Below are 109,663 nucleotides of genomic sequence, written 5' to 3' on the forward strand. Positions count from 1 at the left end.
ATGGTTCCAGGCAGCGCTCGCCTTGGCCCTTTGATCCCAAGATCTGGTCTCCTTTCCCGAAGCCAGGCGACTGTGCTGGGAAAGAGAGAGAGAGACTGAGGTGGGGTGGCGTGGAAAGGGCTGCTGGTGACCAAGATAGTGCGTGGAGGCCCAGGGCTGGGGCCTGACTTCTTCCTAATGCAATGTGTTCCTTGGTGATTTGCTTTGAGAATTCCCTTCTCCTGCTGGCCCTCTGTCCTCCTCATTTTCCTCAACCTGCCTCTAAAGTGGCTCACTTGTAAAAAGTGAGGCCTGTGTGGGGACATTGATGAGAACCATGAGAAGATTCTGGACACCCAGCTGTGTCGCTGACCGGTTCAGTAACCCCCGTCATCTTCCCGGGAACAGCGATGATGTATGTTTTCCAAGCGTGTGGTTGTCGTCTGGAGACGACCTGCCAACCAAGGGTTTGAATCCAGGAGAGTCAAAAACCAGAATGAACTTGGGAGAAGAATTGAAGAGTTGGGGTCAATTGAAGTCAGCTGCCCTTTAAAAGTGATACTAAACGGGAGACCCCCCCAAGACCCCTTAGCAAGGAGGCTCCACAAGCTTGGGGGAGCCTCACCTTCCACACACCCATGCCCCTGAGTTTGTGTGCATGCCCTCACAGACACCGTCACCCATTAAGATTGAGGGGAACAGTCCATTAGTGAAAGATGTGGACACAGGAATTCATAAATTCATTTCCACTGTACAAGAACCAAATGATTTGAGGGGAAACTCTTGAGTTTTTCTGTGTTTCCTTGTTCTCCTTCTAAGCCTTTTGTGATTGTGCTGGAGCAGACTTTCCCAGGGAATGTTAAAGGGTTTAAAAAATCAGGTAGTGAGGGGCAGTGGTTGGAGAGATGGCTCAGTGGTTAAGATTCCCTGCTGATCTTCCAGAGGGTCTGAGTTCGGTTTCCAGCACCCATGTTGGTTTGCACCTCCAATTCTAGGGCGTCTGATAGCCCTTTCTGGCCTCCTTGGGTACCAGGCACATGTATGGCTCACATAGACACATGAAGACAAAATACTCGGTGGCATCACACGTAACATTGCAATTGCAAATAGCTCGTTATCTAGGAAGAGGAATCTGTGAGTTTGTGACCAGACCCTGTACCATCATGACCCCGGAAAGAAAGAAAGAAAGAATGGAAGAAATAAAAAAGAAAGAAAGAAAGAAAACATGGCATGGGTTCTCAACACACACACACACGGACTAGCTACATATACATACACATATGTATATATACATATATACACACATTTATATATACACAAATCTATATATACACATATGTCCACACACACATATATCCATATATACTATGTAAGCCAGGAATTCCATTTCTGGGTACATATTTGAAGTTTAAAGAAGGGGCTCCTATACATCATTCACCATTACTGACAAAACATTGAAGCAATCCAAGCATCCTTTGGCAGATGAATGAGCAGCTGTGCTGTGGCATACAGGACTGGGTGATGCAATAGACTCCATCTAGAAAGATGGACATTCTGATATATGGTGCCACATGGATGAATCTTGAGACTGTCACCCATGTAAAACAAGCCAGTCACATGTGATTCCATTCAAATGAGGTGCCTAGGATAGTCAGCACCATACTGACTCACCTTCCCTTAGCAGGTGTGACTGCTGTGTCCCATGTGTGTCAGTAGGAGTCGGAGAGGAGAGAGGCTCTGTCTACACTCAGTGTTCTGACCTGTAGACATCTGAATGATTCATAGCCTAACATTTCCCCCCAAAAAGCAAGCTTGAGACAATACCAGTCCAGCACCAGGCAAGCCCAGACGGGCTCCCAGGACCGGGAGCAAGCTAGAAACTAGAAACCACACTTAGGACAACAAGCCCCAGGCAGGAGTGAGCCCAAGGCAGACAACCCTCACAAGGGACTACTTGGGCAGGCCAGGTGAGAAGCCTGAGATGACCACCAGTCCACCACAGCACAGGCCTGGGCAGTGAGAAGAAGGACCATGCCTGAGATAGCCCCTGCCCTGTGCCATAATGCATGAGCAAGGCATAGCACTCATGAGACCATTCCTGAGATGACCCCAGACACTCAGAGACTCCAAGTGCACTGAGAAGAGCAAGTAATGGAGAAATGGAAGCAAAAGAGAAACAGAGGGATGTGGGCACAATGAAGAGAGGAAGAACTGGAGACTCATGGAGGAGCCTGATGTATCAGTGATTCCACCTGGGACTAGAGTGGAGTCCTGGACTGTGCTGCCACTGGAGACACATCTGGATCTGTGGCCCTGCAGCAGCAGGGTTCTGTTACCACCAAAGGCCAGGGAGACACCCCTGGTCTGGGCTGCTGCATGAGACATGTTGATGTCTGAAGGCTGTGCATAACTGACCCCACCCCTCACCTGGGCATCATGGGACAGCTGTCCCTTGGGGCATGAGAGAGGATAACTGACCCTAGCCACCTGCATTACTCAGGAGAGTGGGCCCTGCACATTTCAGAAGCTGCTGGTGAGCTGGCCCCTGAGGCTGCAAGTGTGGGAGAGCTGACCCTACCACTCATCTCCCATAAGGTAGCACAAATGAGGAAGAAATACCCTCTTCCTTCCTCCCCCGTCACCACCTGTGGCATGTGGGAAACCTGGCCCTGGGATCATGAGAGCAGAGCTAGCCCTGCCTCTCACAGGCTGCAGCACTGGGGAGAGCAGTTGCTGTTCCTTACCTGGGCAGCACAGGAGAGCTGGCTCTGGATGGTTTTGGGCAAATAGGAGTGTATGAACATGCTTCTTGTCTGTTATGCAGTGGTGTGCACAAGGAAAAGATGTTCTCTTACAAACGAGGTGGCCCCTGGGGTCATGAGAATGGGAAAACTGGCCCTGTTTCTCACCAGCTGCAACACTTGGGAGAGCAGGCTATGTTTACCTTGCCAGGGCAGCAGTGTAGAGCTGGCCATGGTTGCCGGAGGTGATGGTGAACCGTCCCTGAGTGTGGGGAGCGGAACTCAAGATGGCTGAGGGTGAGAGAACAGAAGAGCCTGCAGGCTGACCAGCTCAAATAGCTCTCAGGCCCAGATCCGGGGCTTTGAACTGGCTCATGCCAGCACCTACCCCATAGATAAACTGCTGGCGTGCATGAAGGGGCCTGTCCCACAGATCCAAAATGACAGGATGTCTGTGACACAGGACAACAACAGAATATCCAAGAGGAGTCCCAGTGGGGTTCTAGTATTGATAGAGTAGCAAAAGCCAGAGGCCTCAAACCAGACCAATGAATTCTTGCAAAGAACATTTGCAAGCAAGGAAGTAAAAACAAAAAGTTATACTGTGGGACACACTGTGATGCACTATAGCTTCCAAAAGGAGATTTTTTTTCTCTGTTGGGGGGAGAAGGTTGCAAGGGTGGGAGGCCAGTAGAAGGGGAGGGAGAAACAAGTGGGATTGGGGTACATGATGTGAAATCCACCAAGAACCAATAAAAAGGTGTTTTTTTAAAAAATAGTTCAAACTGTTAAATGCCATGTTATATGTCTCCTACCACCATTACAAAATTAGAATTTAAAATACTAAAAGCAAACTAGCGACATATATGGTTCTAACTATATTTCCATGTGAGCTGTGAGTGGGGTAGCCTCCTGGGTGGCTGCTGCCTACTAGGGCAGGTTCTCCATGTCTCTGTCATCCAGGAGCCTTAGTCTGACACAGTGGGAAAGGGCAAGGCTCAGAGCAGAGTTGTGGTCACCGTGTGAAGTGCTCCAGCTATAGACCACCTGCTATCTATGATCATCTGCAAAAAGATTCGTGGCCAAGTGTGTCCAGCCACATTCTTAAAGTCATTGTTATCTGTTTGCATTTTTAATCCATTTATTTATTTTATGTGTATCTGTCATGGGCATCCATGGGGGTCAGAGGACAACTGTGTGGGTCCCAGGGATCAAACTCAGATGATCACACTCACTGTCAAGCACTTTTACCTAAGGAGCCATCCTTCTGAACCCCATTGCTACAGCCCAGCAGCAATAAAATCATCTTCCCTCCAATATTGTGCAGTGATTTAAAAACACAGGCTTGGATAATGAGAGGACATGTGTTTTAAGAGCACCATTCAAACATACACATATGCACGTGCACATGCAAGCGTGTATGTGCATACACAGACGTGTGCACATACACATACATGTGCACTAACATGCAAGCAAGTACGCATACACAGAGGGCTATATTGTCATAGAATGTAAACACCAGGGCATCTTGGTTTCTGTAACCTGAGTACAGCTCCAGACTTCAATCAAGAACCTCCCCCGGCCTTGCCGGAGTGTTCAGAAGTGTGCTAAAATAGTGCTGACCTGGGAAGAGTCAGTCTAATCCAGTGAGCCTCGTTGGATTAGAAGGCTCTCCAAGGTGAGTTAACCCTGTCGTTCCATGGGCGCAAAGATTTTGTGTGGGGGCAGTCTGGAGCGGGAGACACAAGTAAAGATCATGGAGGCCTAAGGCTGGCAAGATGGATTAGGAGTCTTGGAATAGAGTCCTCCACCACCTGAATACTCTTTGAGATGGCTCAATGGCAGAGCCCTCACTTAGAGCCCACCAAAGATGAGTTGGCTAACAAAGGAGTGCTTGCCTCAGAATCCACCAGTGAGGGGCTGTGAGCATGGTGCAGTGGTAAAGCGTTGCCTAGCGTGGGTTCAATTCTCAGGACTGGGGGAGGAAGGGAGGGAAGCATATGTACGCATGTATGAAACGTTCAACTCTGGCTGCCCTCTCTCGCTCTCACCCCGAGGAAAGCCACACTGTAAACTCTCCTGTGGTCCATCCCACATGGTGAAGGTAAAGAAACTGTCTGGCTAACAGTTCGAGAGTTCCTGCCATCTTTTGTGGTAGCCCGGAAGTGGCTCCTCCCCCTGTGGAGCCATCGGAGGACATCGTAGCACGAGTAGACACCTTGACTGCAACCTCTGAGAGAGTCTGAGTCAAGCTCCACAGCTGAGCTGTGTCCAGATTCTTGACCCCACAAACTATGCAAAAGCACTAATACTTCTGTGGATTTCCTTTTTTTTTTTTTTTTTTTTTTTAAGACAAAGTTTCACTATGTAACCCTGGCTAACCTGGAACTCACTACTGTAGACCTTGAACTCACACCTGCCTCTGCTCCCTGAGTGTTGGGATTAAAAGTGTGTACCACCAAGCTGCTGTGTGTGTGCATGTGTGTGTGTGTGTGTCTGTCTGTGTACAAAGGTCACAAGAGGATACTGGACTCCTTAGGGTTGGAGTTACAGGTAGTCGTGAACCACTGTACGTGGGCACTGGGTATGAAACTCAGGTTCTCTCTCTGCAAGAGCAGTCCACACTTTTAACCACTGAGCCATCTCTCTAGGCCTCTCTCCATTGCTGCCATTTTTTTTTTAAGCCACTAAGCATGATGGTGCTTTGTTTGGTGTGCAGTAGAAGGCTACTTGTATGTATACAGAGGCGCTCACACACGTCAGGCCGATTCTCTCTGTCTTTAGTGAATAAGGGGTCTACCAAGCCCTGCTCCTGGGCTTGTGCCATCAGTACCTCCTGGGGATGTGGAGCTGTGAGCTGGGCTCGAAAAGGTGAAACAGCTGCAGGGAGAGGCGGTGTCTGGTCCTTGCCAACACCAAACTGGTGCCTGTTTTCTGTGAAGGCTTCCATCAGCCACCCCCAGCACCTCACCCTCCTCCCCGAATGCGCACAGACTGTCCCCTGGTGGCCAGGGAAGGGAGGGGCCCCACCGTGGGCAGAAATGGCCTCCAGCCTCCAACTTGGAAAGTTGGAAGTTACAGGAGTAGGGGGTTGGGCGAAGGGATCGGATCGGGAAGTAGACATTTGTTTCTAAGTTAAACTTGCTAGACAGAAATGCTTGGCGGCATCTGGGAGGCAGGTTCCAAATCGACGAGACACCGCTTTTTGAATTTTCAATAGTTACGAGGGTAGCCGCCCACTCTAAGGTTTACAGGCTGGCCAGGATGAGCTCACTGGATATAGTGACATGTGTTTGTTGTTTGTAAAGTAAACAAAAGGACCACCCAACAACAGCGCTGTGATATTTGCTAGTGTTATTCCAGCAATCTTTTCCACTCTCCTGCTTGGATGAGTTTCCATTTATATTTTTTAATTAATTTTTGAGTTAGAATACAGAACAATAGGTTACATTATGGCGTTTCCACGTGTGTATTTCATCATTCACTGTTCTTATTCACTCTCTGTTATCTCTCTCATCCCCTGCCCCTCCCCTCACTGGTCCCTCTATCTCTCCCAAATACTCCTGCATATGTATGTATGTGTGTGTGTTTCATATACATGCTAGATATATACATTAGAGAAAGAGAATGTGTACTATGAGAAAACAAGTAATGTATTTTTTCTCCTGATTACCTTCTCTTGTTTTCCTCTTCCTTTAGACCTCCTTAACTCTCCCACTTAGACTGCTGTCTACTTTCATCTTTCATTTAAAACATCTAGAGGGACTGGAGAGATGGTTCAGAACTTGCTGCTCTTGTGGAAGACCAGGTTCAGAGGATCTAATGCCATCTACTGGCCTCCTTGGGTACTGCATGCATATGGTGCACATGCATACATGCTGACAAACACTCATACCCGTAAAATAAAAATAAATAGATGGCTCAGCGGTTAAGAGCACTGACTGCTCTTCCAAAGGTCCTGAGTTCAATTCCCAACAACCACATGGTGGCTCACAACCATCTGTAATGGGATCGGATGCCCTCTTCTGGTGTGTTTGAAAACAGCAACAGTGTACTCATATATATAAAATAAATAAATATATCTTTAAAAAAAATTTTTAATCACAGGGCTGGAGAAGTGTCTCAGTAGTTGAGAGCACTTGTTGCTCTTCCAGAGGACCCATGGACTCTTCCCAGCACCCATGTAAGGTGGCTCACAACTGTGTAACTCCAGCTCCAGGGTGAGAGGGGTCTGCATTCACAGACCCATATTTATATGCACACACATACACATAATTAAAGAATAAAAATAATTTTTAAAAATACGATCACATTATTAGCAATCACACCACCATTTATCCCCAGAACCTTCTGCATCTCCTTTAATGTCTATTAAACAATAAACCCTCATCCCACTTCCCCTTGGCCCCTGGCAAGTGGCATCTGGTGTCTATATCTCATCTAACTGGAATCGTATGGTATCTGTTCTTATGGGACTGGCCTGATCGCTTTTGAAAATGCTCATAAATGTATTACTTACAAAAATGGACTCATGGTCAGCAGGTGCATGGCTTGTCCTACTTGGCAGCACCCTTCCACGTTTCCATACAAGGGTCTGCACCCTCATTTTTAGTCTCTGCCCTGCACAGATAGCAGTGCAGTCATGAACCTACCAGTCCCTCTATGACAAAACCCTCACCTTTTAGTGTCATGCAAATCACAAGGTTGCACCTAGAAGGTGGAATTATTCCAACCCTCCCTCAGAGTCCAGAACATCCTCACTTTCAGTGACTCTGGATTAGCTTATCTTTGTATAATACCAGCATCACTCAAAGATATTTCAAGCCCCGATCCAGACCAATGACATAAAACAAGCATATTGATAAAGCAAATTACACGGTTTTTGGCATGAGGCTGTGTTGTAGTAACTGTGCAGAACAGGAGATGTTTAAAACTCAGTGTGCATGCCTTAATCAAGCACCACTTTATTGACAGAGATCATATGAGCTGTTGGGAGCACGGTTCTAGAAACTTCATTGGTGCAGGCTTGCACAGATCTTCAATTTGCAAAGGTCACAGTGGTTCACAGAGCATAGCAAAGACCACAGCCGCCTACAAAGTGTATATTTCTCTTTGCCTTCCAGAGTTGTGGAGTCCTACAGGTGGACCACAGACCTGGCTGTCAGGGAACTCTCTATACAAACCAGGCTAGACTCAAATTCATAGAAATCCACCTGCTTCTGACTCCCAAATACCGGGGCTAAAGACACACGTGTGCCACCATGCTCAGCTCTCTCCCTACTTCTGAAGACTTCTGTTTCCCTCTGAACAAATCACACCAACAGAAAACCCCAACGGAAATGGAAGATGCTGTGCCTCCACAGGTGTCTCGGAACAGGACTTGACTCACTCCCTCAGCAAAGGGGTTCCAGGCTATTTTATCTTTTCAATTAGTGAACCATTACTATCATAGCAGCCAAAATAATTGTGCCAAAAAGCTTCTTGGTGTTCTTCCAGCTCCTAAATCTGAAATAGCAACCAAGAAAAAGAAAAAGGTAAGGTATCCCTCACTGGAAACACAAATTCACACTCCCACAGGCATCTCATGCCAAGTCCTCAGCTTTGTCCCTGGCACTGAAGGGACAGAGTTCGGACTGGGGTCAGCGAGCATAGACTTCCTTCCTTCACATCAGAGTCCTGTACTTTTCACAAAAGAAGTATATTAAACAAAACAAACAAATAAAAAACACAAGGGAGTAAACCAGGATTAGTGGCTCACTCCTTTAATCCCAGCACTCTGGAGGCAGAGGCAGGTGGATCTCTGTGAGTTCTAAGCCAGCCTTGTCTACAGAGTAAAGTTTCAGGGCAGTCAGGACTCTATGAGACCTTGTTTCAAAAAAAGAGAGGAGGAAATAATTGTCCTTGCTCTGTATCCATTTCCTCTAAGACTGAAACACTGCATTCTGGGAGCAAGCTTCTTAAATAGAAAGGTAAACAACTCAAATAACTTCAGGAAGTCCCCGAAGCTTACCAGATTTACCTCCCCTTTCTCCCAGGCAGTGGAAGAGTCTCAGATTAACTGAGCACTTTCCAACTGATTGAGCAGCCTGAAGGTTATGCAGTGAGCTCCAGGTTCTTAGCTTTTGTGAGCTGGGGTGGGCTTTCATGAAGCTGCTATAAGTAGCCTCATATTCCTGTAAGTAACCTCAACAAAACTCATTGGTTCACCAAGGTGGATTTCAGTGGTGTCCATACTTCAGTCCAGCATGGCTCCCTATCTGAGAATGTGTGCTGCATCTTCCCAGGGAAACTTGTCACACAACGATCCACCCACCTCAACTCCAGACAACAGACCTCTGAAACACTATGCCCAGCATTCATTCGACTCTTATTTAAATAACATTCTGTGCCATTTAGAAAACAAAGCGAGTGTCTTTTATTTTTCTTTAAGGTTTTTTTTTTTTTCTTTTCCCCCATCACTGAAGAATAGACGTGATCCTATTTCCCTTAATTTCTGTTGGCAAGAGCCAAAGTCTAATTAGAATGTGCCGGATGGTGTATGGCCATAGGTGGCCATGAAGTTGTAAAGTTTAGGCACTAGGCAGAGAATGAGCCCAGCAAGGACTGTTGTGAGTTCACGGGGCCTAGAGTGGGGGTGCGGCTAGTTGTAGGGAGGATGACAGGGATGATGACCATGATGACGAAGGCAGCAACTGTTCTGAAATCACTAAGAAAACTGGAACAGCTTTAGTGACAAGTTCATTTTTCTGCTTCTGGGAAGGCTCGTTTTGACTCTGATATATATAAATCCAAAATTTGGAGGATCTCTGGAGTCCTGTGTCTGCTTTTATGACATCACCCACTCCTTCCCTCCAAACAACAAAGAGAATTCTCTTTGCTCATCAAACAAAGCCCACGGGGAGGACAGTGTGGTTTGCCCTGGCCACTATGGCTTCAATGGTTAATATTGATGACCAACTTGACAGTGCTGTGGGGTATCCACCAGAGACGACTACTTGGACTCAAGTTTAAGCCAATAGAAAGTGTTTATTAGTCAGCCAGGGACTGCACTTGGTGTTCTGGATCCTGATATTACCCCAAGCCTTCCTCACGGTGAATTTGTGAACACAAAAATAACATATCCTGAGTTGGCATACTTCAGTTAACAAGAACAGATAGCCAGAAACAGAACTACAGAAGCCAGAAAGCAAGGTTAGTACATTTAGAGACCTTCCCAAAACTATGGACTTTGATGGTCTTTGTTTTGGTTTTGGTAGGTGGTGCTGTATGCATGCTTAGTTTTACAGCCTGAATGGTACTTTCATCATGGAGTCAGTTGCGCTAAGGTCTGGGGGCCTGTTAAAACAGGACTTAAGTTCATCTTCCTGCCCGGGAAAATTCATATTTTTTAAGTGCTGTTTTTGTCTTTTTTTTTTTTTTTCATGTCACTGTTGTTTATTTGTTTGTGGCATAGTCTCACTCTGTAGCCCAGGCTAACCTAGAACTTACAACTCCAACAATGTTTCAGCCTCCTGAGTGATGGCATTGTGAGTGGCCACACCCAGGTGAGCTGAGCAGGGCCAGGTGATGAGATTCTAACGGGGTGGTAAGACCAGGTGTAGTCTGTGGTTCTGATGTTGCACGGAAGGGACAGGCCGTTGATGAAATATGAGTTGCTGAGCTGGGCACAGTGACTCACACCTAGAATCCCAGCCCTTTAGAGGTGGAGGCAGAAGAATCAGCTGTTCAAGACCAGCCTTGGGGGGCTGGAGATGTGGCTCAGTGGTTAAGAGCACTGACTGTTCTTCCAAAGGTCCTGAGTTCAATTCCCAGCAACAACATGGTGGCTCACAACCATCTGTAATGGTATCTGATGTCCTCTTTTGGTGTGTGTGAAGACAGCTATAGTGTATTCACATGCACAAAATAAATTAAAACAAAGAAAGAAAAAACTAGCCTTGGCTATAGATGACAGAGCAACTTTGAGGCCAGCCTAAACCACATAAAAACCCTGTATCAAAAAAGAAAATGGGGGGGGGGGGGGCATGGGCAGATAGTTTAGCAGTTAAAATGCTTCCCATTCTTGCAGAGGACCAGAGTTCAGTTCCCGTCACCCATGTCAGTGGCTCAAAGCACCTGTAACTCCTGCTAGCTTCAGGACATTCTAATACCACTGACCTCCACCCACACTTGCATGCACATCTCTATACACGAACACACACACACACACACACACACACACACACACACACACACACACAGAGCTAATTATACTCTTAATAAAACAAATCAGATTCAAACCCCACCTGTCCTGAAGCAGAGAATCTGAGCCATGAACCCCCTGTCATGGCGCTGATGTAGTTTGCTTTGGGATGGTCATAGTGGTCTTCTTTTGCACCTTCATCACCTTTGCTTCATACGTAAAACATACTCACCACACAGAGCGACAGAGAGCACAGTCAAGCAGCATAATAAGAGCAGCAATGGCAGCAAAGAACCCTGCTACCCAGACTGAGTTCAGACGGACGCACCGCACGCATGCGCATTGGCACCGTTAGCGCATCTCCAGCCGGGACTAGCTGATAGAGATGTCATGTGACTCACACATGGGAAGCTATAGGGAAATATTTAAGGTAAACGCAAGGCTGAGGTGTAGTTCTGTGGTACAGTATGCACTTAAGATGTGTGAGACATTACGTTTACTTACCAATAGCAAACAGACAAAAATAATAAAGGAATCGGAGTTAGAGAGAAGGTCCACCGGTTCAGAGTATTTCTGTTCTTGCAGGGGACCTAAGTTCCTAGCAGCAGCCACATTGGAAGGGTCACACCCACCTTGTCTCTAGAGAGGAGTCCAACACTCTCTAATGGCCTCTGTGGGAACCTACACACACACACACACACACACACACACACTCACACACACTTAGTCACAATACATGTTAACAAAATTAATTAATTAGACTTAACGATACAGTGTAGACAAATACGCTCAAAATAGTATCATTTTAATATACACACAGCATTTGCCAACTCAATACTCAACATATAATCAGTATTTTCCCAAAGTAATAATGCAATATTTTTATTTTGACATTCTCATGAAAAGTCTCCCAAAATCCAGTGTTTCCCCCTCACCTCTTCAGGCTCACCTCAGTTCCAATGAGCCACATCTCCACTGTCCAAAACCACATCCACACCGGCTGAGACTGACAGCACAGACCTATAGTCTCAGCTCTGACAAGACTGGGCCAGGAGGATTTCAAGTTCGAGGCTAACCTTGGTTATATAGTGAGTTCACGACTCGCCTGAGATGCATTGTGGGACGCTGTCTCAAAACACAAAGGGCCATAACTATAGCTCAGTGGTAGAGCCCCTGCCTAGAATCCCCCAGGGAGGGGCTGGAGGCGTGGCTCAGGGTACCGCATTTACTGAGTATGTACATACAAAGACCTGGGTTCCATATACAGGCAGTAGAGACAACAAGGATGTATTCTCATTCCCTCTCTCTCTCTCTCTTTCTCTCTCTGTCCCTCCTTCCCTCCCTTCACCCCTCTCTGTGTGTGCGCGTGCGCATGTGCAAGTGTGTGTAGAGGCTCTATTGTATTCTCCTAGTTTGGGGAACATGAATACCCACCAGCACATATCAACAGCTCAAAATCAATGAAATATTTTTTTTTATAAGAGTTGCCATGGTCGTGGTATTTCCTCAGAAAAGTAACTAAGATAGCTAGCTGTTGAGCCATCTTGCCCACCATCTTGTGCTCATTATTTTATAAACAAAACTATTTTTGTACATTAAAAATATTCAGTAATACAACTCACATGTATAAATTAGTATATATTGAAAGATGAGTATTTGGGAAGATATTTAGACACACATAAAAAAAACACACACACCGATGTCTTAGGAATCTTGATTGATGAATAACAGTTATGGGTAGTTTTTATTTATTTGTATTTACATTTCTCTAAAAATTCTTATAGAGTATGCATTACTGTTATCTGAAAAAAAAAGAAAGTTGTAAAAGTAGTTTTTGGAAAGAAGCATCTTTTATCATAGGACTGGTGGGAACATGGTTGAGTGGCGAAGTACTTACTTAGGATCCCCAGGGAGGGTCTGGGGGCGTGGCTCAGTGGTAGAGCCCCTGCCTAGAATCCCCCAGGGAGGGTCTGGGGGCGTGGCACAGTGGTAGAGCCCCTGCCTAGAATCCCCCAGGGAGGGTCTGGGGGCGTGGCTCAGTGGTAGAGCCCCTGCCTAGAATCCCCCAGGGAGGGTCTGGGGGCGTGGCTCAGTGGAGGAGCCCCTGCCTAGAATTCTATCTCCAGCACTGCCTGTCTCCACCAAAAAATTTTTTTATAAGAAAGTCTTTTGTTCCAAACACTTTGTGGCCCAGCCCTGAGGACTGATCTTTATTGGTTTTCTTAAATAAATTCTTCACGCTTGTCCGGCATTTTCTGCTCTGACTCTGAGGTGTTAGACTCATAAAGCCTGAGCCGTCCACCACACACTAGCGAATCAGGCTGTGTCTGGTCTTGTTGGTGGTTTCTGAAACCATATGGAAATATTTCTCTGACTTTTTTTCTAGCATTTCCACTTCAGCTGAATCAGGCCTGTGCTGGCGTAGACAGCCACAGAAATGCTGTCAGCTTGAGAGGGGACACCCGGGCTTCAATGTGCACCTACCAGCCTGTGTCCAGAAGAGGGCACAGGTGAGTTCAGCAGAGTGTGTGCAACCTGAAGATTGTGGCATTTAGGGCCACAATCAAGGGCCAAACTTGTGAACTCTCACACTCAGAAAGAAGTCACAGCTGCACCTGGGGCCTGTTTAAGCTTACAGTTTCAGAGACTTAGTCCATTATCATCAGGGCAGGGGTACAGCAGCACAAAAGCAGGGATGGCACTGGGGCAGTAGCTGAGAGCTTTACATCTTGATCCACAGGCAGGAGGGAGAGAGAGAGAGAGAGAGAGAGAGAGAGAGAGAGAGAGAGAGAGAGACTGATATGGGCTTTTGAAACCTCAAAGCCTACCTCCAATGACACACCTCTTCCAACAAGACTACACCTCCTAATCCTTTCCAAACAATTTATCAACTGGGGGACTAAACGTGCAAATATATGCTCCTGATGTGGGACCCACAACAGCAAAGGGTACTTTGTGTTCTGTGCCCAGGTCTCATACGGAAAGAGAGAACCGATTCTCATAAGTTGTCCCTTAATCTCTTACACATGTGCCCTGGCAAGCTCAGCCCTACCTCATAAGTACACAAAAGCACAGAACATTTATAAATAAAATGTAATCAAACGGGGGGGGGGGGGGAGGGAACCTGGTTTTATTCCATTAGCCATTGCTATAACAAAATACCCAAAGTTGGCCATCTGTAAAGGTTAATTTAGCTCACAGTTTTCAGAATCTGAAAGTTCCAGATTAGACAGCCCTATTGGCTCACCCTTCGTTGTGAGCGTCACTATACGTGGTGGCACATGTGAGAGGTGGGGATCAAATTTTATGGTGAGACAGGAAGTCACAGATATCCAGGGGTCAGGCTAGCCCACCTCTCACATGTGCCACCACGTATAGTATACACACACACATTCCCGTAGGGACTAACATATTTCTCAAGATCTGTACTGATGGTCTCATGGGCAGTACTTCCCAAGAGCTAACCACCCCCACCAGGCCCTGCCTCTTAAAGGTCGTACCACCTTTAATGCCATCACCCTGGAAACCAGGCTTTCAGAAGTGAGCTGACACAGACCGATGGAGGGTGTTGAAAGCTACCTTAAATTTGAGTGGGCCAAGCACATTAACAAAGGGCAGAATGCTAGAGTGCTTTTTCTTGTAGTCCTTGTTTTGAGACAGGGTCTTACTACACAGCTTGGACTAGCCCCAAAGGCATCATCCTCCTGCCTCAGCTTCTTAACTTTTTTACAATGACTATTACAGACTGTGTACATATGGAAATCTCTTACACACAAGCATTTAGATTATTTATTTATTACCCAGACTGCTCTTAAACTTGTAGGCTGGACCCCCTCTGCTACCCCTGCCCCTGCAAGCAGCTGAAACCACAGCCTAGACATCTAGCTTCAGAGTGGTTGTAATGCATTTAATATATATGTATTAATTCTTTGAGACTTTCTTACAATGTATTTTGATTACAGCTCTTCTTCCCTTAACTCTCCCTGATCTACCCCCCCCCCCAATATACCTCCTTCAACCTACCTCTCAACTTGGTGTCCTCTTTTTTTTTTTAATGAGTTTCTTTTTATTTATACGTGTGTGTGTGTGTGTGTGTGTGTGTGCACGCGCGCTCGTGCCTGGGTATATGCATGTGCACCACATATGTGGAGTTACCTAGGAAAACCAGAAGATGATGCTGGGTCCCCTAAAACTAGAGTTACAGGTGTTTGTGGGTGCTGGCATCTGAACCCAGGTCCTCTGCAAAACCAGCAAATGCTTTTAACCACTTGATCTATCTCTCCAGGGGGGTTTAATTATGCTCGGCCTAGGCAGTGGCACTATTTGGAGATGTGGCCTTGATGGAGTAGGTGTGGCTTTGTTGCAGGAAGTGTGTCACTGTGGGCTGGAAGTCAGTCTTCTCCTAGCAGCCTTCAGATGAAGATGTTGAACTCTCAGCTCCTCTAGCACCATGCCTGCCTGGATGCTGCCATGTTCCTGCCTTGATGATAATGGACTGAGCCTCTGAACTTGTAAGCCAGCCCCAATTAAATGTTGTCCTTATAAGAGTTTTCTTGGTCATGGTGTCACAGCAGAAAAGCCCTAACTAAGACACATACCCTCCCTCTGAAAATAACTAACTAATCAAGTCCAGTTTACTCTGCCTGAATACTCCTGGATATAGGACAATCCACTGGACTGTGGTCATCCTCTCAGTGGTCACATCCTTAAAGAAAACTAACCCTTCTCTCTCTCAGAAGCTGTTAACTGTGTATACATCCTCAGATAGGGGTGTGAGTTGATGAGCCCCTCCCCCTCTGTGCTGGAACATTGACTGGCTTGATCTTGCACAGGGAGCTACACCTTCTGTGGGTTCATGAGTGCAGTGGTTCTATTATGTCCAGAAGACATGTTTTACCCCAGTGCATACCTTCCGAAAAATATCATTTCAAAAGCACTACAATACATAGGGTAAAGTCACAGAAAAGTTTGAGGAAAGATCCACCCTGAGTGACTGGGGATGTCGTTCAAAGTCAGAACACTTGCCGCATAGGCACAAAGCCCTTTGTTCAGCCCCTGTGATGGGAGGGGGAGGCAGAGAGACATAAAGAGCAAACATTATCGGAAACAAATCCGATGTATACTGATATCAGACGGCATAGACTCCAAAGCTAAGGAGGTTTCTGGGGATACTGCAAGACATTTTAAATGATGAATGTCTCAACGTATAGATAATCCTTAATATGAATGCCCTATCATCAGAACTTGAAAGTAAGAAACAAAACCAGAGACAGAACTTTATGGAGAGTTGACAACTGCCCCCACCAGAGCTGGACATTTTCACATTATTCTCCTACTTTAAGTTGGTGAAAGAAAACATAGCAAAGATAGAGAATAGGACACACACACACACACACACACACACACACACACATCTGCAGTAACAGTCCAATACCTGTTTTCCGTCCAGCTTAAGAAAATGTTCCTTCTTTTTTTGTGGGAGAGTTTCGAGACAGGGACCCCCTAGAAGACCAGTCGGTGCTCTAACCACTGAGCCATCTCTCCAGCCGGACTATGGCAACTCTTATAAAGGAAAATATTTAATTGGGGCTAATTTGCAGTTTCAGAGCTTTAGTCCATTATCATCATGGCTGGGCAAACTCCAAACACTGCATCTCCATGTCTGATGTCAAAACGCTCCACAGATCTCCACCTCCTTTCAGCTTTGTTGACTGCAACACACGTCTCTCTCTTAGGCTGGTTCCACTCCCTGTTAGCAGATTTCCTTGGCAGGTATTCTATGACTTTGGCATCTCCAATATCTTGGAGTCTCCAAGGCAATCCAGGCATCAACTTCACACAATGGCCTCTCTGGTCCTCCATGCAAGGACACCCCTGACACATGCCTGGCCTCAGAGGTTTTCTTTAGTCGCAGAGATTCCATAACCCCCTTCTTCTGTCCTTGACTTTAAAGCCAGAACCATGTAGCTGAAACTGACAAGTTCTGCTGCTTGCTGAGGCTGGAACATGACTCCCACCCACATTCAATTACGTCTTCTCTTTCTATTTTCAATGGTTTCCTTTGCTGCCTAAACTTGGCTGCTTTTTTACAAGTTGAAAGCTTAGCTGGGTGGGGTCTTGCCTTGAGGTCACCACTCCCTTTATTTCATTTAATATCAGGCTTTTCTTTACTCTGTTTTGTTTCCTTAAACATGGGATTTAGCTCCATTCCACTTCCTGGTGCCCCCTTTCTCCACATACTGTACATTTTGTAGCTTTCCTTGCTCAGTTTGCTCCTTTTCATTACAGATCTTCATAAGACTGAACACTAATAACCACAGGACAGAGTCAACACTAGGCTGCCCTCCTCCCCTGTAACAACATGAGGTTTAATGATACTGGTGCACCAGGGAGGACTGTTTTGAAATTTCCTCTGCCAACTCAACTAACCAAAACTCTTCAGTTTAGCCTCAGGCAGACTTTTCAGAGAAAGAGGAAAAGGCAGCCATATTATTTGCCAAGTTATCACAAGAATAGTCTTTAGGCCACATATTAAAATTCTACTCCTCTGAAACCTCTTGAGCTAGGCCCCCAAATTAGAATCACCCTCAGCACGCCTGTCTTCCATGCTCCTTCTAGGATGGCCCATTAAGCCCCACTTAAAGATTCCAACTGCTTTCCTAATTCACAGTTCCCAAATCCACATTCCTCCAAACAAAAGCATGGTCAGGCCTATCATAATGGTACCCCACTCCTGGTACCAACTTCTGTCTTAGAGTTTCCTTTGCTGTAAGAAACATTATGACTAAGGACTAAGGCAACTCTTATAAAGGAAAACATTAAATTGGGGCTGTCCTCCAGTTTCAGAGCATCAATCCACTATCATCATGGCACCCACTTCACATGCTGCCTTATCTAACCAAAAGCCCAAGTGTGTTCCACTGTGTGGGTTAATGCAAGTACGTTCTTCGTCTCTTTTCAGCTTAGGACATGTTTTTTTCCTATTACATCACAGGCCGGAGGACAATTTTCAGGGATCACTTCTCACCTTCCACCCTGTTAGATCGAGGAATTGAACTCAGAACGTTCAGGATTGGCAACAAGAACCTTTATCCACTGAGCCGTCCATCTCACCAGTCCTTAAGATGATTTTAGATGATTTATAAGGTTGCAACCTTAATTGCGAATCAGAGTGCGTTAGGAGCACAGCCTCATCTGGCTCCTGCATTTTCTGAAGCTCACTGGGGTTCCCCGGGGAAGATTCTTTAAAACTTCAAAGCCTCCCCACCTTTCAAAGCCTGTGGACACAAATGCTCTCAAGGAGGTCCCATGTGCCTGTGGCGTCCCACAGTCCAGGCCTTAAGGTCGGGCCCCACACTAGAGCACCTAGTCATTTGGTTTGCGCAGATTGGATTGACTGATCGGATTTGATGCTACAGCCATCCATTATGGGACCTCACTCGGCCTCGCCAAGCTGTCTTCAGTATGTACAGAGTTGGTAACCACTGCACGGATTCCGGGAGGAAAACTCGGAGCTCTTTGCTTTGCTCAGCAAAGCCAAGAGCCTGTGGGGGGCACTCTGGGGACAGCTATTTGGTTAACCTCAAAGAGACAAAGGCAGACACGACAACGTCTTCAGCTAAAATGTCTTCCTCTAACAGAGGAAAGATTCTGTAAAAGCGCTCGATCGTGTAGAAAAATGGAGCGCGAGCGCTCGAACTGAGGCACCGCTGGGATTCGAACCCAGGATCTCCTGTTTACTAGACAGGCGCTTTAACCAACTAAGCCACGGCGCCACCCGCACGGCCAGTGCGAGAAACCAGTTCCCATTTCTAGTGACTTCATGAGCTCTGCTCATGCGTACACGTTTCTGCGCTAGGAGGGGAGCGCATGCGCAGTACGGTTTTTCGTTTTAACCGGCTTCCGAAAGCCCTAAGGAACGCTGGAGATTTAAATAGGCATCGCGGGGTGGGCGGGGTGCGGCGGCCCCGGTTTCCGGGCCGCAATAGCATCACTTTTTGAGCTCTATCTTCTGAGGGGTCGCGAGAGTTCGTCGGCTGAGAGGTGCTATGGGAATTTCAGTGGAGCCCCCAGCTGCCCCAGAAACCTCCCAGAACCTCCCAGTGCTGCCCGGCTGCTTAGTTCCTTGGATGTCACCTCAAGTGAATTGCGGCCATCCTTGCCAGCCCAGGCCCATAACTTCTGGACTGCTTCTTCTGGAACCAGCGAGAGACAGGGATCCTGAGCGGGGCTCTGGGCGATTCGAAGAATGTACAGGATGTGTGTGGAAGTTTCTGTTTTATATCCAGTCCTGGCCCTCCCCATCTAGGTTTGCCCTAGTCATTCTGGGGTTGCCATGCCAACCGTCCCTTTGACAACAAAATCAAGCAGCACTACTAATGCATTCCTCTCTGGCTTTACTCCAGCAGGAGACTTCATTTGCTGAACTGATCTATGCAAAAATAAATGCTACCTGCGCAGAAACGTAATAACCTAGGTGTCCATCATTGAGGACGGTGCAGGTACAAGCATTCTAATCATCCCTAGGGCCAAGGTGATGACGAATACACTCACCATGATCTTAGTGAAGAAAGAGCCCTGCAAATTATTTAGGAGTGGGATGAAGCGGTAGCTCAGTGGTTAAGAAGACCCAAGGTTCAGTTCCCAACACCCAGACTGTCCCAGGAAATCTATCGCCATCTTTTGGACTCTGTGGGCACTGCATACATGAGAGGCACATGCATGTATGCACGTATATGTACATACATACATATATACATACATACACACACATACAGGCAGAACACCCAAACATTGAGGATGGAAACCACTACCTGAGAAGACCCTTCAGCACCATTGCATAGAGGACAAAGCTCTTGAACCTGGGAGAAACCATATTCAAACCATAGCAGTCACAAGGCCTTGCCATCCACAGAGTGGGGCCCCACGCATCATATTCCCTTGACAAGCATGTTCATGAAGTACACATGCCGGTCCCAGTGGCAAACGGGAGATGGATGAACACCAGGTTATAAAGCTCAGAAATAGAAAAACTGCTTCTGCCACTCCCCGCACACACTTGTTTTCCAAAGGAATCAAGATTTATTCTATATCCAAACTAACAGTGCTCGCCTCTGAAGGGTTCTGTGATGGGCAAAGAGGTGGCACCATGCCCAGAGTCCAGTCAGAGCCTGGCCCCTGCCTCAGTCTGATAGTCGAATTCTGGGAGGGGAACTCAGAACAGAGCCCTGAAGAACACTGTACAGCAGGTGGCCGGTGCTCCAGTGCTCAAGGGGATCAGCAGCCGTCAGCTGTCACTCCTCTCCAGTGACGTTGACGGGGACAGAGAACTGGATGCTGTTTTTTTCTCCTCTCTCCGGCAGAACAGACACATGCTGGATAGTTGAGAATGAAGGTCACTTTCTGAGGTGGAGAAAAGCTGGTCACAATTCCTGCACTGTGGTGGGACATTTTCGAGAAACAGAAACGATGCGCAGGTCAGAGGAGAACAAACTGCAGCAGCAGCCAGCCTGGATGGAGCCAAGACAAATCCTTCCCTCTCTGGAGTCTCTCACCCTACAAACTGCCCGGGGAAGACTGGGAGCATCAGGTCTGCCCAGGCAGACACTGGTTGCTGCCCAGCCTTTCCCTACAAAGCTAGGAAGGTACCCAGGGCTGGCCCTCATGTGGCCACATGCTTGGGAGGAGGACGATGGGGTTGTGTCAGGCCCTTGTCCAATGTTCTCTGTAGAGAGTGGCCCAGAGTGGAACTGTGGGATCCAAGGGGTGTTCTGAGACCTTGATATGCTGAGGACAGTTGACTTATAGAGCAGAGAGTTAGAAAGAAGCAAGGCAAGCAGGTAAGGATTTGTGTTTGTTTTTCAATAGTAGGAATTAAACCCAGGCCTGTGAATGTGTTAGGCCACTGAGCTACATTCCCCCACACCTCCCTGTGTGTGTTTGTGTGTGTGTGTGTGTGTGTGTGTGTGTGTGTGTGTGTGTAAGAGGGAGGAGGGAGAAAGAATGTATATACATGTGTTTTATTTTGAGACAAGGTCTCAATATATATATATATCTCAGGCAGGCCTTAAACTTAAATCCTTTTACCTCAGCCTTCTGAGTACCTAGTATTATAGCTATGTGCCACTTGGCTAGCAGACAAGAATTCTGAAATAAACAGGGCATTTATTTATCATTTGTTTGTTTTAAAAGGGCATGTGATCCCCTGGAACTGGCATTAGGAATGGTTGTGAGCCACTGTGCTGGTGCTAGAATTGAATCTAGGTCCTCTGTAGGAGCAACAGGGCTCTAAGCCACTAGGCCCTCTCTCTAGCCCCTGTTTATTTATTGTTTAGTTTTTGGAGACAGCGCCTCACTAAATCTTAGAGGCTGACCTTCAACAACTAGCAATCCTTCTGCCTCAAGCTCCTCCTGCATGTTGTACCTACAAGAGGGAGCCACCTTAGTCAGCTCCAAACAGTGATTGCAACCAACTGATGTGGGGTCTGAGTATCCTCTTCCACTCTTGAGTCTCTTTCTGGCCCAAACACCTCCCAGCACATACAGATGCTAACCGATCTCATTCGTTACCAACTAGAAAGCCAGTGATTGAGGCAGGGACTCTCAGGCCATGTCAGAGGCCTCTCAGGGAATCCCAACACGCACATGCGTGCGCGCGCGCGCGCGCGCACACACACACACACACACACACACGCATGCACATATGCTCAGAAGTTAGGAGCTCTTTCTTTTCTTCCAGAGGATCCATGTCAGATGTCACACAACTGCCTGTAACTTCAGCTGCTGGGGAATCTGCATTCACATAACTCACTTGCACATGTGTGCACATGCACACATACACACAAATACACACCCACTCACAAACACTCCAACAGACAATACACACACTCCACAGACACATATATACACATTCACAAACACATGCACACAGAGACACATACATTCACACACACACACACACACACACACACACACATCCACACACACTCATGCATGAGTGTGCACACACAGCAGGCAGGAAGCACATACCCTTAATCCCAGCACTGAGAAGATTGAGGCAGGTGGAATTCAAGGCCAGCCTGCTCTACATTGCTAGGTCCAGGTTAGCCAGGGCTACACAACAAGATGCCATTTCCAAAATAAAATAAAATAAAATAAATCTTAAGTAAAAAAAAATAATTATAGAGGTTGGGAGTGCAGCTCAATGGGACAGTGCTTGCCTAGGATGTGAAAAGCCTTGTGTTCTATCCCACAATCAACAAAGAAACAAATGTGTTGTATGCACACTTATAACCCCAGCACTTAGAAGAATAAACAGTTTCAGGTTAGCTTAAGATATGTAGCAAAAGCCTGTCTCAGAGAACAAAATGAATATAAAGACCCCAGCACACACCCTTTCCCTCCTCTGTGTGTTTTTTTGTCTCATGTCACTCACCATGGGACCGTTTTTTCCTTGTGTCTGTGCTCTTGTCTCATCTGTTAGGACTTAAGCACAAGGCTGGGATCCCACTGTTTGTGGTTGCGTCCCCAGGGGCCCAATGAGTGTTCCCTCGGGAAATAAGCTGACTTGGTGAAGACTGGAGGAAGGTTACTGGGTTAGCTTCACCTAATACCAACCTGCCTGACCTTTAAGCCCATGGCCTTTTTGTTCTCAGTAACCAAAGGGATTTTGTCAATTTCTTCAATATTCCATAGTCTCATGGAGCTGTCCTAAAAACGAATTAAACAGTAAGCCAGGAGTCACAAAAACAGACAGGAAAAAAAAAAAAAAAAAAAAAAAAAAAAACCACTATAAAGGCTGTGGGGCTGTGGGTGGCTCAGAGTATTAGACTCTCCGTCCCAGCATCACAAAAGTCAGGTATGATGGTCCACGCCTGTAACCTCAGGACATGAGAAGCAGAGGCAGGAGGATGGGAGTTGAGGGCCAGCCTGGGCTACACGAAGACCTGTGGTGCAGCTGTGCCGTGGGATAGCATTCCGTATCCAGAATAGATGAGCTGCCAAACCTCCAAAACACATAGAGACACAGAAACACATCTTGTTGGGCAAAAGAAGTCAGTCTTAAAAGACTATAGGCTGTAAATTTTATCTATCCAACGTTCCAGGAAAGTAAATATTGCAGACTGGATTCAACAGAAGTTCCTGGAAAAACAAATAACAAAAAACACACCTCCCACTAAGCCTTCCGCAAGGCTCATTCACTGATTAGAGCTCAAAGGACTTGGAGAGGTTGGAATGTTGCAAGTCCAGAGCCAGATCATCACGAGCCATCTCTAGCACCTCTGATAGCCCTTCATGACCCACCTCTGATGTCATCTGCCGTCTCTGTGGCTGTGAAGTAAGTCCTTTGGAATGTACAAACAGACACCTCACTTCTGCCGGGCAGTGCCGGCGCACACCTTTAGTCCCAGCACTTGGGAGGCAGAGGCAGGCGGATTTCTGAGTTCGAGGCCAGCCTGGTCTACAGAGTGAGTTCCAGGACAGCCAGGACTACACAGAGAAACCCTGTCTAGAAGAACAAAACAAACAAAACAAAACAAACAAACAAACAAACAAACAAAAAAAGACACCTCACTTCTATCAACCGAAAAGTTATGTGCTGCCAGACAGGAGCTAAGGCCTGTAGTTGAGGCCTCCCTGTTATCCGTGACCATCCTTCCTTCAGTCAAGTTGAGAATGATGCGTGGTATCCCTTGTTCCATTATTAGAGAAACTTGACAGAAATTGTTACCACTGTGGAGCGTGGGATTTGGAATGACCTGGTTCTGTATTCTTCTGCCATGGTTGCTCATCTTTGACTTCAGAATAAACTATCCCTTGTCACCTTTGAAGTGAGAGTTACATTTGTGGAAGTGTGTTGTGTGTGTATTCTGTGTGGGATGTGTTGTGTGTAGTATTGTAGTGTGCATGATGTGTGTATGTGTGCTGTGTGCAGTATGTGTAGTGTGTGGTGTATGTACTGTGTGTATGTGTGCTGTGTGTAGTATCTATAGTGTGTGCTGTGTATGTTGTATGTCTTCTGTGTGATATGTGGGTGTGGCATGTTGTGTGTGTGTTAAGAGACAGTTAAAATAGAAACAGAGCATAGGGGGTTTTCAGCAGTGAAATCATTCTATAGTTCTACAGGCTATGTAATGATGGACACATGGTATGTGTTTGACAAAACTCACAGAGTGTACAAAAATAAAAAGGTGGCGCACACCTGTAATCCCAGCACTAGGGAGGCCAAGGCAGGAGACTTACAGTTGACAGTCGGTCTGGCTGAGTGCCAAGCCAGACTTGGGAGTGGAAGTCAGAGAACACAACATTGTGAACTCTGCACTTGTTTTTTTAAACTGACAAAAATAATTCCCAGAAGAAATGGAGTTTTCTAGTAGCCTTGATTTTTTCCCCCAGTGTGATTCCCTTTCTTAGCTGCACACCTTATGGAGCTGCAAAGCCCTAAGTCCGAGTTGTTTACTATGCCCATGTGTTACGTGAGCAATAACATCTCACTGACTGTGTGCTACACTTCCTAATTAAGCAGAGGGAACTAAATTTCTTATAGAGACAAGCTCTGAAATTTGGAGAACAACTACACAGGAGAAGAGCCAGGTTTTATCAATAGTCACTTTCTTCAGTATATCAAGTAGTTTATCAAGACCTGGCAACATGGTCAGTCCAGGCCACAAGGACCCCACAGTGAGATGTCTCAGAAAACAAAACAAAAACAAACCAAAAACAAGACGGGCTGGAGAGTTGGCTCAGTGGTTAAGAGCACTGACTGCTCTTGCAAAGGACTGGACTTTGGTTCCCAGCACCCACAGGGAGCAGCTCACACCCATAACTCCCCTTTCTGCCCTCTGAAGGCAATGAACACACATGGCACACACGCACACACACAGAGGCACATGCATGTATTGTATTTTAAAGTCACCCCTCAGCTTTTAGATACTTTGATTCCAAACTTGGGAATTTTAAATCCCTTCCAGGCTTCCTGTGACGATTTTAATAAAAATGCAGAAAGCAAAACCTTGCTAAGAACTACCTACATTCAAACCAGATTCGTCGTCGTTGTTGTACTTTTGTTTGTTGTTTCTTTTTCAAGATAGGTTTTCTCTGTGTAGCCCTGGCTGTCCTGGAACTCCATCTGTAGATCAGGCTGGCCTTGAACTCACAGAGATTTGCCAGCCTCTGCCTCTTAAGTACTGGGATTAAAGGGAAATGCCATCGCTTCAGGCTTCAAATTTGACTTTTTTCTAACTCATCTGCACACTTAACACACAGTGCAAATGTAAATTTTGTCAAATGTCATTCACTGGGTAAGGTAAACTTTCTACCAAAGCAAATGAGAAGTTAAACGGAAGCCTGCCTCGCTCCTATCCCAGAGCTGGCATCACAGACATAGAATATCGCTTTTATGTGGGTTCTGGATCCGAACCTGGGCCCTCATGCTTGTGCAGCAAGTCCATTATCAACTGAGCCATATCCCCAGCCCCTGGATGAATTTTTATTCTAGAAATGGAAGGTAATATCTGCCTTGAACGCATGTCTACAATATGGCTATCATCATTTCTGACCTTTGAAATGATTTTAAAATGTTAGCCTGTCAGAAATTTATATTTTTAAGGTATGAGACAAGAATACCCCTAACTTTAAAATGTATTGAGGATAAGAGTAGAGAAAAAAATAATAAAGTTGAGCGTGGCAACGCAGACCTGTAATCCCAGCATCTCGGGGGTGGAGGGTGGATGCTGGAGGACCAGGAGCTCTGGGTCATCCTGGGCTGTTTAGGGCCAAACTGGAACACTTGCAATTCTATCTTCAAAAAGCAATGCAAACAAAATGAATAATAGTACAAGTGTGTATACTGTTTACTGCCTGTCCCCAGCCCATTTGGAGTTATTTTGTTCGATTTGAGAAACAGGGTTTCTCTGTGCGTCCTGGGCTGATCTGGAACTCTGTTTTGCATCAGGCTCCCAAGTTCTGGGATTACAAGTGTGTCCAACTATGCCTAGCCTTTTGACACAAAAACGTTACTCATTTTGATGAAATTCAATTTTTAAAAATTTTTCATTGTTTCCTTGCTTTAAATATTTTTAGTTATTCTTAACTGTGCATGCAGGACCCTGTGCAGGCCAGAAGAGCACATCAGATCCCCTGGAACTGGAGATCCAGATGATTGTGAACTGCCATGTGGGTGCTGGGAATCAAACCTGCATACTCTGAAAGAGCAGCCAGTGCTCTTAACCACTGAGCCATCCCTCCAGCTTCATGTCACCTGTGCTTTGTTGTCAAACTCCTGAACTCACTGCAAACCCAGAATATCAAAGATTCTCTCAAACATTTCCTTCATATTTTTAAAAACTTATCTCATAAGTTTAGATCTTTGGTATATTTTATTTTGTACAGTGGTCCCTTGGTGTACATGAGGAACCCAGACCCCCCCACAATGAAGAATACTAAAATTGGTAGAGGCTCGTGTCCCCTACAGAAAATACTATCAAATTTGCATATAATTTACATATATGACTATATTCTTTAAATCATCTCTAGATTGCATATAATTCCTGAGAGACTGCAAATGGTTCTTAGACTATTGTTTAGGAGACAAGGGAACACATCTCTGTGTGTTCAGTATAGATAGAGTTTTACTTAGCTTAGTTTTTAAAATATGTGGTATAATTATATCTGGAGAGAGAGAGAGAGAGAGAGAGAGAGAGAGAGAGAGAGAGAGAGAGAGAGATTACAGGGTTTCACTGTGTAGCCCTGGCTGGTCTGGAACTCACTATGTAGGCCAGGCTGGCCTTGAACTCACAGCAATCTGCCTGCTCCTGGGTGTAGGATTAAGATATTCCCCACTATGCTGACAATGTTTTGTTTGTTTGTTTGTTTGTTTGTTTGAATATTTTAACCCAGGTTGGTTGAAGCCTGCAGATACAGAAGGACAACTGCGTGTGGTGTAAGGCAAGGGTTCAGTTTCATTTGTTCGAATGTATGGTGGGGTAGCTACTGACATTTCCATAGGGATTATATTGAATACATACAACACTTGGGGAGCTGGGATTACAGATATGTAACACCATAGGTGGCCACGTTTTAAAAAGTGGAATGTAAGTAGCCTCTGTTTAGTCACCATGTTTATGTTCTCTTCATAAAATAATCTTATCTATGTGTCTTAAATATATATAATAGCAGGATTCAGTGGAGACATCTACAATCCAGCACTTGGGAGGCACAGGGAGAAGAGTCATAAGTTTGAGGTCAGCCTAGACTATATGGTGAGACCCTGTCTCAAACAATCAAACAAGAATATATAATAATACATCCTATAAAAATTAAGTACCTAGTAAAATGTTGTAATTATATACTTATATTTTATATAACATCCATGTACTGTATGATATTTATAATACAGTATACATATATAATTACAATATTCTTATTGATATTTAATTAATCTAATAATATAATATGATTATAGTATAATATATTAGAATGTAATTTATCCATTTAATATATAATACACATCGTGGCATATTATGTATAATTTATTATATAATGATTGTTCTTTGGGTTTTTTTTTGTTTTTTGGGGTTTTTTGTTTGTTTTTGTTGTTGTTGTTGTTGTTTTTCGAGACAGGGTTTCTCTGTGTAGCCCTGGCTGTCCTGGAACTCACTCTGTAGACCAGGCTGGCCTCAAACTCAGAAATCCGCCTGCCTCTGCCCCCCAAGTGCTGGGATTAAAGGTGTGCGCCACCACTGCCCGGCACAACTACATAATAATTGTTCTATTACAATGTTATATAATAACAGCATTATTGTTTCACAGTATTTTTATGCTTTTCTTAACCATGTTTGTTCATATACTCCTGCCGCTCATTACTCTGTCACCTACCTCATCTTGTTGTTTTGTTTAAATGGCAGTAGTAATGTAACAGAAAAGCGAAATGTACAGAATGACAGACTTTTGAAAAGCCAGAACCTTTTCCTGGCTGTCTGTTAGAGCAGTAGCATCGTCACACATCAGTATGAATTTACTATCAGTACTTGGTCTGCAGTGTCTGTCCTATGCCACGCTCCGTGGCACACACCTACAATCCCAGCACTCAGGAAGCTTTAGCAGAAGACCTGCAGCTGGAGGCTAGCCTGGGCTACACAGCAAGATTCTGTCACAAAGCAGAAAGGCTTAGTAGGTGGGGTCTCATCCATTGTTTCACAAACCTAGAGACCTCTGACATTCAGAACAAAATTAAAGGTCACATGTCAAGGTGGAGCCCCACTCCCCTGATGCTCTCACCTGGAACAACCTCTGGGTGAGGGACAGTTGTGTGTCACCAGAATGTCCCCAGATGACTGCTGTGGGGTGGGAGAGTCCCATCTGGGGCCTTGGGAGGACATGGCTGCTTAGCTGTGAGCTAGTGCCTGCCCTCCAAAGCCGGCTGTCGGCTCTGCCACCCACCAGTCAACCTTCTCCAGGAAAAACTCAAGTATTGGTGGCACAGACCAGATCCACCTGGCAATCCCCAGACTCACAGATGGAAGAAGGGTCTGAGCGCCATATTCCTGGCAGCTTCTGAGTGCAAAGACCAGACTAAGCCTGCACAGGAACATTTTTTTGCCTTTTAATTTTTTTTTTCCTATGTAAGCCACAAGTGGTGGTGCATACCTTTTAATCTTGGCACTCGGGTGGCAGAGGCAGGTGGGTCTCTAGAGCTCTAGGCCAGCCTGGTCTAAAGAGTAAGTTCAAGGACAGCCTGAGCTACAGAGAAACCTTATCTTGAAAAAAACAAACAAAGCAACACCCCTTTATTTATTTATTGGAGGCTAGTGAGTAAGAGCTTTCTACAACTTGTAGAAAGTAGAACATTTAGGAGTCGGTTCTTTCTTTCCACTATGTGGGACCTGGGAATCAAACCCCAGGTAGTCAGGCTTTCTGGAAGGCGCCTTTCCCTAATAAACCTTCTTGGTGGCCTTCTTACCTCCACCTCCTGGATGCTGGGATTACAGGCATGCAACCCTAAGTCCGGATTTCATACTTGGGATGACCACTTCTGCTATCTCAAGTACTAGTAAGTGTGATAAGCATTTTAAGTCAGCCAAAGCTTGGTCGCTTTTACCTTTGAAGCCGAGAGGATCCATTTCTTGTTGTTGCTAATAGCAACATCCATCACCCAGTCCTCATGGCCCTGAACAGGAAATAATTCAACAAAGACTTAGGAGAAATGCTTTATAAAAGCAAGAGGAACACAGAGCCAGCAAGCCTGTGTTGCTTACCTGTATGTAGCCCACACTCGGTCCCATCAACCCTTAAGGCAGAATGCAAGCCTCAAGGACGGGTCATTGCCCCTGTATGAGAGTGCTGTGAATGTTTTTAAACTCACGTGCAAGGCTCAGCAGACTGGGAGGAAATAAAAGGTGATGTTTTTATCTGGTCTTAGGTCTTCGCTTGACAAAGTGCCTCTTAAGAGGCTCTAACCAGGGAGGGTCTTTGTGGGCTTCCATGGAAGCTTAAGCCAATGAGGAACCGTTGATGGGTTAGGGCTCTCCCTACACGTTTACTGTCTCTGCCATTTTACTTACAGAAAGTGGAGCAACCCCGAGCAGGGAAAGGAAAAGGAGCAGGAAAGGTCACTGTCTGTTGTAGTGTTTAGCAAAAGGCTAGGGAGGTGGCAGAGCGGGTAAAGCGCTTTACTGCCACAAGCCAGGAGACCTGAGTTCCATCCCTGGAACCTAGGGTAAAAGTGGAAGGAGACAAACCCACTCCTCAAAGAAGCCCTCTGACCTCCACACGTGCCCTGTGCCACATTCATCTTCACTCGTGCAGCATTTGCACACAATGATGAAATTGGGAACGAAAAGATATCTTTTCATTCTGTATAAAAGGGGGGAAGAATAGAAGGATGGCAGGGAAGAGACCAGAGCTATCTGACAGGAGGCAGGAGGGTGGGAAGCACAGGAGGGTTAGCATCCAGCGTGAAGCTGTTTGTGTGCCATTATGGAATCTCCCTTAAAAAACTCAGCTTAGAAAGACTAGCCTTGGCTGTGTGGGATAGGAGTGGGGTGAACATGTGCCACTCAAGAAGGCATAGATGATATAGGGCCCCTGAGGACTCAGAGGCTGAAAGACATGGGTGTAGGCACTCACAGCCAAAGGCAACGGAGAGACTGTACCAGGCCCACAGGGCTCCTGCCCTAGACTCCTGCCATGTTGGATAACACCCTGCTAACTACAGAGAGCCTTGGGTGCAGGCCTCTGTTGGCGGGAGAAGCCCCGCGGCTGGGCAAGTCCTCACGACTCTGCTGGTTTTGGACTCCTGCCTAGCTCTGGGCTTTGTTGTTTCATCTACCTAGCATGCCTTTCCCTGAGGTCCTAGATTGTCCACTGAGATCTCAAGTAAGTGCCTCCCCTAGGTAGCCCACTGCTCTCCCTCTGTGGGTCAGTCCCTAAGCCTCCTTTGTCACGCCACTCTATTATCTTTCTCTCTTTGCAAGTGGCTAATTTACTGATGTCTTTGTCCTTCCCCACAGAGGTGTCAGTAACCTTAGAAGGCAGCTAGGCCTGCTTCATTGCCTTGGTCTCAGATGCCATACCACCAGGAGTGGCAGACTACACCCAAAATCTCAACACTAGAGGTGGGGCTGAAACAGAAAGATCACAAGTTTGAGGCTAACCTGGGCTACGTAGCAAGATCCTAACCACCTCCCACCCCCATGCACATGCACACATGCACACATGCCCCCCCCACACCACACATGCACACACATACACACCACACAAAGTTAAATTTATTATGTTGTGCAGACACTTGTACCTTCAATGCCAACTTCCGGTAACCACCTCCTACATCCCAAATAGCCACAGTCTTGTCAAATCCACCAGAAATGAGAAAAGAGCCTGAAAAACAAAGGGGGTGTGGCTGCAGAGTCCCGTCCTCCTTCCTCCATCAAGTGCTCCCTCCCCTCTGTGGTAAGGCTGATGGTGACATCTGTGAGGTACTGCCATGGCTTATGGGACACCTTGCTGGTGTGGTTCTATGATGCCCTGTAACTTTAATGTTTTTCAAAGTCGGTTCTATGATGCCCTGTAACTTTAATGTTTTTCAAAGTCTACTTTTAATGATGGTTCTTAAACACTTTAACCTCCCTTTTAGCCCACCACCCACCAGAGGCGGTGGGAAAGAAAGGATGGGGAAGTGGGGAAGAAGTGGATCTGTTTAGAAAGGCTCATTGGAGCAACTCCCTTCTGTGGAGTCTGGAAATCAGCAGTTTAGTTCCCAGGTCACTAGCGGCAGCTTGGTCCGCTCACAAACACTTCATAGATACACCAGCAATCCAGTTTGGTAGAGTCGGGATAGCAAACAGGAATCAGTAGTGGTGCAGAGGCAGCCAGGCCTCCGAGGGAGGGACCAAGAGGAAAGACAGGAGAAGTTCTCAGCTGTGCCGCTCTCATCGAAGTGAAGACCAGTGAAGACACACAAGCGTTGCACACCTAGCTCTATAAGGCACCATGCATACATGTGTATACACACATAGGAGCACAAGTACACACACACACACACACACACACACACACACACACAGAGAGAGAGAGAGAGAGAGAGAGAGAGAGAGAGAGAGAGAGAGACATAAGTGATATAAGTTTGGTGATATACCAAACAGGATGTTTTGTTTTGTTTTGTTTTGTTTTGTTTTGTTTTTGGCAGCAATTCTCTCTGTTGTAACCCTCCTTTGCCAGCTTGGCCCCAAACTCACAAGAGATCCACTTGCCCCTCCCCCTGTATGTATCACCACACTCAGCCACACATACTAGAGTTGGAGCAATGCAAAGAAGATTAGCATGGACCCTGCTAATAAATAAACAAACATGTATAAACGATAAAGCATGCTTTCTGGAGCAGGAAAGGTGTTCAGAAAGTTCTTAAGACAGGATCATGTGTGTAATGACTGGGGAACCCCTGCATCTCTCATACATATACAAGGCAAGCCCACTTTTCAGTAGAATGGTGTGTGTGTGTGTGTGTGTGTGTGTGTGTGTGTGTGTGTGTGTGTTAATGCATGTGCATGCATATATTTGGCTCTGAACAGCTACTTCCCTCAAAGAGCCCTAGCCGAACCTTCATTACTGCCGTAGGCCTTCTCCTCCACCTCACTTGGCAGCAGCACCCTAACTACCCTCTGATTTAAAGGGTACCAATTCCCACCTCCAACTCTGGAGGCAGAAAAGTCACCCAGTCCTGGCCTGTCATAGTCTTTCATCCACAGCGATGTGACCAGCTCAGAGATGGGCAAGTGCCCCAAGCTGAGCCAATGGGAGCTGTCCCTGGGTCTTGGTGTTGACATCATCAGGCAGGAATTCACTTTTCCTTGAGGATTGCCAATGGCCAGAACCAGACTAGCTGGGAACCACACTAGGTCATCCTTGCTTCCCAGTGGGGAAAGTCGGATGAAGGAGAAGCAGAAGGGTGTGGCTTTGGCTAGAGGAAGAAAACTGACTCAGGTGTGCAAGACCGTGGCAAGAAGGGGTGTCTTAAGCATCCTTCAGGAGATTCGGTGTTCAGGATTAAAGCTTTACAGAACTGCAGACAGTGGAAAGTATTTCCTTTAAGGTGGTGGGTTCTTGTTATTCATGTGCACCTGGTGGAGCTTATTAAGATACAGAATCTTGCAGCCCCCTTCAAAGATTCATATTTTGTTGGTCTTGTGTGAGACTAAGAAAGCTGTACTTCAACAAGCAAATGCTTTAAAGACCACACTTTGAGAAATACCATTTTAAGACAACCTAAATAAATATTTTACACACACTCAAAATTTTTTTCAAAGTTCCTTTTGTGGTTTAAGCTGCATTGAGCTGGATTTCCTGCCACTGGAAAGCATGTATCCATGAATTCACCCCCTTGGCTTAGTGCACGAGGTGGGGGGTGGCATGAGGAGGTGGGAGGGGCATCACCTTTCCTGCCAGAGTCATGGAGAATCACCTCTTGTCTGCACCCAGGACAGCGTTTGTGTGGCAAATGACGGTGAATGTGGCTTCACAGTGGGACACATTTGTGATCCCAACACTCAGGATGCAAAACACAAAAGAAGGAGGAGGGGAAGGGAAGGGGTCCTTGCGCATGCTTGTCACTCACTGTCTCTGGCAATGCAGCAGGAACTCACACAGCCCTCGTGGCCCTTCATCAGAGTCACACAGGCTCCGCGGTTTCGAAACTCCCCCGTGTGGACATTCCAGATTTTTATGTTTTTATCCCAGGAGCTGGTGCACAAGAAGTGGCCACTGAAGGTGAAGCAGCAGTCTGAGATGGCATTGGAATGCGCCCTGAAACACAGGTGGGGTGCATGCTAACACGCCATTCCAGGGAGACCCCAGACCGCTTCTGACAGTGGAGAGGGGAATGCCACCTCCCATGTGGGCGTGGCTATCATTCCTCTCAAACACTATGTACCATGGTCCAGCTGGAGTTTTGAGACTGAGCCTCACTCTCTGCAGGCCAGGCTGGGACAATAGTCAGACCAGTCATGTTTTAAAAAAGAAAAAGAAAAGAAAAGAAGAGAAGAGAAAAGAAAAGAGAATTGAAAGGGGAAAAGGAATGCTACCCAAGATTTCTACTCAGCTAGATATGAAACGGGGCATCATCAGATGACAATTCTTTCTACAAGATCTCACTGCATAGCCCAGGCTGTCCTGTGACTCACTGTATAGACCAGGCTAGGGCCTCTGACTCCCAGGTGCTGAGATTACCAATATGTACCGCTGCACTTGGCCAGATGAAAATACTTGAGAATTTATTGCTCTCAGGGCTGGAAAGACAGCTCAGCAGTTAGGAGCAGGGACTGTTCTTCCAGAGGACCCAGGTTCAATTCCCAGCACCCAAGTGGCAGCTCACACCTGTCTGTCACTCCAGTTCCAGAGCTTCTGACACCTCACAGAGACATACATGTAAGCAAAACACCGATGTGCATAAATATAAATAAAATTTACATATATAATAATGTATATATAATAAATTATATATACATATATAATGTATATATAATAAATTATATATATAATATATATTATATATTATATATATTATATATATAATTTATTGCTCTTAAAAGAGTGGTGAGCCAAAAAGATATTGTGGACAGAGACAAACTCAGCCTCAGTGTAGCCTACATGTACTGCAAACACACAACTCTCTCTCCCTTCCCTCCTCTACCTCCCTCCATATCAAGAATGTAAGATAGATAAATAATTGTAAAAAAAAGTTTGTTTTAAAGAACAGCTCAAGAGTCTTTTTCTAAGTAGACAGGAATAATGAACCCAGGAAACTTGAAACAGCAGACAGGAAGCCAGGCGTGGATGAGAGACACACACACACATACAGATTTCCTTGCTCTTGAATTGATGTTTGGTGGCTGCTCACAACTGTCTGTAACTCCAGTTCCATAGGCTATGACAACCTCTGTGCCTCCACAGGTACTACACACATGTAGTGCACCGACATACGTGCAGGTTAAGCATCCACTCACATAAGATAATAAGTACATTTAAAAAAATTAAAATGAGAAAAAGCTAACCGTAGACCTAGTGCTGCCATCTGGGCCACCATCTCCACTCTTGGTCATTTACCAGAAGAATTGAAAACAGGGACTCAGACAGATGCATAAAAATAAAGCAAATGCCCTATAACAGACCAATAAATAAAACATGGTATATATGTATGTCGATATATGTGTATATACATATCCATATGTATCTATATATATCCACATGTATCTATATGTATCCATATCTATATGTATCTATATGTAATGGAGTACTATGCAGTTATTAAAAGAAAGGAAGGCCAGGTGGTGGTGGCACACGCCTTTAATCCCAGCACTTGGGAGGCAGAGGCCAGCCTGGTCTACAGAGTGAGTTCCAGGACAGCCAGGACTACACAGAGAAACCCTGTCTCAAAAAAAAAAGAAAGAAAGAAAAAGAAAGAAAAGAAAAAAGGAAGGAAGGAAGGAAGGAAGGAAGGAAGGAAGGAAGGAAGGAAGGAAGCTCTGCTATGTGCTACAACAGGGATGGTTCTTGAAAATCATTTCAAGTGGAGAAAGTCAGTCACTTGAGGACAAGTATGATTTCCTTTATAGAAACATCTAAACTAGGCAAATTCGTAGAGGCAGAAACTGGAATAAGGGCTCCTCAGGGGCTTCAGGGAGCGGGAAGCGGTTGCTTAATGGATACTGTTTCCCTTTGGTGTGGGGAAACATTTTGGAACTAGATAGAGAAGGTTGCAAAATACCAGGAACCTAATTAATCCAGTGAACTGTGCACTGAAAAGTAATGGTCAAATTTTATGTTGCATGCATTTCATCATAAATAGCGAAAATGTCATCTTGCCCAAACTACTTGGTTCATTTTTACTTTTTATTATTTTTTTTCTGCACGTGTTATTTATTTTGCATGTGTGGGCGTGTGTGTAATACAATGAATGTGGCTCATCAGAGTTCTACTAGGAGGAGTTGGTCCTCTCCTTCTACCAGGTGGGTCCTGGGGATTGAACTTAAGTTGCCAGTCTTGGCAGTAAGCCCCTCCAGCAGCTGAGCCATCTCACTGGCCCCAGGACTTATTTTACATAGGTGGCTAGAACAGTGTGGCAGACAGACAGGAAGGAAGAGAGGCCAGGGAGGGAAACTGAATGTCTGTGAGACCAGAGATGTTTCCATTGTGCTGTGTCTTCTCTTATACCTTTAAAGCTTGATGCTCTGCCCTGTTTCACATTCTCATAAATCTATACATTAAAAAAAAGATAAAATAGAAAGCCATCTGCTTTTTTCAAAAATCCCTAAGAATTTAACGTCAACAGTATGAAATGAAGCATGGTCTCTTACATGACCCCAGAAGTCACATCCCAGGAAGCCAGCCCGTGTGCTCAGACTCTGAGAGCTTCACTGTTCATTTGCTTGCTAAAAGCTACATTCCTGGCGCACTTTTCAACTGACTTTAAACCACTGCTGCCACCAGCAGGGCTGGGTCGGGGCTTCCACCCACAGCCTGTGTTCAGTAGCCTCTGATACCTCATCCCCTCAGTGCCTGCACAGAGCAGATCCTACCTTAGAGTCCCCCTAAACATCACTCCATGTGATACCGGACACTCGAAGGACTGTCTTCCTGTCACCTCATCCAGACTGTCACTCTGCTCATTTCAAAAGGAGTGAAACCCGCGGTCCTTGCTCACAGGCAGCTGACCCAGGAAGGAAGAACTGAGCAGGACAGGCTGGGTGACAGGTGTACACACAGTCTGTGACCTCAACACCAGCACCTGCTGCAGAGGACTCACCCGTAAGACAGTGGCCACCAGCAAGGCTCACCTGAATCTAGAGAGCTTCTCGTTTTTCAGCTGTTTATTTTAAGACGAGAGTTTCACTATGTAACCTAGACCAGGTGCTGGCATTTTGATGTGTGCCATCATGCCTGGCTGAACTTTCTTCCTTTGTTGTTGTTGTTGTTGTTGTTTCTGTTGTTTTGAGACAGGAGTCTCACTATGTAGCCCTGGCTGTCCCAGAGCTTACTTTGTAGACCAGGCTGAACTCCCGCACTCACAGAGATTCCCCTGCCTCTGTGACCTAAGCCCTGAGATAAAAAGCCCTGAACTTCATATTTTTTTATGGAGGCTCTGGGTGTGTTTGCTGCTAAGAGGTCACATTGGAATGAACGTATCTGAGACCCTGCCTGACCCAGCCTGTAATCTACACTGGTGGTTTCTCTCTGGCTTCCTGGGATACTGTGGAAGCCACTGGGACACTGGCTTCTATGTGCAATCCATGAGGGAAGGAAGAGAGACACCTCTCCCACCTCCTGCTGCAGGATACTGCTGCCTACACCAAACCCCACTGCCCAGGACCCTTCTCACTTGGGTATAGTAAACAGCGTAGCTCGGGATGTGATGTCCCAGATCTTGATACACCTGTCCATGGAGACAGAAGCCACCTTCTGGCTGTCAGGGTCAAAGCAGCATGAAGTGATGGACCTTTGGTGATGATCTACACACAAGCAAAGTGACAAGTGACCTCAAGGGAAAGAACCTTGCAGGGACCCTACCACCCAGTGATGCAGTGGGAACAATCCCAGTTTTCCCAGGGGACAGTCCACCCACACATGCACTTCCTGCTTGTCTGCTATGAGCCAGGCTTTCAGCCCGGCTACCTGGCCACATGCAACCACACAGCTCCCAGTTCAGTGGGGGAGATACCCTCAGGCAGGCTGTGACCTGCGTCATGCCAAGAGCCATGAGAGGAGTGCACAGTAGTTCCTGTCTGGAAGGAACCGCTAAGTCATCAAGGATGCATTCCTGGCGATGGTATAGAGTGTGAAGAAAGAGGGTACATAGCTGGGACTTGGGAGTATGAAGGATAGGAGAATAGGACATGATCCATTGATAGGAAGATGCGAAATGCTGAGAAAGACATATGGGAAACACATACACACTAGTTTAGAAAGGTCATCTAGCCATGAACTATTAATAATATCTCTAAGCTGGGGGCGTGGCTCATTGATAGAGCCCCTGCTTAGAATCCCCCCAGTGAGGGGCTGGGGTGTGGCTCAGTGGTAGAGCCCCTGCCTAGAATCCCCCAGTGAGGGGCTGTGGGTGTGGCTTAGTGGTAGAGCTCCTGCCTAGAATCCCCCAGTGAGGGGCTGGGGTGTGGCTCAGTGGTAGAGCCCCTGCCTAGAATCCCCCAGTGAGGGGCTGGGGTGTGGCTCAGTGGTAGAGCTCCTGCCTAGAATCCCCCAGTGAGGGGCTTTAAAGTTCTCCCTCATATCCCTTCCAACAGACTGAGCCTGTCTGTCCCCTTATTATTAAATGTGGCCAGACCCAGAGCTCGCTTCCGATAGCTGAAGGATGGCAGAAGGCATGGTGTGGCACCACATTAGGAAAGCAGTCATTGAAGCTGGAGAGAGAGAGAGAGAGAGAGAGAGAGAGAGAGAGAGAGAGAGAGAGAGATCCTCATCCTCCTGCCTCCACCGTCCACGTATTGCAATTCCTGGCATGGGGCTCATGATGTGGCTCTGACCCTGACAAGTCTCATCATATAAACCCATTGAAGGTCCCTATTGATCAGTGGTCGGGCATTGCTGCCGCGTGTGGGGAGCCTGGCAACCTCACCTTTCATATGGATCACAGTGGTGATGTTATCTGGATCCATTAGGTAGATCCCGCGGTCCACATCCAAGGCTGAGAGCACGTACTTTCCGTTGGGAGAGAATTTACAGCACACTACGAAGGTATCGTGCCTGACTTTCCACTAGAACAAGGCAGGGCCCAAAGAGGACAGTGCACCTGCTCAGTGGACACCAGCTTTAAGGTGCTCCCTCAGATCCCCTCCCACAGACTGAGCCTAGCTGTGTCCCCTTATTAAATGTGGCCAGACCCAGAGCTCGCTTCTGACAGCTAGAGTATGGCAGATGGGACAGTTTGGTACCACATTAGAAAAGCAGTCACTGAATCTGGGTGTGACAGAGAACATTTATAATTCCAGCACTTGGGAGGCTGAGCCAGGAGAGTGGCAAGTTCAAAGCCAATCTGGGATATAAGTAAGAACCTACCTCAAAAGAGACCAGAAGGGAGGAAAATCAAGGGGAAGAAAGGGAAGGGCACAGAGGGAGAAGAAAGGAAAAGTAGGGAGGGAGGAAGGGAGGGAGAGAGAGAGAGAGAGAGAAAGAGAGAGAGAGAGAGAGAGAGAGAGAGAGAGAGAGAGAGAGAATGAATAGCTATAACTTGTTCTTTGTCATTTCTTGGAACACATGCTCCATGAGAGTTAACTGTCATGCTGTAAAGACACACACACAGCTCCGTGTGACCCTGGGGACCCACAAGAATATGAACAGAGGCCTCCTGCCAGCAACTGTGGGAGTGAGCCATCTTGGAAGGAGATCCTTCCGGCCCAGTGGGGGGTCCTAGTACAAATGTAGCTCCAAATGACATTGTCACCGTGACTTAAGAAAGAAACTGGAGCCAGAACCACCCGAAATAAAACGTTGGCTGTTTAAGGCAACCGAGGTTTGGAACCATTTGTCAAGCAGCCCTCAGTCACTAAGCCATCCCTGACGCTGGCCACGGTCACTGGTGACTTGTGCAACAGAAATAAATAAAAGGGCTTCAAGGCGGGGGGGGCGGGGGGGACTTGAAATAGCAATGCCAGCCAGAGAATACAGTGGGGAAATTACAACAGGAAAAAAAAAACACTTGGAAAAAGATGTTCCAAGTCAGGAATAACCCATAGATATGTCATCTGTTACCTACCACATTGGCTAACTCTTTTGCGTTTATGATACCTGGCATGTGAGGATGGAAGACAGTGTCTCCTGCTTGAATGCCAAGGCTGTGCATTGGCACGGCTTTCTGGAAAGATTTAAGCTTTGTATTCTTACACTGTCTACCTTAGCAATGAAATCTAGCTATCTACCTTCGAGAGATATCAAAACCCAGGCATAAATGTGTGTGTGCACGCATGCATGCATGCATGCGTATGTGTGCATGTGCGTGTGTGTGTGTGTGTGTGTGTGTGTGTGTGTAGGAAATGGTTCCACAGTTAGGCACGCCCACTGCTCTTACAGAAGACTGGGGCTCAGTTCCCAACACCCATATCGGGTAGCTCACAGTTTCCTATAACTCCAGCTCCAGGGGGTGTGACACCCTCCTCTGGCCTTTAGGGGTACCTGAACTCATGGGGTGCACAGGTATACATTAAGATACACATGCCTACCCATAAAGTCAATCATATATGTGTGTGTGTATAAGCAGAGCTAGGGAGATGGCTCAGTAGATAAGGCATGAGCCATGAAACGTGAGAACCAGAGTCTGAATGGCCTAGAATCCATGTAAAAGTCAGAAGAGGAAGCATCTATCTGCAATCCCAGCACTCCCATGAAGAGATGGCCGGCAGGGACAGGGTATCCCCAGAAGCTTGAGAGCTAGCCTGCTACATACATACATACATACACACACACACACACACACACACACACAGAGAGAGAGAGAGAGAGAGAGAGAGAGAGAGAGAGAGATCAACCAATCCTGTGTCAAACATGATGGGTTGTAAGAACAGATATACAAGGTTTTCCTTTGACTGCAGGAGAGTAGCTTGGCATACACACACACACACACACACACACACAGAGAGAGAGAGAGAGAGAGAGAGACAGACAGACAGACAGACAGACAGACAGAGACAGAAGTTTAAAATAACAACAGTAACAAATATAAGCAAATTTCACTTAGCATCAGCTCCGTCAGTCAGGCAGGCAGGTGCGACAGCTCCGTGGGTAAAGCTTTACAAACAGGAAAGCCTAAATTGGATTCTCAAAACCTACATGGTGGAAGGAGAGAACTGACTTCCCTAAGCTCTCCTCTGATTTCCATATTCATGCCATACGTGCACAGGTATACACACACAAACAATATATATAGTAGCCCTTACTGTGGGGTGGGGGTGGGGGTCACCTATCTGTGCCATGAAGCCCTGCAATGTCAGTTAGCAAGGATAATAAAAGTCAGCTGTGGTTGTGCGTGCTGTAATCCCAGCCCCTGGAAGACTGAGGCAGAAGGGGCAAGGGTTCCAGGATAGCCTGGGCTACAGAGAAAGACAAAACAAAAGAAAACAAGAAAAAATGCCTGTATTCAGAAGCAAACTACACAAGACAGACAAGCCAACATATTAATCTATGAATTATCCTTAAAATGTTTATGATGAGTATGCTGACTTTTGCATTAAGAAGAGAAGTTGAATATTTGGTGTTGAATATTTTGTTCTTCCTTCTTAAGACTTATTTGTTTTATGTGTATGGGTGTTTTGCCTGCTTGTATGTATATGCATCATGTGTTTGCAGTACCCATGCATGCCAGAAGAGAGAGTTAGATCTCCTGGAAATGGAGTTACAGGAGCTTGTGAGGCACTGTGTGCATTCTGAGAACCAAATCTGGATCCTCTGCAAAAGCAACAAGTGCTCTAAATTGTTGAGCCATCTCTCCAGAGGGTCTTACTGTGTAGCCCAGGTTAGTCTTGATAATGGGTTCCTTCTGTTTTAGCCTTCCCAGTACTGAGATTATAGGTATGTACCACCATCGCACCAACTTGGAAAGGTTTGTGTTCATTTTTGTTATTGTTTTGTTTTGTTTTGTTTTGTTTTGTTTTGTTTTATTTTGTTTTAGGAGATAGGGTCTCACTCTGTAGACCTCCACCTCCTGGGTGATGGAATTAAATGTGTGCACCACCACCACCCTGCTAGAAAGGCTGTTTTTAAGGAAAGGAGAGGAGAGGAAGGTGATAAATATTGGCTAAGAGAAAGTAGCAAAGACGTTAGGTAGGTGTAGCAAGAGTTGGGACAGGAGATACCAGAGGTCCCCTGAGCAGCACTAACACTGCCCAGGCTTGAGAACTGCAGAAGGAAGGAATCTCAGGACTGTTAAGACACAGAAACAAGAGACTGGGAAAGGCCTACAGCTTTGGCTCATCGGCCTCTAGCCTTTGCTCCATGGTCTCATCCCACTGCCTGCCTCATCAAGTCCCAAGTCCAGGTGGCTCACTGGGGAACCTGGGGTGCATGGCCAACTTGCTCTCGGCCTCTCCCTGTGGTTCTGAGAGCAGCCCCCGGCCTGCCCGGAGTGGAAGCCCCTATCAGCGTAGTCTCCCTGCAGGTGAGAAGATGCTCTTCCTGGAAGACCTGGAGCTCCTGTCATTGTCCCCAACCCCAGGTCCAGCCCAAAGCCACCAAAGCCCAGTTATGGTCTTGTACTCTGACACCCTCACAGGGGCAGGGCATACATACCAGAAGCTGACCCGTCTCAACGTCCCAAGCCCTCACCGTTTTATCGTAAGATGATGCCACCAACCTGGAAACAAACAAACCAACACACACACACACACACATTGCATCTTAACAATAGTCACTAGAGCCTGTGGTTCCTATGAGGAGTCTTTCTCCTTTTGACAACTTAGGACCAAGACTGATCTTTCCAAAGACTCTGGGGACTTGTGCATCCCCGCTGAACACGGTACACAGACTCTCCAGCACCATTATCCTTCCTACCCTTCAGACACTCCAAGATAGTCTTCTATATTTAAGGTTATAAAATATGATTTCAGGGGCTAAAGAGATGGCTGGGTGGTTAAGAGCATTTGCTACTGTTCCAGAGGACATGGGTTCAGTTCCCAGCACCCACATAGAGGCTCACAACATTTAAAAGTCCAATGTCAGGAGGTCCAGCACGCCCTTCTGGCCTCCATAGGCAGTGCACACATGTACTCCCCTTATATACATGCAGGCAAGACACTGGTACACATAAAATATAAACAAGCAAAACAAAAACAAACCTCTCTCTATATAGACACGTGTATAATTTGTTTGTTTTTTGGTTTTTGAGACGGGGTTGCTCTGTGGTGGTACTGCCTGTCCTGGAATTGCTTTGTAGACCAGGCTGGTCTCAAACTCACGGATATCTACCTGCCTCTCCCAAGTACTAGGATTAAAGGCATGCACCACCATGCCAAGCTGACAAGCAAAATATTTAAAAGAAAAGAAAAGAAAAGAAAAGAAAAGATAGATAGATAGATAGATAGATAGATAGATAGATAGATAGAAATGTTCTCTTTCCAGGCCATCTTTGCAACACGTAAGGAGTACCCTGTTCCCCACTCTGCTTGTGTATTATTGGTCTTTGTGCAGGAAAACACTTTCCTAGACAGCCTGCTGTGTTCTGAAACGCTCTCTCTCTCCTCTCTCTCTCTCTCTCTCTCTCTCTCTCTCTCTCTCTCTCTCTCTCTCTCTCTCTCTCTCTCTCTCTCTTGCTCTTGTACATTTAGATGTGTGCATGAATGTCCTGCTGTGTTTTGGGTTCGAAGGGTCGCCTTCCAGGAGTTGAAGACCTAGTCTCCAGCTCGTAGTGAGGCTGAGGGGGCTTGCTGAGGGTCTGTCTTTATTCATGCTTAATCCACTGATGGACTCACGCTTGATGGCATGGTTGACCAGTGGAAACTATCACATGGGATGTGTTACATACAGGGAGTAACCCCTGGGGTTGTGTGAAGGGCAGATCTCATCCCTGGAGTATTCCTGTTACCACCCCACACCCTCTGCTGTGATGTCATGCCCTGCCAAGGCTCAGAAACAGTTGTGTGACCTGTAGAATCATAAGCTAGAACAAGCCTTGCTTCCCTGAAGTTGTTTGTTTCAGGATTTTTCCCAGTGACAAAAATTCTAACTAATGTCTGTGCCTTTGCCTGCTCATGTAGCATGGACTTCCCTCTTATATGGTAGAACAATCCCCGTGACGCCTGCAGGCCACGCTTGCCTTTCATTTGCATTTTTCTTTCGGAGCCTCTGCTCAGGGTCAAGGAACCCATTTAAAAAGTGACATTTAATTTTAAATTATGTGTCCCTGTGCAACCGTGTATAGGTGTGTGTGAGAGTTCAGTCCCCCAGAGCTGCAGTCACAAGGAGGTTGTGAGACACCCGGTGTGGGTGCTGGGAATTGAATTTAGGTCTTAATTTATAAGCTGCCATCTCTCCAGTGGAATTTTGTGTTGGTGAGGGGTGGGGGTTATGTCAACTTGACACAACTGGGGTTATCTGAAAGGAAGGAACCTTAGTTGAGAAAATGCTTCCATAAGATTAGGTCCCGGGTGCTATAAAAAAGCAGGCTGAGCAAGCCATGGGGAGCACGCCAGTAAGCAGCATGGCTCCGTGGCCTCTGCATCAGCTCCTGCCTCCAGGTTCCAGCACTGCTTGAGTTCCTGCCTTTGGTGATGAACAGTGGTATGGAAGTATCAGTCAAATAAACCCTTTCCATCCCTACTTGCTTTTGGCCATGATGTTTCTTCACGGCAATAGTAAGCTGAGATCAGGTGCAGCTGCCATGGGCTTTGTGTGACCACAGAAAAGACACTTTGTGAGGAAAATTCAAGCAAAGTTTCATGGCACGTCTATCATCTTAGCCCCTGAAGGAGCTGAGACAGGAGGACTGCTGCGAGTTGAAGGCAGGCTGGGCTGCACAGCGAGTTGCTGGCCTGGCTACTCCATAGAATGATTCTCAGAGTCAAACAAGAATCAGAGGAGATGGGGAGAAGGAGGGTGGGGAGGAGAACCAGGAGGAGGAGGACAAAGAAGAAGAGGAGGAGGAGCAGGAGGAGCACGAGGAGGAGGGGAGGTAGGAGGAGGAGGGGAGTAGGGGAACTAAGAACATTCAGACTAGGTTTTTAACTACAATAAGCATTCCATTTTAAGTAATTTAAGTGTTCAGAATGTTGTCAAGTGGCTAGACACCTTGATTCTCTGAGTGCATGGAAACATTGAAGCCCATACAGGGGAATGTGGTTGTTTATTTTCTTAAACAAACAAAGAAAGTAAACCAAAGCCAGTCTACAGGTCTGGAGGCCTGCAGACTCTGACTTTCCCCAACCAGTGTAAAACAGACCAGACGTCACCTTCTGTTGTCAGCTGTGATACTGCACTCTAGAACAGGAGCTTTAGGTCGTGGCTCAAAGTCCCAAATCACAGTTCCGTCTTCAGCATCCTCAAATCAATGGGAGAGGAGAGACAGTGGTCAAGGCTTATGTACGGAAGTCATGAGCTCTGGTCAGCAGTAGCTCCTAGCTTGCCTCCTGCAAAGTTCAGGGGCTTTCCAACATCCCCAGCAGGAGGGACACTCCATCATCCACAGCATCCTCAGGAAATCCCCCTCATAGTGTCCCAGGCACAGATGGGCGCTGGGCACACTGGGAGTGGACTCATGATTATTTTCCCATTTTGGACTAGCCAAAGTGGTTTCACAGAATCTATCAGTATCCTTCAAGAACTTCTTTTAAATATAATTTCATGCCCTTTGGCCCTGAAATTATACTCCAAGGGGTGCCTCTGAAGGAAATAACCAGATTTGTGGTTAAAGCCTTACATAAGTATAGGGGCCAGTGAGCTAGCTCAGTGGGTAAAGGCACTTGCCACCAAGCCCGATGACCTGAGTTCAGTTCTGGGGACCTACATGGTGGGAAGGAGAGAATCCACTCCAGAAAGTTGTCCTCTGACTTCCACATACACACAGTGCAATTTTTTTTTAAAACATAAAGATTTATGTAGGTCAGGAGAGCTGTCTCAGTGGTTAAGAGAACTACCTTCTCAGAGAACCCAGGTCAGTTTCCAGCACCTGCCTGGCAGATAACAACCATCTGTAACTCCAATTCCATGCGGATCTGACTTCCTCTTCTGGCCTCTGCAGCCACCAGGCATGCACACGGTGTGCACATGAACATGCAAGCAAAACACTCATGCACTCGAGTTCCCTACAGCGACAGGGACAGTTAAGAGCACTAGATAATTAGGTGCTGGGGGCAGAGTCCAAAGAAAGCCAGGTGTTTGCCAATCTTCTCTTGGAGAGCTTGGGGCTCACCCTTTCCAGCAACAGCTCACACCAATCCAAAGTGTTGTCTCCCAGAAAGATGTACCAGAGCCATGACCCGGAAGCTTGAAGAAGGGAGACCAGTCCCATGGACACTCCACCTAGCCCACACCTGAATCCCAGGAAGGCAGTTTGCACAGGTTGTAAAGGTGTGATTAGCTGCCTTTATTACATGGGGGAGAATCTCCAAAGATGGTTAAACAAACAAACAAGAAAAAAAAAAAAAAAAAAAAAAAAAAAAACCTATCCACCAGACTGGTTCCCAGACTAAAGCCAGATGGCTTTCCAGTGGCCTTTATGGTAGCCCCAGGCCGGTTGTGCACTGCACACACCCAGCTCCCCACGCCTGTCCCTGGGCACATGGTCACATTCAGGAAGTCCCAGTAGGCCCTTTTCCAAACTCAGTGGGAGATACGGGCAGCTGGAAGTTCCCCAAATGGAATTTCTCAGCAGGGCAGGGCACACTCAGGCTACCAGCCCCAGCTCAGGAAGGAGGATTGATGCTGACCGCTGGGATCCAGTCTCTCTGGCTTGGTGCCTCTAGAGGAGTGTTTCTCAACCTGTGGGTTGAGAACCCTGGGAGGAGGTCCTAACAACCCTTTCACAGGGGCCACCTAAGATGATTGGAAAACACAGATAAGTATATTACAACTCATAATGGGCCGGGTGATGGTGGCTCACGCCTTTAATCCCAGCACTTAGGAGGCAGAGGCAGGCAGATTTCTGAGTTCGAGGCCAGCCTGGTCTACAGAGTGAGTTCCAGGACAGCCAGGACTACACAGAGAAACCCTGTCTCAAAAAACCAAAACCAACCAAACAAACAAAACTCAAAATGGTAGCAAAATTACAGTTATGAAGTAGCAATTTTATGGCTGGGGGTGGGGGTCACCAAAATATGAGGAAGTGTGTTAAAGGGTCACAGCATTAGGAAGGCTGGGAACCATGGCTCTAGCGGGAAAACAACACCCCTCACCCCAACTCCACCCTTCTCATGAGATTGTAAACTACACGCCTCAAAGTCTGAGCAAAGAATAAAGCGATTGCAAATTCAATAGTGTCCCCATGTGGCCAAAAGAAGGAACAGCAGCCGAGGACAGCGGTTTTGAGCTTGGCCTTTTGAAAAGCCAGCGCCTGTGAGGTGGGAGTTTGGAGGGTAAAATCCTGATCTGGTTTTGATTAGTTTTGTAGGAAGTTTTTTATTTTGTTCCCTTTTCCTGTTGAATACGAAGCTTAGCAGGGCCTTGTGTATATTAGACAAGTCTTCTACTCTGAGCTATACCCCCAACTGAGTACTAGCCAGACTTAGAAAGTGGGGAGGAAGAAAGCACTGACTGACTGTGAGGAAAATCAGGGGAGTGTGACAGTGGGTTGGAGATGAAACTTATGATGGTTACATCTTCTGTATTTCTGTGTGGTCCCAATTCTTTAAGTGTAGTGTGTGTGTGTGTGTAACAGAAAAACAAAACACACAAAACAAACAAACAAACAAAAACAAGCAGATACAGCTTTTTCAGCCACAAGTCCCATGAGTCCTTCAGATGAACAGCATACTATCAGAGTTACCTGTATTCTTGCTTGGGAACCCCTGGTAACTACTGAGGGCTAGAAAGGGCCTTATGGATCCCAGAGAAAGTGAGTGTTTTCCCACAGTGAGATCTTGGCCTCTGAGTGCACAGGTGTCCGCAGGGTAGCAGCAGAGGGAGGTATGGGAATCCACAGGGGTTGGAGGTGGGCAAGGCGAAGCTTGGCACAGCCCCACCACACAGCTGGTCCTCTGAGGCTGCGGCAGTTCAGAGGACCTCAAGAAGTGGATAAACCACCCAGGGTCACACAGCCATTGGGTCCCTATTATAGTGTCTGAACTGACCTGGGATAGTCCCAAACCCTCTGACCTGATCCGTCTGTGCCTTGGCACCCACATACGACAAGATACTTCTCTGAGGACATTTGTAGGATCGGGGACTCTACTCTGTCCAGGTACCCGTGCCAGAATCTGAAGCACCATAGACAGTCTTCCACGCTGCTGCTTCTCAACTCAAACCAGAAGACAGCAGAAAACCCCAGAACTGAGTGTCCTCCCATGTGGCCCCAGCCCATGGTCATCTTCAGCCAAGTCCTTGCTGGCCAATGTTACCCTCCATCCCTGCTCCCTCGTCTCTGTCAGCACGGCCACAGAGACCTGTCAGGGCCTGCTGGACATGAGCACCAAATCCTAGAAGCACAGAGGCCGCCTCTATGCAGCCTGGCCTGAATACCACTCCCTGTTCCTGGTTCTCTGCCACTGAACAGCCAAGCATTGATCTGCCTCAGACCTGCCTCTCTATTCCATCTCTCTGGGTCAGAACCCAGACCTGGCCCCCATTTGTCTTCTGTGAATGCCTAAGGCCTGGATATCACAGAAGTGGCAGGAATTCACGGTGTGCTTAAGTCTAATAAGAATTTTGTATGGCATCTAAAAAAACAGGACAGTGGAGATGGCTCAGTGGTTAAGAGCACTGACTGCTCTTCCAGAGGACCTGAGTTCAATTCCCAGCTCCCACATTAGGCAGGCCCACAACTTTCTGGAACTTCAGTTCCAGATGATCCAAAGCCCTCTCTGGCTTCCAAGACCCTGTATACACACACACACACACACACACACACACACACACACACACACACACAAAATAAAATGAAAACAGATTTAACAAAAAAGTTTAACACAACTATACAATACGAGATCAGTATACAAGAATTGAGTTTTCCAGATGCAAAGGAGACACAGAGAAATAACAGTTTGCCCAAGGGTATGATGGCACAGGTCTGTAATTCTTGTATGTGGAAGGCTGAGGCAGGAAGATTGTGAGTTCAAAGCCAACGTGGGTTACATTAGCAAAACCTTGCCTCAAAAATTTAAAAAAAAAAATGAAAAATTAAGATTAGGTCTGGAGAGACAGCTCAGTAGCTCAAAGCACTGGCTGCTCTTCCAGAGGACCTAGGTTCAATTTCCAGCATCCACAAGGTGGCTCACAACAATCTATAACTTCAGTTCTAGAAAGAAATCTGATGCCCCCTTGTGGCTCGTGTAGGAACTGCACAATGCGGTATGCAGGCAAAATACCCATACACATAAATAAATATATCTGAAATAAAATTTTAACCAAAGAAAATAACACATAGCACAGTGACTCCCAAGTAGAAACCAACAAGGACCCCCCTCCCCAAAGCTGGGGGCTGTCAGCATTGTGGTCTTCAGCCCCAGCCCCCACTGTGCTCAGAGCCACAGGCTGGCTGTCCCTAGGTTTTTTCTGAAGACTCAACACTGGGGTGGGCTCCTTTATCTTGCACTTGCTCAGAAGCCTTGGCAAACCCCAGAACATAAAAGCTCGATGCTGTAGAATTCTCCAGCAGAGGGGCAGAAATGTCTGAGTGCTAGGAGACCTTGTTGTCCTGCCACCTACCCACAGCTTCACTGTGCAGTCATAGGAGCTACTGAGGAACCTTGTGTCGTTCATACAAAAGTGGCAGGAACTCACGATGTGGTCATGCCCGATCAGAATTTTATACGGGATCTAAAGAAAAGGATGGATAAAACCAGTTTAACAGTGTTGCTGGATGCAAGGACAACATGCAAAACAGGCAGTGTTTATAAGAACATCACACACACACACACACACACACACACACACACACACACACACACACACAAATTAAGGAAAGCATCCTAGCACAAAAATGATGGGCAGGAGGTTGTTGTATACCTTGAAAAGAATGAAACAAAATTGAGGACCTACATAAACAGACCAGCATCCCATGATCACAGTTGAGCCGATGAAATCATGCTAAAATATCAGAGGTCTTCAAAAAGACCCACAAGTTCACACTACCTCATCAGATTCCAAGATGGTAATGAAATCTTTGTAGAAAGTGACAAGCTGATCTTTTTCTATGTGCTTTTATTCTTTATTTTTTGAGACAGTTTTTTTAATAAAGCTCTGGCCATCCCGGAATGCACTGTTAGATCAGGTTGGCCTGGAACTCACAGAGCTCTGCCTGCCACTGCCTCCTGAGTGCTGGGATTAAAGGCATGCAGCACCACACCCAGCCTATTTACATGTACTTTTAATTTTTATTTATGTGTGTGTGAGTGTGTGTGCACTGGGAGGCTAGAAGGGGGCATTGGCTGCCCTAGATGTAAAGTTACGAGTGGTTGCGGGCCACCCAACATGGGTACTGGGAAATGAATTCAGGTCCTCTCAGAAATGAATGCATGCTCCTAACCACTGAGCAATCTCTGCAGTCAAGCTACTTTTAAAGCTTTTGTGAAAATTCAAGAAGAAAATTCACCAGTCTGTGAGTGGGTGAGATGGCTCAACTGGTGAAGGTGTTTAGCGTCAAGTCTGGTGACTTGAATTCAGTCCCTAGGACACACACAGTATAAGGAGAGCCCCAACTTGTCCTCTAACTTCCAGACTCCTCCAACCCCACAGCAGTGTCAGTGGTATCTGCCTGTAATCGACCACTGCACCCAGGAGGCAGACAGGGAACTCCTGGGGCTGGCTGGCCACCTAGCCCAGCCTAACTGGTGAGCTAGTCAGCCCCAGGTCCCACTGAGAGATCTTGTCTCAAAACCAAACAAATAGAAACATCCAGATAGGCTGGACTGTGTGGCCCCAAGCCTTTAATCCCAGCACTCAGCACTTGGGAGGCAGAGGTAGTCAGAACTCTGTGAGTTCAAGGCCAGCTACTTACTACAGAGTAAGTTCCAGGACAGACAAGGCTACACAAAGAAACCTTGTATTGTAAACAAACAAACAAGAAACACCAAAGTAGGGAGTAAGGCTAGAGATGAGGCCAGTGCAATTCTGACATTCTGAACCCAATCACCAGGACCCACAAGGTGGAAAGAGAACCTACTCCCCATAAGTTATTCTCTCTCATTCATATGTGCACACCCATTCTCAACACACTAATAATAACAAAAATATCCAAGTGGATGGGGTATGAGGAATGACACTTAATGTTGATGTGACACACACACAAACACACACACATGCACATACACACACTCATGCACGCATGCATGCATGCACTCATAGATGCCCATTCACATGTGTATGCACACACATATATGCACACTGCACATACACACACACATGCATGCACACATGCCCACTCCAGCACACACACACACACACACACACACACAGGAATGCTAGTTTACATGACATGCACATACACACACACACACACATGCATGCACACATGCCCACTCCGGCACACACACAGAGAGAGAGAGAGAGAGAGAGAGAGAGAGAGAGAGAGAGAGAGAGAGAGAGAGAGAGAGGAATGCTAGTATACATGACATGCACATACAAAAATGAGAGAACAAGCTTTTTAAGCACATTTTCTGGAAAAACTAGTTATTTACACACAAGGAAACAAACATACTTCTACCACATATAGAAACGAAGTCAAAATGGAGCAAAAGCTTAAATGTTGAGTATTGAAACTCTAAGACTCGGAGGAAAGCAAAGGTGTAAATGATCTCTACTCTTGCCTTGGTGGCTTCTTAGATCTGACACCAAAAGACAACAGTGAGAGTAGAAGAACTGATGGCATCACAATTAAAATCACTCGTGCTTGTGTTTTCACCAAGGGGGAAACGACAGTAAGAAGTCGTCTTGAAACCCTAAACCAAAAAGTAAAGTTGGAAGAGTCACCACGAGGAAGGACAGACGGAGGACAGCCAGGGCGAGACAGAGAAGGCAGTTCACTTTCTGAAGGTGCTTTGTCAGTGAGACTATTTCTACTTGGAGAAGAATCTACGTGATCACCGAGATCAAAAGAGGTCTGCGGCAGAGTATAGCGCCCTCTGCATTTCAAACAAACTCCCTGGCATGGTGAAACCAGTGCCAGGACCCCATTTCCAACAGTTATAAAGACAGAGCATCGAAACGCTTCCCAAGGAGGCCACTAAATCTCCTATGAGCGGTATGTAATGACTCTCCATCCCAGAGGGACAGACAGACGGGTAAACCGTGACTATCGTCCACAGATGAGCCAAAGCTGCTGCTGCTGTTCCCTTCCTGAAAGATAACTTCCATGTCTGGAGAGACAGAGGAGCCAAGTCACCAGTGTTGTGGATTTGGTTTAATACTTGCATTATGAGTTTACCAAAATTGCACGAGAATTCTGCATGTGAGACACTGAGGGTCCCTCCAGGGACTTTAGGATTCGAGGGCAAAGGGATCGCCGAGGAAGAGGCAGAACTGCCGTGCAGGGGAAACAGAAAGACCAGGCTTGACATTTAAGGAGGTGTGCGCATGTGAGTACAGGTGTCTGGGCAGGCCAGAGGCTCTGTCCCCTGGAGCTGGATTCACAGGCATTGAGAGCCACCTGACATGGGTGCTGGGATTTGAACTTTGGTCCTCAAGAAGAATGGCACAAGCTCTTAAATGCTAAGCCAACTCTCCAGATCCAAGGAGCACATCTTTAATTGCAGCACTCAGGAAGCAGAGGCAGATGGATCTCCATGAGTTCAAGACCAGCCTGGTTCTTACACAAAGAATTCCACATCATTCAAGGATACATAATGAGACAAAAAATAAATTTTTACTTCAGTTAAAAAGCATCGCGTTGCAAAGGATATCATCAAGAAATTACATATCTGGCCAGGCATGGTGGCACACGGCTTTAATCCCAGCACTTGGGAGGCAGGAGCAGGCATTTCTCTGTGCATTTGAGGCCAACTTGGTCTACAGAGCAAGTTCCAGGACAGCCAGGGTTACACAGAGAAATTCTGTCTCAACAAAACAAAATTACACATCTGAGATGGGGCTTGTACTTAGAATGCATGATGAAATATGCATTTTATTTAATTGTATTGTTTTCTTCTTTGTGTGCACAGTGAAGTAGCAGAGGTACATGTTCATACATGTGGAAGGTGTGTCTGTGTGTGTGTACAGACTTTAGGCTGATACCAGTAACCCTTCTCCACCTTATTCTTTGAGGAAAAGTCTCTCAAAGGTTCTCAGTCAAACACAGAGCAGATAGACAGAGGATCCAGATATCCCATTTACCCCCTCTGAGTCTGATATCTCAGCATTCACATGTGTGCTGGGGTTCTAAACTCCAGTCTTCTCACTTGTACTCAAAGCACTTTAACTACTGAGTCATTCACACAGCCCCCATTCCCTAATTGAGATGTCTCGTGTAGCCCAGGCTAGCCTCATGCTTGCTATATCATCAAGGATAACCTCAGATCTCCTTCTTTTATGTATTATATTTATCTACTCTGTGTTTGGATGCACTACACAATGGCACACCTGTGGCAGTCGGTGCACACGTGGGAGATCTGCTTCTCTCCTTCCATCGAGTGGGGGCTGGGGATTGAACTTGGGCCATCAAACTTCATAGCCTTTACCTGCTGCACTGCCTGGCATACTCAGGCTTCAATTTCTAAGATTTGTTTATTCATTTTATGTGTATGAATGCTCTATCTGCATGTGCCTCTGCAGGCCAGAAGAGCGCATCAGATCCCATGATATGATGGTCGTGAGCCACTCTGTGGTTGCTGGGAATTGAACTCAGGATCTCTGGAAGAATAGTCAGTGCTCTTAACTGTTGACCCATCTCTCCAGTCCCACCCTTCAACTTCTGATCTTCCCAACTCTAGTTCCTGGGTGCTGAGATTACTGAGATGCACCTCCATGCCAGCTTTATGCCGTGATAGAGATTGGACACAGGGCTTTGTGCACAGTAGGCGAGGACTCTACCAAGGACCTAAATAGATGTTTCTCCAAAGATAACCAAGTGGTTGGTTGACAGATAATGTAAAGTGACTGTCAGCATCATTAGTCACCAAAGTGATGAAAATGAGGGCCTCGGAGTTGTATTATGTCATTTGCATTGAAATGGCTTAATAAGTGTGGACAAGGTTGTGGACAAGTTAGAGCCTCGCACATTGCTGGTGGGAATGTAAAAACGTATAGCCAAGTCAGAAAAATAGTTTAGCATTTCTTTACAAAGTTAAACGTGGGGATTGGAGAGACATCGCAACAGTTAAGAGCCCTTCTTACACTGGGTGGAGTGGAGCACACCTTTAGTCCCAGCATTAGGGCAGAGAAGCAGGCAGTTCTCTGTGAATTTGAGGCTAGCCTGGTCTACACAGTGAGTTTCAGGACGACCAGGGCTACATAGTGAAACTGTCTTTAAAAAAAAAAAAAAAAAAACTAAGGAGTGCTTCTTGTGGGGGCTGGAGAGATGGCTCAGCAGTTAAGAGCACTGGCTGCTCCAGTTCCGAAAGAGCCAACAACCTCACACGGGTATATGTGCAGGCAAACAACAATGCACATAAAAGGAAAGAAAGAACGAATGTTTCTTGCAAAGTTCACAACTTCCTATAAAGGGATCTGATGCACTCCTCAGGTCTTGTCAGGCATCTGTAGTCACATGTGTGACACAGACACACATGTAGCCATTAATAAAAACACATCTTGTTGTTTTTTTTTTTTTTTTAAGTGAAACATATGGAGGCTGGAGAGATGGCTCAATGGTTACAAGCACTGGCTGCTCTTGCAGAGGACCCAGGTTCAATTCCCAGCACCTCTGTGTTAACTCACAAGCATCTGTAACTCCCAGTCCAGAGTTCAGATGCCTACTTCTGGCTTCTCCAGGCTCTGCTGCACACGGTACATACACGTATATGCAGGCTGACACTCATACACATAAAACCAAATACATTTAAAGTTAACTATGTGAGTTAAAATATAAGGCAGCCGATTTACACTCAGGTATATAGCCCCAGAAAGTTAAGGCCTCCACACAAAGCCTGTGCATGTGCACAGCATTCATCTCAATACAGATATCCACCAAGTGACAGATGAACACACAAAATGCCAAAGCCCTACAAGGGACTATTATTTGGCAAGAAGAAGAAGAAGAGGAAGAGGAAGAGGAGGAGGAGGAGGAGGAAGAAGAAGAGGAAGAGGAGGAAGAAGAAGAGGAGAAAGAGGAGAAGTTGTTGTGATAGGCTGTAGATATAGCTCAGAGGTTAAGAGCACTGACTGCTCCTTCAGAAGTCCTGAGTTCAATTCCCAGCAACCACATGGTGGCTCACAACCACCTGTAATGGGGATCCGATGCCCTTGTCTGGTGTGTCTGAAGACAGCTACAGTGTACTCACATACATAAAGTAAATAAATAAATCTTTTTTTAAAAAGTACAGACAGATGCTCAGTGTGTATGAGCCTTGAAAGCACTGTGTTAAGGGGAAGAAGGCTCCTCCGACCCTCACACGCACAGAGCACAGTGCTTTGCTTGGTTCTATTACTCTCTAGAATGACAAATCAGAAAGTAGTAGTGGCTTGCCTAGGGTTAGCAGGGTGAGTTGTTTTCTTATGAAAACAAGAAATGACTGATAATTGCTAACTGGTTTTGGTGGGTGGGAGATATGACTGGAATGTTCCAGAGTTGTGATGGCTACACAATATGAAGATATTAAAAAAAAAAAATTGTGCAGTGTATGCCTTGCTCAGTCGTAATGTATGGTGCAAGAACTATAGCAATAAAGCTGAAAATCAAAGATAGGGAAGTCGGAAGAAAACAGCCCATCCCTTACCTTGTTCCTCCCACAGCTAAGAATCATGGGATAGAGCCATGTCAGGATTCCTGACGCTGAGTTGAGGAAACACGAAAGGATGGAGGGAAGGAGACAGGGTTTTGCTCTCTACCCAGGAAAGTGGAGGTGGATAAAGTCATACACAATTGCAGGGGACTCCCCGGGATGTAAAAGGGTGCATGGAGCTGGGAATGTAGAGGTTAAGGCACTGGTTACCAGCTGGTGGGTGACTCAGACAGCCTCGGGCATCACCAATGCCCTCCAGGGGCTGCACAGGCTACTATCGCCCCTCTGGCTTCTACAGAGGCTGCAGTGGGAGGGGCCAGAGTGGATGACGGGCCTCATTCAGGTAGCTGGGAGGCCACTTGGGTCGTTTGACATTGGTAAGTGGTTCTGACCTTAGAGAGAGGCTGCTGGTTGCCCCAGAACTTCCTCACTGTTGACTTGCGGTGCTTGTCACGTGGCTTATGATCCTTGTCCAAGGCCAGGGGGTCACGAGAGGACAGATTATAATACCGACGGATATCTGGGAGGGACAGCTTGAAACGACCCAATGCTCTCATCAGAGTGATCCATGGCAGCGTCCTTCTCTGTCGCACCCTGGCAAGATTGGCGGAATAAAGTTCTCTGTCCTCATTGTAATCCAGTATTTCATTCATTGCACCAGAGCTCTTCCTGCTATCGGCAGAACCCCTCTTGCTATCAGAGGAAAACCACCTGCTATCAACCGAACCCCTCTTGCTATCAGCGGAAAATCTCCTGCTATCGACCGAACCCCTCTTGCTATCAGCGGAAAATTTCCTGCTATCGACCGAACCCCTCTTACTATCAGCGGAAAACCCCCTGCTATCGACCGAACTCCTCTTGCTATCGGCGGAAAATTTCCTGCTATCGACCGAACCCCTCTTGTTATCGGAGGAAAATCTCCTGCTATCGATCGAACCCCTCTTGCTATCGGCAGAACTCCTCTTGCTGTCTACTGAAAGAGACCCCTTCCGCCAATTGTCATCGTCAAAATCCAACTTATTGTACTCAAGAGACCCCTTACGCCAACTGTCATAGTCAAAATCCAAGTTCTTGTACTCAAGAGACCCCTTACGCCAACTGTCATCGTCAAAATCCAACTTCTTGTACTCAAGAGACCCCTTCCGCCAACTGTCCTCGACAAAATCCAACTTCTTGGGCTCAAGAGACTCCTTCAGTTTAACACTCCTCTTCAGCTTCTTCTTCTTCTTTTTCTTCTTCTTGACATCAGCAGAACCCGTCCCGGCCTGGTCAGGGCTGTTCTGGACCTCTCCTGTGTCATTCGTCATGTCATCAGTAAATTTTCTGCTATCTTTAGAACCCTTCCTAGTCTCTCCTGAACCCGTCCAGGTCTCTCCAGAACCTTTCCTGGTGTCCCCCGAGGCTTTCCGGGGGACTTGGGGTGAGGCCATCTTGGAGCCTGCCCTGTCCAGCGGGAACGGTGGTACCACGTGCCCACACCCCGCGCTAAGCCCTTTGGATCCACGTGCTGCCCCGGGTTCTGCTATTTACCTGCCCACGTCCTGACTCGGAGGCTTCAGGCAGGATTGTTCCCTTCTAGACCAGCCTGGGCTACATAGGAAGACCCAAGGGAAAAGGGAAGAGGATCCCGGAGGAAATGAGGGAGGGGGATGGGTGACAGAAGATGCCTCCCAATGCAGAATACTACTGCCCCTAAAATGTTCTCTGGTATTTTGGACACATGAGGAAGGAGACTGAGGTGCAAAACCAGGGATCTTACCCTTGTGCCCTCCTGGACTCTGGCTTTCTGTCACTGTAAATCTCTGTCCCTTTGTCTGTGGAAGAGCTCATAGCACACCCACTTTTGTGTCTGATAAGTTATGGCATGACTTGGAGGGAATAGGATGCAGCTTCTGGGGACCATTTGTGTGTTGACAAGGGAAAGATTCATTACAATTCATAACAGTTATAGTGTCCGGTGGTGGTGGCGCACGCTTTTACTCCCAGCACTTGGGAGGCAGAGGCAGGCTGATTTCTGAGTTCAAGGCCAGCCTGGTCTACAGAGTGAGTTCCAGGACAGCCAGGGCTACACAGAGAAACCCTGTCTCAGGGGGAAAAAAAAAAAAAGCAAAAAACAAAAACAGTGATAGCAGAAGAAAAGATTGGATGTAATAATTGTGAAATATAGAGGGTTCTCACAACTGGGTGGTCAAACAAAGCACAGTCATCTTCCTTGCTTCTCATTGTATAAAGTTTTCTGCACTTTGGTACCTAGCACATGCCCACCCCCACCCCCAGCCCCACCCTCACCAAGGTGCTGGGACAACATCATTGCCTGGCTCAGTAAGTTTCTACCACTCAACCTGCCCAGCTCTGCATTTTGTCAGCCAGTGGGACCCAGGCTGTGGTGCACACTGCCCTGCTCAGTCTGCCCACTGAGATCCAGGAACCACCAGCAAGAGGACGCTTCTCCCAAGGATGGGATGGACAACCTCTTCTTTTACCCCTCCTCTGCAAGGCCCAGCTGTCCTTATTGGCATCAGCTATCTTGACACGGAAACCAGAGAAAAGCCTTCACTCTTCTCTCCTTTTTAAAATCTCTAGGACATTCCAAAAGAAATCAAGAAGCACATTTTTTTTTTAAAGCCACTTTAATTAAACTGTTGTCTTTTATCCCTCTAACACAAACTGAAGTTAAAAATAGAAATCAATTTCTGCAACCTTTCAGGGCAGCCTTTGAAATGTCAAGGTTTAAAAAAATTATTTTACAGAAGGAATTTACATATAAATACAATCTGTTCACTGTATGAACTGGGAAGTCAACGCACTTCAAGCATGGAGGAGCCTCTAGAGGGAGACAGGCCAGGGCGGAGCTCCATTACTGCCTGCTTAGGGGGAGACACTTCAGTCTGCAGAAGAAAACAGGAGAGAGAAGGAGAAAAGAGAATGAGACACAAACTAAAAACCAAATGCTTTCATGGTGCCACACCCCAGCCCTTAGCCCAGGTTGGCCTCAGCCTCCCAAGTGCTGGGATTACAAATGTGACTCACCACTCTGGGCCTCCATCCCTATTTTATGTTTTAAGATTTACTATAATCACTATTACATTATGTATGCATGCCTCTGTGTCTGTGTCTGTGTGTGTGTGTGTGTGTGTGTGTGTGTGTGTGTGTGTGTGTGTGTGTGCGCGTGCAGGTGCTCTCAGAGTCAGGAAGGCACCACATCCCTGGAACTAGAGATACAGGCACAGTGAGCTGCTTGCTGTGGGTGCTGGGAACAGAACTTGGTCCTCTGTATGAGCTGTGTTGCTGATCCCTCTCTTAGCTCCTTGCTCCTCATTTTAAACGCTTCCTCCGGTTATTTCCAGGGCACACAGAGACCTGCAAACCTATACCTCGCACCAGGTCCCACTTCTAACAGCAACTCCCGATGCCAGTTCCACACACTCGCCTCATCCATCACATGACTTTGGAAAGGAACAAAAACACGCTCACTTTGGGGGCCTAATGCTTTTGGATTATCAGTCTGAAATCTCAGTTTCAGAATCCAATTAAGTAGGTGCTGGGCATAGAGGTGTGCACCTATCATCCCAGTACTTGGGGGGTTAAGACAGGAAGACCACAAGCTCCAGGTCAGAATGGGCTAGACAGCAAGACCTTATCACAAAAACAAAGAAAAAAAAAGGGCCAAGTTGAATGGAAAGAAAATGCATGGCTGCTGGACTCAGAGTGGGGCTTCACTCTAGGAAGAAAAGCGAAGACAGAGCAGACAACCTGCTGCTGTTGCCTAGGTAACACAGAAGCACCTCCACAGCCAAGCACTGAGAGCTCATGTGACATGATTCCATTAGGGCTTGGGGAGCTAGCTCAGTGGCACAGCATGCATGCAGGAGACCCTGGGCTTAATCCTCAACATTGCATACACAACAAGGGGAAAAGCACACACAACTAGATTAAACATGATTTCTTTAAATAAAACTAAAACTTAACAGGAGCTGGGTGGGCATGGTTGTGCGCTCTGATAATCCAAGTACTCAGGCCTGATGCAGGATGTGAGCTCAAGGCCAGCCTGGGCTAAAGAGTGAGATACTGTGTTTAGAAAGGACAAAGGTAGGAAGATGGCTCAGAAGGTAGAGCACTTGCTCCCTAGCTCAATGAGTCTGACCCAGAATCCACACAGCCAGGGATAAGCGACTCCCACAAATTGGTCTCTGGGGGGACACAGTAGGAAGTCTTAGGTCTAAAGAAGACAGTAGGACCCCAGCCTCTTCCCAACACAGTGGTGGCCTCAGCACAGGCCAAAGTCAACAGGGACATCTGAGTAAGGACTGGACCCCTGTAAAACCAGGAGCCCAAAGGTAACTTTTCTCATTACAAGTTGACTGTCTTGGGTATTTGTAACAGTGGTGAGAACACAGGTGCATTGACAGCAGTCTAAAGACCTAAGGATGTGTCTCCAGCACCAGCAGTACTGACCACATACACTGCCTCTCAGGCTTTGTCCTTGTTTTTGTTTTTGTTTTTTTTTTGGGGGGGGGGGATGGGGGGAATGAGATCTCATGTAGCTCAGGCTGACTCAAACTTGGTATGTAGGTCATGGTGACTTTGAACTCCTGATACTCCTGCCTCCAGCTCTCAGGTGCTGGGATTATAGGCAGATGCCTGTTGGGAACCCCACTAGCCCACGTTCAGGCGCCAAAAATGTTGAGGCCCGAGCTGCCCCACTTTGGGCGGCCAAGAATGTTGCGGCCCTCTCCACTCCACACTTGGTGGCCACTGTTTCCCGGCCCAAGCTGTCGCTCCGGCCTGCGGGTCAGGGTTCAGCAAGAGAGAGAGTGAGGACGAACTCGAAGAATAGAGACCAGACAGAGTGTGATTCAATCCCGTTTATTCTTCAGTCTCTCTTCCTAGTCCAAGTCCCAAGTCTTGAGTTCCTAGTTCCTAGTTCCTAGTTGTACTCCTCTTGTTCTCTTCCGAGTGTCTAATGTCTACTCCTACTCCTAGTGTCTGAATCTCTGTTACTCCAAATTGTTCTAAACTCTCCTGTCTGCCTCGCCTTTTATATGTCTCACTTCTAAGCCACGCCTTTTGGTCAAGCCTTTAAGTCATGCCCTTAGGTCTTGTCTCTAAATCTGATCTCTAAGTCACACCTTTAAGTCACACACCTCTAATCTCACACACCTTTAATCTCACGCACCTTTAATCTCAAGGTATCTAAACCAAGATTATCGGAGTGTGCGCAGTTGTTGTAGGCTATTGTAATCCAAGTCTCATGTCAGGGTATATGGCTCAAGATGGCTGCAAAGCTGATAGCCGCTTTCTGCTAAAAGTCAGCTCCCAACAGATGCCAACAAACTTTTCATGTTTGACTTCAGTTTTCCATGTCGGTTAGCACACAGCCACCTGCCTGTTCTCTGTCTGCCCTAATCCACTCCGTGCTGGACACTGATCACCAGCCAGCCCCTAGGATGGACTGTACCACCAGACTGAGCCAAAAAAGCTCCTCCTTCCTCAATTTGCTGCCTGTCAGTTATATTATCACAGCAGCACAGAAAACTGTTCATGGATCTTTAGAACTGGTTTTTAGGAAGAAATGTGATAAAATTAAGAGCTGCAAAATAGAGAAAACCTAGAAGGCTGTAGAGTTTTCTAGAGCCTCTCTGTTGTCCTGCCTCTCTGTCTACATTCTGTGGGAGTCAGAAAGGCAGGACAATCCAGACTGTACTCATGAACATTCAAAAGCAGACAGGACTCCACTGGGAACTGAACTAGAGGCCATGCATGTCAGTCTCTGAAAAATGGGGTGGGGAGGAGGCTGGAGAGATGGCTCAGCAGTTAGGAGCACTTGCTAATCTTACAGAGGATCTGGGTTCAGGTCATGGTGCTGACATAGCAGCTCACAACCACCGTAACATAGCTCCAAGGGATCCAACATCCCCTCCTGGCCCCTGTGGGCACTATATGCACATGATACATATACACACAAGCAGGTCAACAGTCATACACATAAAATAAATCAATCTTTATATATATATATATATTAAACATGCACATCAATGTGTATACAATGTGTATAAATAATTTCATGTATATTGCATGTGTATGGTTGTGTGTTTGTATGAGTATGTGTTTATATGATTATGTGTGTACATGTATGCATATATACAATCACATGTGTGTATGATTGTATGGGTATATATGATTGTTTATGTGTATGTACATATATATAGTTGTGTTTATAAGATTATGTGTGTATATGATTACATGTATGTGTGGATATGACTATGTGTGCATGTATGTATTTATATGTGGGCATGTGTGTGCATCTGTATGTAAAAGAATTTTAATCCAGCAACATGGCTGCTCTGGCAAGAGATCACATCCAAAGACCTTCTAGTTCTATGTGATCTGGCTGGAATGCAGACATACCCTTAGTATACACCTTTAATACCAAACAGTATAGGTAAAGTTAAAAGGAAGGAAGCAGCCATGTTTGAAAATGATGTCTAATTGAGGGACAAAGTGTCAAATCAGAGAAAGATTTGATTGAATGTGTCAGAGATAGGATACACCCAACTCTCAAGAGAACAGCACAGGAAAAAGAGAGGGGCAGTTTGAGCAGGATAGTTTTACAAAAACAGGTGGCAAGAGAACAAGCTAGATACAGGTGAAGACAGAACAAACTAACAAACGAGAAGGAGCCAGAAAATTAGGACATATTGCCAAAAGTAGTATAAGGCCAAGAAGAGCCATTCAGTCAGAAGCCAAGAGAAGCCAGTTTGAGTCAGTCAGCTTGGAGAGGAGTTTGGGCCAGAACAGCTGAGTTGAACCAGCCAGCCAGAGTTCAGAAAGAAGCAGAGTGAGCTTATTCAACAGTAAGCCTCTGAGACAACAATTACATCTGGTAAATAAAAGTTACATTTATTTGTGTGTGTGTGTTTGTGTGTGTGTGTGTGTGTCTATACAAAAATCTTGAAAGTTAATAGGAAACTGATTGAGGAGGTTCATATGGAGAAGGGAGCTTTTTCTGCTGGGTTTGAAGTTTTTCTCTCTGTTTCTGGTTTTTTGTTTTGTTTTGTTTTTGCTTTTGTTTGTTTGTTTGTTTGTTTTTGAGACAGAGTTTCTCTGTGTAGCCCTGGCTGTCCTGGAACTCACTCTGTAGACCAGGCTGGCCTCGAACTCAGAAATCAGCCTGCCTCTGCCTCCCAAGTGCTGGGATTAAAGGCGTGCGCCACCACTGCCCGGCTTTCTCTCTGTTTCTAGTCCAACCCCACTTTGGGTTTTTGAGACACAATATCATACCATGTGGCCCATATTGTCCTCACATTTGAGATCCTTCTGCCTCAGCCTCCCAAGAGCTTGGGTAAAAGGTGAGTGCCACTGCCCCTAACCAAATTTCTCATTCTAACACTGTGCTCAAAGCAAGCATAATGAATACCCAGTAGGCCTTTGAGGTTCTAAACAACCCTCCCTAGGGCTTAACCATCATCCCAGCAGCTCCAGGGTGGACAACTCTGCAGTCCCTCCCCCAGGGCTTACCTTCGTAGCAGCTCCTGCGGGGACAGCTCTGCTGGCCCTCCTGCATCGCTCCCGCTGTCACTGCTGTCTGTACTCTCAGAACTGCTATTTTTTTCTGATTTCTTATTCTTTTGCTTACTTTTGTGTTTGTGTTTCTTATGTTTCTTTTTCTAGGAAAAAAGAAAATAAAAATGAAGGTTAGGAAGCAAGAGAAACAATAGATGCTTTCTTTGCTGACTCGATGGAATGAAGCTGAACAAGGTCTGGGGCTCAGATAGTAAAGTTATTGCTGACCAAGCTTGATATATGAAAAGCAGGTGTGGTAGTGCAGGCTATTGCTCCATCCCAGCATCAGCAAGCTCCAGGTTCAAAAAATAAGAGATCCTGCCTCAAAAAATAAGGTGGGGGAGGGGCAGGCATGGTGTGTGGTGGCCTGTACTCCAGCACTCAGGGCACAGAGGCAAGTGGATCTCTGAGAGTTCAATGAAAGCCTGGACTACAGAGTGGATTCTAGGATAGACAGGGCTATACTGAGAGAACCTGTCTCAAAAAAAACAAAAACCTGAAAAAAAAAAAAAAACCCCACAAAACACAAAAAAGGTGAATGACTGAATATGATGCTTGACCTATATATACACGATCAAACACACACACACACACACATACACACACATACATACACACACACACACACCTAACCCAGGAGTATGAGGTATAACTTATTGGTAGAGCCCCTGCCTAGAATCCCCCAGTGAGGGCTGGGGGGTGTGGCTCAGTGGTAAAGCTCCTGCCTAGAATCCCCCAGTGAGGGCTGGGGGGTGTGGCTCAGTGGTAAAGCTCCTGCCTAGAATCCCCCAGTGAGGGGCTGGGGGTATGGCTCAGTGGTAAAGCCCCTGCCTAGAATCCTCTAGTGAAGTGTTGGCAGATTAGCTCAGCAGTAAAATGCTTGGAATTTGCCTGAGAAGGTCCGAGAACTTAGCTCAATGGTAGAACGTTGTCATATGTAATAACCTGGGCTGAAAAGACAAAAACCATCTACACTAGGCATATATTTAGATGCTAGAGCTGTTAAACAACACAACTTTTTTTTCTTTTTATTTAAAACTTTAAAAAAATTAAAATTTTCCTTTAAGGTATGCATTGGCCTAATGGTGACACCCAGAGCTAATAGCTGTGACACATTAAACCATGTACATGCTGGAATCCCCAATGTGTCAGGAACAGATACAGTAGAGCCACACAGATGCAGGCAGGACCTCATGGCCACTCTCAACCCCCAACCTCTGAGGAATCTGACTTGTCCAGGCAAGGGAGAGGGAAGAGAGTGGCAGCGGGCGGGCCGCTCGCTGATGGGCAGGAGTGAGAACACACAGGGCTGCTTCTCCAACACTGGCTGTGCATCCTTACTCCATGCTCAGGCCTGCCTTCCCCCTGTAGCCACTCCGCTGCATCTTCTCACCAACTCCGATCCTGGGCAGGGACACACAGGTACTGGTACTGCCACTAACTATGGCCAAACTGCAGGTTATAAGCCATAAAGAATACACGGATGACAAGAAAAGTCACTTACAGTGAGATCTTTTGTCTCAAGCTTCTTTCCCTTCAAATGGCCACTAAGGCCCAAGAGCTTAGTCTATGGTAATAATGATGTGGATGTGAATGGTTTTATTATTTAATATGTAATGTTTACTATAAGGTACCTCAAATCCTTAATTTTTTTTCTTTATATTTTCACATGTATGGGTGTTCTGCCTGTGTGTGTCTTGTGCACAGTGCCTGTGGAGGCCGGAAGACGGTGTCTGATCACCTGGAGCTGGAGTTGTAGACAGTTGTAAGCCAGGTGACAGAAACCAAAGCCACCAGGGTACTTAACCACTGGGCTACTCATGCCGAGAATACAGCTATGTGTCAGCATGCTTGATTGGACACAAATTTCTTTTTTCTTTTCTTTCTTCCCTCCTTTCTTCCTTTTAAATGCTACTACTCAAAATTTGCTACTCTAAAAGCAAACAAAGTTTCTGAGAAACAAGCAGCACTGGACACGACATTGCCTCTCCCGGGGCTTCTCAGAACGTTCCCACACTCCTCTACACTAGAGAGACACTCACCTTCTCTCTCTTTCTTCTGTGTTCCTTCTTGCTCTTGTGTCTTTCTTTGCTCTTCTTGGGTTTCTCTTTTGGAGGTATGTCGAGTTTCTGGCGAGTGTCTGGGGAAGAAGGTGTGATAAGCCATGGGCAGCAGGAGACAAGGAAGATGACCATTTACAGAGCCCTGCCACTTTCTAATCGTGTTGTTAGTCAGGTATTTCAAAATGGCAGCTCCCCAAGGTTTTCTCTGATGCTATTTTTTGTAAATTCATATCCCCCAAGTAATCCATACACCAAATTCTTATTCACTATTTTATGGATATCAGGGCATTCTGGAAAACAGGCACAAATAGACCACAGAGCGCTTCAGCCACTAACACTAAGCTGGGACCAAAGATCTGTGAACCAAAGCCAAGAGAGACATGCTCACTGGGATTCTCTGAAAGTTGGGCTAAGTGGCCAAGCCGGTACTTAGGTGGGAATACGGCAGGAAGCAGCATGGTGGGCAATGGAATCACATGCTGCCTACCTGACTGGGCCATGTGACCATACTTGTTAGCCTGGCTTTGAAAGCCAGGGCCAAAACCAGGCTGAATGTCTTCATGGGGGACATGAGCATATACAGAAGCTGCTAAAGGCGCTGGGGAAGAGGGATAGCCTGTGCTTAGAGCCAAAGGAAGCCAATGTTCAACAAACCTGAAAATACTCCTTTGTCCACAATGCCCCTCCCTTTTCCCTGGCTGGCCTGGAACTTTCTCTCTGTGTGTCTACATCAAATTGGCCTTAAATTCAGAGACCCTCCTGCCTCTGCTTCCTGAGTGTTGGGATTAAAGGTGTGCACCACCATGCCTGACTCTGACTTCTCCATTTCCAAAAGTGGTATTTTTATTTTTAAGACAGGGGCCTGACTAACCTCAAACTTGTGATCCTCCTGCCTCAGTGGCTCGAGTGCTAGGGTGCCATACCAGCTTTGAAAAAAAAAACATCCCAAAGCTGAGATAGAAGGACACTTAGAGCTTCGACACTGTAAAGGGACAACTGTCCCGCAGGCAGTCCATAAAGGGAGCAGTGTCTGTGCGACTGTGATCAGAAACACCGGGAGCACTTGGTGCTGTGGGATCGGGTAGATGGGTGGAGGGACATTGGTGGGGCTGTTCCTTTGCAGGGAGGGTACATGGGGATGTGCGCTGGACTCACTGGGGCAGAAGACAGGAGGCAGCCGAGGTCCAAACTCTTCTCGCTCATCAATCTGTACCTTTTGGATGGGGAAGGGGGGTGCAGGCACACAAGGCTCCTGTTCAGCAGCTGAAAAACACCCACAGATTAATTTCATTCATCTGCCCAGCACTAATGCATTTGAGTCTTGGTGTCTTTTGCTTCCGAATAGTACACTTTCTTTAGTCTGCTGAAGCAGCAGAGCATAGGGTGGTAGACATGATGGAGGCCACCTCTGCCTGTGGACACTGGGCTGGGAGGTCAGCTACATGAGGCCACACAGATCCAAGTGGCATGACAGGTGGTCCACAGGAGGCCACCGTAGATAGCCAGAGAACTGCACTCTAAATGATTTAAATGGTAGCTGAGAAGCTCACTGGGAAAAGGCCCATACGAGAAGATACAAGCTTACCAACAGGGGTGAGAGACTGTGTCCCACTCATAAACCTCACTCAAAATATACTATCATCAGAAGAAATAGTGAAAATAAAGGATTCTTTTCACAGTAAACCAGCTCCTCCAAAAAGATAGACAGACTACTCCACTGTCAGTCAGAAGAAGCATAAAGATGCAAACTCTGTATCAGGAGTGTTAACAGTGGTCCTTTCTACCCTTCTGTACCACTTCTGGCTTTCTTTTTTGAGACAATCTTACATAGCCCAAGTTAACCTCCAACTCACTATGTAGCTGAGATGGCCTGGAGCTCTTGAGCCTGCTGTCCATACACCAGTTCTGGGCCATGCACAGTTTATGCAGTACTTGGACTGAACCCAGGTCCCCATGCATGGGAGGCAGACACTCTACCACTGAGCTCACTGCCAGCCCTATACTTTTTAACTTTTATTTATTTATTTATTTTTTAAACAGGCTCACTATTGGCTGTCCTGGAACTCACTATTAGGATAAAGCCATCCTTGAACTCACAGAGATTCACCTACTTCGGCCTCTCCCAAGTGCTAGAGTTTAAGACATGTACCACTCACTATGCTTTCAAACTTCGAGTATACATAATTTTGTAACTAAAAACAATAAGGATTTTATCTATAGGAAGGAAAAAAAGAACTGATATTGCAACCATCTAAAATAAATATTGTAAGGGCTGGAGAGATGGCTCAGTGATTAAAAACACCATCTGTTCTTCTAGAGGTCCTGAGTTCAATTCCCAGCAATCACATGGTGGCTCATAACCATCTATAATGAGATCTGATGCACTGTTCTGGTGTGTGTGAAGAGAGCGGCAGTGTACTCACATACACAAAATAAATAAATCTTAAAAGAAAAATATTATATCATATCCCTGTGTAGGACCCTGGTTAAGGGCCTTCAGGATTTATACTCAGGTCTACCACAGACAGACACAAGGGCAGACAGACAGATGCAGCAGACAGAGAGAGCCTCCAGTGATGCAGATTAAAAACTGCCCACAGCTCCAGCATTCCAAAGTTCTCCCTGCTTTGTCTGGAACACTCAAGGTGGTGCACGGGGCAAGCAGGCCGGTCTTCTGGGCAAGTGTGGAGCCAGGAAATGAGAGCAGAGCTTCCCACCAGGTTAGTATGCCATGGCATGCCTGCTGGAGCCGGCCGAAGTATAACAGTGGAACCTGAACATCCTTACTAAATGCATTTCCAGAACTCTGACACTCCCTCAGCAACCAGGGAAAGAAAGAAAGAATTAGGGCTGGAGAGATGGCTCAGGGGTAAAGAGCAATGGCTACTCTTCCAGAGGACCTGAGTTCAAGTCCCAGCATCCACATGGAAGCTCACAACTGTCTGTAACTCAAGTTCCAGGGGATTTGACACCCTCACACAGACATACATGCAGGCAAAACACCAATGCACATAAAATAAAAAGATAATTTAAAAAAAGAAGTATTTTGCCCAAGCTAGATACTGAACTCTACCCCAACCCTTAAAAAAAAGAAAGAAAGAAATTTAAAGAAAACTTGTACTTTTTCAATTCTTAACTAGGCTAAGTTGGGAAATTAGTATTGTCAAACACAACTATCTTTAAAAGATACATCAGAGATTTAAACTAGATTTTTAAAAGATCCAACGCCTGAGACCTTACTCAGACACATTAAAATCCAGTGATGAAAGTCCTGAGAGCTGGCACAGGTCCTAAAATGCTTGCCACACACGCACGAGGACCCAAGTTAGAGCCCAGAACCAACACAAAAAGCCGAGTGTGATGGCATGCACTTGTAAGTTCAGTGGTGGGAGACGTGGGATTCTGTGGCTTGTCAGCTGCTTAGACAAACTGAGGAGCCCCAGGTACTATAAAGACTGCATCTCAAAAAGCAAGGGGGTTGTTTATGGAGGCACAACACTTAAGGCTGATCTCTGGATCCACTGTGCATGCACACATGTAATATATATCTGAACATACTAACATATACATGCACGCACACATAAACACACACGTGTGTGTGAATATGTGTGTGTATGTGTGCATGTATATATGTGTGTATGTGTGTGTGTATGCATGTGTATGAATATGATAAGATACTATTAACTGTCAATTGTCCTAGCTGAAGGCTGCAAAGCCAAATGTCGTACCTGCTTATAGTCCTAGGAGATAGAGTCTGGGAGGTGGAGAAAGGATCAGAGGTTGCAGGCCAGCCTTAGGAAGGCCAAGGTCAGACTGAGCTTCCTGAGAGCCTGTCACAGTACAGCCAAAAAGACTGCACCTTAAACACCGTCAGTTCTCTTAGCACCCAAGTCAGGGAGGTGGCCTTACCGTGGATCACAGAGGTTTCCCCCACGGCAGCCTCCTGGGAACTTTTAAGGCTGGTCTCCTCTGTGTGCTCTTGACTGTCCTCACTGTCATCTTGCTCCTCCTCTGAAGACGAGGACTTTTCATCAGAGGAACTGGCAAAGATGGCCTTGAATAAATCCATGGAAGGGCGGCTGTCTTCCCCACCCATCTGTGCATCCACAGCTTTGTCTACAGTCTGCATTAACAGAGAAACAAGAGTCAGGGAGGAAGGGACTTGATGCTTTGAAACACACATGTCCACATGAACAAATAGTTATGATTGGACTTGGGAAGATGGACAGACAGCTGAGTGGTTAAAAGCACTGGCTGCTCTTCTAGAGGACCCGGGTTTGATTCCCAGCACCCATGTGGGAGTTTACATCCATCTGTAACTCCAGCTCCAGGGATCAGCAGGTCCCACATGCGCAGATGTGCATGTGAGTAAAATACTCATCCACATTTTAAAAATATGGTTTGGGATATCCCCCAGCACTTTCTAACCAAGTGTGTAGTGTTTTCCCTCTATGGGATTCTTCTAGAATGTGCTCAAGAAGCACAAGCATCTGAGACCATTTCTGGAGTCTGGGAGCATGAAGTTGGAGAACTGTAAGATCCAGGGAGCTGGGCCAATACCCCGACACAAACAAAACTCATTTTCTGTATTCACTAGCAGAATGAAAATAACACAGCAAAGAGTTTATTAACTTGAAAACAGTTCAACAAAAATGCACCACTTTGAACTACAGAGAGAAAAAGAGGGAGATTAACAAAATTAGAAACTTGTGGGATATTACCAAAAGGTCTTAGAGAATCCCAGGACCACCACGGTTTGACTGTGAAACACTCCCTATGTTGTTCAATGCTAGCATGTGCAAGGCCCTGTGTTTGCTCCTAGCATGTGCAAGGCCCTGTGGTATTTGATCATTCCAAATGGTGGAAGGAGAGAACCCATTCTCATAGGTTGTCCTCTGACTACATATGTGCAAATGCCAACTAAACAAAGTAAGAGAACCCAGGGGATATTATCTCCACAAAAGGGAACACTTACCATCTAGAAGGGAATTCTTATTTATCATCATATGAATACAGTGGGTTGGGGTCCAATGTTTTGCACTAAGTGAGAGCTGCTTTAGATAGAAGAGCGTAGACTTTTCTCACATACAGCTACAGTTGTGTTGTGGGTCTGTCTAATGGGCACCAGCCAGGTAGAACCCACAGACCAAATCTATCTACTGTTGGTTTCCATAAGTAAAGATGTTCTGGAAAAATGTGTGCTCTGTTATTCACACACAAGCCTATGGTCTCCTATATACTCACTGTACACTGAGGGAACAGCAGAGGCTGTCGTGCTCATTCAGGCACACACTCACACCTGGACACACACACAGACACATGAGCACACACACTTGCACACAGGCACACGTACATGCACAAGGGCACACACATGCACACACACACTTGTACACATACACATGAGTACACACGCATACACACAGGCACACATACTAGAACACGTGCACATGGGCACACACCCACCCACTACTGAACAGAGCATGCATCACACAGAGAAGGGCCTGGGCCAGTTTCCAGCACAGACAGCAGAGCCTCCATACCAAGTCTGGGAGTGGCTCAGGGGCCTGTTCCTCTTTGTTTCCTAAGGCACTGGATTCTTGTTTTGGAGGTCCAACTTTTGATCTAGCTTGACTTAAAAACTCGCTAATGGAATCCTCTTTCTTCTCCTGTTTGGATGTGTCCCATCGTGAGGGCTTCCTGGATTCTGAAAGGCAGGAAACCGACAGAACACTGGAATTAGTGAACAGAAGGCAAATTCAAGACTGACCTTTTATTTGCTCAGAACCTCAAGCTACCTTGCATGGGCCAGGCACACTGTACAGAGTACTGGGTATAACGGCAGGTGCAGACAGACCCAAGCCCAAAGCTTAAACTCCTGGATTGCTCTGCCTGGTGGGCGCTGCTGTACAGGTACAAGCAATTCTTAACAGAGAAAGTCTACACTGTGCTCACACTTAGGGCTGGTCCACTCCTTACTCCCCCTTCCAGCCAGTGAGGGATTGAGACCCAAGTCAGGTTCCATAGGGGTCAGGACTTAGGTCCCAAGGAGTTCTACTCACTGTCTGGACCCCGTTGCTGCGGGGCTTTTTCACTTGGTACTGGAGATGCGGGCAGAGGGGCAGGCTCTGGGAGCGTCAAGAAGTTGAAGACTGAGTATTTATCCCTCTTCACTCTAGGTAAGCCAACTAAAGTTGAGCTAGGGTAGCAGGTAAAAAGGAAAAAAGATGGTGTTTTAATAACAACAGCTAGGATGAAACCCATGTCCTGTGAGACTTGCTTTCTTGCATCGGTTCTCTGACTAGGCCACAGAGGCTCAAGACATTTCTACTTCTCAAAGCAGTTCAGGAAGGCAGAATGCCTGACTTCAGAACCCTTGAGTTATTTCTATTAGAGTACTGATTGCCGATCATGGGGGTGCACATCTTTTATCCCAGCACACAGGAGGCAGAGGCAGATGGATCTCTGAGAGTTCAAGGCCAGCATGGTCTACACAGGGAGTTCTAGGCCAGGTAAGGATACTCAGTGAGACTTTGTCTTTAAAAAGAAGAGGAAGAGGAGGAGGAGGAGAAGAGGAAGATGAGGAAGAAGAAAAAGAAGAGGAAGAGGAGGAGGAGAAGAAAAGAGGAAGAGGAGGAGGAAGAAGACAACGAAGAAGAAGAAGAGGAAGAGGAAGAGGAAGAAGAAGAAGAAGAGGAGGAAGAGGAGGAAGAGGAGGAGAAGGAGGAAGAGGAGGAGGAGGAAGAGAATGAAGAAGAGGAGGAGGAGGAAGAGGAGGAGGAAGAAGAAAGGCTAAAACTTTTAACTTCAAAAAAATGGCTTTACACTAATGGAAAGTTCTATAGCTAAAAACATAATTATATTTTCCAGTATATGCTTTCTGGGAATATTTTTAATCCAATAAAAAGATGCTAAACTTGTGGTTTTTAACTGATTTCGTTCAGTTTATGGTCAAAAGGTAAGAAGAGGACATCAGAACCCCTGGAACTGGAATTATAGACAGTTGTGAGCTGCCATGTAGGTACTGGGACCTAAACCTGGTCTTCTGTAAGAACAGTCAGTGCTCTAAACCACTGAGTTATCTCTGACATTTTATAAAGAGAATTTAAAAACAAAGCATTAGGCTAAGGAGGGAGCCCAGGGGCAGAGAGCTTATTAACTAGCATGTGCAAGACCCTGTGATATTTGATCCTAGTGTATGCAGGGTTCTGTGTTTGATCTTAGTGTGTACAAGGCCCTCCGGTATCCGATCCTAGCACGTGGAAGGCCCTGTGTTTGATCCTAGCATGTTCCCAAACACACATGAGAGGAAAAGAAACACAAATTTTATTGTTACTTGACATAGGGTCTCTCTCTCCCTTATGTATCCCCAGCTGTCCTGGAATTCCCTCTGTAGACCAGGCTGATCTCAGTCTCTCAGAGATCCTCTTGCCTCTCCCTCGAAAATGCTAGGATCAAAGGTGGGCACCACCATACTAGCTGTAAGTAACATGTTTCAAATAAAATGTATGAGCAGCATTAAAAAGATACCACACAAAGTCATTAAGACATGGAATAAAGTTTACCTGTATTTGTATTTTAGCAATGAATTAACAGGTTGCAATATGGTTTAAATACATGTGACAACACAGACTTATGAACACAGTCACATGAATCACAGTTAAGGGGACAGGGGTGGCTAGAGAGACGGCTCAGTAGTTAAGAGTGCTTACTGCTCTTTCAGAGGACTGGGTTGGGTTCCCAGCACCCATGTCACGTGTCTCACAACCACTTGTCATTGCATCTGATGCCCTCTGTTGTCCACCTTGAGTCCTCATATATGCATAGTTACATACACATGAACAAAAATACAAATAAACAAACAAACAGAAGTTAAAGTAAATGTGCAAACTGGCAGCTCCCAATAGTTAGAAGTTAAGTTCCTCTTGGAAAGGGGACCACAAGCACATAATATGAACTCTAACGGGGCTGGAAAAATGGCTCCATGCTTAAGAGCACTTGCTGCTCTCACAGAGGACCCAGGTTCAGTTCCCAGCACCCATGCGGTAGCTGTAACTCCAGTTCCAGGGGCTCTGATGCCCTCTTCTAAGCCCTAAGGGTAGCAGGAAAACACATACTGCATAGACATACATGCAGGCAAAACCACATAAAATAAATCTAACAATTTTTTTCTCTTAAATGACCTTTCATGGAGTGGGTAGAAAGACAGGCTAACCCAACTTACCCTGGATAAGGGTCAGGGACATTAAACCTCTTACACAGAAGCTTGTCCGGGTGCCACTCAAACGTGTCTCGGGTAAGTTTCCCAAACATCTTCATCTTCACAGCTGACTGCTTGTCACTGACATCATTCTAGGAAGAGACAGACATTCTGTCTAATGGAGTCAGAGAACTGACCTGACTAGTGTTCCAAGTTAGAAATATCAAGCTTTAGGTTGGAGAGATGGTTCAGCAGTTGACATGGCACACTGCTCTTGCAGAGGACCCGATTCTATTCCCAACAGCCAAATCCAGCAGCTCACAACCGCCTGTCACTCCAGCTCCAGAGGATCCAAGCCCTCATCTGGACTTGATGGGACATGCAAATACTCACATGTACATGCACACATACATGAAGTGTTTTGTTTTGTGTGTGTGTGTGTGTGTGTGTGTGTGTGTGTGATTTTCAAGACAGGTTTCTCTGTGTAGCCCTGGCTGTATAGGAACTTGCTCTGTAGACCAGGCTGGCCTCAAACTCAGAGATCCACCTGCCTCTGCCTCCTCAGTGCTGCGATTAAACACATGTACCATCACCACCAGAAAAAAGAATTTTTAAAAATCAATAAAAAAAAATCTTAAAATAAATATCAGGAGACAAAGACAGGTGGATCTCTATGAGTATTAAGTAGCCTTGCCTACAAAGCAAATTCTAAACTAGCCTGGCCTGAATACCAAGACCACATCTCAAAAAAAAAAAAGAAAAGAAAAGAAAAGAAAAAGGTCAGGGCTGGAGAGACCTCTCAGCAGTTAGAGCACTAGCTGCTCTTCCAGAGGGCCCAGGTTTGATTCCCAGCACCAGGGTGGCTCAGCTATCTATAACTCCAGTTCCTGGGAGTTTAACACTGTCTTCTGGCTTCTGAGGGGACCACACATGGATGTGGTACACAGAAATACATGAAGGCAAAACACTCATACATATGAAATAAAAGTAAGTATGTATTTTTTAAATGCCAAGCTTCATTCCCTGTACTTCCATCAAAAAACAAACAAACAAGCACTGGTCTTAAAATATCAAAGAGTCTGGATTATTACACTGTTTACATCTTATAAGCTAGACATCAAATGATTCCTTACTCGACTATGCTATGTGGATTTTGATCTTTTCACTGATATTTAGGTGCGTGGTGAAATCACCAGGAGGAGCTGCAGGGATGACTCAGTCAGAAGTGCTTGCCACAAAAGCATGAGGGCCTGAGTTCATATCCCCTGAACCTGCATCAAGGCTGGTGCAAGAGCAGGTGTCCAGAATCCATCAGTGGAGAAGAGGAGACAAGTGGATCCCTGAAGCTCACTGGCTAGCCCACCTTGCTGAATCCATGAGTTCAGTGAGAGACCCTGTCTCAAAAAAGTAAGGGGCTGGAGAGATGGCTCAGCAGTTAAGAGCACCAGCTGCTCTTCCAGAGAACCTGGGTTCCAGCACCCACATGGCAGCTCACAACTGTCTGTAACTCACATGTACCTGGACACCGTGCACACGTCCACATAAATACACAGATACAAACAAACAAACAAACAAAAATCTGACCAGAGCTTGGGAGTGTTGCCTAGTGGTTAGACCATGTACATACTAACACTGTGTGAAAGCCTGGATTCAACTCAATTTCTACAACTGCAAAAACACAAAATGAAGTTCACCAGGCAGGCACATGATGGCGACAGACCTCTTGGTCTCGAGGAACTTCAACCTGATCCGAATCATCTTCCTCCTTGGCATGAGTGAACCTGGAGGACAGGGTGGAGTTGGAAGACACGTAGAGCTGGGCTGCCCGGGCAAACTCTTCCCGCTCTCGGCTTCGCTCCCACTCAGTCATGCTGGGGTCAAGGCATCGTTCCAGAGCATCTGTAGGGCAGGGAACAAGGCACTGTCTTACTCCAAGGAGAGCATGGTGCTTGAGGGAGAGCACCAAATGGACACCATGGACTATGCTTCCTCAGAGGCCAGATGTCCAGACCCTTGTACTTATGGGGGTGGAGGGGGGGCCCACTGGGTGCTACTCCAGGCAGTATCACTCTTGCCTTCATAAGATGCTTCTTTTTTTTGTCTAAGATTTATTTTGCTCTCTGTATAAATGTTTTGTCTGCAAGCATGTTTGTACACCATGTATGTATGGCTGTTGGATCCCCCGGGAACTGGGCTTATGGATGGTGGTGAGCTGCCATGTGGGTGCTGGGAATCAAATCTAGGTCCTCTGCAAGGGCACCAAGTATTCTTAACAACTGACCTGTCTGTTCAGCCCCAATTCACCAAGATGCTCTTTATTGAATTCTACTTACTACATGGTACAAGAGAAAGCTCTGGAAGGCTGGTACATGGCTAACCCTTAGATGCAAGGGCATTGCTGGGACACACAGATGTTAGTTAATCCAACCACCTACTGCCATGTGCTAGGGAGGAGACTCTCTCTACCCTTTTTCTTTGTGGCTGTATTTTGCTACTTGGTTGGTTTTCTTCTACTCTTCTCCACCTCTTTTCTCCCACACTTTCAACCTCCTAACACTAGGTAGGAGAGAAAAAGGGATAGAGGGGAAAGGAAAGAGATCCCTGGATAAAGTCAGGCGTCAGAAAGGGGGCAATATTATTAGACTACTTCTTGCTGATTAGGGGCTTCATGCTCGTCGGGACAAGCTTTATCTTCACCATCAGGACATCTAATTTCTTCTCCTTACTTCTTCTTTGTGCATGACTCCTTAGCAAACCATGACCAACAACAACCAACAAACCACCTATCAGGGCCCTGGCATTTACATACCCTCTGAAAGTCTATAGAATTCCAAACGTCACACAGTAGCAGAAACTATCTGCAGCTGGTAAAAATCACGCCTCTGCTAGAGCATGAGGCAAATCACAATCAGCTGCTGTGCACAATCTGAAGCAGCCCCATATCCCACACCAGGGATTAAAATGAAAACACATCCCCATAATATATGTTTTTTTTTTTTTTTCAAAGAAACTAAAACTCCAAAATTATCACAACTTTTGTGTGATTTTTTTGTTTTGTTTTGCTTTTTAGTTTTGAAATAAGGACTTGCTACACAGCCAGGGCTGGCCTCAAACTCTTGCTACCACTGCCTCAGCCACCCTGTGCTGGAATTATAGGCCCTAACTCTATTTCTACTATGTATCTGCTTTTTTAGATTGAGGGCCTGAAACCTTTGCACTGTTTATACCAAGTGGAGCAAAACTAATGACAGACCGGGATGGCTTGCCTTACAGTCTGTGATGGGGGAAGGGACACAGAGAGGCTGCCAACACTGCCAGGCCAGCACCCACCTTTCTGACCCTTCTTCATGTGTACTAAGAACTCTTCATATCGTCTCTGCTTTTCTGGATCTTTGGCAAAAGGCTTGAAGTTGCTGGCTCTGGTGGTGACTGTCCCACCGCCCAGGGCCAGGTGCCATGAGCTGTGTCCGAGGTCTGGTGTAGAGGCCTGCGATCTGCTGCTTGAAGCACTCTGGGCCAGACTCCTGGCCTTGGCTTGAGCGGCTTTCAGGTCAGTTGCCTGCTTCACTTCTTTAATTCTTTCTTTGTCTTTTTGAGACAGAAACTCCAACACTGAAGTGGCTGACCCTAAATAAAAACAGTAACGAGATGAAAAACAGCTTTACCTTTCCTGTACACACAGTCACTACTAAAAATGTACATAATCACAGATGAGTGTTTATGTTACTGATTTATCAATATCTGTATGTCCTCTGAACTGCATATTTACATAATTGGCCACGGGTACAACTCGAGGAAGTACAAATGCCTGGAGTATGTAAAGCCTTGTGCTCCATGCCCAGGATGAGGACTCTGAACCACAGGCGGCTATGGTCATGGCTTCCACAGTCCTCCCACTGAGCACTCCGTATCACACAAGCTCACTGGCAGCAACTGCATAGCAGGCAGTGGCCCAGGGACTGGGGGACAATGCAGGTAAGGTCCCTCCTCTCACTACAGACAGGAAGGAAGCCAAGAGCAATATCAGAGCACTGCTTTGCAAAAGCAGCAATGATTCATGCCTATAATCCTGGTTTATCTGGGAGGCCGAGCAGGATTATCATGAGGTCAAGGCCAGCCTGGGATATAGACTAAGGTCTTGTCTCAATAAACAAACTAACAAATAAATAAAATTAAAAGGCTAGTAAGACGGCTCAGTGGGTCAAAGCTCCTGCCACTAAGCCTGATGACCTGAGTTCAATCTCTAGGACCCACAAAGTGGAAGGAGAGACCAATGCCTACAAGTTGTCCTCTGATTCTCAGACAGGCAGTGCAGTTTATACATGTACACACTACACACACACACACACACACACACCACATACACACACAGCATAAAAGGCATTTTTAAGGAAGTGAGGGTATGTGGTGTGGTGGTGCATGCCTATAACCCCAACTTAAGAGGCTGATGGAACAAAATAATGAGTCTAGGCTAGTGGGGAGTCAACATAGTGAGACTCCACTCAAAAACAAGAACAAAAGAGGGAGGCCAGGTGTGATGGCACAGGCCTTTAATCCTAGCACTTAGGAGGCAGAAGCAAGAGTATTTCTGTGAGTTTAAAGCTAGCCTGGTCTACACAGCAAGCTTCAGGACAACAAAGACTACATAGAGAGACTCTGTCTCAAAGAAAGAGGGGGTGGGGGAAGGAAGGGAAGGAAGGAGGGAGGAAGGAAGGAGCAGGGCTAGCGAGATGGCTCAGTAGGTACCACTCCTGTAGACACCTGATGTGCACGTCAGGCAGCTTACAACCACCTATAGCTTCAGGAATACAACACCCTTTTCTGGTCTCCACCTACACCAGCATGAACGTGCATACACACACACACACACACACACACACACACACACACACACACACCTTTATACATGTAAATAAAAAAGAATGGGGGAGGGGCACAAAGAACAACTCACCAAGTCATAAGGAATAAGGTCTGTATACACTTTTATATGCTGTTTACAATGACACACCTCTTAGGGTTCCCCATCAGTTGGAAACCATGGCTCCCCATTTGAGTTCGATTATGTTAACCATAACAAGTCCAGTCTCCTCCATCACACGTACCTTGAACAGGCATCTCCCCTAGCAACTCCCCCCTCTTGGAGGCATTGAGTTGATGCCTACTGTGTGTCTCCATGTCCTGCCCTACTTTCCCAGATGACTCCGATAACACCTGAAGTAAGTGAGCATTCTCAGATGTTGCAGCGACCACAGGTCTGAAATAATGCACTGGTCGGTAGTCTCTGGGCAGTTGAGGTGGTAGATAAATCTTAACAAAACACAGACGAAATAAAGGTCAGAAAGTCTGGGCTACAAGATCACACAGACTTAAGAAAGCAAGCCATGGTTTCAGTGTTATGAGCCATACCCAGCTCTGTCTTACTTCTGAGGTGGCCAGCACTGGGATAGTGTGGCCCCTGAGGGAAACCAGAACCATGGTCCCAATGGCCTCACACTGCAGACAACACCAATGCTCACATGCATGTTTCCCATGATGAAAGCACTGAATGTAAGAAGACATGGCACCAGGTCCTGCCCCACATGTGGACCCAACCCACTGCAAAACCAGTCACAGATGTTTGTTCAAGACTGAAAAAAAAACAAACAGACTTAAAATTAGGTAGTTTTAAATAGAAAACTCTTTGTTCAGGCTACAGTTCATGTCCAAAGAGAAACATCAGACTTTCATTTTTTTTAATTCATTTTCATTTTGTTTGTGAATATCTATGCCTGTTGTGTAAGTGCATGTGCACATGTGTGGAGGTGCCTGCAGAGGCCAGATATGAAGACATGAACATTTTGGGGCTGGAGTTACAGGTATCTGTGTACTGGGATCCAAACCCCCTCTCAATATTAAACAGCAAGTGCTCTTAACCACTGAGCCATCTGTCCGGCTCCTGCCCCAACTTTTTTTTTTTTTTTTTTTGGTATGTGAGTACACTGTAGCTGTCAGACACACCAGAAGAGAGCATTGGATCCCTATTACAGATGGTTGTGAGCCACCATACTGTCGCTGGGAACTGAACTCTGAACTCGGAACCTTTGGAAGAGCAGTCAGTGCTCTTAGTCACTGAGTCATCTCTCCAGCCCCACAACTCACTTCTTAATTCAAAGTATTGTTTAATTCAGACCCTAAGTAGAGCTGAGGATGAGGTTGTTACAATATTTGCAGAATAGTCACAAGACCCTGGGATTAAGTCTCAGCAACCACCCAACAACCACAACAAAATAACAAAGACAGGCTAGGGTGTAGCTCAGTGGTAAAGTCTGTGCCTAGCATACACGAGGTCCTAGATCAAACCTCAGCATGAAAGAGGGAGAGAGGAGAGAGAGGCTGACAACATGGAAACTTATATCTATCTGTGAAATTTCTGGATTTATAACTCTGAAGACATTAATGACAGCAGAACAGAAAAGTTAAAAGGAAAGTGGGGTCCTGTTGTTTCTTTGGGGGCTGACAAACCTTGCACACAATGAACAGTCTCTGTTACTGAGCGACATCCCCAGTCTAAGCATTAGACTTCTTTTGGAAACAGAATTACACTGGGTAGCTCTGGCTGTCCTGAAACTCAACTCTAGAGACCAGGCTGGATTCACACTCAGGGGATCAGCCTGGCTCCGCCTTCTGAGTGCTGGCATTAAAGGCTGCACCATGTACCCAGTCATTAGGTATTTTAAGTACCTACTGAAGGGTCCACTTGAGTGTAACAAGCAAAGATTAACCATTGTTTGCACATTGACTTCTAGAATTAGAAGTTTCCTGAAAAGTGGGAACTAAGTCAACCCTGAACATCCAGTGAAGCACTCAGTCCCAGGTGCACACTGGCCTGAGAACTTTCCACCACATCCATGTCTGTATCCTGTTGTTACTGGCAGAATTAGGAGTTTGCAGTTCCCTGGACACAGTGGAATTACTCCTGCCAGGAAACCATCTTTGCGTTTACTTACATATGATAAGTAAGCACTTTCCCCTGAGCAGTATTCCCAAAACATCAAATTAGTCTAAAAGTAAGAGAACTGCCCTCTAACAAGATGCAAGAGTTTGGGGGTTCTGTGTGGTGCTGGGAATTTAACCACTGGGCCACATTACTGGCCTCTTTCAATGGAAATGTCTTGTTTGTTTGTTTGTTTGTTTGTTTGTTTGTTTTTAATGTGTATGGGCATCTTGCCTGTATGTACATCTGTGCACTACCACATGTATATCTGGTGCCAGAAGAAGCCAAAAGGGGGTGTTGGATCCCCTGGAACTGGAGTTAGAGACAGTTGTGAGCTGCCATGTGGGTGCTGGGAATCAAACCTGGGTCCTTTGGAAGAGCAACTGGTTCTCTTAACTGCTCAACCATCTCTCCAGCCCTCACCTTCTATTTTCCAAGACAGAGTCTTTCCCTGGCATGGAACTTGTCAAGGAGGCTCTACTGCTAGCCAGTGAGCCTCTGGAACCTTCCATGTACAATGACAATTACAATAACCACTGCGCCAGCTTTTTTGATATGGGTTTGGGAATTGAATTCATGTCTTGAGCACTTTATTGGCTGAGCTATCTATGTAAAGCTCCCTCCCCCCCCTTTTTTTTTTCAAAATATGGAACGCTTCATGAATTTGTATGTTATCCTTGCGCAGGGGCCATGCTAACTTCTCTGTATCGTTCCAATTTTAGTATATGTGCTGCCGAAGCGAGCACACTTTCCCCTTTTTGAAATAAGGTCTTAGTCAGTTTCCCAGGCTGCCGCAGAATATGATTCTCCTGCCTCAGTTTTCCAAGTGCTAGGATTACAGAGCTGTCCCATCTCACCCAGCTTTCTTCTAAAAATGTTAACACAGCAGTATGCATAGAGGAATACCAGATGTCCATAAGTGCATTGATATCGCTCAATTAATTAAGGATATTATAAATATTAAAGAACATATAAATATTAAAATGACGCGATAAGCACCAAACAAGCAAAATAATTTTAATGGAAAGGTTTTCTTACTTTCTTTGAAGATAAAGGTTTAGAAGCCAAGGAAAATCCTTCCAAAATTTTGCCAACATATCGAAGATCTCTCTCGGGTTCTACAAAATGACATCACTGATTAATTCCAGAAGCTGAGATGATTAAGTGAGACAAGAGGCTTCTTATTTTCTAGAGCATAAACAGCACCCTGGGTGAGGGCGCTGGGAAGGAGCATTTGGGGACTGAGAGGAATTCAAACTCTCACCCCTTTGTTGACACAGTGAGGCTCAGCCCAAACTGCCCTCCACTGCCCGGTCACCCAGACAGCTCAGACAGCTGCCTCGGCCTCCCAAGACAAGCACTCAGCATTGTCTTCAAAGCAAGGACCTCAGCAAAACAGCCTCTGCACAGGCCACCACCATGATGTGTCACCTCATCAGGAGCCCAAAGACTCTGACTAGAAACATCTAAAACCCTGATCTAAAATGACTCCATAAAGCTGTCCTCTCCCTCCCCACCAAAGCAACCTCGGGTGGCTATTATTTGGAGTGAAAGTTCTCAAGAAAAGTCAGCTAGAGTGTCAAAAGAAAGATCCTAACTGCAAGGGTCATTTCTCACACAGTGCCCCAGGGTGGCTGTGTCCCAGTTTCCTTAGCAACAGCCCAAATAAGGCTCCTAGGCAACACAACCAGGTCAGCTGTGAACTCGCCCTAGGACGAACTGTTGCTGCAAAGGAAATGCTAACAGTAGGTAGATAAGACCACAGACTAAGGAGACAGAGTGACGACGCCCTCTGACTTCATCAGGGGATGGTCCTCTGCCTGCAGACGCCAAGCCTGTGACAAAGGCCCTGAGATTTGAAAAAAGACTTTCTGCAGAGTGGGTACGCAGAAGATTCATTCCAGACTCATTAATTGCTGGAAGAAAAAAAAAAATCTCAAAGTCAGTTGCAGAAACGGATGAAATGATACATTCACTCAGTCAGAAGAAAATACGTGCAGTGAATACGTGCAAATTAAAAAGGGGACAAAATATCCCAAACTCATCAGCAGAACAAAGGCACTATATTCAGGAAAAGTGAAAGATTTGTCTCAGAAAGAAAGCAGAGTAGAGTATATGTTATTGCAAACTACCAACTACTATAAGATGTTAAGAATTTAGTTAACTTAAATATTGGTTACTGATATAATTAAGATAACTATAATTGATTTCATTCTATTAGTGTCTAGAGTCACTCAATTAGTAATTAGTACATTACATTATTATATAATTAACATGTAACATATTGTTGATGGCATCAATACACTAGCTATGTAACAGGCAATAACATTTCTAATTTATAATATGTGAAATTGTATATCATTTGGGCACAGGGTGGGAGTTACTGTGACAGAATCCAGGGCACTGTGCTGACTGACTGCATTTAGACAGCCCCATTCTCCACCCTGTCTATTTCCCTGCACCATTTCTAGAAATCAAGACTAGAATGAAAGTTTAACCAAGGGATCTGAATCACCACAGACTCTGTCTGAAGATTTAAGTTATGTTGAAAAACTCCAATATTTATAATAATCACATTTGTAATTTCAGCACCTGGGAGGTAGAAGCAGACAGAGCACAACTTTGAGACCAGCCTGGGCTCTACAGTTAAACCTTAACTAAAAAAAAAAAAAAAAAAAAAAGGTCAGGTGAGCAAGCATGTCTGACTGCAGACAAGAGCCTGCTGAGGCCTCGGGGTGGGGGTGGGGGCAGGTTAGCTGAGCCCTGTTGTGCTACAGACTGTTGTTGGCACTGTCACTTGTCCTCAAACCTGGTCTTCTGGCCTGCTGTTTAAATTGGCTGAATCTTCCAGTTCCCTGAACTCTGAGTCCTCACTGCTGTCTGACCACAACATGGCACCAGGCCACACAGTCACTCCTCTCCTGGCCCCAAGCCTCTCCAGCTCCCTAGTTCATCCCATCTTCACTGCTGGCTTTCCCTGTGACTTAAACCCCATTTCTTTCTTATGTCCTATACACTGCAAGGCAGGCCTCAAACTCAGCAATCCTGCCTCAGCTTTCCAAGTGCTAGAGTTATAAGAATGAGCCACTATATTATCTCCTGTTGTTTCTCACCTTGCATATTTTTTGGTTATCTCTTTTTGTTTGATGTTTATAGGTATTTTGCCTAAATGTATGTATGTGTACCATGTATATGCCTGAGGCCTGTAAAGGCCAGAAGGGAGTATGAAATGCCCTGGAACTGGATTTACAGATGGCTGTGAGCCACCGTGTAGGTGCCGGGAACCAAACCCAGGTCCTTGCAAGAGCATCCAGTGCCCCTAACCACTGAACCATCTCTCAGCCCCACATCCTGCTTCATTGATAACCCTTTCCTCTACAGGTCTGGCACTCCAGTACCAGAGCCTGCAGTCCCTTATCCCAACAGCCTGACAACCAGTCCTACCATCTGGGCTGCCAAGAAGTACCTTTCTGATTTTTGTATTGTTTGGGAGCTGTCCAGCCATAGAGGCCATCTCCAGGCTCCTCGTCCTTCAGCACAGTGTCATACTTGGATAGAGTTTCTGTGGCATAGATGTCATCATCTTCCTCTTCCAGGGCACCTACACCAAAAGCCTATAAAACACAAGGTTTCAAACAGGGCTCCCAGGCTGGAGGGTCTGTCTGCATTGCAGGGCTAAACTGTATTACGGATCCAGCAGATGCATATGCACTTGCAGATCACTGAGAGAGAAGCAAATGGGAACGCTTGGTTAGAAGAGTCTCGGGTCTATGAAAAGCAGTGACCAGAGGCAAATGCCACATTGTAGCATTGGCACAATCCTCCAGCCCCAGCAGCAGATGCCAGCACAGACATGAAGAACACCCACACAGCACTGAAAAGACAGAAATGGGCCGCTGAAAACAGAATGGCAGACACATCTGTCTTGTCTCTGGTCAGCAGGGACAAGGTCTGCACTCTGTAGGAAACAGCCTGCAGTAAATTGACTTTTTGTTGGAAGAAGAGGAAAGGTATGCAAAGAAAGAACGAAACAAAGTAACCAACTTTCTTTCTTTCTTTCTTTCTTTCTTTCTTTCTTTCTTTCTTTTTTTTTTAAGATTAAAATCTCGCTATGTCACCCTGACTGTCCTGGAACTTGCTCATGTAGTCCAGGCTGGCCTGGAATTCACAGAGGTCCATCTGCCTCAGCCTCCCGAGTACAGGAATTAAAGGAATGCACCACCATGCCGGCCCACTTTCTTTTTAAGAGCCTGTGAGTTGTCTGAGAAGGTGGGCAACAGAAAGCTCTGAAAGGACCAAACCTCCAAGTGAAACCGACCCAGGTGCTCCAGGCTCAGGGTGTGCAGTAGCGAGGGGAGGCTCAGCTTAGAAGGAAGCCAGCTTTATTTATCTGCTGGACCATCGTGTGGGCCCTCAGTTGCAACTAGACTAAATCAAAGTATTGGAAAGGTGTTTTTCTGTGCGGTCCCACCAGGATGGGAAAACAGACCTCCAGCTGGGAACGTGGGTTTTCACCAAGGATGCCACAGGCTCTCGGGCACCACTGTTAGAATTAGGGTGGCAAGCATCACAGGTGCCCCCAAAGGACCTTCAGAGAAACAGAATCTTGGACTGGGCATATGGCTCTGTGAAAGAGTACCTGCCTGCTGTATGCAAGGCCCTGAGTCTGTCTGTCTCTCTGTCTCTACCTGTCTCTGTCTATCTCTTTCAGTAATGGGGCTGGAACACAGGGCCCTACATACACTAGGCAAGACCCCAGAACTGAAAGAGAAAGAAACAGAGACAAAGACAGAGACAGAAAGGAGAAGAAAAAGAGAAAAAGGGGGAAGGGGCTCATGGGGAGGCAGGATGGGACTTCAAAGTCCTCACTGAATGAACAAAATACCTACTATGGACTGACCTACCATGGGAAGTATACTTATTTATCAGTGTTTCTGCTTTTACAACACAGAAACTTTTACCTGGCCAGAAATGCCCAGTTTTCTTCCTTTACTCAATCCAACATCTCCAAGAAGATGGCTGGTCCCCTCAGATGCTCCACCAAAAAGATTCAGGTGTTCTCCTGGCATCCCAAACAATGCTTGGTGGGGGTCCAGGCCCTTGTAGGCCAACCCATGTACATTATCTTTAGGTGTAAAATCCACAGGCGTGACGTCTTTAGGAGCAAAAGTCACATTGTCAGGCAAGTAGTCATCATCTTCATCCTATTTCAAATGTTTGAGGAGGAATTAAGGTGAGTCACTCTCAGGTGTCAAGTCCTCTTAGAGTTCAGTGATTAATTCCAAACAAAACAGTTGCCAGGCTTGTATTTCTGCTGCCGTGAATGACCAGATCCCATCCCTGGAAAAAAATGATACTAACAAAAGCAACGTCATGGTGAAACTAGAAACCAGTGCTTCTCAACCTTCTTAAAGCTTCTACCTGACCCTTTAATACAGTTCCTCACATTGTGGTGACCCCAACTACAAGATTATTTTGTTGTCAAATACTATTTACTACTTACTATTAATACTAATTAAAACTACTTCAGGACTCTAATGTTGAGAATTGGAATATAAATATCTGATATGCAACCCCTATGAAAAGGTTGTTCAACCCCCAAAGGGGTCACAACACACAGGTTAAGAACCACTGTTATAAGCAGAGCTTGGAAAGATGGTTCAGCCATTAAGAGCATTCACTGCTTTTGCAGAGGACGAGGGTTCAGTTCCCACCACCACATTAGACAGCTTGCACCTGCCTTTAACTCTACTCTAGTTCCAGGGTGGCTGGAGTCTTCTCCTGCCCTTGGTAGGCACCTACACACAGAGAGAGACTAACTAGAAGACACACAGCTTTTTAAAAAGGAAGAAGAAGAAGAAGAAGAAGAAGAAGAAGAAGAAGAAGAAGAAGAAGAAGAAGAAGAAGAAGAAGAAGAAGAAGAAGAAGAAGAGGAGGAGGAGGAGAGGAGGAGGAGGAGGAGGAGGAGGAGGAGGAGGAGGAGGAGGAGGAGGAGGAGGAGGAGGAGGAGAAGAAGAGGAGGAGGAGGAGGAGAAGGAGGAGGAAGAGGAAGAAGAAGAAGAGGAGGAAGAAGAGGAGGTGTCATCATCATCATCATCCTCATCTAGGGCTGGAGAGCTGCTCAGTGGTTAAGAGCACTGACTGCTCTTCCAGAGGACCTGGGTTCAATTCCCAGCAACAACATGGTGGCTCACAACCATCTGTAATAGGATCTGATGTCCTCTTCTGGTGTGTCTGAAGACAGCTACAGTGTACTCATATACATACAATAAATAAATAAATCTTAAAAAAAAAAAAAAAGAATTTAGCCAGGCAGTGGTGGTACATGACTTTAATCCCAGCACTCTGAAGGCTGAGGCAGGCAGATCTCTGAGTTAGAGGCCAGCCTGGTTTATAAAGCAAATTCTAAGACAGCCAGGACTGTTACACACACACACATACACACACACAAACCTACCTTGAAAAAAAACCAAAACAAAACAAACAAAAGGAAAAAGAAAAGACTATGAAACAAAGGCAAGAGTGTGTATGGTTCAAAGGTACAGCACACACTTAGCACGCAAGGCCTTAGTTTTAAACCCACCAAAATAAATAAATAAATAAATAAGAACAGGCAGGACATGGTAAGGCACAACTTTCTCTTTTCTTTTCTTTTCTTTAGATTTTTATTTATTTATTTTATGTACATGAATACTTTAACTGCGTGTACACCTGCATGCCATAAGATCTTAGTGTAAATGACTGTGAGCCACCATGTGGATGCTGGGAATTGAACTCAGGACCTCTGGACCAGCAGACAGTGCTCTTAACCACTGAGCCATCTCACCAGCACGCCCCCAGCCCCAGGTAGTGCACAACTTTAATCCCAGTATTTGGGAAGTAGAGGCAGGAGGATCTCTGTGAGTGCAAGGCCAGCCTGGTCTACACAGTGAGTTCCAGATCAGCCAGGGCTGCATAGTGAGACCTTGTCTCAATCGATCAGCCAATTAATCAATAAATAAGATCAGAGTCGGGATAACTATGGTGCCAGCAAGTCATTGACTGTATTAGCTGACACAGTAACAATAGCTTTAGGGTATGGTTATTCCAGGACAGTGGACTCTAACAGATTCCTACAATTCCTCATGACCTTGCTATTGATTTATTTATCTGTTTGCTTGGGTATTTTGTCTGCTTAGGTTTTTTTTTGTGTGTGTGTTGCATTGCAATTTTTATTACATTTATTTATTTGTGTGTGTGTGTGTGTGTGTGTGTGTGTGTGTGTAAGAGAGACAAACTGTATGTGACATAGGCATGCATGCCTATGTATGTAGAGGTCAAAAGGCAACTTGTGGGAGTTGGTTCTCTCCTTATATGTGGGTGCCAGGGATCACACTCAGGTGGTCAGGTTTGGGAGCAAGCACCTTTCCCCACTGAGCCATCCCACTGTTTTCTGAGGCAGAGTCTCACTATGTAGCTCAGGCTAGGTTTTTCTTTCTGCCTCAGTCTACCTATTGCTGTGCACCAGCATGCCTGGCATTTTTTAATTTTTCTCTCAGTAACTGGGATCAGACCCAAGGCTTTGCATATGCTAGGCTCAACCACTGAGCTACATTCCCAGTTTGCGACCCTAAAATTTCACCATCATGAAGTAGTACATTCTACTTAACATACCTCAGACCCTTCGGAGCCTCCAGGCGGCAACGCACAGCCATAGATCTTAACACCAGGATCTACAAAAGAGATCCCAAAGGCATTAGTCATGAGTGAAGAAAAATAAAGCCCGAGCCACTGGCACTCATCAGAGGCACAGGGCTGCACTTGTAAAGGTGCCGTACCCTTAGGGTCCCGGGAGGACAATAGGTGCAATCCACCTGTGTTCTGATGATGTACTCCAGGGACCCAAAGGACATCACTCCTGCCTTCAAAGGGTCCGCTCACAGTCTGGGAACACAGAGGGCATGGAAAGAGCAGACAATAATGGGAGTGTAGTGTTGCTCAGTGATATGGCCCTTGCCTGGGATGTGTAAAGCCCTAGGTTCAATCCTCAGCATAAATAAATAAATAAATAAATAAATAAGGAGGAAGGGGAGGAGGAGGAGGAAATAGTAATGTTGACTGTGACTCTGTGATTCAGTTAAGGTGTGGCTGGAAAGCAAACATGTGTACTCCTGGTAAGAATGTGAACCTGTACAATCCTTCCAGAAGTTACTGTGCATTACACCTATTTCACCTAAAACCTTAAGCTATGTGCATGCTACCTGATTCTCTGGTCTATTTCTAGGAATATGCAGCTTTCCTAAAATATGCTGTGGGGCTGGAGAGGTTGGTTGCTCAGTGGCTAAAAGCATCTGTTGCTCATGCAGAGAACGTGGGTTCCATTCCCAGCACCCACATGGTAACTCAAAACTATCTGTTAACTCCAGTTCCAGGGCCTCGACGCTCTCTTCTGGCCTCCCAGGCTCCTGCACACATGTGGTATGCACAGCACCTCAAGTGCTGGGATTAAAAGTATGTGCTAGCATGCCCAGCTAGCAATAAAGAAATCCTTTTTTTTAGAAAAACTATGCTGTAGTTAGGGTCATGGCTCACAGCTAGAAGCCCAGCACTCAGGAGGCTGAAGCAGGAGAATCATGAGTTTGAGGCCACCTGAGTTACACAGAGAGCTCTAGGCAGCCTGAACTGCAGACTTCCACTCTGTCTCACAAGACAAAACTAAACAAACCAGAATGTGAGCTGCAAAGGGGGCCTCAATTGGGCTTACCCGGTTTCTGTCGCCTCGCCTTTCTCTTCACCCGAGGGCCGACTCCTTGTCCTTCCTTCCAACCCATTTTTCTTAGCAACTCAAAGCCAACAGACAATCTAGACAGGATATGGAAACAGTGACAGTGAACCTCACTGTTAGTAAACAACTCTTCTCCAGCTCCTCTGCCTGCCAGCTCCGGGGAACATCCTGCATCTGTAGTACAATGGACCAGCCAGTGGGCTTGGGGCACATCCAAACTAGGGGAGACACACATCTGACTCTTTGGCCTTTGAGATGGGCCTGTAAAGACTCTGGGAAGTCCTTGTCAAGGAAGCCTGTGTCCCAGGAACACCAGGAAATTCTAATCAGGCCACACACCCAGAACAGAAGAAAGTATACAGAAATCAAAAGTCGGGTAACACCCATGTGGCTTCGTAAGTCTGCCCACTTAATGAGAAAACAATAACTTCTTTTCTTCTATCTCTTCTCTAGGCACACTTTCCCTAGCACTTCAGACCTCACCAACATTTTGGTCTTCCTTATTCTTCCTGGAAGGCTCCCTCCCCAGCCTGTGTCTGCTCTCCAAACCAGCTTCAAGCGCCTGTCTTTTTATGTCCCCATTTTCTCCTCTATTCTCATTCTCTAGGCAATGACTGAGATTTATACCTCGCTTGTAGGAAGGGAATATATCTTTTAAACTAAGAATATTGTCTTCAAGCTGAGGGTGAAGAGAAAAAAAAGAGAGAGAAGGGGAGGGAGGGTGGGGAGGAAGAGAGAGAGGGAAGGAGGGAAGGAAGAAGGGATTAAGGTAGGGAGGGAGGGAGGATACAAGCAGGACAGAATCCACAAGGCCTGTGAAGAAGGTGAGGAAGGGAAGCTACCCCAGTTCCTAACAGCCTTCCATTGCAAGGATAAAGGGAGACACTCAGGGTGAAACCCCTTCTCTTAGTCTTCCAGTCAGACAACACCTTGTGCCTGCAGCTGAGCTATCCCTGAGAAAGATAACCACACATGTGCAAAGCACCCATGCTGGGAACAACACCCCCCCTCACTTTGCTGGTGTGATGAGGTCATCAAGCAGCGAGGCTCCAGGAATGGGGGCTGCAGCAGCTGCCAGCTGCCTGGCCTTCTCCCGTATTCTGTCTTTGGTTTTGGAAGCAAAATCATCTGTGGTAACAATTGCTTTAGGTGCTATCCCGAATTCACTAAGATCCTCCAAAGAAGAAAATTAAATAGAATTAGTTCATTTATACACACACAACAAATGCACTTGTACTAATACAGACACACACAAAATAAATGCACTTGTACTACACACACAACAAATGCATTTGTATGAACACACATGACAAAGTTTTAAATAGAGATCAGTTTTCTGTAAATATGCAAAAAGAAAGAGAGAACTCTGGGTTCTGGAAATATGGCTCAGTGGTTAAGATCACTGGCTGCTCTTCCAGAGATTCTGGGTTCAATTCCCAGCATCCATACAGCAGTTCACAACTGTCAATAACTGCAGTCCCATGCAATCAGATGCCCTCTTCTGGTATATATACATACATGCAGACAAAACATCCCTATACACTAAATAAATAATCCAAATTTAAAGAGAGAAGCCAGATGTGGTGGCAACTTGCCTGTGATCCTAGCACTAGGGGAGGCTGGAGTGGGAGGGTTAAAGTTCAGAGCCAGCCTTAGCTACATGGCAAGACCCAGGGGCTCCTTTTCCTGGTAGCTTACAGCTTACTGCATTGCAGTTGTCTCAGGGGTGAATCCATGCCTAGGTTTTGATAAAGCCATGGGGTGCATCAGGGTCCCTGTGAAAAGCCACAGGCTCAGCACCATTGACGCTGAGTTAGGAACAACTAGAGATGTTCAAGTACATTTGCCTTTACATGACATTCCTGACTTCAGAAACTGTCCCAGTATCCCTTGCACAGACATCTGAGTGATGGAGAAGTCACTGAGAGGCACCCAGGGCACAAGCATAACATCACAGAGGTGAAGCCTCAGATAGAAAGGAAAGCTTACACGGGCTTTCTAGGGAGCAAGAAGGCACCACAAGCAAGGACACTGTCGCTTCCTGACCCACCTCTTCATCCATAAAATCTTCAGGTCCAAGAGCAGATTTGTCTGCCCTGTTCTGTCTTGAAGACACAAAGGTAGAAGGTGTCCATCCTGGAAGGAAAGGAATGTAGACTCTTATGATCCCAGACAGTATTTCATTTGCTGTTTGTTTGCATTTCTTTATTAAGGTGGAGTCTCGTACAAAGGCCTGGCCAGGCCAGCCTGGACACTCGGTAGACCAGACTAGGGATATAGCTCAGTGGTAGAATGTCTGCTTTAGCCTGCAGTGGGGTCCTAGGTTCTATCTCCAACCCCTAAGTAGGAAAGCATTCAGTTAATTGTGTAGTGTTTGCCTGTAATCCCAACACTCAAGAGACAGCAGAGCAGACGGTCTACATTGCAAGTTCTGGATTAGCCTGGTCTATATAGTGAGACCCTGCCTCAAAAAAATAAAAAAATAAAGGGAGAAAACAAAAAAAAAGAAAGAAAACAACATGCAATACTTTAATTACAGAACTGATTTTACAATATAGTGTGACATTTTAATTTATTTTTCTCAGGTCATGAACAAGTAGTAGTTCGTGTGTGCAGTCCTGTGTCAAATAACTCCTGGGCAGTTCTGATGCTATCCTGGTTCTATAACCTCCATGACCTCCAGTTGCCTCATCTGCAAAACTGCAAAACACCCGTGACACTTGACCTTCTTAGTCACTGGGTCAGAGGTACAGCCAGTGATGAACTGGGCACCTGCCTGAGGGTACTCAGGGTAAAGCAAAACAAGGGAAGTCACTATCTGGCTTTAGCCACCTGCCTGGAATCTCTCCATTCTCCATGAAGTAGGAGAAAGGTTCTTCCCTGTCAGGCTGCACCCAACAGCATGTGTAAGTCAACTCTGGGAGCCACCCTGATGTTCAAAGAATATTTCTGTACTCTATGGTGTATGTACCAACAACTTTATTTTTTATTAAAGTCAGGAGAGGATCTGGACATGGAGACTCATGCCTATCACCGTAGCACTCGGGAGCCTGAGGTGGGAGAGTGTAGATTTCCAGGCTGGTCTGAGCTACATGGAGAGACTCAGTTACACAGACAACACTCAGGAGGGGGAACTTGAGCTCTGTTATTCACATGCTTGAACAGTCCTCTGGCCCCTGCAGAACCGTACCTTCCTTTGAGCCGACGGTATTGAAGTAACCAGCAGAGAAACCGCCACTAAAGGCTCCATGGAAGCGCTTGTACCTTCCTTTCTCATCTCTGACAGTCTGGTCCTGAAGAGGAATGGGTTTCTTTGGTCTTTCACCTGAAAAAAGGAGTTGGGGGTGGGGGAAGAGAGGAGTATGATGAGTTAGAAAGGGAAAATGTCATTTCTTTTTTTTGTTGTTTTGTTTTGTTTTTGTTTTTGTTTTTGTTTTTCCGAGACAGGGTTTCTCTGTGTAGTCCTGGCTGTCCTGGAACTCACTCTGTAGACCAGGCTGGCCTCGAACTCAGAAATCCACCTGCCTCTGCCTCCCAAGTGCTGGGATTAAAGGTGTGCACCACCACTGCCCGGCTGTCATTTCTTAAACCTAATGAATTATATTCACTTTTAACTCCATGGATATCCATTTAATTGAAGTTGCTGTTTCTACACATTATTAGCTTATAGTTTACAAACAATATGTTTTGGAAGATTCTGCTAAGAAATATGCTGCAGCAAAAATGTCCAAGCCGGGGATGGGCTTAGTGGACACAGTGATTCCACATACATGAGAGCCCTAGTTCAGACACCAAGAACTCTACTGTGGATTGAATGAGAAATGTCCCCCACAGGCTCAGAAATTTGAATATCTAGTCCCTAATTGGTGGCACTATTTGGGGAGGTTGTGGAATCTTTAAAAACTGTAGCCTTTTATCCCAGCACTAGAGAGACAGAGGCAGGTGGATCTCAGCAAGTTAGCGGGTGTGTGTGTGTGTGTGTGTGTGTGTGTGTGTGTGTGTGTGTGTTGGTCTTGCTGGAGGATGTACATCACTGACAGCAGGCCTTAAAAGTTTATAATCTCACCCTACTTCTAGCTTACTTGCTTGTGTTTGCTCTTGATATGTGATTTCCCAGCTTCATGCTTAGGCTTTCTGCTTCCATGCCTCCCACCATTGTGGACTCTCCCTTTACAACCATAATCCAGGGTAAACTCTTTTTTTCTATAAGTTGTTTTCAGTCATAGTATTTTAACACAGCAACAGGGGAGCAATTAATACACCTACATAAAGCCTGAAGCAGTTGCTCATGTGTGTAATCCCAGCATTCCTACTCCAAGATGGGAGGGAGACACAGGAGAACCCCTGGAAGCCCACAAGTCAGAGAGCCTGGTGCGCTCAGGAGCCCCAACCGAAGAAGCCCTGTCTCACCAGAGGTCATCCTGCCCACCATACTCATGCCATGAAATGTGAGTGCTCACACTCACACATACAAACATGTACACATGTAATACACATGTACACAAACATGTACACATCCAAGATAAAAGTATTCTGCTTTTCCTACTAAATTTCATTACAAAAACCAAGTTAGGGCTGGAGGGGTGGCTCAGTGGGTAGCATTTGCTGTGCAGATCATAGCACCTTTGGGAAAGCCAATGTGGACTTGGACAGTCCCATCGCTGAGGGAGGCAGAGATGAGGTGAGGGAAATGAAGAGGCGCAGAGGAAGACAGCTAACACTGACCTCCAGTCTCCAGTCAAGTACACACACACACAGACTTTTAAAAAATTATACTGGGAATTGGGTGTGATGGCACACACTTTTAACCCCATCACCTAGAAGGCAGAGGCAGAAGATGGCTATGAGTTCAAGGCCTGTATGTATATGTGTATACATACATATATACATACATACATACATACATACATACGTGTGTGTTCGTGCGTGTGCACATGCCATGAAACATGTGGGGAGGTCAGGAGAACTTTTTTTATTGTTTTGTTTTTTGAGACAGGGTTTCTCTGTGTAGCCCTGGCTGACCTCCAGCTTACCCTGTAGACCAGACTGGCCTAGAACTCAGAGATCCGCTTGCCTCTGCCTCCCAAGTGCTGGGATCGAAGGTATGTGCCACCATGCTGAGCAGAGGACAACTTTTAAAAGTTGATTTTCTCTTTCTACCATGTATGTCCCAGGAATCAAACTCTTGTTAGCAGCAAGCACCTTTCCCCACTGATCGCTCTCCTGTCTGCCTCTTCAGCCCTGTCTGAAAAGGAACCGGCTGGCACACTGTACAGCAAAGGCCACTGCACACATGTAGCCTAAAGCAAATGTTCCTTAGGCTTCAAGTTTTAGGTGTTATGGCACACACTGCTGCCTACAACTCAAAAGCTCTGCTTGCTTCCTTTATTTGAAAATAATGTTTATTTTATTTTATTTTATTTTATTTTTATTTTTATTTTATTTTTACAGTTCTGTCATTACCCCATTCCCCGGTTCGCCCTCCCATAGTTCCTCATCCCATTCCTCCTCCTCCCCGTCTCCAAGAGGATGTTCCGACACACGCCCATCCCACCCTCCCAAGCTCTGCATTTAAAATGTGAAAGGGATCCAGGTTTGGTGGCACATACTTTTGATCCAGGAATGTCTGGAACAGGCAGCAGGCCTTCGGTCAGTTAGGGGCATGAGGTGGGTCACAATGCTGCACACATCTCTCCAACACAAACTCCACAGTCACAGTGCAGGCCCTCAGTCAGCTGAGCTTCTCTATGCCTGTGCCTCCCAAGCTCTAAATGTGAAACCATGCCTGTAAATCCACGCAACCCGAGAGTAAGCCATTGGATTGCACTAGAAACCCTAATCAGAGACAAACAGACTAGTAGCTATTTCAAAGTTGTATGTGAACATCAGACAACACTTGTGAAGACCTCATCAGAAGGGACACACAGGAAGTGCTTTTAAGAGGCCAGCTAGCATTGCTGCTCTTGCTGTTAGCATTCTGTGTCACAAGTGAGGTAGTCCCTAAAGGCCAGGTGTGCCCGTGACTTCATTAATTAAACTAGTTCTTATTTCTTAAACAAAATTAATTAATTAAAAAGCCAGGCATAGCCAGGCAGTGGTGTAATCCCAGCACTCAGGAGCTAGGGGCTGGTGGATCTCTGAATTTGAGGCCAGCCTGGGCTACAGAGAGTGTTCTAAGACAACCAGGGTTACACAGAGAAACCCTATCATGATAAACAAACAAACAAACAAACAAAGAAACAAAAAAGAGTCAGGCATAGTGTGATGCATGCCTGTAATACCACTTGGGAGACTGAGACAGGAGCATTGCTGTTGAGTTTGAATCCAGCCTGGGCTAACATCAGATTCTATCTCAAAAGCTACTCCCCCACCCCCAATTCCCCTACCAAATAAAAAGAGCTTATACTAAGAGGCCAGGTAATCTGAGTTCGATTAACCCTCCTGCGGCACAACCTGTTCATTTTGTGGTCTTGGGCAAAGGACTTAATCTCTTGGGCTTGGCTTCTGAAACTGTAAAATTAGCATAATGACAGAACCCATCTTGTTGTGGTAGCAACAAGAATTAAATATCACTGACTAACAGACCAAAGATGGAGCATTTGCCTAGCATGCAAGACAACCTGGGCTTCCTTCTCAGCATCAACAAACAAACCATCCACAAAGCCTTGCTATAGTGAGACTCAGTTAACACTAGCTATGGTGCCTTTTTTACTTTAAAGAACTGGGCTACAACCAGGGTCTCATCCTGCAGGATTTTCATTGTCTGTTTTGTTTTCTTTAAAAAGCAAAACAACAACAAAAACAAAAACAGGGTCTCACATGCCCAGGATGAAGCCAGAGTGAGCCTCCAACTCACTCTGCAGCCAAGGATGAGCTTGAACTTCAGGAACTTCCAACTCCACTTCTTGAGTACTGCGATGACAGACATGGCTTAGTGTGGTTCTGGGGATAACATAAGGCTTCAAGCATGCCAGGAAAGTACTCTGCCTAGTGAGTTATAGCCCCAACTCCAATTTTCCCCATTTCTTTAAAACTTAGTACACATACTCCATTACTTTGTATGCATCTGACATGACTCCTGTCTTGGTCAGATTTTGCAATTTCAGCACCACTGACAGTTTGTTCTGTGTAATTCTTTGTTGTGGGGAGATGTCCTGAGTGCTGCAGGATGTTTAGCAGCATCTGTGGTGGGCTTGCTCCCCTCCCCTTCCTTGTCCATCCCCTGCAGCTGGGCAAGGTGAGGCCCTGGGCTAAGGTGAACTATTCTTGCAGCCTTCTTGACCTAGAAGGGAAGATAATATCTGCAGACAATTAAGTGGGACTGGTGACAGCTGGTCATGAGAGCCACTGGTGTGGCCAGCCAGGCCCCACAGAGCTCCTGAGATGGTACTGTTTTTAACCAGGTTGACGGAAAACTCCAAAGAGGAAGTGGTACTTTAGCTGGGACCTACTGTAATCATGGTCACTGACAACAACTAATTTTCCCCTTATCAGGGGCTGATAAGTTGCTCATTTATCATACCTGGATAAGAGTACTTATTAAGTAGCTGCCTGAGGTCCACAGTTAATAAGCACAGAGCTGAGACAAATCTCAATTCTATCTCCAAGCCAGAGCTACCACCCACATTGTTCCTTACATATTCTTCAGCTAGAAGTTCACAAAAGCCTTGCCTCTGGAAGAAGCCAGGTTCTAAATACTGGTTAAAAAAAAAAAAAAAAAAAAGCTAAACACAGAACGCAGCAGGGGAGACCGGTGGGCATGTGTCAGACAGCATAAAGAAACCCAGAATGAGCCGGGCGGCAGTGGTGGCGCCACACCTTTAATCCCAGCACTTGGGAGGCACAGGCAGGTGGATTTCTGAGTTTGAGGCCAGCCTGGTCTACAGAGTGAGTTCCAGGACAGCCAGGACTATATAGAGAAACCCTGTCTCGAAAAACCAAAAAAAAAAAAAAAAAAAAAAAAAAAAAGAAACCCAGAATGAGCAGAGTTTTGTTAGCTGCAAGTAAAGACACAATTCTAGCAGAAGCATTGGCATTAGCTTCTGCCATCAAACAGGAGGTCTAACAGGGCAGTGCTGCACCTGGGGAGAGGAATCCTATCATAGAATAATGCATCCTTAGCATGCACAAAGCCCGGACTTAATCCAAAGCATACCCTCCCTATTAAAAACAAACAAACAAACAAACAAACAACACAGAACCCTATAATGTCAGGTATACTGAGACAGTCCAATTGCACTAGAGGAGCAGGAAGAAGCATGAGATGGAGCCAGAGGCAAAGGCTGACTGTACAAGACCCTTGGGCATGGCGATACAGGGTCTGTGACATCCTCTGTGTTGAGGGAATATCCAGGTATGTTTAAGGGTAGTAGTTACAGCATCAAGGAGAAGAAAGAGGAAAGAAAATAGCCCTGAATGAATCTGTACAGAAAGAAGGGCAGGCAGGAATTGAGGATTCTATAATGTGTGGTGGTGTCTAAGGAAGAGTAGGAAAGTACTGTGGACTTCTTCCTTCCCAATCACTGTCACTAAACTCCCCAGCTAATACCTAACCAATAATCTTGCTGTCAGGACCAGCAACTTTAATTAAGGTTTAATTAAGTCAAAGGAGCCAGTCCTCCACCAGTGTTTACCTGACCTGACAGCACAACTTCAAAGGAGGAGTAAGAGTGATTATTGGTCTAGTTGTAAAATGCAGCCAGACTTCAAAGTGTTTAGAGAGCGGTGGATCAGGGGCTGTAATATAACTCAGTGTTAGAGAGTGGGGTCAGCACCAGGAAGGCAGGAGGGAGGGAGGAGGGAGACCAGGAGGGAAGGAGGAGGGAGACCAGGAGGGAAGGAGGAGGGAGACCAGGAGGGAAGGAGGAGGGAGAAAGTTCCAAAGCTTCTAAAGTTGAAGTTATAAAGCATTTCCAGAGAGGCTGAAGAGATGGCTTATCAGTTAAGAGCACTTGCTGCTCTTCCAAAGGACCGAAGTTCAGATCCTAGTACCCACACCAGGCAGCTTGCAACTGCCTGTAAATAAAGTTCCAAGAGACCTAATGTCCTCTTTTGATGGCCTTTCCCAAACACAGACATGCATGTGTATAAATAATAAAATAAATCTCTCTAGGTCAAAAAAAGAGAAAATCCTACAAATCAATGTCATTTCCTTTCACCCCAAAGCATAGTTAGACCAGGTTATTTCATTTCTAACTTTTGTTAAAAACAGGAAGAACCGGAGGGTCTGGCAAGATGGCTCAGTGGATAAAAGCATTTGTTGCCCAAGCTGGCAACCTGAGTTTAATCTCTGGGACATACATAGCAGGAGAGAACTGACTCCTGAAAGTTGCTGCTGACCCCTGCACACAAAATGGGCGCATGCATACCCTCCCACTGTGATAATAATATAATTTAAAACTAGGGAGAATTAGAAAAATCCAAGTCAAACAGTTGATGGCTTAACAGCATTTCTTTCCTTTCTCAAGGAAACACCTTGAGGAAACACTTTTCCTCAAGGAAAGACCAGAAATACAGAAACGATACAAATGGATGTTCAATGGGGATGTTGTGCATGCATGACCCTTGTCCTCTTCCACAGCTATGTCTAGCCAGTCTCCACAACACCCTGTCACTCCCTATGGCCTCTTCAGTAGCTTGTGGAGGATACTATCCAATAACATCACATGTTTTAGTACTTGTAAGTCCTGTGCTTTTGTTCTCTATTAAACCTGAAACTCCTCTAGTCAAAGATCTTTATCAACTGATTCTTTACATGCATAGGGTGTTGTGTTTGTCAATAAAACTAATGTGATCTTAGTTGTATTGAACAAACAGGCTAGAATTAGGGACATAGCTATGATGGTCATGTTCCACCCCACAGTCTACTTGAAGAACTCTGCAATTAGGGCTGAGGGGACTTTAAAGCCAGGGTACTAGGTGTAAATTGGATATGTATGTGTAATGTTATAATATACTGTGTAAAGATTATCCTTTATTATATATTATTATATATATATAATATTATATATTATCCTATGCTGATTTCTCTGTCTCCATATCTGGTTGTAAGCTGGACATGGCATTGTAATGCTTATTCTAAGTATCTCCTGCCTCAATGTTGTGTAAACACTGCTTCCATTTATTCTCTGATTTGTCAATAAAAGCTGCTCTACAAGTGGCTCAGCAGGACAGAGAATAGGGCTGGTCTCCCAATCCCAGCCAAGGGAATGGGAAGGGAGGGAGGGAGGGATGGAGGGAGGGAGGGAGGGGGGGGGAAGGGGCATTCACTGTGAGAAATGGGTCAAGGAGACATCATGGGAACACACCTAGAGCGGAGAGAGCTAGCCCAATACTAAAATGCAAGGATAGCATGAATTTTGGCTGGGACGTAGCCAGATTAGCTTAATTAATAACTGTTCAGCTAAAAAAAAAAAAAATAACTGTTCAGCTATTATGCTGTAAAGCTTGATCAAATAAATCTTATAGTCTCTGTCTCTGTCTTGGGAGCTAGCTGGGATAAAGAAAAATTACCACATCAAAATGCACGAACACAGATGTCTCTGAGGAAACACAAGGGCAACCTTAACCCATACAAGAACTTGCTCAGAGACTAGACTTTGTCTCCCTTTGGTCAGCAGAGTGTAGGAGTAGAGCCATAATCCGGCAAACATTTCTAATGATTAGAACTGCTTGGGCTGGGATATAGCTCAACTGTTGAATGCTCGCCTAACAAGCATAGAAGCCTGAGTTTCATCCTTAGCACCACACAAACTGGGCATGCAGCACAGGCCTGTCATCTCGGCACTTGGGAGGCAGAAGCAGGAGGACCAGAAGTTCAAAGTCAGTCTTCACCACACAAAAGTTTGAGCCTAGCTTGGGCTACATGAGACTCTGTCACAAAAGAACTGTCTAAGACATATGTGATATGTGATGTGCAAGGCTGTAATCCCAGTACTGGGAAGGCTAAGAAAGGAGACTAGCCCTGTGTTTAAGGCCAGCCTGGTCTACATATCTAACAAGGCCTTGGACTATATAGAAAGACCCTATCTTATACCCACTCCTGTCAAAAAAATAACAGTTAGTAAGGAAAAGTATCTCAGTGAAAATATCTCAGAGGTCCAACCAACAGGTCAAGATGGGAAGCAGGGGTTGGGGGTGGGGGGTAACCTTACCAACAAAAATCTACAGGTAACTTCTGGCCCACCACTGTGATTCCTCTGTCTTCCCCACAAGGTTAACACTGCTATCAGTGGTATGAACACACAGTAGATAAATCTAGTCATTAAGACCCTGATCCTGTCTCCCCTACCCCCCCCCCAAAAAAAAAGAAAACAGGAAAAAAATAAATGTCTCTTTGTATACACTGAACCAAGGACTTTTCCTACCCTTAGTATAAGAGCCAAACTCCTAGCTGGGGGTGATGCCACACTGTTGTAAACCAAACACATGTTAGGCAAGAATAGGAGGATCAAGAGTTCAAGTCCAGTCTTGGCTATATAGTGGGTTTGATGTCAATGTGAGTTACATGAGATGCTGTCAGAAAAAGGAAAGATTCCAATTCTTGGAGCTCGGTATGTAGCTCAGTTGTCAAGTACTAGGCTAGCATGCGTGAGGCCCTTGGTTCCATCCTCAGCAACACGTACACACGCACACACATTCCAAACTCCTTACCATTGCAAGTGCCACCCACACTTGTTCTGACTATCCCTCGACTGCTAAGCTGTCTGCCACTTTAGGGAATTTCCTATCTCAAGTGTTTCTCCCAGATCTTTCCAGGTCTGGCTTCTTTGACTTTCAAGTACGGGTGCAAACGGTCCTTCGGGACAAGAGACTGACTGACCACCCTCCATCATACTCAAGTTGCCTAGTCATTCGTGCATCTCCCACCCCGCCGCGTCCTTCTCTGCCCGACCCCCGCCCCGAGAACGCGGCGCCCAAGTGCGGTGCACAAGCCTCTCCAGCGCGTTCCCTGTGCCCACAACGATCGAGCCCAGACCCAGGCCAAGACGTCGCTGTCGCCCACGTGCTTAGACTCCCAGTCGTCAGCCATCGGACCCGCACCTTCCTCCAGAGGCTCCAGGCCCGTTCCATAGCTGATCAGATCCTCGTCGCTATCACTGTCCAGCGCCGCCATCCTGCTCCCTTCCGGGCTCCGCCCCCTCGCTACGGGAGCCTCTATACGCCAAGAACATTCACAGTTTCGCCTCCGCGAACTGGAACACACTACAAAGTTGAATTGTTTAGGGTAAAAAGTGTCACCTCCTTCTTGCAGAGCATACTCCTATGCAAGGCCTACTCCAGTTGCAGTTAAGATTGGTATCTGTGCCGGGAGGTGGTAGTGCACACCTTTAATCCCAGCAGTCAGGAGGCAGAGGCAGAAGAATCTGGGTTCAGCTGAGATTCAGTTCAGAATCTCTGAAGTCAGATTGGTCTACAGAGAGTCTCAGGACAGCGGAAGCTACACAGAGAAATCCTGTCTCGAAAAAAACAAAAACAAACAAACAAACAAAAATACTGGTCTCTGTAACACCCTATCCTGACCCTGTCATGTGCCTGAGTACTAGAAGAACACAGCGATAAAATGGTGAAACTGCCCAAATATCCTGCTGCAGGGCAGGGTCTCTGTAATTCCATACAGCGTGCCTGTCCCTTCGCCCCTGCTTTATTTCCTCAGCCAGCAATCAATGCCAACCCGATCTTCCACCCATCCCAACCAGCCTCCGGAAATATGCTTACCCAGTCGCCACTGTCTGGCCTTCTGTACTGGAAATGGGAAGGAACCGACAGGCAGAAGCATCTGCAGTACACATCATATGAACCGGGCCACACACACGGTATTCTTGTCGTCTTCGTATCTTCAAAAGTGAGGCCTCCTCCTAGACTTATGGAAGGATTCGCTGACCCTGAGAATATCAGAACCCTGCATGCTAAGTAAATTGTTCAAAGACAAGAAACAAGACACCAAGCATGGATAGAGAGCTGGATGTCGGCCTAAACTACACAATGAAACTCTGTAATAAATAATCAAATAAATAGAAAAAAGATAAGAGAAAAAAAGAAAAAGAAAGAAAGACGTGTGGGTCCGAGGCGCAGTTCAGTGGTAGAGCAGGAGCTGAGCATGTCTGAAGGCCTGGGTTTTCACTCCCAGAGACCCAGGTTCTGTTCTTGCACTGACAAAAAAAAAAGACTGGATGCTGGATAGATCAATAAAAAGAAGGAAGGAATGCAGTAAGGAACGTGGAATGATGGGGTCAGGAAATAACATGGAAAGAAAACTGGAGAGAGGAGGAGAGAATAAAAAGGAGAGAGGAAAGAAGAAAAGCAGACAAAGGGGGCTAAGGATGCTATCTATTGGTCCTTCAGCAAATCTAAGACACAAGCATCTACCAATGGGTGCAGTTATCTCACTTCACAAGCTTGTCCAAGATCCCTCTTCCCCCCATCCCCCGCCGCCAAAAAAAAAAAAATTGGTGGCTCACACTTTTAATCTCAGCACTCGGGAGGCAGAGGCAGGGGGATTTCTGTGAATTCAATGCCAGCCTGGTTATCTAAGTGAGTCCAGGGCTGCCAGGGCTCTGTTTCATAGAGAAACCCTGACTTGAAAAGCAAATAAACAAACAAACAAATAAAATATAATTAAGTTCAACTAATAAGGTGTGAAGCTAATATAAAAACCTCTCCTGGAAGCCCAGGCTTTCTTTCTTCCTTTTATTTTTGACAAGCTCTTAATTGTTAACAATGCATGATGATCATAGTCTCTCCCAAGGAACTCTTTCTTATCCCCTTGTTGGCTTAGAGACAACTCAGCTAGGTCCCTCCCAACAGAGACCTAGCAATAGCTTGTGTCATCACCTGCTACCATTGCTCCTCGCCCTAATGCCAGCCTATAGGAGGACTGCTCCCTACCCCATACACTCTCTCTCTCTCTCTCTCTCTCTCTCTCTCTCTCTCTCTCTCTCTCTCTCTCTCTCTCCTTCCCCTCCCCTCCCCCTCCCCTCCCCCTCCCCCTCCCCCTTCCCGCTCCTTCTTCCTCTCCTCTCTCCCCTCTCCCCTCTCCCCTCTCCGGCTCCTCTTCTCTTCTCTTCTCTCTCTCTTCCCATGTGTTCCTGGCCAGGCCCTCCTTTTGTCCTCTATCCCTGCTTTCTCTGTCCTCATGCTCTGTCTGCCTCTACCTCTTCTCCAAGTCCTCGCTCCCTTCTCTTCCCTACAATAAACCTCTCTTATACTAGGTCTGTGATTTCTCAGGGGGTCACCTTGGCATGGGCCTGCCAGTTACCTCCTTATCACCGCTACCACATTATATTTCATAACACCCCTTCCCACTCCTACTGAGGTCCTTCTTCTGAATTAGCCCCTCTCCTACTTTCACATGCATGTGTATGTGTGTGTGTGTGTGTGTGTGTGTGTGTGTGTGTGTTGTGCAGCAAGCCACACCTGCTATGTGTCCTGTGTTCATGATTGCAATGACTCTGTCCTAGCCAGTAGACAGTGTTTCATGACACTCGTCGCCATTTCTCTGGCTCTTCCCATTTTTCTGTCCTCTCTTCCAAAGTATCAGCTGAACTTCACAGGGGATCCATCTAAACACCAGTGTAAGGTTGAGCACTCAACAATCCTTTCCATCACCTTGACCAGATATGAATGATTTAACCACAGCCCACTACAAAACGGAAATCCTCTGAACCTGGGCGTGGTGGTACACACCTTTATTCCCAGTAGTTAGGAGGTAGTTAGCAGGTGGATCTCTGTAAATTCGAGGTCAGCCTGGTGTTCATAGTGAGTTCCAAGTCAGCCAAGACTTTGAAGTAAGACCCTGTCTCAAAAACAAACAAACAAACAAACAAACAAACAACCCAAAACAAAGAAGCCTCTTTGACCAAAGTGAAGAACAACGTTGCCCTGGGTATAAGCATAAATATTCAGAAGGCAGTTTGTCTACATGGCCACTTAAAAATCATTAGTAGTAAATTACTGATGAGGGCCTTTGACCTTCCAGATTTGAACAGATTTACACTAACAGACATATTTCCTCTCATAAAGTGAACCTGGAATCCTATTAGAAAGTAAGTAGTCGGTTACCCCCAAAACTGTCACACCACTGTGGCACCAGTGGGCATATCTTGCCTGGTAGGTCACTATTACAGCACATAGGGGTATGTCTGGGTAAGATCACTGATAACTTTTCTTCCTTCAGAGGCCTACATAGCACATTTTGGCATTATAAACTCTAATTAGCAGAGAGGAGGCTTCCAGCTCACACTCAGTGTAATCCCTGTGTCCCATGGTATTTATCCTCAATGTATTATATCTTCAGCAATAGGATTTAATTTGTTTCTCCTCCTCCTCCTCCTCTCCCTCCTCCTCCTCTCCCTCCTCCTCTTTCTCTTCTTCCTCTTCCTCCTTCTCTTTCTCTTCCTTCTCCTCTTTCTCTTTCTTCTCCGCTTCTTCCTCCTCCTTCTTTTGTGGGAGAGGGATTTTTGAGACAGGGTTTCTCTGCATGTCTCTGGCTGTCCTGGAACTCATTCTATAGATCAGGCTAGCCTTGAACTCACAGAGATCCACCAGCCTGTGCCTCCCGAGTGCTGGGATTAAAGGCATGTACCACCATTATCACCTGACTATTTTTTGTTCAATAGTGGTGTGTGTGTGTGTGTGTGTGTGTGTGTGTGTGTGTGTGTGTGTTTAGTTTCATCTAGCTAGGTGGGTTGTTGCTAGCAGGGTCTCACTATGTACTCCTGCTAGCCTATAACTTGCTATGTTATGCAGACCAGGCTGGCCTGGAATTCACAAAGATCTGCCAGCAATTAAATGTGTACACCACCACACCAGTCTACAATTGGGTCTTACCGTCTAGTTCTAGGTGAATGAAGAGGAAAAAGAGGAGGAGGAAGAGGAGGAGGAGGAGGAGGAGGAGGAAGAAGAAGAAGAAGAAGAAGAAGAAGAAGAAGAAGAAGAAGAAGAAGACAACAATGAAAAGAGACATCACTGCTCCTAGGTATTGTGGAAGAGAAAGTTTATTGTAGGTAAAAGGGAGACCATAGCCAGAGGCAGGTGTTAGCATTTTGTCTAAGCTCTGCCCCACAGTTACCTGGCAACAGTCAGGTGTGCCTGACTCACTATAAAAGGAACTGCTTTTCTCATGGCTGGCTTCTACTTCTCTACTTCTCTTTTCTCTTCTCTTCTCTTCTCTTCTCTTCTCTTCTCTTCTCTTCTCTCCTCCTCCTCCTCCTCTTCCTTCTTCTTCTTTTTTCCTTCTCTCTCTCTCTCTCTCTCTCTCTCTCTCTCTCTCTATATATATATATATATATATATATATATATATATATATCCCTTTCTCTGTCTCTACTACCCTCTCAACTCCCCTCCCCATGCCCTGAATAAACTCTATTCTATACTACAGTGTTGTATGGCTGGTTCCTTCCTATAGGAAGGAATGCCTCAGCATGGGCCCTTTGAGGTAGCCCCTTCCCCCATACCTGGCTACACATCTACCAAACATATTCCTTCTCTCTCTTTCTCTTTTTATGAAACACATCAGCAGGGACATCTGGGAGAGTCCAAAGTGGATATAACCCTAAGCCAGGTCAGGAGAGGGGGAGGAGAAGAGGAGAGAGAGTGGGAATCAGGTACAGCAGCCAAGAAAGAGGGCAAAAGGAAAGAGAGGGCAGACTACCCAGATTGGCTGGATTATAGAAGGAAGAGCCTGGGTGCACAGGCAGCCCCACAGAATGGGGTGTGCCAGCCATTCCTTGTAGATATGACAGATAGGGACTGAGAGATGCTGGGAGAACCTGGTGGCCAAAATCTGCTTTGATATGTTAAATAGGCACCTCAGCCATTTGTCCCAGGGTTTGAGACTAAACAGTGGGTAGCCACAGTCAAGTCAAGCAATCATCCAGTACTGTTTTGGAGCCTAGCCTAAAGGTTGCCTGAACAATGACCCAGACAAGAAGCACCTAGCACTAAGCCAGGGTTTTTAAAGGGAAGGTTTAAAGACAGAAGACATCTTGTATGGATGCTGAAAGGCTCTTCCACTTGTCACGCTGCTAATGGCAATCCAGCTCCTTTCTGCAATGGGGACAATTCCTTGAGCACACTTGTGGTTTTCTCTGTTTGAGGGGGCTCTCCCCATATCATGACTCCCTGCCCCATCCCCTTCATGTCTGTGCTGTAAAGATTACTTTGTCTGAGAAGCCTTCTTTAACCCTGTTGAAAAGACAATATTCTTGGCTTGGAGTGCAGAGAGGGAGCATACGCTGGCGGTCCAACACTTGCCTAGAGTGCCCAGCTCCAGGTTTTATCTTTCCTGAAATAAAAGTAAAATGCAAAGCAGCCTTTATATTCTCAGTCCCTTCTCCCACTTTCACAGCATTTATTACTGTCCAACATACCATATAATTTAATTACGTCATTATTTTTATTTTTTTTAAAGGACATATTATTTTTATTTTATCTATATGAGTGTTTGTCTGCATGTGTGTACCACATGTATGCCTGGTGCCCCTGGAGGCAAGCAGACAGGGTCAGATTCCCTGGAGCCTGAAGTCACAAGGAGCAAGGAGTTGCTGTGTGAGTTCTGGGAATAGAACCCAGGTCCTCTGCAAGAGCAGCAAGTGCTCTTAATCACAGAAGCATGTCTTCAGCCCAAATCTCTTTAGTATTTATTTGTTATTTTTATTGTCAGTCTCTCTCCTATGATAGGTAAGTGTTCAGAGCTTGCAGTGCTTGCAACAGTAGTCTGTTGTTCTCTCTCTCTCTTTCTCTCTCTTTCTTTCTCTGTCTCTCTCTGTCTCTCTCTGTCTCTCTCTGTCTCTCTCTGTCTCTCTCTGTCTCTCTCTCTCTCTCTCTCTCTCTCTCTCTCTCTCTCTCTCTCTCTTTCTCTCTCTGTGTGTGTATTTGATCAGTGTAGGGGCACATGTTTATAATGCCAGAGTAGGAGAATACAAATTTCAAGCCAACCTAATCTTTACAGCAAAACCTCATAAAAAACGAAACTAAGCCAGCCATGGTGACTCGCAACTGTAATCCCAGCACTGGAGAGAGGGTGAGAGTAGAGGCAGAGAGATCAGGAATTCTAGGCTACCTGTGGTTATATCACAAGTTCAGTGTTAGACTAGATTACATGATTCCCTATCTTAAAATATATGCACAGTTGGGGCTGGAGAGATGGCACAGTTTTTAAGAGTATTTGCTGCTATTGCTGAGAACCCTGGTTCAGTTCTCAGCACCCACATGGTGACTCACAACTGTCTCTAGTGCCAGAGGATTCAATAGCTTCTCTTGGCTTCCCTAGGCACCAGGTACCCAATGGTGCACTTACATATATGCAGGCAAATACTGATACACATAAAACAAAGGTAAATAAATGTTAAACACACACACAATCAAATGAATGAATATTTCTTTTTTTAAACTGATACATATGAACATAAAAAAACACAAGTTAATGTGGTACTATTTAATTTTCAAAGGATTTATTTATTTATTTATTTTTATGTGTATATCTGTATGCCTTTGTGCTTGTGAGACACCAAATGTGTACCCTCTGGAGGAGCAATAAGCACTCTTAACTTCTGAGCCCTCTTTCCAGCTCTAACCCCACCTCCATCCTGTAATTATACATGAGTACATTGTATTTTCTGTGTCTTTAGTTTATTATTTACAAACATATCTAATAAGTTGTATGAGTTCAAGAGTTCTTCAGATTCATTGTTACATTGTATCATTTGTACACCAGTATAGATGCATCTGTCTTCTCAGACATTTAACATTTGTTGTTTGGTTGTTTTAATTTTGAGACAGGGTCTTATGTAGATCAGGCTAGCCTGTAACTTTCTATGTAACCATGAGTGACTTTGAACTTTTTGTTTTGTTTCATTTTGGTTTTGGAGACAGGGTTTCTCTGTGTAGTCCTGGCTCTCCTGGAACTCACTCTGTAGAGCAAGCTGGCCTCAAACTCACCTAGATCTGCCTGCCTCTCCACTCCCTATCCCCAGTGCTGGATTGAAGTTATATGCCACTACCAACTGGCTTTTTTACATTTATTTTTTAATGTTTTCTTTTGGTGTTTATTTTAATTACCTCTATGTGTGTGTGTGTGTGTGTGTGTGTGTGTGTGTGTGTGTGTGTGTAGTATGTATGTGTCTTGTATCTGTGATGCCAGAAGAAGACATTGGAACCTGAGTTAAGGACAGCTCTGAGCACCATACAGGTGCTGAGATTCAAACTTGGCTTCTCTGGAAGAGTGGCCAGTACTTTTAACTGCAGAGCTGTCTCTCCAACCCTTGAGCTTGAACTTTTGATCTTACTGCCTCTGTCTATCACAGGCATCTGATACTACATTCTATTTATCATTCTTTTAAGATGAAAACTTCCAAACTCTTCCCCCCCCCCCAGCTTTTTGAAGTGTACAGTATATTATTGTTGTCTTTAGGACCCTACTGTGTAACTGTTGTGGGGTATCCACCAGAGAAGACTGCTTGAACATGGGCGTAAGCCAACAGAAAGTCTTTATTAGCTGGCCCTAACTGCACTGGATGTTTGGAATCCCAGTGTAGTCCTGAGGTTTTCTCAGGGTGAGCTTCTTAACCTCAAAAACCATGTTCTAGGTTGACATACTTCAGTTAACAAGAAAGGTTGGCCAGAAGCGACACTATAAAAACCAAAAAGCAAGGTTTGTACATTTAGACACTTTCCCAGAGTGTAGACACAGATTTTCCTTTTGGCTGGTGGTGCTATCTACACGCTTAGTTTTACAGCGTGGATGGCACTTCCACCATGGAGTCAGTTGTGTTAAGTTCTGGGACCCTGTTGCACAACACACCAGAATGTCTTGCTTCTAGCTAAGTGTACTTTAGTCCCAACCTTTCCCCATCACCTAGTCTCATCTCTTCCTTCCCCAGCTTCTAGTGACAGACAGCTCTTCCACTTTCTTTTTTTTTGCTGAGACCAGTTGTTAGGATTCCACATGTCAGTAGATCTTGTGCTACTGGTCTATGTTTGGATTATTTTATTCAACAAAATGTTCCCTGGTTCCATCCATACTGTTGAAAATGTCAGGATTTTTCATTCATTTGTTCATTTGTTTGTTTTTGAGACAAGCTGTCATATAGCACAGGCTGTCCTTGAACTCATGATGTTGATGAGGATTTCCTTGAACTCCTGATTCCCCTGCCTCAACTTCCTGAGAGGATTTCAGGATTTTATTTTTTTTTTTCTTTTTCTTCTCTTCTCTTCTCTTTTCTTTCTTTCTTTCTTTCTTTCTTTCTTTAAATTTTGTCTTAAAGACAAGGTCTTATGTGTGGTTTCAATGAGAATATTCTCCAAAGCTTAGATGTTTGAATACTTGGTGGTGCTGTTTGAGGGAGGTTTAGGAGGTGTGGCCTTACTGGAGCAAGTCTATCACCCAGAAGTATCTTACTTTTGTTTTGAAAGCCATATACAATTCCCAGTTTGCTCTCTCTGCTTCCTGCTTCCTCTTAGCTGGGTGTGACATTGCACACCTGTAATCCCGACACTTGGGAGGCAGAGGCAGGAAGATCTTTGAGTTCCAGGCCAACTTCAGGACAGCCAGAACTACACAGAGAAACTCTTATCTCAACAGAACAAAACAAAATATATGTAACTCTTAGAGCTGAACTAGATGTGTCCGTGGTACACAAACATGTATGCAGCAGGCAGGACATTTATACACATAAAATAAAATAAAAATTAGAAGGTGTCCACTCTTAGCTCTGCTCTCTGATCACGGACTCCCAGTGCTCTGGAGCCATGAGCTGCAGTAACCTTTGTTTTTATCTGTCAGTTTTCCTTAGTAGCATGGAGTTTTATCACAGCAACAGAAAAGTACTAGTACATCTCACTGCATTCCTGGCCAGCCTGCAACTCACTATGTAAACCAAGCTGGCCTCAAACGCACAGAGATCTGATTGCCTTTTCGTCCAGAGAGCTAGGATTAAAGGTCTGTGCCAAGATGGCTGGAGGGATTTCATTCTTTTCTGTGTCAGGTTAGCATTCTGCATATCTGTATCACATTCTCTTTACCCATGAGTCCACTGGTGGAAATGTCAATGGCTTCCCCTTTCTGTTCCTGCCCAACGTGAACAGTGTAGCAATGGACACAGGAGGCAGGTGTTTCTTATATCCACGTCATTTCCTTTGCTTCTGTACTCAGACGAAGAATTGCTGTATCATAGGTAGATCTGCCTTTCA

At 45.8% G+C, this 109,663-nt stretch overlaps 2 protein-coding genes and 3 non-coding genes across 7 annotated transcripts; 1 reads left to right on the plus strand and 4 right to left on the minus strand.

Annotated features, from left to right (window-relative positions):
- The first annotated feature begins 1,640 nt into the window (after window positions 1-1,640).
- Window positions 1,641-1,773, plus strand: LOC117701666 (small nucleolar RNA SNORA17). The gene has a single exon (XR_004605800.1). It is a non-coding gene; the product is annotated as a small nucleolar RNA SNORA17 (small nucleolar RNA).
- A 16,830-nt stretch (window positions 1,774-18,603) lies between these two features.
- On the minus strand, window positions 18,604-18,677 carry Trnat-agu (transfer RNA threonine (anticodon AGU)). The gene has a single exon. It is a non-coding gene; the product is annotated as a tRNA-Thr (tRNA).
- Window positions 18,678-19,960: 1,283 nt separating this feature from the next.
- Wdr88 (WD repeat domain 88) lies at window positions 19,961-56,354 on the minus strand. 2 transcript variants are annotated; one of them, XM_076932175.1, is made up of 11 exons: window positions 55,304-56,354; window positions 48,745-48,855; window positions 44,337-44,425; window positions 41,683-41,746; window positions 38,021-38,159; window positions 36,770-36,899; window positions 33,011-33,198; window positions 30,695-30,777; window positions 29,000-29,068; window positions 22,519-22,611; window positions 19,961-20,338 (listed from the first exon to the last, which is right to left on the minus strand). In XM_076932175.1, exons 1-11 carry the CDS (start codon window positions 56,339-56,341, stop codon window positions 20,189-20,191), a joined length of 2,154 nt encoding a protein of 717 aa, XP_076788290.1. In that variant the 5' UTR covers window positions 56,342-56,354; the 3' UTR covers window positions 19,961-20,188. The 2 variants fall into 2 exon arrangements, 1 of the variants encoding a protein (XP_076788290.1); XR_013109726.1 differs by lacking the exons at window positions 22,519-22,611; window positions 29,000-29,068; window positions 30,695-30,777; ... (5 more) ...; window positions 48,745-48,855; window positions 55,304-56,354 and adding an exon at window positions 22,337-22,419 and having other exon boundaries at window positions 20,198-20,338.
- Window positions 56,355-57,532: 1,178 nt separating this feature from the next.
- On the minus strand, window positions 57,533-100,660 carry Gpatch1 (G-patch domain containing 1). 2 transcript variants are annotated; one of them, XM_034523702.2, is made up of 20 exons: window positions 100,514-100,660; window positions 91,662-91,796; window positions 90,522-90,607; window positions 89,485-89,645; window positions 88,451-88,548; window positions 87,361-87,419; window positions 84,669-84,911; window positions 83,174-83,321; window positions 80,746-80,825; window positions 77,837-78,041; window positions 76,065-76,361; window positions 74,455-74,633; window positions 72,759-72,886; window positions 70,597-70,733; window positions 70,078-70,241; window positions 68,447-68,660; window positions 65,693-65,800; window positions 64,517-64,614; window positions 62,430-62,578; window positions 57,533-57,799 (listed from the first exon to the last, which is right to left on the minus strand). In XM_034523702.2, exons 1-20 carry the CDS (start codon window positions 100,584-100,586, stop codon window positions 57,769-57,771), a joined length of 2,793 nt encoding a protein of 930 aa, XP_034379593.1. In that variant the 5' UTR covers window positions 100,587-100,660; the 3' UTR covers window positions 57,533-57,768. The 2 variants fall into 2 exon arrangements, with proteins under 2 accessions (XP_034379593.1, XP_076788300.1); XM_076932185.1 differs by having other exon boundaries at window positions 57,624-57,799; window positions 89,485-89,637; window positions 100,514-100,649.
- On the minus strand, window positions 80,348-80,453 carry LOC117702089 (U6 spliceosomal RNA). Its single transcript, XR_004605972.1, has one exon. It is a non-coding gene; the product is annotated as a U6 spliceosomal RNA (small nuclear RNA).
- Window positions 100,661-109,663: the final 9,003 nt, after the last annotated feature.

The sequence above is a fragment of the Arvicanthis niloticus genome, chromosome 1 (assembly GCF_011762505.2).
Source record: "Arvicanthis niloticus isolate mArvNil1 chromosome 1, mArvNil1.pat.X, whole genome shotgun sequence".
Taxonomy (NCBI): Eukaryota; Metazoa; Chordata; class Mammalia; order Rodentia; family Muridae; genus Arvicanthis; species Arvicanthis niloticus.

What these genes read in the sequence shown, in the direction of transcription:
- Gpatch1 (XM_034523702.2), bottom strand. Translation starts at nt 100,586, where the DNA reads ATGGCGGCGCTGGACAGTGATAGCGACGAGGATCTGATCAGCTATGGA. An exon ending in GTCCCTGACCCTTATCCAGG is followed by an intron (nt 70,734 to 72,758) that starts GTAAGTTGGGTT and finishes CTGCTACCCTAG; the next exon opens with CTCAACTTTAGTTGGCTTAC. An exon ending in CTGAGCCACTCCCAGACTTG is followed by an intron (nt 68,661 to 70,077) that starts GTATGGAGGCTC and finishes CTGTTAATGCAG; the next exon opens with ACTGTAGACAAAGCTGTGGA.
- Wdr88 (XM_076932175.1), bottom strand. Translation starts at nt 56,341, where the DNA reads ATGGCCTCACCCCAAGTCCCCCGGAAAGCCTCGGGGGACACCAGGAAA. An exon ending in ATCACAGCTGACAACAGAAG is followed by an intron (nt 41,747 to 44,336) that starts GTGACGTCTGGT and finishes GTTTGTTTCCAG; the next exon opens with GTTGGTGGCATCATCTTACG. An exon ending in GGATCCTCTCGGCTTCAAAG is followed by an intron (nt 22,612 to 28,999) that starts GTAAAAGCGACC and finishes ATTCGTTTTTAG; the next exon opens with GACAGCTCCATGAGACTATG.